General features: G+C 46.9%; 2 protein-coding genes across 6 annotated transcripts; both read left to right on the top strand.

The window, feature by feature from the left end:
- Nucleotides 1-23,086: 23,086 nt before the first annotated feature.
- LOC147115434 (AP-2 complex subunit mu) lies at nt 23,087-83,477 on the top strand. 5 transcript variants are annotated; one of them, XM_085989683.1, is made up of 11 exons: nt 23,087-23,191; nt 39,803-39,921; nt 50,375-50,640; nt 51,626-51,708; nt 56,676-56,811; nt 58,624-58,765; nt 61,705-61,824; nt 63,479-63,614; nt 78,551-78,648; nt 80,401-80,512; nt 82,103-83,477. In XM_085989683.1, the coding sequence occupies exons 2-11, from the start codon at nt 39,848-39,850 to the stop codon at nt 82,235-82,237; spliced, it is 1,302 nt and encodes a 433-aa protein (XP_085845809.1). In that variant the 5' UTR covers nt 23,087-23,191; nt 39,803-39,847; the 3' UTR covers nt 82,238-83,477. The 5 variants fall into 5 exon arrangements, with proteins under 5 accessions (XP_085845809.1, XP_085845812.1, XP_085845811.1 ...); XM_085989686.1 differs by having other exon boundaries at nt 23,100-23,185; XM_085989685.1 differs by having other exon boundaries at nt 23,153-23,232.
- Nucleotides 83,478-102,642: 19,165 nt separating this feature from the next.
- Nucleotides 102,643-132,939, top strand: mmp23bb (matrix metallopeptidase 23bb). Its single transcript, XM_085989682.1, has 8 exons — nt 102,643-103,684; nt 113,876-114,018; nt 120,046-120,182; nt 124,326-124,493; nt 126,618-126,782; nt 128,554-128,664; nt 130,366-130,495; nt 132,253-132,939. Exons 1-8 carry the CDS (start codon nt 103,535-103,537, stop codon nt 132,464-132,466), a joined length of 1,218 nt encoding a protein of 405 aa, XP_085845808.1. The 5' UTR covers nt 102,643-103,534; the 3' UTR covers nt 132,467-132,939.
- The last annotated feature ends 11,240 nt before the right edge of the window (nt 132,940-144,179 follow it).

Here is a 144,179-nt window from a genome sequence, read left to right as displayed (position 1 = left end):
GGACGTCTATAGTGAAAAGGAAACGGTTGGGGCCAGGAAACTGGAAACTGTTAAAGTGATGGAGGGCGTCGGAAGAGTCGTGAATGTAGGTGGGAAGAGACTGGACAAGGGGAGAAAAAATAGAGTCGAGCTAGGAAGAGATAAGTTTGGTGGGGCAAGAACAGGCTGAAACGATGGGTCTACCAGGGCAGTCCTGTTTGTGGATCTTGGGAAGGAGGTAGAAGTGGGCTGTGCAGGGTTGGGGGACTATGAGGTTGGCGGCCATGGAGGGAAGATCTCCAGAGGAGATGAGGTCAGTGACACACTTGGAAAAAATAGCTTGATGTTCGGTAGTGGGGTCGTGGTCCAGGTGGAGGTAGGAGGAGGTGTTGGAGAGTTGGCCTTCAGCTTCCGCACGGTAGAGGTCGGTTCGCCAAACAACAACAGCACCACCCTTATCAGCAGGTTTAATGATAAGGTTAGGGTTGGATCGGAGAGAACGGAGTGCCCAAACTTGTTGGTCATTACCTCCGGGCCTCTGGTTCGACCCCATCGGGTGTTTCTGTTCCCCCGAGGAGGGTCGACACTGATTGTCCGAGAAGGCAGCGGAGCAGCTGGGTCTATGTGTAAGGCTTTGACAAACCAAGTACACATCCACAGGTGGAAAGTACAGTCCCGTGATCAAAACGACACCTGTAACTCCAGACTCATTAGCAGAGTCATACCTGTAACTACAGACCCATTAACAGAGCCACATCTGGTAACTATAGACCCATTATCAGAGCCACATTTATAAACTGCGGACCCATTATCAGAGCCACATTTAGAAACTGCGGACCCATTATCACAGCCACATTTAGAAACTGCGGACCCATTATCAGAGCCACATTTAGAAACTGCGGACCCATTATCAGAGCCACATTTAGAAACTGCGGACCCATTATCAGAGCCACATTTAGAAACTGCGGACCCATTATCAGAGCCACATTTAGAAACTGCGGACCCATTATCAGAGCCACATTTAGAAACTGCGGACCCATTATCAGGTCCACATTTAGGAACTGCGGACCCATTATCAGAGGCACATTTAGAAACTGCAGACCCATTATCAGAGGCACACAGCATGTTATGAATCTGGTTCTGCAGCAGGTTTAGTGGTGTTATTCCCATAAGTGTTCTGCTTACCTGATTTTCACGGGAGTTGACTCCCACTGTCCTATATCTGTCAGTACAGGCACAGGACCTACAGGCACAGTGTCCTATATCTGTCAGTACAGGCACAGGACCTACAGGCACAGTGTAACAATGAAACTGCCTTATGTTCTGGCCCAGATATCCATCCCTTTTAAGCATGTGTGCTCCTTTAATCTCTCTGTAGACGGATTCAGTTAACACTCTGCGAGGCATCATTTGCAATAAAAACAAAAAATGCTGGAAACACTCAGCAGGTCAGGCAGCATCTGTGGAGAGAGAAACAGTTAACGTTTCAGGTCGATGGCCTTTCGTCAGAACTGGAAAAAGTTAGAGATGTAACAGATTTTAAGCAAGTACAGGGGCAGGGAAAGGTGGGAGGCATAACTTGCTTTGATTTGTAAACTGCTTTATTCCACAGTAGGTAAAAGATATGGATCACGAGTATACTGACCCACTTGAGAAGATTCTTACATAATGTAGGGAGATAGATTCGCTCTGCTATTCATCTGGCCAACAGTACAATGGTTAGTTCAGTTTCCCATCACAGCCTTTGTGCTTCAGCCTGACTGATTTACTGGTTTCTGTTGATTCTTAAAAGAACTTCCTTCCCTGACTCTCAGAGATAAAAAAAAATTGCAACACCAGGTTTCTAGATGTATTCCTGAATTGGTAACAAATTGGCCATTTTGTGCAAAACAACTGCCGAGCTCATGTTTAAATCATCCCTCGCCTACTGAGGGATGGCTATCCAGCAAGGGGCTGTCTGGGGAAATGCCTCCCTTCCTGCAAACACGGAGAAGGCAGCTAAGATCATCCAAAAAAGAAGTTGTCAGGGTTTGAGCAGGGCCGTTCATCTAGGCAAAATACAAGAAGATAAGAATTAGGAGCAGGAGTCGGCCATACGGCCCCTCGAGCCTGCTCTGCCATTCAATAAGATCATGGTTGATCTTCGACCTCAACTCCACTTTCCCGCCCGACCCTCATATCCCTTGAATTCCCCAAGAGTCCAAAAATCTATCGATCTCAGCCTTGAATATACTCAACGACTCAGCATTCACAGCCCTCTGGGGCAGAGAATTCCAAAGATTCCCAATCCTCTGAAGTGAAGAAATTCCTCCTCATCTCAGTCTTAAATGGCCGACCCCTTATCCTGAGACTGTGACCCCTGGTTCTAGACTCTCCAGCCAGGGGAAACAACCTCTCTGTATCCATCCTGTCAATCCCCCTCAGAATCTTATATGTTTCAATGAGATCACCTCTCATTCTTCTAAGCTCCAGAGAGTATCGGCCCATTCTACACAATCTCTCTTCATAGGACAGCCCTCTCATCCCAGGAATCAATCTAGTGAACCTTCGTTGCACCGCCTCCAAGGCAAGTATATCCTTCCTTAGATAAGGAGACCGAAACTGTGCCCAGTACTCCAGGTGTGGTCTCACCAAGGCCCTGTACAATTGGAGCAAGACTTCCTTACTCCTATACTCCAACCCCCTTGCAATAAAGGCCAACATGCCATTTGCCTTCCTTATTGCTTGCTGTACCTGCATGCTCGCTTTGTGTTCCCTGTACGAGGACACCTAAATCTCTCTGAATGCCAACATTTAATAATTTCTCACTATTTAAAATATATTCTGTTTTTCTATACTTCCTACAAAAGTGAGTAACCTCACAATTCCCCACATTACACTCCAGCTGCCACCTTGTTGTCCACTCACTTAACCGGTCTATATCCCTTTGCAGACGCTTTGGGGGTGATTTTCATTCAGAAGTCGGGAAGGAGGCGGGACTTTCGGGGTTGTAGTCCCGCCTCCATCGAGATGCGGCCAATCCACGCGATTTTAACTTGATTGACCTTGTTGAGCCCGCCCAGCGGGCTCAGCAGGCCAATTAAGGGCCACCCGGCAACAGGTGACGTCACAGACTGAAATTTCATCTGTCAAGACTGTAGTGTATGTGCCTTTAAGGGGGAGAACTCCTTTTTACAGCTCCTGTATCCTGTATAACCGGCAATGACCACACCTGTCTATAAACCCTGAGTAGTGCTCTGTACAATCAGTTGCAGTTTGAACCTCATTCAGTAAACACCTTTTGATCGTTCCCCGCAGTCTTTGTCTGATTATTGAAGGACACAACATTAAGATACCCGGATCTAACATTGGCGACGAGAAAGATTCGAACCTACCTGCAACTCTGCATTACCTCCCAGGGATTCGCTCCTGGAGAACAGTGGAAGGAGGTCGAGTCCAGAAGCACTGGCATCGCAGGGGAGGCTGTCGAGAGCCAGGCTTGGCTTTCCAGCCACGGTGGTCCAGCGAAACGGGCTGGCAACAGGTACTGCGCAGACCCTTCCCAGACAGCGGCGGCTAGAGCCGACCGAGCGGCACAGAAAAAGGCCGAGCAGCGTCAACGGGGGAGAGAGAGAGGGCAGAGCGCACGGGGTGCAGCCGGTGTTCAAGGGCCGAGCAGTGTCAACGAGAGAGAGCAGAGCGCAGCCGGTGTTCAGGACCGAGCGGCGTCAATGGGGGAGAGAGGCGAGAGAGAGCAGAGCGTAGCCGGTGTTCAAGGGCCGAGCAGCGTCAACGGGGGAGAGAGGCGCGCAGGAAAATGTGAGGCGCTGCCATTGCCATGAGAACCGCAGAGAGCGGCATTGGCAGCAGCGCAGGAGCAGCGCACGAAACCCACAGGGCGTCACCATTTGCCAGGAGGACCGCCGAGAGTGGCATTGGCAGCAGCACGGGAGATGCCATTTTAAGCCGCTGCGGGGAAGAAAGGAAAGCGTGGGAGACGCCATTTTAAGCCACAGCGGGGAAGAAAGGAAAGCGCGGGAGACGCCATTTTAAGCCAGTCTAACCACACCCAAAAATGCCGAAGAGTGGCAGTATCACAGCGTTCGACAATGAAGTCGAAGATTGGACGACATATGTCGAACGCATAGAAGTATACTGCAAGGCGAATGAAGTGCCAGATGACAAGAAAGCGCTGGTATTGTTGAATTCAATGGGTGCAAAAACATATGGCTTACTACGAAACCTAGTAACCCCAGAGAAGCCAGTAGAAAAGGATTTTGAAAACAGTGTCAATCCTACAGGACCACTTAAACCCCACACTGCTGCTGATAGCAGAAAGATTTAAGTTTCACAAAAGGAACCAGCATAAAGATGAAAGTAATGCTGAGTATTTAACGGAACTGCGCAAGCTATCGAAACACTGCCAGTTTGGAACGGGACTAGCAGATACTTTAAGGGACAAGTTTGTGTGTGGGCTTCAAAGTGAAGGAACCCAGAAACGGCTTCTATCAGAAAAGGATCTTACGCTGGACAAGGCTTTCAGCATTGCATTATCACATGAAGCAGCCGCACGGGGCGCTGCTGAGATACAACAGAGACCGCAAGAATATGGCACAAATGAAATGTCATACGGAACAGTGAAGTGCTATCGCTCGGCAGAACAACACATGACCATAATGATTGCTGGTTCAAGGACAAAGTGTGCAGACAGTGTGGAAAAGTAGGACACATAGCAAGAGTCTGCAGGTCGGGAAAGAAAACCAGCAGCAAGAAATCTCCACAGGAGAAGTACAAGAAGGTACATAAGGTGACGGAGAGTAGTTCAGACGAACACAAGAGTGATACAGGCTCCAGAAGCAAGGAGCTGGGTTGTCCGAAACTACATAATGTGATCAAAACGGAGGATCACCAAACTATCTGGGTCACGCTCAAGATAGCAGGAGTCCAAGTGAAAATGGAATTGGACACAGGATCAGCCCTAACAGTCATAAACCGAAGGGACTACAAGCGGCTATTCTCACATATACCCTTGAGAGATACAAAGATTGTCTTGAAGACGTACACGGGGCAAAAAGTCTACCCCAAAGGAAAAATAAGGGTGAAAGTTATATATAAAAGCAAGGAAACACCAAAAATGGACCTATATGTATTGCCAGATGGAGGACCACCACTACTAGGACGTGAATGGATCCGGAAGATACAGCTAGATTGGCATTCCATACAAGCACTGACTGTAGATGCCAAAAAGGATGACGACGTCACACCTGGACGATTGTCAAAAATGCTAACTGACGCACAAGAAGTGTTCCAGCAGGGACTCGGGACACTAAAAGGCATAACAGCGATGATCAAAATAGAGGAAAATGCAAGCCCAAAGTTTTTTAAGGCCAGACCGGTACCTTATGCGATCCGCCCAGCCGTCGAAGCAGAGCTGGAAGGTTTGGAACGTTCAGGAGTACTCTCCAAAGTGTACTGGAGCGAGTGGGCTACACCCATCGTTCCTGTAATGAAGAGGTCGTTGAGTAATACGCCTGGGGAACCAAAGAAGGTTCGCATCTGTGGGGACTTTAAGGTGACAGTGAACCCAGTCCTTCACACTGTACAATATCCGCTTCCGCGGATTGAAGATATTTTCGCCTCGCTATCTGGAGGGAAACGCTTCACTAAGATTGATCTGGCCCAGGCGTACCTGCAAATGGAGGTAGAAGAAGCCTCGAAACAGTACCTAACGATCAGCACTCATAAAGGTCTCCACCAATACAACCGGCTGGTGTTCGGGGTAGCATCAGCTCCGGCTATTTGGCAAAGGGCAATGGAACAAGTCCTGCAAGGGATTCCAGGGACCCAGTGTTATTTGGGCGGCATCCTGGTCAAGGGCGAAAATGACAGTGATCACCTCGCCAACCTGGAGCAGGTGCTCACTAGATTGAAGGAATATGGGCTCCGAGCTAATCGCCACAAATGCGAGTTTTTCCAGGAGCAGATCTCGTATTGTGGCCACGTTATTGATAAAGAGGGGTTACATAAGTCCCCTGAAAAGATTGAGGCAGTAGTCAAGGCTCCAGCACCGGAAAATGTGTCACAACTGAGGTCGTTCCTCGGGCTGGTGAACTACTACCATAAGTTCTTGCCGAATTTGTCTACCGTACTACACCCACTGAACACCCTACTGCAAACGGGGGTACCATGGAAGTGGAGTGACGAATGTAACGAGCTTTCCAGAAGAGCAAAGCATTGATCACATCGAAAGAGGTGTTGGCTCATTTCAACCCAGCACTACCAATTCGGTTGGCGTGTGATGCATCACCCTATGGCATTGGAGCGGTGCTGTCGCACAAATTCCCGGACGGCTCGGAGAGGCCAGTAGCCTTTGCGTCTCGGTCACTAACCTCAGCCGAGCGTAACTACGCCCAGATTGACAGGGAGGCCCTCAGCCTAGTGTGGGGAGTGAAAAAGTTCAACCACTATCTGCACGGGCAGTAGTTCACTTTGCTGACTGACCACCAACCACTTGTCTGCATCTTTAATCCAAAGAAGGGCGTTCCGGTGATGACTGCGCAACGGCTACAAAGATGGTCCCTTTTTCTAGGGGCGCACCAATATGATATCGAGTATAAGGGCACGAAACAGCATGGAAACGCTGAAGGGCTATCACGCCTGCCACTGCCTACTGCGGAGGAAGCACCAGCAGTGGATCCTGTCGAAATATTTCATTCGACTATAATTGAATGCTTGCCAGTAACTAACGCTGGTATAGAGAAGGAGACCCGAAATGACCCGACACTGTCTCGGGTATATGATTTGACGGTGAAGGGATGGCCAGCACATGGCGACTCACTGTTGCCAGCATTCTCATCCAGAAGAGAACAGCTGTCAGTATGCCAGGGGACCTTGATGTGTGGATCCTGAGTGGTAATTCCACCCAAGTTAAGGGAGAGAGTGCTCAATGAGCTTCACGAAGGTCATCTGGGAGGGGTGAAAATGAAAAGCCTTGCTAGGGCTTATGTGTGGTGGCCGGGGATCGATCAGCAAATCGAGGACCTGACAAAGAGCTGCTCAGGATGCCAGAAGGTCCAAAATGCACCACCACATGCCCCTCTACACCCATGGGAGTGGCCCTCAGCTCCATGGCAACGGGTGCATATTGATTTTGCTGGTCCATTCATGGACTCAGTGTTTTTAATAGCCGTGGATGCGCACTCGAAATGGCCTGAGGTGATCAAAATGTCCTCCACCACCACGGAGGAAACTATTGCAGTCCTACGGACCATTTTTGCCAGGAACGGCTTGCCAGAGCAGATTTGCTCTGATAACGGACCACAGTTTGTGTCCGAAGAGTTTTGAAGATTTATGAAAAGGAATTACACATCCGCCCCGTATCATCCAGCCACAAATGGATTGGCTGAGAGGTTCGTACAAACCTTTAAAAAAGCAGTAAAGGCCATGTGCGATGACGACATTCCACTGCAGCATAAGGTGGACAATTTCCTGTTAGCCTACAGAAATGTGACACATGCAGTCACCAACCAGGCCCCGGCCATGATGTTCTTTAACCGAAGGTTAAGATCTCGTCTGGATTTGCTCAGACCAAATGTACGAAGAGATGTTGAGAATAAGCAATTCCAGCACATCAATGAGAAGCCGACAAGGAGCTTCAATGTAGGGCATCCAGTCTTGGCCCGCAACTACCGAACAGAGAAATGGCAACCAGGAACGATATGCACACAGCAGGGGCCACTAATGTACACAGTGGATGTTGGGGAGAACATTGTGAGATGCCATGCTGACCAGATCCTAGAGTCACAGGAACGAGTCAACCCCATGTCTCGGCCATACGTACCTGGTGAGGAACCCGACGTACAGGTCGCATCTACCTCAGAAACAATAGCAATGGAAGCTGATGAATCAACTGACGGCAGGGTGTTAGAATCGCCTCCGCACCAAGAGCGAGACACTCGGGAAAGGCCTTATCCAGAAAGAATCAGGAAGCCTCCCCAAAGACTGAATTTATAAATAGACTATTTCCAGTTAATGTTGCATGTTAAAACTGTTAATTGTAATTAGTTTGATATTTAATTGTTAAATGAGTGTTATGGTACTGTTAATCTAAAAGGGGAGGAATTGTAGTGTATGTGCCTTTAAGGGGGAGAACTACTTTTTACAGCTCCTGTATCCTGTAGTACCGGCAGTGACCACACCTGGATATAAACCCTGAGTAGTGCTCTGTACAGTCAGTTGCAGTTTGAACCCTCATTCAGTAAACACCTGTTGATCGTTCCCTGCAGTCTTTGTCTGATTATTGAAGGACACCACATTAAGATACCTGGATCTAACAAAGACGTTTTGACAGATGAAATATCAGTGCTTCAGAGCTGTTTGAAGCTGTCAAACACTGAGGGCTAAAAATTCAGTTGGGCGCCGTTTGGGGCGCCAAGCTCGCCTGGGCGCCGGAATTACCGCTGTGAGCGGAGCCACTTGCGCCATCCGGATATTCAGTTTCTGCGCCCCAAATGGAAGCGGGCCGCTAATCGAGGCTTCCCGCGCCCCGCTTGGGGCGCTGAAACTGAATATTGGCGCGCTAAGGGCCGCAGCGCCACACGCTGCGGCACGGCACGCTGCGGTACTGCAGGCCTTCCTCCCTCTGTTAAGGGGGAGGTGCCTGCAACAGCGCGAGCCCCGCTCGCGAGTGCCGGCAAATGAGCCCGGCACCAAGGAGAAGTGCCGGGCTCTCGGGAAACAGCCGGCAATGCCGCGGGGGCGGGGTGTAGGAGGCCGGGGACGGAGGTGCTGGCAGGCGGCCGCCGAAAACGCGGCCGCCCGCACCTCCACCTTAACTAGCGCCACTACCGCCACAGGTAGGCCCCTGTGAACCGGTCGCTATTTGCGACCGTCGCTAAAGAGTCGGGCGCGACCAAATATGGTCATCGGGGCGGGAGCGGGGCGCTGCGCACACCGATGACGTCATCGGTGGTGGCGCAGCGCTACAGGCTAACGCCGCCATTAGCGCCCCGCTAAATATCGCGGTAGGTGTGGCCAGTGGCGCTAAAGCCACTGAGTGCCCTCTTTGGGCGCTAACTGGTGGCGCAGGCCACTGAATTTCTAGGCCTGATAGTCTTACTTCTAACATGAGTCCTTCTCCACAGACTCAGTTAGAAATCTCTCCTGCACAGAAAGCTGCAGGCTGTCACTTTTGACAGATCGCAGCCATTCTGCTTTCTGTGTCGGTGAGATGAGGGACTCCCCGAACCTAAAGGAAGGAAGGCTGGAAAGGTAAGGAAATGTATGTAAAACTTATTTAATCACTTTAGACACACCAAACACACTTACCTTTGCACTCATGCACACATCACTCACCTGAACACCAACATCACGACCCCTCCAAGCCCTTCAACCCGACGGCCCGACTCCTCTAACTTGGCGTGGTTTGGAGGCATCGGGATTCCCACAGTTCAACATTAAAAATAGGGATTAGGCTAAAAACTGACTGTTAACTACCTGTTGACAGGCAATTAATTGGCACTAATCCCTTCCCGCCTCGGGTAGGCGGGTCCCAGTGCGGGGCCTCCTTTGAAATTGGCATGGAGGCGGGTTGGGGGTGGGATGGGGCCGGGACCCCCGATTTTGGGAATTTAACCCCCCACACGCCTCCAATCCCGACGCCACGGCTCATTGAAAATCGAGGCCTTTGTGTTCTCCTCACAGCTTACTTTCCCACCTAGCTTTGTATCATCAGCAAACTTGGATACATTACACTCGGTCCCTTCATCTAAGTCATTGATATAGATTGTAATTAGCTGAGACCCCAACACTGATCCTTGCAGCACACCACTAGTTACAACCTGCCAACCTGACATGGCCCGTTTATCCCTACTCTCTGTTTTCTGTCCATTAACCAATCCTCTATCCATGCTCATACCCCAACCTCATGAGCCCTTATGAGCTACTGCATATCAGAGGCAAAATTAGGAGGAGCCATGTGTACTTTGTGGATGACGTAGAACTTAACAAAGGGGCATTTGAAGAACATTTACTGGTGTTAGATAATTCCTTGCTCAGTAGGTGCAGACTGGTTATGTTGCCAAATCACTTGTGTTCAAAACCCCAGGAGTTAAGCTGACAAGAAACTTGCCAGGGATATCAAAATCAACACAAAGAATTTTTACAATTATATTAGGAAAAAGAGGGTGGTCAGGAGCAATGTTGGTCCCTTAAAAACTGCAAGCGGTGATATTGTCAATGATAATGAAGAAATGGCGGACATGTTGAATAAGTACATTGCGTCAGTATTTACAGTAGAGGAAGATGATAGAATGCCAGGAATCACAAGGAAACTAAATCAGGGACAGGGATTCAATAAAATTAATGTAAGTAAATTAATAGTAATGAAGAAAATAATGACACTGAAGAGTGGCAAATCCCCAGGACCAGATGGTTTCCATCCCAGGGTTTTAAAGGAAGTAGGTGAGCACATTGCAGATGCCCTAACTATAATCTTCCAAAGTTCTCTCGATTCAGGAACCATTCCTTTAGATTGGAAAATTGCACATGTCACTCCGCTATTTAAAAATGGCGAGAGAGGGAAACCAGGGAATTATAGACCAGTTAGCTTAACATCTATTGTCAGGAAATTGCTAGAGTGTATAATTAAGGATAGGAATGCCTCAAAAATTTTCAGTTGATCAGAGAGAGCCAGCATGAATTTGTGAAAGGTAGATCATGCCCGACAAACCTGATTGAATTTTTTGAAGAGGTGACTAAAGTAGTGGACAGGGGAATGTCTGTGGATGTTATTTATATGGACTTCCAAAAGGCATTTGATAAAGTCCCACGTAAGAGACTGTTATCTAAGGTAGAAGCCCACGGAATTGATGGCAAATTATTAACCTGGTTAGGAAATTGGCTGAGTGGCAGGAGACAGGCAGTAGGGATAATGGGCAGGTACTCAAATTGGCAGGATGTGACTAGTGGTGTCCCGCAGGGATCTGTGTTGGGGCCTCAACTATTCACAATATTTATTAACGACTTAGAGGATGGCATAGAAAGTCATGTAGCCAAATTTGCCGATGACACAAAGATAGGCAGCATTGTAGGCAGTGTAGATGAAAGCATAAAATTACAAAGGGATATCAATAGATTAAGTGAATGGGCAAAACTGTGGCAAATGGATTTCAATGTAGGAAAATGTGAGGTCATCCACTTTGGACCTAAAAAGGATGGAACAGGGTACTTTCTAAATGGTGAAAGGCTAAAAACAGTGGAGGTCCAAAGAGACTTGTGGGTTCCAGTACGTAGATCATTAAAATGTCATGAACAGGTACAGAAAATAATCAAAAAGTCTAATGGAATGCTGGCCTTTATATCGAGAGGACTAGAGTACAAGGGGGTAGAAGTTATGCTGCAGCTGTCCAAAACCCTGGTTAGACCACACCTGGAGCACTGGGAGCAGTTCTGGGCACCACACCTTAGGAAGGATATATTGGCCTTGGAGGGAGTGCAGCGTAGGTTTACCAGAATGATACCCGGACTCCAAGGGTTAAATTACGAGGAGCGATTACACAAACTAGGATTGTATTCCCTAGAATTTAGAAGGTTAAGGGGTGATCTGATCGAAGTTTTCAAGATATTAAGGGGAACAGATAGGGTAGATAGAGAGAAACTATTTCCGCTGGTTGGGGAGTCTAGGCCTAGGGGGCAGAGTCTAAAAATTAGAGCCAGACCTTTCAGGAGTGAAATTAGGAAACACTTCTACACACAAAGGGTGGCAGAAGTTTGGAACTCTCTTCCGCAAATGGCAATTGATGCTAGATCAGTTGTTAATTTTAATTCGGAGATTGATAGCTTTTTGTTAATTAAAGGTATTAAGGGATATGGGCCAAAGGCGGGTATATGGAGTTAGGTCGCAGATCAGCCATGACCTCATTGAATGGTGGAACAGGCTCGAGGGGCTCAATGGCCTCCTCCTGTTCCTATGTTCCTATGAGTGCTCCATGCAACCTGACATAAGGGGGTCAACTAAAGCCTAGAGGCAGTGCAGGAAAGAAAGAAAGACTTACATTTATATAACGCCTTTCACAACCTCAGGATGTCTCAAAGCACTTTACAGCCAAGGAAGTCCTTTTGAAGTGTAGTCACTGCTGTAATACAGGAAACGCAGCAAGCTCCAACAAACAACAAACTCCCACAAACAACAAACTCCCACAAACAACAAGCTCCCACAAACAACAAACTCCCACAAACAACAAACTCCAACAAACAGCAAGCTCCCACAAACAACAAACTCCCACAAACAACAAACTCCCACAAACAACAAACTCCCACAAACAACACGCTCCCACAAACAACACGCTCCCACAAACAACAAGCTCCCAACAACAAGCTCCCACAAACAACAAGCTCCCACAAACAACAAGCTCCAACTCCCACAAACAACAAACTCCCACAAACAACAAATAGCAAACTCCCACAAACAGCAAACTCCCACAAACAACAAACTCCCACAAACAGCAAACTCCCACAAACAACAAACTCCCACAAACAACAAGCTCCCACAAACAACAATGTAAAGTGAGTAATATGGCTGATCCCCATTGTCAGAGGGATGATGCATTCTAATATAATGATAGGTGCATTTATATAGCACCTTATCTCACTGAAATGGGTCAAAGCACTTCACAAAGTGAATTACTTTGTAGTGCTCTGACCGTTATTATGTGTGAGGGAGGGACCCCTAGCTGATTTATTTCTTCGTTACAATGCATTTGGCTGCATTTCACGCATGAAGAATGGACAGTTGAGTTAGGTAGCAGAGGATGTTTAGCATCGCTGGCACTACACAATGCAGAACGACTTGCTAAGCCTGGGTTCTTCAACCTCAAGGAGACATCTCAGAGGGGACCTCATAAAGATATATAAGGTACTTAATGCGATAGAGAAAATCAACCCATAATAATTTCATGCACTCCAGAGCAACAGGCTAAAAAGGGACAGGGTTGTGAGAGGAAAGTTTATAACAGGTCCCAGGAAATATTTCTTTACATAGGAGATCAACCACTGGAACAATATTGCTAGGAAAGACGGTGAAGGCCAGGACTCATTTAAGAAGCAGCCAGATGTTATAATGGGAAGAGGGAAGAGTTGGTATTCAGTAAGGATGAAATCAAATAGGCCAAAGGGTCTTCATCCAAACCCCATAAGGGAAAGCTGCCAGTCAAACATATTGTAAGTTCCCGCATGGATGGTTCTTACAGTGATAGCATTCTTACTGTTGCTGAGTCCCAAGTTGGCGAGTGCAATTATTGGAGTACAGAGTATAAGTCTAGCACATTGTAGCATGAAGCATGCATCATCATGGGTCTTTGCTGCCTTGTTTTTACTGTAATGTTCTCCCCTCCTCTGCTGAAGACACCGAGATTTACTGGGCTATAAATAAAGAGATTTGATAGAGGGTTTAGACAGAGTAAATAAAGAGAAACTGTTTCCAGTGGCTGAAGGGTCGATAACCGGAGGGCACAGATTTAAAGTGATTGGCAAAAGAACCAGAGGCGACGTGAGGAAAAGCTTTTTTACGCAACGAGTGGTTAGTATTTGGAACGCACTGCCCGATAGGGTGGTGGATGCAGATTCAATAGTAGCCTTCAAAAGGGAATTGTTAAATACTTGAAGGAAAAAAATTGCAGGGGTAAGGGGAAAGAGCGGGGGAGTGGGAGTAACTGGATTGCTGTTCAAAAGAGTTAGCACAGACTCGATGGGCCGAATGGCCTCACTCTCTATGATTCTAGTTCCACTGGCGCTGGTTGCCCTCCAGCATCTTGCTCAGCTGATTGTTCTTCACGAGCGAGCCGAGAAAGTGCTGGCTGACCATTTTACTGCTGAGCCTGATCCTGTTCTCACTCAATGCCCCCACCCACCCACCCACAATACACACATGTTCCAGCGGGGGGGGGGGGGGGGTTCATTGGACAGCCATCAGGAGTGCGAACCTTGGACAATGATCTTTTTTTCTTCCTGACTGGCAGACGGTGAGGTTGACCATGTTACCGGTTTGGCTACACCTGGGGCCTGATGCATAAAGAGCGGTTCTTGGCAGCGGTGCTGGAAGGTGCCTGTGAAGCTGGACCTGTGCAGGACGCAGCTTCTTCGGGGGAGGAGGGGAGTAAAATGTGGATGATGCTTCATTAATAGAGAAGACTGTTCTTTAATGGGATGAGCGTTGATGTATGGATATTACTGTTCTTTGATGGGGTGAGTGTGATTCAACAACAACAACTTGCATTTATATAGCACCTTTAATGTAGCTACATATCCCAAGGTGCTTATCAGGAGCATTAACAAACAAAATTTGAAATGAGCCACATATTAGGACAGGTGACCAAAAGTTAACGCACTACTTGCAACTCATACCATGCCCATACTTCTGCGCGTTTTACCCTAACCCCAAGACCGCTTGACTTATCGATTCAAACCTTTTAGTTCTTTGATTCCAAAGGGGGCGGTGGACACGAGATGGTGTTGCCTTGCCCTAACTGTACGTGGTATTTAAAAGTACTAACGTTTTTGGCTCAGCTTCACTCACCCATGCCTCCCGTCCATGTGAATATCCTGTTCGTGACGCCAATTGTTGTGCAGTATTTTAAACCAACACTCGACACAAGGTTTTAGATCGATAATCAAGTCGTCTTTATTACACCGGTGGAGAGGCAGCCTGCTCTGTCTTAGCCAGACTTCTCCAAATTGTTACAGCAAACACTCCATTTTTATACATTACAATACACATGTCCAGCTCATGCAAAAATTCATTCCTGCCACCTGATTGGACCTTGGCCCGCATGCATCTTCACTGATTGGTTGCCTATGCCCCATTACATTAAAGTACTGCTTTATTATCAGAAAAGTATATGTCAAGCTGTTATTGCACCTATGACCTCTGTTTATTGCAAGATGGGGTCTCGTCAACATTGTGCTTCTGATTCATTGTCCTCCTTTCCTGCCTCTCTAGGCCTCTTTACTTCCAACTCATTGTTTTACTTTCCTGCCAGAACAAAACTTACATCCTCTAGGCCTCTTATAGTTCCACATCCGGCTATTTGCAATTGTCTCTAAGTGACACAGCTCGCAGTAGTTAATCATTCTAACACTGCTGCTTAGGTTATCTCAACTTCCAGTTCAGCAACTTAGAAAAAGCTTACTACTGCAAAGGTCTATTAGATTATTGTCTTTATTACACCATTCAGTGAAACTGCCAGCGATGTCAGTTTAACTCTTTCCCCACTGCAATCCCCCCTTTTGGTACTTGGCCCTTGCCCAAGTTAAACTACATGTATAAGCATCGCTGTGCCTCCTGCCCCATGCGGTGATCAGGTGCTGGTTCGGGAGGCCCTGCATACCCATCATGTTTAGAGCAAACTTGTGTTTTCCAGCTCTTTCCGACTCGCTGTAGCTCTTTGTTTGGTCCATTTCTTTTTACAAGCGGTGCATGCTGCTATTCCCCATCCTATGGACATGACTAACTGTACTATAACTAATATATGAGAAATGATTGGATCCATGGGTGTATGTTGACATTCATTCCCCAATCCCACAGCTTCTCATACCACGGGACTTCCTGTAGCTCTACCTTTATGTCCCTTTCTAATTCCCCAAGATTCCTTTGCAACACTATGTATTGTTTCACCATTTTACTTAAATCCTCTTTCATTTCTTGCAGATCCTCTTGCAGGCAGGGTATTGGGGCCCCTACCGGATCTTCATAATTGACCAACTCGTTCTTTAGACTATCTGGCACATTTAGTTTTATCTCCTCCTTTGAATGTACATACACCAATCTGGTGTGTCCAATTGTCACAGGGATCTTTGGCGTAAAGCAGAAGTTAGGCATTGTGATTGCACATACAAGGTTACTATATTGGTACTCAGTCTCTGTGGTGGCTATACAATACTCCCCTTCGCCTCTATATCCCGAGCAGGTGTGATGGTGATCAACATGTGATAATTCCAACATGCACCCCTCTGTCTTATTATAGCCGCACTCATTCTTAGGCCCTTCTCCAACCGGATGTGGACATATCGTAAGCATGCCTTTCCCGTGGCATCTGTTTAGGGAGACTCCTCTCATAGTACCATTCTTCCTGATGGCATAGGTATCATTTGGATAGTATCGGAGGTATGTCTCACCCCTCACTATGCCTATGTTTGTTACCTGGTACTGTGGGTATGGAGTCATGTCTAGTCCCATGTGGTAAACCACTGTTTGTATTCCTGTTTGTCCTGTTTGTATTCCACTGTGTACATGCCTGAACATGCCTCGGCTGACTCCTCCCACAGGTCCTAGTATAAAGGTGACTGCTCCCCAGCCCTTGGTATCCTGGACCGGTCGACCACTCGAGGCAGACCTCCATTCTGTTGTTAATAAAAGCCTTTAGTTACTCTTCTAACTCTCAGTCTTTTATGAGTAATTGATAGCGCATCAATTTTATTAACAACATTTTTATAATGGAGAAGATCCTCACACCAGCATGCCTGGACTTAGATCATCGGGAGGCGGACTCATCCACCAAGTTTACTCACTGGCTTAAGTGTTTCGAAAAATTCCTGACCGCCTCCGAAGCAATCAAATCGGACGAGGACAAACTGGATGTCCTGACCTCCAAAGTGAACCACCGAGTGTACTCGGTCATCCAAGACGCGACCTCGTACGCGGATGCTATCAAGCTCCTCAAGGACCAGTACACGCGCCCAGTGAACGAAGTGTACGCCAGGCACCTCCTGGGGAGTCGTAAACAACAACCTGGGGAATCGACCGTGGAATACCTTCAGGCACTGTCTGTGCTTGGCCGGGCCTGTGGTTGTAAGGATGTAAAGGCCGCCGTGTACACAGAGGAACTTATCCGGGACGCTTTTGTAGCGGGCCACAGATCCAATTACACACGACAGCGACTGTTGGAGCAGAGTAACCTCGACCTCAACAAGGCCTCTGAACTCGCACTATCGTTGGATGCAGCCTACCAGGGCATGGATGCCTACTCCTCAAGAGAGAGATGTCCTGGCGACCCAAATAACTAGGGCAGTATAGAGGGCTTTAAACTAATGAAGTGGGGTTGGGAGGCTTCAGGAAAGAGTAAATTTAAAAGCAGTGACAGAAATGTCAAGGCTCTAGAGCAGAGTAGAGTTAAGGGTAAAAATAATCAGAGTGGGTCAGGAAGGGACAGAGAGAGTAACAAAGAAAACGCGATCTGCTCGGGCTGCGGGAAGAAGGGACACTACGCTAGCGTCTGCAGGGCCAAAGCCACCCCGAACCCCAGCAGCGCCGCATGTGGGCCATGCGGGCCGCCATTTTGGACCTCCCCGGCCGTATGCGAATCACCGGTACAGCGGCCATTTTGGACGCCTCCAGCCACATGGGGATCATGGACGCCGCCATCTTGGACGACAGCCGGGACGCAGCAGGCCCCCGACACCGCCTCATCTGATACCCGCAGCGACACACCGACCCCTACGCTGGCATCCGTTACACTGGACCAAGCGAGACCGCACCAACTGGCCAGTTCCACAATGGACATTAAGGTAAATGGTCACGATACAATCTGCCTTTTTGACTCTGGGAGCACGGAGAGCTTCATCCACCCCGACACGGTGCGGCGTTGCTCTCTCCCAGTCCTGCCTGCGCAACAGCGGATTTCTATGGCCTCCGAGTCCCAGTCGGCGGACATCGGCGGCTACTGCGTGGTGACACTCGTAGTAGACGGGACCGTGTACGATCATTTTAAACTTCTGGTCCTGCCTGACCTCTGCGCTGCCGTCCTGCTGGGGTTAGATTTTCAGTGCCACCTTAAAAGTGTTACGATGGCGTACGGTGGACCCCTACCCCCACTCACAGTCCGCAGCCAGCAGCTTCCAAATTGCCCGCCGCGCACCAGGTGCAACCTCTCCACACTCAGAGTCACCCCCCCACCACTGTTTGCTAACCTCACCCCCGACTGTAAGCCCATCGCCACAAAGAGCAGGCGATACAGTGCCGGGGACAGGGTTTTCATTAAAACCGAAGTGGAGCGGCTCCTGAAAGAAGGGATTATTGAGGGCAGCACCAGCCCCTAGCGAGCCCAGGTTGTGGTCGTTAAGACCGGCGAGAAGCAGCGCCTGGTCATCGACTACAGCCAGACAATAAATCGCTACACCCTGCTGGACGCCTACCCACTCCCCCGTATAGCTGATATGGTCAACCAGATCGCGCAGTACCGCGTCTTCTCGACCATTGACCTGAAATCAGCGTACCACCAGCTCCCCATCCGCCCTGAGGACCGCCAGTACACTGCCTTTGAGGCAAACGGCCGCCTCTATCACTTCCTTAGGGTTCCCTTTGGCGTCACCAACGGGGTCTCCATCTTCCAAAGGGAGATGGACCGGATGGTAGATCAAAATGCGTTGCAGGCCACTTTCCCATATCTGGACAATGTGACCATCTGCGGCCGTGACTTGCAGGACCATGACGCAAACCTCGAAAAATTCCTCCGCACCGCCCAACTCCTAAACCTGACATATAACAAGGAGAAGTGCATATTCCGCACAAACCGCCTCGCCATCCTTGGCTGTGTTGTGGAACACGGAGTCATCGGCCCCGACCCCGACCGGATGCGTCCCCTTATGGAACTTCCACTGCCCCACTGCCTCAAGGCCCTGAAGAGGTGCCTAGGGTTTTTCTCCTATTACGCCCAGTGGGTCCCCTACTATGCGGACAAGGCCAGTCCGCTGATCAAGTCCACCTCTTTTCCCTTGACGGCAGAGGCCCGCTTAGCCTTCCACCGTATCAAGGAGGACATTGCCAAAGCCACCATGCACGCAGTGGACGAATCCATCCCCTTCCAGGTGGAAAGCGACGCGTCCGACTTTGCCCTGGCCGCTACCCTCAATCAGGCGGGGAGACCCGTGGCCTTCTTTTCACGAACCCTCCAAGGCCCGGAGACCAGACACTCCGCTGTTGAGAAGGAGGCCCAGGCGATTGTGGAGGCTGTGCGTCATTGGAGGCACTACCTGGCCGGAAAACGATTTACCCTGCTCACTGACCAGCGTTCAGTTGCTTTTATGTTTAACAACAAGCAGAGGGGCAAAATCAAAAATGACAAGATCTTGAGGTGGAGAATCGAACTTTCCACCTACAACTACGAGATCTTGTACCGGCCCGGGAAGCTAAATGAACCCCCGGATGCGCTATCGCGTGGCACCTGCGCCAGCGCACAGATCGATAGACTACGGGTCCTCCACAATGACCTCTGCCACCCGGGGGTCACCAGGTTCTTCCACCTCATCAAGGCCCGCAACCTGCCTTACTCTATTGAGGAGGTCAGGACCATGACCAGGAACTGCCAAGTCTGCGCTGAGTGCAAACCACACTTTTATAGACCAGACAGGGCCCACCTGATAAAAGCCACTCGCCCCTTCGAGCGCCTGAGCGTTGATTTTAAAGGGCCTCTCCCCTCCTCCGACCGCAATGTGTACTTCCTCAATATTATTGATGAGTACTCCCGTTTCCCGTTCGCCTTCCCCTGCCCGGACATGACCAGTGCCACGGTCATTAAATGTCTGAACAACCTCTTCACCCTGTTCGGCTTCCCCAGCTATATCCATAGCGACCGGGGCTCATCGTTTATGAGCGACGAACTCCGTCAGTACCTGCTAACTAGGGGTATTGCCACAAGCAGGACCACCAGTTACAACCCCCGGGGGAACGGACAGGTGGAAAGAGAAAATGCGACAGTTTGGAAGGCCGTCCTGCTAGCCTTAAAGTCTAGGGGCCTTCCAACCTCCCGCTGGCAGGATGTGCTCCCCGATGCGCTCCACTCTATTCGGTCACTGCTCTGCACTGCCACTAACGCCACCCCTCATGAGAAAATGTTTGTCTTCCCAAGGAAGTCCACATCAGGGACATCGCTACCGTTATGGCTGACGTCCCCAGGGCCGGTCCTACTGAGAAGACACGTGAGGACCCATAAAACGGACCCCCTGGTCGAGAGGGTCGACCTCCTCCACGCCAACCCCCAGTATGCTTACATCGCATACCCGGACGGGCGGGAGGACACAGTCTCCATAAGAGACCTTGCACCCTCGGGGACCACAGTAACCCACTACCCACTACCACCCCCCCCCCACGATCCGATATCCAGCCCCAGCAGACGGCAGGCCTGGGCCCCGCGACCCGCTCGACATCTACGAGGACGACACGCCTGTGCCACAGCCTACGCTGGACTCGACGCCGGAAGCTTCACTACCCCTGCCGTCGCCACGCCGATCACAGCGGCAGACAAGACCTCCGGAGAGACTCCAATACACTAACTTTTAATACACTTCACCCCGCCGGACTCAATTTTAAACAAGGGGTGAATGTGGTAAACCACTGTTTGTATTCCTGTTTGTCCTGTTTGTATTCCACTGTGTACATGCCTGGACATGCCTCGGCTGACTCCTCCCACAGGTCCTAGTATAAAGGTGACTGCTCCCCAGCCCTTGGTATCCTGGACCGGTCGACCACTCGAGGCAGACCTCCATTCTGTTGTTAATAAAAGCCTTTAGTTACTCTTCTAACTCTCAGTCTTTTATGAGTAATTGATAGCGCATCATCCCACCACTGGCAGGAGTACCATGCCTATCATTGCTGTCACTTCTGCTTTACATTTTTGTATCACTGGATATACTCTGGTCATCCCTTTGAGGGTACAAGCACTCAGAGGGCCTGGATTCTGGTTCAGGCCATAGAGCTGTGTGCTGTTAATCCAGTCTGGTACCTTGCCTCACTGTATCTGTGCCAGATTGTGTTTTAACTGTCCGGTGATCCATTGGCCATAGGCATGACACAAGCCTCTCCCTACCCCGTCTTTTGCCTGTTCCTCATCTCTATGGTTTAGTTTGTTGATAACGCTAGCATGGTCCTCTATAACCTTGATTCCCTCGAGTAATTTCCTTATCGTATGTCCTCCCAACTCTGATCCTTGTCGAACCAAACCAGTTTCCTTCTCTAAAATCTGTTATATTACCCCTTGTAGTCGTTCCACACTACTTTGGACTCCTTGTATATCTAGGGCATTAATGAATGATGTCCCCATGTTTATTCCCGTGCCTAAGCTCCTCTTAATCCTTTGGTGGAATGCAGCATGTCCCCTAAAATTAGTAGCCCCTGTCGCATCAGCAGCTTGGTTAATTACATTCTTTATCATATATGCATACAATTCTCTAGTTTTAGTAAACCTTTCACAATATCCTGGCCATTCTAACATGGTTAAGTTCATTAGTACTGGTACAATTTCATGTTACACATTATCATACAATTGTTCTCCCTCGGTAAATAACACCAGTCCATTTTCAGGCCCAGGCGTCAATTTCGGACACCTCTGTTCTTCAGGTATTGTTGTGATTGGGGGTGTTGTTGGTTCTAGGGTTAATCCTTGTGGTGTGACCCTTGTTGTTGTTGGTTGAGGTGTTGTAACGCCGTGTACAATAGTCCATCTTATAACATTGTCCACACAGCTCAGGGCATATCCTCCCCCTACTTGACACAACACCTGCCAGTGTCTATGACATCTTACCATATTGCTGGCATTTGTCATTCTACAGGGTCCGCATGTTTGTTGATCCAAGTTCACCCAGGTACCGTTACACCTGTAACATCCTTTTCCTTGTTTTTCACACTGGTAACTGTGTGATATGATGAAGCCTCCCATGAAGTCGCCATTAGGGGATCTTAACTTGCAGTCCATTTCTTCCAACCTGTTATTTAGGCTTACAAATGCTGTCATCAGGGTAGTTATGACAATCCATCTTATGGGATCCATGTTTATCTGTAATTTTAACAGAGGTCTGGTCATCACCAGAGGTTAGCTCATCTCTGGTGTTTATTCCGTTGTTTCTGTGGGATTTAAGATCAGATGGGTTATTGTTGTACCGTTTTAGTTGAGTCCAATGTTTCCATCTACCCTTTCCCCTCATGCGCACATATCACTGGTCATAATAACCTCAAATGGGGAGTGTTGTCTATTGGGGAGTGTTGCCTATTGGGAAGTGTTGTCTATTGGGCAGTGTTGTCTATTGGGGAGTGTTGCCTATTGGGGAGTGTTGCCTATTGGGGTGTGTTGTCCATTGGGCAGTGTTGTCCATTGTGGAGTGCTGTCTATTGTGGTGTGTTGTCTATTGGGGAGTGTTGTCCATTCTGGAGTGTTGTCTATTGGGGAGTGTTGTCCATTGGGCAGTGTTGTCCATTGTGGAGTGTTGTCCATTGAGAAGTGTTGTCTATTGGGGAGTGTTGCCTATTGGGAAGTGTTGTCTATTGGGCAGTGTTGTCTATTGGGCAGTGTTGTCCATTGAGAAGTGTTGTCTATTGGGCAGTGTTGTCCATTGGGGAGTGTTGTCCATTGGGGAGTGTTGTCTATTGGGGAGTGTTGTCCATTATGGAGTGTTGTCTATTGGGGAGTGTTGTCCATTGGGGAGTGTTGTCCATTGGGGAGTGTTGTCCATTGAGAAGTGTTGTCCATTGAGAAGTCTTGTCCATTGTGGAGTGTTGTCTATTGGGCAGTTTTGTCCATTGAGAAGTCTTGTCCATTGTGGAGTGTTGTCCATTGAGAAGTGTTGTCCATTGGGGAGTGTTGTCCATTGGGCAGTGTTGTCCATTGGGGAGTGTTGTCTATTGGGCAGTTTTGTCAATTGAGAAGTCTTGTCCATTGTGGAGTGTTGTCTATTGGGCAGTTTTGTCCATTGAGAAGTCTTGATCATTGTGGAGTGTTGTCTAATGAGCAGTCTTGTCCATTGAGAAGTCTTGTCCATTGTGGAGTGTTGTCCATTGGGGAGTGCTGTCTATTGGGCAGTGTTGTCCATTGAGAAGTCTTGTCCATTGGGAAGTGTTGTCCATTGGGGAGTGTTGTTCATTGAGCAGTGTTGTCCATTGAGAAGTCTTGTCCATTGGGAAGTGTTGTCCATTGGGGAGTGCTGTCTATTGGGCAGTGTTGTCCATTGAGAAGTCTTGTCCATTGGGAAGTGTTGTCCATTGGGCAGTGTTGTCCATTGAGGAGTCTTGTCCATTGGGGAGCACTGTTCATGAGCAGGTGCTGAAAGGTGCCACCCAGGGCTCGGTCACGTGATCCCCGCCGTGCTTGCGTGGTGACGTACGGCACGCTCCGTGCGTGGCGCTGTCACGTGGGCCGAGCCCGGGCGGGGAGGCGGCGGCGGACATTTTGTGAGGAGCCTCCGGAAGGTGCGGGTAGGTGAGAGCCGGGGGGCCCTGGACGGTGGTGCGGCAAGGCGAGTTGAGGCCGCTGCAGCTTCTCCTCTCCCCTGCCCGCCCCCCTGGAGAGGAGCGGGGCTGTGTTGTGCTGTGCGTTTACTGGGCCGGCAGTGGCCGCCATTTTATGAAGGGCGGCCCCCGGGGTTTGAGGCGGGGGTGAGAGAGAGTGTGGAGAGGAGAGCCCGCGGGCACACCCGCCCCGGGGCAGCCTGACAGGCCGCTGAGTCCCGGCCCCTGTCGGCAGCGGAGGCCGGGGGTAGGGAGGGTGCCTCCAGTGAAGAGCCCGGGGCTCGGGCCATGCCTGTCAGCCGGTGCCAGCCCTGGCTCAGTGGGCAGCACCCATAGAAACATAGAAGATAGGAGCAGGAGTGGGCCATTCGGCCCCTCGAGCCTGCTCCGCCATTTAATGAGATCATGGCTGATCATCCAAGTTCAGTACCCGGTCCCTGCTTTCTTCCCATATCCCTTGATCCCTTTAGCCTTAAGAAATATATCTAACTCCTTGAATATATTTAATGAATTGGCCTCTACTGCCATCTGTGGTAGAGAATTCCACAGGTTCACCACTCTCTGGGTGAAGAAATTCCTCATCTCAGTCCTAAATGGCCTACCCCTTATCCTTAGACTGTGACCCTTGGTTCTGGACTCCACGGCCATTGGGAACATCCTTCCTGCATCTAGTCTGTCTAGTCCTGTTAGAATTTTATAAGTTTCAATGAGAATCCCCTCTCATTCTTCTAAACTCCAGCGAGTACAAGTCCAATCGACCCAATCTCTCCACTCGCCTCTTGAGGCGGAAGGTTGTGGGTTCAAGTCCCGCTCCAGAGAGCGGGAATAACGCTCAGGAGACCAGCGCTGCCTCGTTCTTCGTGGAATAGTGCCCAGGGACCTTTGACATCCACTGGAGCGGGCATGGGAGGCACATCTCAGCCCAAAAGAGGGCACCTCTGCCAGTGCTGCACTCCCCTCAGTGCTGCAGTGGAGTATGTGCTGATTGAAGCTGCCAACTGGGCTAAGCTGCAGTGCAGTGGGGGTGGGGGCAGTGCCCATGTGGTTCATCAATGCCAACACGAGAAACGAAAGACTTGCATTTCTACAGCGCCTTTCGCGACCATTGGATGCCCCAAAGCGCTTTGCAACCAATTAAATTCTTTTGAAGTGTAGTCACTGTTGTAATGTAGGAAACACGGCAGCCAATTTGCCCACAAGCTGCAATGTGATAATGACGAGATAATCTGTTCTTGGTGATGTTGATTGAGGGGTAAATATTGGCCCGGGGAGAACACCCCTACTCTTCGAAATAGTAGCCGTGGGATCTTTTACGTCTACCTGAGAGGGCAGATGGGGCCTCTGTTTAAGTCTCATCCGAAAGACGGCACCTCTGACAGTGCAGCACTCCCTTAGTACTGCACTGGGAGTGTTGGCCTAGAGTTTTGTGCTCCAGTCTCTGGCGTGGGACCTGAACTCTCAAACTTCTGACTCGGAGGCGAGAGTGCCAACGACTGAGCCACGGCTGACATTTAAGGTTCCTTGGCACTATTCAACGAAGAACAGGGCAGTGCTGGTCTCCTGCACGTTATTCCCCTGTCAATCAATGCCACTAAAAAAAAGCAGGTTATCCGGTCATGTCACTGAGAAATCCAATAGGGAATGAATTCCCTGAGAGTGGTGAGAATGTGGAACTCGCTACCACAGAGAATGGTTGAAGCGAATAGTATAGATGTGTTTAACGGGAGACTGGATAAGCATATGAAGGAGAGGAATAGAAGGTTATGCTGATAAGAGACTCGAGTGGAGCATAAACACCGGCATGGACTGGTTGGGCCGAATGGCCTGTTTCTGTGCTGACTATCCTATGTATATCATTGCTGTTCGTGGGGTCTGGCTGTGCATGTAAATTGGCTGCCACTGGGAGCATCAGCCTGGACTTTGTGCTCAAGTCTCTGCAAAGGAACTTGATCCCACAACCTTCTGACTCAGGCGAGAGAGTGACCCACCCACTGAGTAACAACGACTAACACCGATAATGATTTGGAAGCAGGCATGCTAGCCAATTCTCTTTCTCTCCCCTGTCCTTGTTGCAAGTGTCTTGAGGCCAATTGTGACTCAGCACAGGTGGGAACCTTCTGGTCTCTCTGGCTTAATACCGCACCATATGTACTTTTACCTACGTATCTGACGTGATCGTATTACCTGTGTCTTAAGATGAATGATTTGAACTTGAGAGCTCTCTTTGTATTTAACAGTTGGCTTAAAAATGCTAAAGTTAGACTCACGGAATAATTCTGTTGACAACTGCAGCATGTTAACTCCTTTTTTGTGTTAAAGAAAATATTTCATTGCCGAGGTTTGGTAGAATAGTACCATATCTCTCCATCATATTGATATACTGTATGTGGCTAATTTCTGTAATTATGTAGACAGTGAAATGTCTGATGCCCTTGAGATCTAAGCAAATTACAATATTGGGTTAACTTTGACTAAGCAGGTTGAAGCCTACTTGGAGGTGTAGTTAATACCGTGAGTAATAAACTTGCCCTGATCCTTGTGTAATTTATTTACCTGACCGGTTGCAGCACAGTTTCCAATTGTAAGACCGAGTGCCTATTAAAAGCTGAGAAGTGGCATTCTGTGAACCCACAAAATATAGGCGGAGCTTACCGGTCAGTGATGTCAGGTGGATTGAGAGAGGTTTTTAATTCATTAGGTCACTTTTTTGTGACATTAAACAGTAATGTCATTTTGGAAGTCAAATTAATTTCAATATCTAGGCTGACTATTGCAACAACTTCACATCTCTATAGCTATTGTTGCATATTTACTGTGCCAAATGTAATGCACACTGGGTCAGTACAATGTAATGGCGGTTGTGTGAACTTTTGATACTATGTCCCTTTGAATAGTGGAAGACACCTAGCAATACAATTATATAACAAAATTGAAATGTGCATCAGAACAGAGTTTTGATGATTGGTCTACCATGTTTAGTATCTAACCTGTGTTCATCACACTCAAGATGTCGCACTTTGTTACATGTGCAAAAGAATATATTTTTTAAAAGGCCAGTCATTGACCTGGAGCCTGAAATTTACAAGCTGTTACGATTGAGTGACCTCCGCAGCTGCATTGACCCAGGATTTGCATACTTAGAGCATCGCCTTTCAAAATGTTGGCTGAAATGGCGACAAGGGCAAAATTGTAAGCAATTGGTACATATTTCAGGTTGAATGGTTCTCGGCTCAGCATGTACTTTGGTCCATATTTGCAGATTAGAAGGTAGATTATGAAGGTCATAATAACGGGAATGGGCGAGTATACCAGGAACGTCTTAACTAAGATGTGAGCATTGCCACGAGAGGTCCATTAGTTTACATCTCTGTACGAATGCTGATGGATCTGCTGTCTGTTTTTTCAGCTTTTGCAGTCTGCCTTTTTATTAGCATAATTATGGGTTTTATAATACCAGGGTGGAATACTGGTGCTGGCAATAATGTTAGCTAAATTAAGAACATCTCATCAGATGCGACATTGACACATGCTTAAAGTGTATTAGCTTAAATACAATATTTCTGATACTGTATTGGTCCCAATGTGACATAAATCTGCTTACAACAGAGACTGGTCTAGCTTGGGGTTACTTTGTCACAAGTCAAGTTCCCATTGTCACAGAAAGGCTTAATTGTGCTCCTGTTATTGGGCCGGTATCTCTGTCTTGTGCTGGGATAGGAAATTATGGCATGACTTAATTCATTGAAGTGGTAAAGCTGACTGTAGTTACTAACCCAGCCGCTTTAGACTTGATTGCAACCCATAATTGGTCTTGGTACCAGTCTGAACACTATACTACTGCTTTGTGTGTTGGGGGAAATGGAGTGGCGTGTGTTTCTGCATCTGCTCAAGGCAGTTGTAAGATTTCCAACGGTCTGAACTTGTTTTAAGATGAGTAGCAGGCTTAAAGTTTTATTTTGGTATGTCTTCCTAGTTGCTCAATACATTTTATCCTTGGTTTAGCCTTGAGAGAGATTTGACCTCTGTTTTCTAACTTGTTAGCTTGCTATAGGTGACCAGAGTACAACATTAACCAGTCTAAACAAAGCCGAGGAGAATTTTCTCTTCCTGTGCCACAGGTTGGTGGATATGTCCTAAAACCTCCCTGTAAAAGTTGCATTGATTAGTGCCTTAAAGTAAGGCTGCGTAAATATCTGGTTAGGAAGAGGATTGAACATTGTTGGCACAGATATAATCTTATGGTGTACAGGAAATGATGATTCCTGTGAAGCTTGGGCACTGGAAGTGTTGCCTTTGGAAAGCAACGGGCCAGGTTCAAGTAGCATAGATGGGAGGATAGGCATATTTCCTGCGTTCTGCTTGATAAACTTTGGGGAGCCCGAAGGCATTTTGTCTAATTTTCTTGCCCGGGTGAAGTGGGGTAGATTGGACTTGGCCTGTCACGGGAAGCACGTGTCTGCCTCTTGTTCTTCAATTTAGGACTCTGTTATTCAGCACAGTAATTTCGGTGCTCTGAAAATTTTAAGTCTTTGACCATTTGAACTATGAAACACCTGGGAGTACAGTTATAGATTTTTTCCCCCTTAGAGTTTGGACTTTTGAAATTCATTCTCAGGGAAATGGGGATCGTTGGCAAAGCCGGAAAATCTTGCCCATCCCCAGTTGCCTGTGTCCGGAGGGAGTATTTTGAGCTGTATAATACTTGGATGAGGCACTGTTGGGTACAAGACCTGTCCCTGGTGGGGAGGACAGTTTGAGGCGGTGGTTTAAGAGCAGTCGACAACATTAAATGAGATCAGCTGAAGTGCTCCATAGCACATTGGTACCTGCGGACGAATGACATGCGCATATATCTTATTGGGATCAGATAACTGTAGGTGATGGCCTTGTTTCCTCAGACCAAACAGTGAATGGAAAAAAACAGAACCATAAAAGAAATAGCTGAACTGGAGAATGAATATGAAAAACAAGTATTTAAAAAAAAAACTGACCACGATTTGCCGATGTTTATATTATAAACAATATAACTGCAAAGCTTGCTATTTGGATTCTGCAGCATTTTTTTGGATATCATGTTTCAGGTACAGGCAGACCTGCAGCTCTAGATAGACTATTTCTATTTTTGCCAAGTTACTTTCAAATCAACTCCATCCTCTTTGTTTTGTTGCCTGTTAAATTTTGTTTTGCTGTTCCACTTCGTCAGGCTTTCTTTCTCTTTCTCCACTCTCCCTCAGTTCTGCATCAAGAACTAGAAGTTTGCCTCTGTTGGTAGCACGCGCGCTGAGTCACAAGGTCGTATGTTAAAGCTCCACTTTAGGACTCTACGCGTAATGTAGGTTGCTCCTTGAGTGCAGCACTGAGGGGAGTGCTGCATTGTCAGAGATGCTGTCTTTTGGATGCGACTTGGCCTTATTAAGTAAGTGTACACTAAAGATTGCATGGCACTATTTGAAGAAGAGTAGAGAGTTCTCCCTGTGTCCCGACTAATGTTCCTCCCTCAACTCAAAAACGGATGGCCTGCTCATTCATCTCATTGCCGTTCTTGGGATCTTGCTGTGTGTAATGGAAGTTACAGCAGGGTCAACTTATTCAATGTATTTGAAACACAGATGTTTGAGGAGGGGATAATGCAAGTGTTTTTTTTAACTAATCTTTCCACTGCTTTCTTACCCATTTCTTTGTGCTGTAATACAAGTCTGGTGTCATCCATTGAGAATCGCTCCCGGTTTACCTGAAAACATGTCACTGCATTTTGAAGTTGGCTGCAAAATGAGATGAGAGTTGTTTGTAGCAGCGCAAACACTCCTTGTACCAAGTGTCCAGTTTGACAGTGGCTCACTTTTATAGCTGCTCTCGCTTATCTTTCGGGCCAGTTGGCTATGTTCCATTGTAAGAGGTTTGTTACTGGAGATTTGTCTGGAGGCCCTGCTTAGCAGGTAGCACTTAAAACTCTTCCCACCCACGACTCTGCCAGTGTTGTTTAACGGTGTTGTTGCTCTTTATATTGGTGGTAACACATAGGAAAAGATCACTTTAAACCAGTGCACTTTACTGTACGATGCGGTGCTTGTTTGAGGTTCTCAGTTAATTATTTCAAATTGCTCCCAACACTGCTACCTTCAGTACCCCTCCGTTTACAGTTTATCCGGCAGCATTCTCCATGAGGTACCGGGCAGGAGCAGAGTTAGGTGTATGTGACCCGAAAAATTGGGTCTCTGTTGTCCGCAGGTGGCCAAGTAAGTTGAGTTGTTTCTATTTCTTCCCCTCTTTCCACCTCACTCCACAAAAATCCACAAGAGACGTTGGTAACAGTTTTTTTGATTATAGATTCAGTAAGTTGGGTTCCCACATTATTCCCGTTTTTAGTGGAAGGTTTGACTCATTGCCTTGCGCATAGTCTTCCTGCAGCTGCTTTATAACATGCTGTGCCAGGCACCTCTGAGGCCCCCCCCCCCATATAAAATACTTGTGGTCTTGACCATTTCATACTTGTGACGTAGCATGTTCCCATGAGGGAAAGCTGGAGCTTGTGAGGCATTGATTATGAAAGAGGGTAGATCAATCAATCATGTGCATCACTGTCCCATTCATTGGATTGTGTGTCAGAGAGATTCAATTAGAACTTGAAGTATGTGTAATATCTGACTCGAGCACACACTGGAGACTGGCTATTGAAGAATAACCCATCTAGCTCCACCTGTTTTACTCTGAGTGCAATTTTGCACACTGTATGAGGGAGAGACTTTTTATTCAAGGTCTTATGGTGGCAGATGCTTGGGAGTGTTACAAGACTAGCATGTAATTGTCAGAGGATTACCCCAAAATAGTCAGTGTCGATACAAATCTGGATCTAAGGGGGATTGTGTGGTGCAGGAGGTTTTCACCTCTGGGATCCTGAATTAGAATGCAACCCAGACTGATGGGATCGAAGTTTCCACCTTTCTGCTGGTTGTAAGGCTTGAATAGCCCACCCTTACTGGGTCTGGTCTATGTGTGACTCCAACACTGTTAACTGCCATGTGAAGTCGCCTAGCAAGCCACTGTTGTATCCAAACTGCTGCAAACACACAGACTGCAGCGGTTCAAGAAGGCGGCCCACCACCACCTTCTATGGGCAACTAGGGATGGGCAATAAATGCCGGCGATGCCCACATCCCGAGAATGAATAGATTTAGGCGGTTACACTTTGGTTCCCAGTAAGCATAGGCTGAAAACTCTGAAGTACTACAGATTTGGTACTAAATTCACAATCCATGGGACATACGCTGCAACACTGATCGTAAGGAATACTCTTCTGATGGGGCCAGGCCAGATGTTAAAGCAAAGGGAGTTTTGTTATCTGACATTTGATAGCAGCAGTTGTCTATACCTGGAAGCAGTTGAGGGTTTCTTATGACCTTTGTGAATAGTGACATTTAAGCAGCTTAGCATCGCTGCAGGATGGTTTAGCTTTTCACCAAAGTGAAGTTGTAGTGGAAGTATGGAGTCGGCCTTGAGCCAAGCAGGAGAGTCTCGCGTTCCACTTTGATCTGAGGTCAGGTTGGGACCTAACTCCCGATTTATTTATTTTTATTATTTATTCTCGAGGTGTGGGCATCGCTGGTAAGACTGGCATTTATGGAGAGTCTAGAATTAAGGGGCATAGTCTCAGGATAAGGGATCGGCCACTTAGGACTGAGATGAGAAATTTCTTCACTGAGGGTTGTGAATCTTTGGAATTCTCTACTCGAGAGTTATGGATGCTCAGTCATTGAGTATATTCAAGATGGAGATCGATAGATTTTTGAGCACTAAAGGAATCAAGGGATATAGAGATCGGGCGGAAAAGTAGAGTTGAGGTAGCTCATCGCCCATGATCTTATTGAATGGCGAAGCAGGCTCGAAGGGCCGTACCCCCTACTCCGATTTCTTACTTCCCATCGCTGGTTGGCCTGCGAAGGTGACGGTGGGCCGCTGCCTTGAACCGCTGCAGTCCGTGCTTGTAACGGTCTGAGTGGCTTGCTAGGTCGCTTCACAGGGCAGTTAAGAGTCAAAACACGTTGGTGTGGGACTGGAGTCGCACATAGGCCCAGACCAGGTAAGTATGGGCAGATTTCCTTCCCTAAAGGGCATGAGTGAACCTGTTGGGTTTTTGTTGTTTCCTCCTGAATAGGCAAGGCTGGTTTGTGCTGTGACATAAGCTCAGTGATGGTTTAAAGAAAGTCTCAAGCTATAATACACCCAATATCTGGTGTTGCCCTGTCTGGATTGTCCCTGCTGAAATATACGGAGGTCGTGTGTGTGTGTGTGTGTGGGGGGGAGGCCGTTTGTTTCACGCGGATATATTTTGGATGTGATTGACTTAAATTTCCCCCTGCCGAGGAATTGGGAGAGCGGCCGCCACCCCCGGTGTGTGGAACAGGAGTTGGCGCGCTTGGACAGCTTGCTGAATGGGCAGGGCTGCTTTGTCGCATTGCAGACTTCAGTTTTCCGGAGCTGCCATTGCAGATTGTGTGTGTGTGTGTATCTTTTCCCCGGGAGCAGACCACGCCCGGACTTGCACATAATAAAAATACGCCACATCGCAAACGGATAAAGAAGCGAGGGGGAAAACGAAGCCATTGCAAAGCAAAAGGGCCGCTGCAGCCGCGTTATCAGCACCAGAGAGACAGGACGTGGCTGTGATATCTGACCGCTATCTCATTGCATTCAAATGATGAAGCCACCGCCCCTCCAAGAATGCAACCTCTCTCTTTAACCTCTCGGCTCTATTAAGATAGGCGATGACTTTGCTTAGCAGGGTGTTTGCGAGCGGTACGTGTGGCGAATGCAGCAGGATTTCCTTTGAAAAGGGTGCATCAGTATATTTCTGGAAAGTGCTCGTTCTGGGAAACGGTACATTGTAACGCGGATAATGAATGTACAGTACTGCATTAAGTGTGCTTATTCGGTGTGTGTTGTCTTCAGCTGGTGTAGCAGAGCCAGAGTTAAATGGTCCATTTTGGAGGCTAAACCTGGCTTTGAACTGGCCTGTGTATTGATACGGCATTTGTGAATTGTTTGTAGTTTCAGGAAGGGTAGAGTATATCGGTGACATTAAAAACCCACTGCTGGGTTAACTTTTACAGGTTTAGCTTGTCTGTGGTCTTTTTGCATGTACTGTATATGCTAATGTGATCAACTTTTTTTTGGCAAGGATATTTTAGCCCTGCTATCTGGTGTAATGTTCCTGTTCTGTGCAAATATGATTTCAGTGCCTTAGACGAAGGATATAGTCTTACTGATCTCATGCTGGGCAGTATGTGCTAAACCATCAAGTCTCGAGCATTGCAAATCTCTCGGAAAAGGATTGTAAATGATGGCAGAAATTGATCCTGTGGCTTCAACTGGGATGCTTTGTTTTGAATTTTTTGGTGAGGATTTCAGGTGCAGAGCCAAACCCCCCAGCGCAGGACCGCTCCATGTTTGAGAATAGTAGGAGGACGAGGTGAATGGTGGTTAGGTGGCAGCTGACTTGGATATTAAAAGGGTATTGATTGTAAGATGAAAGGAAAAGTGGGGGGGGTGGTGAAGGGATGCATAGATCCGATGTTCCGGGAGAGAATGAATGAACATCTGAGACTGTATGAAGCTTGATTTAGCACAGTGCGGGTGGTTTAGATGGAAAAGAAAGACTTGCATTTATACAGCGCATTTCACAACCTCCAGACGTCCCAAAACACTTTACAGCCAATGAAGTACTTTTGAAGTGTTGTCACTGTTGTAATGTAGGTGTCTAGCAACTTGCTAGGTGGATTTAGAAAGTCCACATAGCCTGGAGACTGTGTACAAATGGCGAGTTTTTCATACCAGAAGAATGCTTCCCTTAAGTCTTCTGTACCGTCTTGTGGCTACGGGAGCTTTTTTACCTAGTGTCCCATGTCACAGAGTTAATGCCGTATTAAATATGCCACAGCACCTGATAGTTCCTGTGACGATAGGGAGAGAAGGCTGGTTTTGGCCTGGAGGTATGTAGGTCAGAATTGAATAGTTCAGGTTCAAGAATGGAGGAATAGTCTCGAGTTATGGCAACCTTGAGTAACTGGAGAGTATTTATGTAGAAATTTCCCTCGGGAGGTGGAGTAGAGGCTGTTGTATGTTGGGTTGTGCACAGTCTGTGGAAGAAGCAGAATTGATGGACTGAATGACCGTTTCTTATTCCAGGTTAGTTAGCTGAGCTTCAAATCCCACATACTATAATAATAATTCAACTTTATTGTCATTGCACAAGTACATGAACAACGAAATGTGATCTTGCAAGCTCCCATGACTGGGAGAAGCAAAGCTGCTGCGTCGGTGCGCGCCGCCATTCCATTTCCACCATTCCTCCTGTCCGACAATCTTCAGCCCACCGCCCGGGCCTGCTCACCAGCCGCTCCTTCCGTGACCTTCTCACCAACCGCCCCTCCTCGGGGCTCCTTCCGTGACCACCTGCACCTGGTCTTCCCTGATGGTCACCCCTCCAGGTACTAACCAGGCCTGGCTCTGCTTAGCTTCCAAGCCTTGCCAGTGACCCTGTCCCTAGTCCCAGGAACAGGGCTTATGATATCATTATGATAGGTTATTCACACCGCTAATATCGCCTCATCCAAGCTTCCCATGATCTCTGGGCTGCAGACGTCAACCTGCATAAACTTAATCTATCCAAAACGTACATTCCGTCACGTATGCCCATCACCCCTGTCCTCGTTGACCTCCACTGGCTCTCCATTCCCCAAATCAATGGGTTCAAAATGTTTGTTTACAAATCCCTTGTGCTTTGCCCAACTCTTACACCTGCAACCTTTTCCTGTTTGAAGTGGCAGTGTGCAAAATCTCGCTTTTTTTGTCTCTACCATGCTGCTAGATTTGCCCTTCCCTCTGTTCCTTCATTTTTATCAGAGCTCCGCACTCGAGTGCTCTTCCTAAACTCCCTTTTTTTTCTTGCTACACCTCTTTTCCCCCCCCTCCAAAAACTTCCTCAGAACACATCTTTTTAACCACATCTTTGGCCTCCTCCCCTAACTTTTAACTGTTTGGTGTCTTGTGTTGGATTTCCTCTATCCCATTCCCCATGAAGAGCCCAGGGACATTTTGCTACATCAGATGTGCTGTGTAAGTGTAAACTGTCACACACTGCCTAGTACTGGGTGGCTGTCCCGCACTGCCTAGTACTGGGTAGCTGTCCCGCACTGCCTAGTACTGGGTGGCTGTCACACACTGCCTAGTACTGGGTGGCTGTCAGGCACTGCCTAGTACTGGGTAGCTGTCACACACTGCCTAGTACTGGGTGGCTGTCCCGCACTGCCTAGTACTGGGTGGCTGTCACACACTGCCTAGTACTGGGTGGCTGTCCCGCACTGCCTAGTACTGGGTGGCTGTCCCGCACTACCTAGTACTGGGTAGCTGTCACACACTGCCTAGTACTGGGTAGCTGTCAGGCACTGCCTAGTACTGGGTGGCTGTCAGGCACTGCCTAGTACTGGGTGGCTGTCACGCACTGCCTAGTACTGTACTGGGTAGCTGTCGCGCACTGCCTAGTACTGTACTGGGTAGCTGTCACGCACTGCCTAGTACTGTACTGGGTAGCTGTCACGCACTGCCTAGTACTGTACTGGGTAGCTGTCGCGCACTGCCTAGTACTGTACTGGGTAGCTGTCACACACTGCCTAGTACTGGGTAGCTGTCACACACTGCCTAGTACTGTACTGGGTAGCTGTCACGCACTGCCTAGTACTGTACTGGGTAGTTGTCACGCACTGCCTAGTACTGTACTGGGTAGCTGTCGCGCACTGCCTAGTACTGTACTGGGTAGCTGTCGCGCACTGCCTAGTACTGTACTGGGTAGCTGTCACGCACTGCCTAGTACTGTACTGGGTAGCTGTCACGCACTGCCTAGTACTGTACTGGGTAGCTGTCGCGCACTGCCTAGTACTGTACTGGGTAGCTGTCACACACTGCCTAGTACTGTACTGGGTAGCTGTCGCGCACTGCCTAGTACTGTACTGGGTAGCTGTCGCGCACTGCCTAGTACTGTACTGGGTAGCTGTCACACACTGCCTAGTACTGTACTGGGTAGCTGTCACACACTGCCTAGTACTGTACTGGGTAGCTGTCACGCACTGCCTAGTACTGTACTGGGTAGCTGTCGCGCACTGCCTAGTACTGTACTGGGTGGCTGTCACGCACTGCCTAGTACTGTACTGGGTAGCTGTCACACACTGCCTAGTACTGTACTGGGTAGCTGTCACACACTGCCTAGTACTGTACTGGGTAGCTGTCGCGCACTGCCTAGTACTGTACTGGGTAGCTGTCGCGCACTGCCTAGTACTGTACTGGGTAGCTGTCACGCACTGCCTAGTACTGTACTGGGTGGCTGTCGCGCACTGCCTAGCACTGTACTGGGTAGCTGTCGCGCACTGCCTAGCACTGTACTGGGTAGCTGTCGCGCACTGCCTAGCACTGTACTGGGTAGCTGTCACGCACTGCATAGCACTGTACTGGGTAGCTGTCACGCACTGCCTAGTACTGTACTGGGTAGCTGTCACACACTGCCTAGTACTGTACTGGGTAGCTGTCACACACTGCCTAGTACTGTACTGGGTAGCTGTCACGCACTGCCTAGTACTGTACTAAGTGGCTGTCACACACTGCCTAGTACTGTACTGGGTGGCTGTCACACACTGCCTAGTACTGTACTGGGTAGCTGTCACGCACTGCCTAGTACTGTACTGGGTAGCTGTCACGCACTGCCTAGTACTGTACTGGGTAGCTGTCGCGCACTGCCTAGTACTGTACTGGGTAGCTGTCACGCACTGCCTAGTACTGTACTGGGTAGCTGTCACACACTGCCTAGTACTGTACTGGGTGGCTGTCGCGCACTGCCTAGCACTGTACTGGGTAGCTGTCACGCACTGCCTAGTACTGTACTGGGTGGCTGTCGCGCACTGCCTAGTACTGTACTGGGTAGCTGTCACACACTGCCTAGTACTGTACTGGGTAGCTGTCACGCACTGCCTAGTACTGTACTGGGTGGCTGTCACACACTGCCTAGTACTGTACTGGGTGGCTGTCGCGCACTGCCTAGTACTGTACTGGGTAGCTGTCACGCACTGCCTAGTACTGTACTGGGTAGCTGTCACGCACTGCCTAGTACTGTACTGGGTAGCTGTCACACACTGCCTAGTACTGTACTGGGTAGCTGTCACACACTGCCTAGTACTGTACTGGGTGGCTGTCGCGCACTGCCTAGTACTGTACTGGGTAGCTGTCACGCACTGCCTAGTACTGTACTGGGTGGCTGTCGCGCACTGCCTAGTACTGTACTGGGTAGCTGTCGCGCACTGCCTAGTACTGTACTGGGTAGCTGTCACACACTGCCTAGTACTGTACTGGGTGGCTGTCGCGCACTGCCTAGTACTGTACTGGGTAGCTGTCACGCACTGCCTAGTACTGTACTGGGTGGCTGTCGCGCACTGCCTAGTACTGTACTGGGTAGCTGTCGCGCACTGCCTAGTACTGTACTGGGTAGCTGTCACACACTGCCTAGTACTGTACTGGGTAGCTGTCACACACTGCCTAGTACTGTACTGGGTGGCTGTCACGCACTGCCTAGTACTGTACTGGGTAGCTGTCACACACTGCCTAGTACTGTACTGGGTAGCTGTCGCGCACTGCCTAGTACTGTACTGGGTAGCTGTCACACACTGCCTAGTACTGTACTGGGTAGCTGTCGCGCACTGCCTAGTACTGTACTGGGTGGCTGTCACACACTGCCTAGCACTGTACTGGGTGGCTGTCACACACTGCCTAGTACTGTACTGGGTAGCTGTCACACACTGCCTAGTACTGTACTGGGTAGCTGTCACACACTGCCTAGTACTGTACTGGGTGGCTGTCACACACTGCCTAGCACTGTACTGGGTGGCTGTCACACACTGCCTAGTACTGTACTGGGTAGCTGTCACACACTGCCTAGTACTGTACTGGGTAGCTGTCACACACTGCCTAGTACTGTACTGGGTAGCTGTCGCGCACTGCCTAGTACTGTACTGGGTAGCTGACACACACTGCCTAGTACTGTACTGGGTAGTTGTCACACACTGCCTAGTACTGTACTGGGTAGCTGTCACACACTGCCTAGTACTGTACTGGGTAGCTGTCACACACTGCCTAGTACTGTACTGGGTGGCTGTCACACACTGCCTAGCACTGTACTGGGTGGCTGTCACACACTGCCTAGTACTGTACTGGGTAGCTGTCACACACTGCCTAGTACTGTACTGGGTAGCTGTCACACACTGCCTAGCACTGTACTGGGTAGCTGTCACACACTGCCTAGTACTGTACTGGGTAGCTGTCACACACTGCCTAGCACTGTACTGGGTGGCTGTCACACACTGCCTAGTACTGTACTGGGTAGCTGTCACACACTGCCTAGTACTGTACTGGGTAGCTGTCACACACTGCCTAGTACTGTACTGGGTAGCTGTCACACACTGCCTAGTACTGTACTGGGTAGCTGTCACACACTGCCTAGTACTGTACTGGGTAGCTGTCACACACTGCCTAGTACTGTACTGGGTAGCTGTCGCACACTGCCTAGTACTGTACTGGGTAGCTGTCACACACTGCCTAGTACTGTACTGGGTGGCTGTCACACACTGCCTAGTACTGTACTGGGTGGCTGTCACACACTGCCTAGCACTGTACTGGGTAGCTGTCACACACTGCCTAGTACTGTACTGGGTAGCTGTCACACACTGCCTAGTACTGTACTGGGTGGCTGTCACACACTGCCTAGTACTGTACTGGGTGGCTGTCACACACTGCCTAGTACTGTACTGGGTAGCTGTCACACACTGCCTAGTACTGTACTGGGTGGCTGTCACACACTGCCTAGTGCTGTACTGGGTAGCTGTCACACACTGCCTAGTACTGTACTGGGTAGCTGTCACACACTACCTAGTACTGTACTGGGTGGCTGTCACACACTGCCTAGCACTGTACTGGGTAGCTGTCACACACTGCCTAGTACTGTACTGGGTAGCTGTCACACACTACCTAGTACTGTACTGGGTAGCTGTCACACACTGCCTAGTACTGTACTGGGTAGCTGTCACGCACTGCCTAGTACTGTACTGGGTGGCTGTCGCGCACTGCCTAGTACTGTACTGGGTAGCTGTCACACACTGCCTAGTACTGTACTGGGTAGCTGTCACGCACTGCCTAGTACTGTACTGGGTGGCTGTCGCGCACTGCCTAGCACTGTACTGGGTAGCTGTCACACACTGCCTAGTACTGTACTGGGTAGCTGTCGCGCACTGCCTAGCACTGTACTGGGTAGCTGTCACACACTGCCTAGTACTGTACTGGGTAGCTGTCACGCACTGCCTAGTACTGTACTGGGTAGCTGTCACACACTGCCTAGTACTGTACTGGGTAGCTGTCACACACTGCCTAGTACTGTACTGGGTAGTTGTCACGCACTGCCTAGCACTGTACTGGGTAGCTGTCACGCACTGCCTAGTACTGTACTGGGTAGCTGTCACACACTGCCTAGTACTGTACTGGGTAGCTGTCACACACTGCCTAGTACTGTACTGGGTAGCTGTCACACACTGCCTAGTACTGTACTGGGTAGCACTGTACTGGGTAGCTGTCACACACTGCCTAGTACTGTACTGGGTAGCTGTCACACACTGCCTAGCACTGTACTGGGTAGCTGTCACACACTGCCTAGTACTGTACTGGGTAGCTGTCGCGCACTGCCTAGTACTGTACTGGGTAGCTGTCACACACTGCCTAGTACTGTACTGGGTAGCTGTCACACACTGCCTAGTACTGTACTGGGTAGCTGTCGCGCACTGCCTAGTACTGTACTGGGTAGCTGTCGCGCACTGCCTTTTGGGGTTGAGAGATTGCAGACCTCTGCATGAAGTGAGATGTTTGCATTTTATTTGCTAGAAATACAAATGGAAAAGGGAACTGGAGATCAACACGCTGAGCAAGCTGTGTTGGCACAGTGGGTCACTATTACAATCTTGCACTCTGCTGTGCTCAGAGCATTGTTTTAAGTTGGTGGCCCCTGTTCACCGAGGAGCAAGTTAAATCTAACACCTTTTACTGACCTGACTCTGATTCTGAGGGGGATTGGCAGGGTAGATGCTGAAAGGTTGTTTCCCCTGGCTGGAGAGTCTAGAACTAGGTGGCAGAGTCTCAGGATAAGGGGTCGGCCATTTAGGACTGATGAGAAATTTCTTCACTCAGGGTTGTGAATCTTTGGAATTCTCTGCCCCAAAGAGCTGTGGATGCTGAGTCGTTGAGTATATTCAAGACTGAGATAAATAGATTTTTAGACTCTAGGAGAATCAAGGGATATGGGGATCGAGCGGGAAAGTGGAGTTGAGATCGAAGATCAGCCATGATCTTATTGAATGGCGGAACAGGCTCGAGGGGCCGTGTGGCCGACTCCTGCTCCTAATTCTTATGTTATGAATACTATGTCTTGATGATTGAAAGGGGCAAAACTTGGTTTTGATAATTTGTACGTGCAATGACATTTTCTTTACTTTGCTTCAGGCCTTTTAATCAACATGGGAAGGGAGGACTAACCAAGGCTCTATCATGATTGGAGGCTTATTCATTTACAACCACAAGGGGGAAGTTCTCATCTCCCGAGTTTACAGGGATGACATTGGGTAAGTACCATTGCCAGTTGATGCTGGGACGAGCTTTTTGTTCTAGGAACCAGTTTACTGTTCAGATCCCTTTGCGTTGTATTGTGAAGGAGGTGACGGTGCCTCAAGAGGAGTGGGGAGCCACCTCAAGAACTGATGTTTTGCAGGCTCTTGTGGAGGCAGCAGCTCTGCGGACACCATTTACAAGTACCACAGGGTGGCTGGCCATTTTGGGCTTGTTGCTAAAGGCCAACAAAATGGTTTTCTGCTCGCTGGCAGAGACTGACCGTCCCCAACCTTCGTCAAGGTCAGCATCCAGAGATGTGTGGTGACTTGCAATTTGAAAGCAATCCTGTGAGTTCGCGCTGTGTAAATTGGGCAAAACTGCCTCCAATAAACGTTGGACTTGCCGAATGCATTACTCATATGGGCGCTGTATAATAAACTTCAAACAAAAATTCTAACCATATGCAATTCAATCTTGTTAAACTGAGGCACTAGGAAGTAAAATAAAATGGTGCAACTGCCTCAACCCTAGTGACCGTTGTGACATTCACGCTAACCCATCTTTCCCTGCTGCTCTCAAAATGCTGACTGGCGCCACTAAAATTTGTGTGGTGCTTGAACTTTATTTAGCGGCTGTCCTCTGGCTTTCATGTTTTCTCAAACAGCGGTGAGATCAAAATCGCAGTCAGTTAATTTGTAAACCGGTCAAACTTGACAAAAGAGGGAATCCTGTTGACTGGAAGCAACCCTTCCTGCCTTCTAACTCCAGTGTGGAAATCAGCAAACTCTTTCAGGCTCTGAATCATAGAAGCTTACGGCACAGAAGGAGTCTATATTTGGCTCATCGTGTCCGTGCCGGCCGAAAAAGAGCTCTCCAGCCTAATCCCACTGTCCAGCACTTGGTCCGTCGCCCTGTAGGTTACGGCACTTCAGGTGCATATCCAAGTACTGTTTAAATGCGATGAGGGTTTCTGCCTCTACCACCCTTTCAGGCAGAGAGTTCCAGACCCCCACCACCCTCTGGGTGAAAAGAATTCTCAACTCCACTCAAATCCTTCGACCAATTACTTTAAATCTATGCCCCCTGGATATTGACCCTTCTGCTAAGGGAAATCGGCCCTTCTTATCCACTCTAGGCCCCTCATAATTTTATACACCTCAATTAGGTCTCCTCTCAACCTCCTCTGTTCCAAAGAAAACAACCCCAGCCTATCCAATCTTTCCTCATAGCTAAAATTCTCCAGTCCTGGCAACATCCTCATAAATCGCCTCTGTACCCTCCCTAGTGCAATCACATCCTTCCTGTAATGTGGTGACCAGAACTGCACGCAGTACTCTAGCTGTGACCTAATGAGTGTTTTATACAATAGAGTTATAAATGTTAACTCTGTTTTTCACTCTCCACGGATGCTGCCTCACCTGCTGTTTCCAGCATTTTCTGGTGTTTTATCCAGTTCAAGCATAACCTCCCTGCTCTTATATTCTGTGCCTCCGCTAATAACCCATTTACTGCCTTCACTGCAGCCTTGCTTTAAGCGCACTCATATGTAGGAGTTTTAGCCTGTGAGCAAAAATGGAACTGTTTCAAATCTAGTCTTGTTTCAACATCACCTTTTCTGCCCACCCAGAGTGAGAGTGTTTTGGTTTCCACATGCTGTGGTTTTTACCATTTTCAAATGGGTTTTCAGGTTTTCCGCATGCTAAAGTTAAGTAGGTTACACAAACATGTTTGGCTGAACGACCTTGCAGCAGTCTGGCTAAAGCAAGCTAAACATTGAGACTGATTGTGTAATAGGAAATTAAACTCGAAGGTAAAATAAATACTTAAACCATGAAGAGGGTGCAGAGGAGATTTACTAGAATGGTACTGGGGACTTCAGTTATGTGGAGAGACCAGGGCAGCTGGGATTGTTCTCAGAACAGAGAAGATTTGATGGAGGTGTTCAAAATTTGAGAGTAAATCGGGAGAAACTGTTTCCAGTGGCAGGAGGCTCGGTCACCAGAGGACACAGATTGAAGGTCATTGGCAAAGGAATCAGAGGGGAGATGTGAATTTTTTTAACAGCGAGTTATGATCTGGGATGCACTGCCGGAAAGCAGATTCAATAATAACTTTCAAAAGAAAATTGGATAAATATTAGGGGAAAACATTTCGGGGCTCTGGGGAAAGCGTTTGGGGGGGCGGTAGGGGGAGGAGTAATTGGATACTTTCAAAAGAGCCTGCATAAGCACGATGGGCCGAACGGCCTCCTTCTCAATGTTCCCCGTAATTTTTGGGGCGTGCTGCCCATTCACAGCTTCGCACATGCGTGAAATTTAGCATTGAAAAAGCTGGTCTCGGGTTGCGCGGGACTGGCGGAGAGCTGTGCGGCTGCGCAGCTTAGAGAGAGGGAACATTGCACCTTCTGTGCTTTATTATGAGAGCTCTCCAACAGTTCAGTGGGTTAAATGCACTGTATAATGTGGTGCTAGCCTGTTCAGACTGGAAGGATCTCCAATTTCACCCTGATGCGCTATCAATTACTCATAAAAGACTGAGAGTTAAGAGAGTAACTAAAGGCTTTTATTAACAAAAGAATGAAGGTCTGCCTCGAGTGGTCGACCGGTCCAGAAATACAAAGGGCTGGGGAGCAGTCACCTTTATACTAGGACTTGTGGGAGGAGGCATGTCCAGGCATGTACACAGTGGAATACAAACAGTGGTTTACCACACACCCCTAATGCCATACCGAGTTAGCTGATAGCCAGTTGACCTGGTTGTGTGGCAGAGGTTTCAGTGTCCAATGGTTAGGGAGGGGTGAAAAAATAATCGGCCAGGGTTCCTGCTGGAAGCAGGCTAATCAGGTAACGGCAAGGTCATGCTCGACTAAAACAGGCTCTACCATCACCAATGGTTGAGTGGTCCACTGGTACTCTGCATCCAAGCTGGCACATGAAAGGCTGCCTCTTGAACGAGGCCTTGTAGGGCAGCTGCCACTTTGTAGAGCCACACCGTGCGGTGGTTCAGCACTTTCTTATTGAAACATATAAGATACTGAGGGGGCTCGACAAGGTAGATGCAGAGAGGATGTTTCCCCTCGTGGGGAAATCTAGAACTCGGGGGCACAGTTTCAGAATAATAGGTCGCACTTTTAGAACTGAGATGAGCAGGAATTTCTTCTGAGGGTCGTAAATCTGTGGAATTCTCTGCCCCAGAGAGCCGTAGAGGCTGGGCCATTAAATACATTTAAGGTGGAGATAGACAGATTTTTGCAAGATAAGGGAGTGAAGGGTTATGGGGAGCGGGCAGGGAAGTGGCTTTGAGCCCAAGATCAGCCATGATCTTATTGAATGGCGGAGCAGGCTCGAGGGGCCAAGTGGCCTATTCCTGCTCCTGTTTATGTGCAGAGGAGGAGGGACAGGCGGAGAAGAGAAATGCCGAATATCTGCTTTTGTGCTTGAATGCTTTTGGAGGATGGGTGAAGGGAGACAGCCGAAGAGAATCATCAGAGGAATTAATATTGTTTTAAATAAAATACTACAGATGGTGGAAATCCTGGAGTACAAATAGAAAATGCTGAAAACATTCAGCAGGTCAGGCAGCATCTGTGGAGAGAAAGGTCTTGTGACCCTTCATCAGAAAGGTTCTGACAAAGGATCCTGCGACCTGTAATTTTAACCATACCTTTCTCTCCACAGATGCTGCCTGACCACCTGAATTTTTTCAGCATTTTCTATTTTTATTAAGTCAATTGCCCATTTTTGCCTCTTCTATACAATCATTGTGCAGCACCAGAGGAGGCTATTTGGCCCTTTGTGCTAGCTCTACAATTGCTCCTATCTAATCTATTCCCATTTGTTGCTCTTTCCCCATTTCCTTTTTAAAAAAAAAAATTCTTGTCTAATACTTATCCATTTTAAAATGAGATGCTGCCTTAATCGACACTTGTAGTAAAGCATTGTTTTCCAACAGCACTTTGTAAAAACAGTTCTCTTTCCTCCCGTGATCCTCTGATAAACTTGTCTATGCCCCCCTTGCTACTGATTCACCCACCAGTGAAGACAATCTTCCACTATTTACCCTCACATCTTTCATCATTTTGAAAACTCCTGTTAGATCCTCCCTAAAGTCCTGTCTGCGAGCCACAATTTTTCAAAGCCTCCACAATTGTAATCTCTCATTATTGGTATCATTTCAAGTAAATCTTTGCTTGTTGAAGCTCTTTATCAATCTGTTGCTCTTGTGGTTTTGTATATGATGTGAGAGAAATGCATACTTTACTGAAAAAATGGAGCTCTTAAGAGTCCGTTGTGTGTGAAATTAGAGAGTGAGTGGCAGCAAGCTGTCTGACAACATGGGGACGTAAGAGAGAATCGGAGCTCAGACTGATCCTGTTGTCATCCAATCACCACACATGTCCGCAGGAATCACTTCATAGTGATCAGGAGCAGGGGAATGGAACACTTCCCATACCAGGCACCTTGTATCAAGCACCCGAGAGGGGAATGGCTGTTGACTAACAGTCACCGAGTTGAACCACATTGTTTATTCAGCCTAATGTCTGAAGATTCTGTAGATTCAGCGAATCTATCTGAATTTGTCATTTCTATCATTTTGAAATGAGCTTTAATGCAGTTTAGTCTGCCGTTTCCCAAATGGCCGTTCTTCTGGTGAGTCCTGACCGCATTTGATTGGGAGTTGAGCCAAATCCTTGCCTCGCCTGTATCTGTGCACGTGCGCGATTCCGCACTCGTAGCTGAATAGCCGACCAGGTGTCGCAGCTCTGGTTTTTTTCACCCTGTAATCCATGGGACAAAGTTGAATTGTGGTGATCTGGCTGAGATGAGAGAATTCTACAGCAGAGGATGCCATTCGACCCGTTGCACCTGTGCACACTCTCTGGAAGATCTCTCCACTAGTCTCATTTCCTCGCCTTTTCATAGAAACATAGAAGATAGGAGCAGGAGTAGGCCATTCGGCCCTTCGAGCCTGCTCTGCCATTCAACGAGATCATGGCTGATCACCCAAACCCTAGCACCCGGTCCCTACACCGACAGCCATCCCACCCAAGCCCCATCCCCGTAACCCCACGTATTTAATCCCCCCTAACACTAAGGGCCAATTTTTATCATGGCCAATCAACCTAACCCGCACATCTTTGGCCATACCCGTTACAATTTTTCTTCAAATATTTATCCAGTTCCCTTTTAAAACGAATGGATTCTGCTTTCACCACTGTTTCTAGTAGGGAATTCCATATTCTGACAACCTTCTGTATTACATTTTTAAAAAATAATTCTATCACAAGTAGTGGGAAGCGAGACTTCAAATTGTGTTTGAGGGTTGCTGTGGAGCAGCGAACTTCGGCAAACCATGCTACAGGCTCGGCATACAATTGCACACGATGACTCGGTTTTCACAGGCCCGTCACTGAGCTGATCAACTCCAGGCCTGCGAGGGGCTGACTAAATGGGAGAATGGCGCAAAGAGGTTTCTTTACCTGATCTCACTGGGTCCTAAAGTTAAAAGCGTCTTTATTCCATTATGTCGTTCATTGTGAACTTTGCAGTGTCAGCATGTAGCACTGCCCATCCTAAATCTTACCAGTATGTTACAGGTACTGATGCAGAGAAAACCTTTTGGTTTCTTCACCCCGCAGTCTCCGTAAGTGAGGGGGGAGGGTTTCGTGTGGTGACCTGCTTTCCGAATACATGGTGTCCTTGCCAAAGGCTTTCTCTGTGCCACTTGGATTTGAAGGCACTTTTACAGTTGGCGCTTGTTCAGTTTGGATTGTGGGAGGGTGATGCTGGTGTGCTGGCACCCTGAGCTCGCGCTTCAAAAACTGGCAGAATCTTAGACCCACAAAAATACGGGTGAAACAGAAATATAGAAGATAGGAGCAGGAGTAGGCCATTCGGCCCCTCGAGCTTGCTCCGCCATTCAATGCGATCATGGCTGATCATCCAAATTCAGTACCCTGTCCCTGCCTTCTCCCCATATCCCTTGATCCCTTTAGCCTTAAGAAATATATCCAACTCCTTCTTGAATATATTTAATGACTTGGCCTCCACCGCCTTCTGTGGAATAGAATTCCACAGGTTCACCACTCTCTGGGTGAAGAAATTCCTCCTCATCTCAGTCCTAAATGGCTTACCCCTTATCCTTAGACTGTGTCCCCTGGTTCTGGACTCCCCCGCCATCGGGAACATCCTTCCTGCATCTAGTCTGTCCAGTCCTGTTAGAATTTTATAAGTTTCAATGAGATCCCCTCTCATTCTTCTAAACTCCAGCGAGTACAAGCCCAATCGACCCAATCTCTCCTCATACGTCATTCCTGCCATCCCAGGTATCAGCCTGGTGAATCTTCGCTGCACTCCTTCTATGGCAAGAACATCCTTCCTCAGATAAGGCGACCAAAACTGCACACAATATTCAAGATGTGGTCTCACCAAGGCCCTGTACAACTGCAGCAAGACATCCTTGTTCCTGTACTCGAACCCTCTCACTACGAAGGCCAACATACCATTTGCCGCCTTAACTGCCTGCTGCACCTGCATGCTTACCTTCAGCGACTGGTGCACAAGGACACCCAGGTCTCATTGCACTTCCCCTTCTCCCAATCTGTTGCCATTCAGATAATAATCTGCCGCCTTGTTTTTGACACCAAAGTGGATAACCTCACATTTATCCACGTTATATTGCATCTGCCATGCTTCTGCCCAATCACCCAACCTGTCCAAATCATACTGGAGTTCCTCGGCATCCTCCTCACAGCACACACGCCCACCCAGCTTTGTCGTCTGCAAACTTGGAGATATTACATCTAGTTCCCTCGTCCAGATCATTAATATATATTGTGAATAGCTGGGGTCCAAGGACCGATCCCTGCGGTACCCCACTAGTCACTGCCTACCACTCGGAAAAAGAGCCGTTTATTCCAACTCTTTGCTTTCTGTCTGCCAACCAGTTCTCTATCCAAGTCAATACCTTGCCCCCAATCCCATGTGCCTTAACTTTACACGCTAATCTCTTATGCGGGACCTTATCGAAAGCCTTCTGAAAATCCAAATACACCACATCCACTGGTTCTCCCTTATCTATTTTACCAGTTGCATCCTCAAAAAATTCCAGTAGATTAGTCAAGCACGATTTACCGTTTGTAAATCCATGTGCGAGTATGGTGCTGGAACGCGGAGTTGATTTTAGCACACGGGCACGTTGTTCCCCTGCCATCAGCACTGACCAAGCGCCAGAGGTAAAACCGCTTTAAGAGCTGAACACTTGTTAGCAAAGCCAATTCCAGTATGCACAGGTTCACAAAGCCAGTGTGAATGAGGCATAAGTGATCTGTTATAACAGAAAACGTTGGAAAAGCTCAGCAGGCCAGGCAGCATCTGTGGAGAGAGAAACAGAGTTAACGCTTCAGGTCGAAGACCTTTCGTCAGACGAAGGGTTTCGACCTGAAACATTGACTCTGTTTCTCTCTCCACGGATGTTGCCTGGCCTGCTGAGTTTTTCCAGCATTTTCTGTTGTTGTTTCGGATTTCCAGCATCCGCAGTATTTTGCTATCGTATAAGTGATCTGTTAAAAGTTGACTGTTTTGTAATGCTTTAATATATGTTGGTGATTTGCACCTCACAGCTGCCCATTGTTCTCCTTAGATGTCTGTGAATAGTCCTTTGTGTTTCTCATCTGTGTGTTTCTTTCTGTGCTTTGTGTATTCTAACCCTCTCTCTCTCGTTGGTCTGTCACTTCCCCTTCCCTGCTGACGTCTCATTTTTCCTCATCTCATCATGTGCTCATTGGCTGCGCTAGGAATAGGTAAGAGTCATTTGTCACCTTGCACTAATTAACCAGTGATTTGACCTGTTCTGACCTTTGTCTTGGTCACGTTGGAAGTTGTAAAATTGAAATATAGTTGAAGCCATTTACTGGGTGGGGGGGGAGAGAGGGTCTTTGAACAGCAATTAACTGGCAGTGAATCCAGACCAGTATGATGAATATAGCTTCAAGATTTTATTGATTGATGCATTTAAGGGGAAGCTAGATAAGCACATACAGGAGAAAGGAACAGAAGGATATGTTGAGAGGGTGAGATGAAAGGGGTCGGAGGAGGAGACTCGTGGAGCATAAACGCCAGCGTGGATCTGTTGGGCTAAGTGGCCTGTTTCCGTGCTGTAGACTCGATGCAATTCGCACTAACGCCCAGACGAGGAAATCAAACTTAATTGATTACAAAGCAGCAAAAGAGTTCTGCCTCTGACTGTTCCGGCTTCCTGGAGCCCGACCATTACTAAAAAAAAAAAAGCTGCATTTATGTTGCAGCCTGTCTCTCTGGAGAATGAGCTAAATGTGCCGCTCTCCTGCACTTGTGTTTTGAGTAAAGCATTCAGCCTCCAGCTCCCAAAGCGAATTCCAATATGTAGCGCACGTGCAAACAGGCTGTGACTGCTTGCCCGCTGTGCATGCATGAAGTACCCATGTCGTGACATCGCCACAGTGAATCGGCACTTGCTGGCAGGGACTGCACTGCTGACAGGACAGGCTGCTAATTGGGCCCAGGAAAAGCAGCAGTGTTTGGGGGGGACCCACAAAGAAAATGGTGAAGGCGGTGGTGGGGGGGGGTATGTCTAATAGCTGGTACTGAAACAAATTCCGCTGAGTTTAGCTTGTGGTTGTTGTCGGCTGCTTAAGAACAATATAAAACCAGCTAAAAGTTTACAAGGATACTTCTGTTGGTTGCCGTGCCTTGTACACCCTAACTTAACTAGTCTGAGCTGGAGCGGCAATTGGTTGCCATGATTGATCTTACCCCTGGGTTAGGGGAAAGCGAATAAGCTGGGGTTCCTGCTCCTGAATGCTATCCTATCCAGTGACTCAGTCCCCTCCCTCCTCTACTAGAAGTGTGTGTCGTAAGGATCAACTGCAGGGCAGGGCACTGATTTTTTTAGGTCAGTGTTGCCGTTTTGAAGGACCCTTGTTACTAGAGTAGGTTCAGTATTGGTGCATTGAGATTCGCACCTGTCTGCTGCTCCGCTCTAGAGAGGAGTGAATCTCGACCTCGGAAGGACACTTCATTCATCCACTGCTGTTTGTGAACTTTGTTATCTTGACAATAGCTGTGTTTCCTTGGTGTCTTTCGTAGGTCTGGCTGTCCAATTTTCAGGTGGCGTTACAGATCTATAGAACTGCATGGTTTGATAACTTGAGTAAAACTGCAAAAACATTTGTTTTAACTTCAGTTCTTGTGTATTGCATGACCGTATTTACAAAAATGTATTCTTCAAACTTGAGTAATGAATTTGTGAATAAACTAGCATTGCAGTAGTATTGTATGTATTGCACGGACTACAGGACCTCTTCGGTGATCAGTCTAAAACTAATCTCACTGCCCTAACTGCTCTAACCATAACCCGGTGTTGTCTTCCGCTTCCTACTTTTCCCTTCAAAGATGCACTGGGCTCTACAACAAATCCCTGTGGCAAAGGATCCCATATGATGGAGTTGGGTTTGCTTTTCTTTGCTGTTTTGTTCCAGAATTGACAGCACTTCCCACCTGGAACTAACTGATGTAGATCTTAAAGACATAAAGCACTCCTAAAGGTGCTTTTGCATTGATGCAGGAGCCACAGTCAAGCAGATACCTATTGGATGCAAAACTTCCCCTTTTTAACTTGCCTGGGTCACTGGTGGTGATTGTGGGGCCCATTGGTGGTCAACTGGGAAGGAAGGGAATCTCTTCTGCTTGTCATCCTGTAAGTCAGGTACTGGCTCCATTTGAAGGTGTGGAGTTCGTCTCCTTTTGATATTGGGTTCTGCTAGGAAAAAGCAGCACATCATCAATGTCAAATTAGATAGATATAGCACTCCAGGGCTACCATTTTGAAGGCGGGTAGGTTGTCGAACACCTACCATCTGCCCCTGTTTCTAGGTGCTGTACAGTACAGAGGTGGGTAGGATAAGGTGGATATCTTCACATGCAAAAAAATCACATGGACTTTGATTGAACTTCAATTTACGGTGTGTCAGGGAGTACATGTGGTGCGGTACCTTACTCTACCACGAGAGTATGGCTTGCTTGTTGGCAGCCTCTAATGGTAGAAACTGAGAATTGCAACACGTTATGGAAAGTAATTACATCCTATGTGTTGAAACATAAATATTGAATGAGTCCAGAATTGTGGCTAGGATTTCACTGAAGTATTATGGTGACTGTGAAATGTTTGTACCATGTCCACGTGCGGGCTGTGCCTGGGGAGAGTACTGAGAGTTATCTAACTAGGGTGAGGTACTGGCTACAGCTCTGCCACTTTAGGTCGGAGCAATATGAGGTGATTGATTAGGAGCATCGCAGAAGAAACTTATCATAAGTGCAATATTTCCTATAGTGTATTGCAGTGCACAAGCTGAGTGACAACACTTAAGGTTTCTCATCTCAGTCGACTTGTCTGCAGTGACCTGATCGGTTGCATTTCTTTTGCTTTTAGACGGAATGCAGTGGATGCCTTCCGCGTCAATGTCATCCATGCAAGGCAGCAAGTGCGGTCCCCGGTGACCAACATCGCACGCACCAGCTTCTTCCACGTTAAGCGTTCCAATATCTGGCTAGCTGCCGTCACCAAGCAGAATGTTAACGCGGCCATGGTCTTTGAGTTCCTGTACAAAATGTGTGATGTCATGACCTCGTACTTTGGAAAGATCAGTGAGGAAAACATCAAGAACAACTTTGTCCTTATCTATGAGCTGCTGGACGGTAAGCTGCAGGGATGGAAAGCATGAGTGCAGGATGTGGTAGCAAGCTGCGGTTGGCATGAGTGCGGGCAGGGGTGGCGGCATAATCAATTGCATGATTTGTTATATTTTCCATCTGTCTTTTGGACATTAATGATTTTATACGGATTGTGAATTCACAATATTCAAAAGTGTCCCAAGCATTCCACTGAGCTACTCACCAGTCTGTGCTGTGGGGTTGCACGATCCTCGGTGGATCTGTTAGTAAAGGCGATGTATAGTGGAGCTGGTCCCAGGGTCAACTCCTGGCCTTTACTGAGTTAACAGTTGGTGTATCAATGCCAGGTTGAGACACCTGCAATACACCTGAGGGTTGCACAGCCCACTGCTTCTCACTGAGCTCACACTTGGAAGAATCACCTTGTGGGCAGGGTATTGGTGGTAGTAATACGGAAGATAACTGTGAGGTGAATCCGGTTTAAGGGGAAGCTCATTTTCCTCTTCTTTTTTTTAAAAAGATTAGGTTTGCTTACTGTTTTGGAATGAGTTTGTTTGACTTGTGTTCTGTTCCGAAGTCTGTAAATTCAGATGGTGGCATAGTGGTTAGCACTGTTGCCTCACAGCGCCAGGGACCCGGGTTCGAATCCGGCCTCGGGCGACTGTCTGTGTGGAGTTTGCACATTCTCCCCGTGTTTGCGTGGGTTTCCTCCGGGTGCTCCGGTTTCCTCCCACAGTCCAAAGATGTGCGGGTTAGGTTGATTGGCTATGATAAATTGACCCTTAGTGTTAGGGGGATTTAAAAAAGTCGGGTTACGGGGATAGGGTGGGATATGTGTTGGTGTAGGGGTTACGGGGATCGGGTGGGATATGTGTCGGTGCAGGCTCGATGGGCCAAAATGGCCTCTATCTGCACTGTGGGGTTTCTGTGGTCTGTGGTCCCTACTCTTCATACCTAAGATCAATCTTTGCGCTGAGCATTGTAGTTGAAAGAGGTTTTTTTTGCACAGAAATCCTGGATTTTGGCTATCCACAGAATTCTGAGACTGGAGCACTGAAAACGTTCATTACCCAACAAGGAATCAAAAGTCAGGTAAGCAGCCAGTCTGAAGAAAACTCCTCCAGTCTTCAAAGCTATTGGCATTTTGGCTAGAATTACAATGCTGCAGCTTGCCTCTGATTAAAGGGTGACTATATTTAAACCCAAGAGTTAATTATAAAGCAGCTTTAACACAACTTTCTGGGTAAACCGTGCATCCCCCACCCAATCCGAAAGGACATGGCTTTAATCCTACCCACCCTCTTGGGTCTCGCTGGGATTGGGGAAAAATTTAAGGGAATGTTTTAAGTTTTCTCCCCTCCTCCTGAAGACGCTACCGTTCTGTGACATAGACCACCCTCAGCCAAGAGGCCGTTCTTCATGTGCAACACCAAGTGTGAGGCCATTTGACTGTGAGGGCATCACACCTGATCCTGGCCCTGTGTCAACCTAGCATCTCACTTTTCAGTGGGAGTCACTGATTGCATAGCAGGATCCCTGGATGATTTAACCCCCAGCCCACCACACCACAGTGCTGGAGTGTTACAGCTTGTTGTATGCCACTCTAGCAGCTTACTTGGATATAACTCCTTATTTTTAAAAAAATGCAGTGTTTTTCCATTACACTTTCAATTAATGGTATTGAGTGAGAAAAGAAAGTGACTGCTGTTGGCAACGGGTGTTGTGCTGAAATTCATTCTTTACATACTGTCCACTTCCTAATTGCCATGGCCGTCAGGGAGCGCCCTGTGTTTGTGTACCCAGCATTGGAGTGCTGTAATAGCAGTCTTCCAGGAAGCCTGAGGCAAGGCTGGGTGCCAGTACTGCTGATAATGGTTCCTGTTTGGAGAGGCTGGCTGGTGCAGATAGGATTATTTGTTGCTGGTGGATCCGGGCCGGCGGTGCGGGATGTGTCCTGCGCTTGCCGTCTTGTGCAATCGCAATGCAGTGCACAGCCTGACTCAGCAGGAAGTCACTCAGTATAATGTGGAGAGCTTTCAGGTCTTTTTTTTTGTTGCCAACATTTTTACATCCACCCCAATTTATTGCTTAATGTGGGTCTGAACTTCCCTCCCTCGCCACTTCACCTTTTGAGGGAGTGGGGTGGGGAAATCATCCAGGCTTCCTCCTATGCAGTCAGTGTGCACATGCTGTTCAGCAGGGCTCAGAGGCCAGATGCAGAGAGTAGGAGGATCAGGTGTGATGCCCTCAAGATGCAATAGCCTCATGCCCTTCCCCCACAAAAAAAGAACACCATACACTAATATATACTTTTTATATGCTTCAATTATTCTTTAATCAGAGAGGAATGTGCTCAAGTGAAAGCAGGATGTGTTGGTTGAGGATTATTTATGTATAAGAACATAAGAATTCGGAGCAGGAGTCGGCCATGCGGCCCCTCGAGCCTGCTCCGCCATTCAATAAGATCATGGCTGAACTTCGACCACTTTCCCGCCCGATCTCCCATATCCCTTGATTCCCACTTGAGTCCAAAAATATCGATTTCGGCCTTGAATATACTGAATGACTCGGCATCCACAGCCCTCTGGGGCAGAGAATTCCAAAGATTCACAGCCCTCTGAGTGAAGAAATTCCTCCTCATCTCAGTCTTAAATGGCCGACCCCTTATCCTGAGACTGTGCCCCTTAGTTCTAGACTCCAGCCAGGGGAAACAGCCTCTTGGCATCTACCCTGTCAATCCCCCTCAGAATCTTGTGTTTCAATGAGATAATATCTAGGTTACAAGCACCCACTGAAATGTAGGTGTAAGATCTCTTGTGAGAGAGGGGGGTGGGTGGGGGTGTTGGAGAGGAAGCAACTTTTTATAAGCCATTCGTGTGCTGATACTGAATCCACCTGTGCGTGCACTACGTGTCTGGGGGCCTATTGACGATTGAACACCTTCAGCAGCCATCTTACAAGTTCATTGGATGAAAATATTCATCTTTAAAGATCGCTTTCTGCTACTTAAGAACAAAATATAAAAAAAAAACTTGTTCCACTTTTAAAGTGAGGATGGGAGAATCGTGGATAAAGGAACAGGGCACGTGCAAGCTGGAAATGCCTTTTTTGGGGGCGGGGGGGGGCGTAAGTTGAAAAATGGGACGGAATGGAAAGATCATCAAATGGAGACAATAGTCGGAGTGAAATTGGCATTTTTAAGTTTAAAAATATATTTTTTTAAGTAGCTTAAGTATAGTTATTAAACTATTCCTTTTTTTCCTTAGCTTTATTTCTGTGATCGTACCTTCAGGGCTTGAGAATAAAACAAACAAAACTGGTCAGCCCATAAGGCAGGAATTTTCCTGGCAGTCTAACAGCTGAATTTTAGGGATAGTGTCTGACTTTGTTGCAATGCCAGAATGGGTGTTTAAGTAGTAGAGACTGTGCTGCGGAAACAACATCTCAGTGAGCGAGTGGTCAGTCTATGGACCAGACTCTCTAGGGTGATGGTGGAAGCAGTTAATATTGATTCATTCAAATACAAATTATATAGATTTCTTTCAGAAAGTAACAGTTTTGGATGCAGCTATTCACTATATATTAATGATCTAGACGAGGGAACTAGATGTAATATCTCCAAGTTTGCAGACGACACAAAGCTGGGTGGGCGTGTGTGCTGTGAGGAGGATGCAGAGAAACTCCAGTATGATTTGGACAGGTTGGGTGATTGGGCAGATGCATGGCAGATGCAGTATAATGTGGATAAATGCGAGGTTATCCACTTTGGTGGCAAAAACAGGAAGGCAGATTATTATCGGAACAGCAATAGATTGGGAGAAGGGGAAGTGCAACGAGACCTGGGTGTCCTTGTATAGCAGTCGCTGAAGGTAAGCATGCAGGTGCAGCAGGTGGTTAAGAAGGCAAATGGTATAATGGCCTTCATAGCGAGAGGGCTCGAGTACAGGAACAAGGATGTCTTGCTGCAGTTGTACAGGGCCTTGTTGAGACCACACCTTGAGTATTGTGTGCAGTTTTGGTTGCCTTATCTGAGGAAGGATGTTCCTACCATGGTGGGAGTGCAGCGAAGATTCGGAATGACGTATGAGGAGAGATTGGGCTTCTATTCGCTAGAGTTTAGATGAATGAGAGGGGATTTCATTGAAACTTATAAAATTCTAACAGGACTAGACAGACTAGATGTAGGAAGGATGTTCCTGATGGTCGAGGAGTCCAGAACCAGGGGTCACAGTCTAAGGATAAGGGGTAAACCATTTAGGACTGAGATGAGGAGGAATTTCTTCACCCAGAGAGTGGTGAACCTGTGGAATTCTCTGCCACAGAGGGCGGTGGAGGCCAGTTCATTAAATATATTCAAGAAGGAGTTGGATATATTTCTTAAGGCTAAAGGGATCAAGGGATATGGGGAGAAGGCAGGGACCGGGTACTGAATTTGGATGATCAGCCATGATCTCATTGAATGGCGGAGCAGGCTCGAGGGGCCGAATGGCCCACTCCTGCTCCTATCTATGTATCTATGTGTAATTTGAGACGTGACGTGTGGTAAGTGTAGCGTGCTCGGGAGGGACAAGGGTATGATTTGTCATCAATTACATTATCAGTGTATCATGCGACTACCAGGATGGCGAACAAAATGGGCCGTTGTCCTTTTCTGTTTGGAATTCGTGTGTTCTTGTGGAAAGTTTGAACAAATGGCCAAGTCCAAAGGGAATTCCTGCCATGGTTCCAGAGACAAACTGTCACTGGTACTGCAGGACAGATTCCATGCTCGCGTACTGTGGAGATCAAGGGGTTTTCCTAACTCCGTCGCTGGGATTTGTAACTTGGAGTGAGCAATCATACTGTGGAGGGAATAGACTTGCATCTGAGGCAGGGATCATCGCCCTTCACCCTGCAATTGGAAAACAGGAGAGAGCTGCACTTTGTGCACTGCAGGCCTGATCCGCTGGCCCTGCCCTCCCAATATGATAGATCTTTCGGTGGGCAATCTTACCTGACTTATCTCGGGGGGGGGGGGCTCTGGATGCAGAAAAACTACCCAGGTAATCTCTCCATTTCACACAAGTATCTCGGGAGAATCAGTGGAGTGAATGGAAAGTTCAGTTGGTGCTTTAAAAAAAAAAAAAAAAAATGACGACCTTGATGGTTGTCATCCAACATAAGCTTTTTCCGGTCTAATAGAGCACCATTTAAACATTTTCCAAATTTTCTAAATGTAATAATGTGTTAGTAAAAGTACATCTTGTTCTGCAGCCATTCAGTAAAATTGTATAGCAGAGCTTAAGTTGCCCTGGCACTATAAATCTTGAACTTTTTTCTGACGGTGCATTTTCTCAGGGGATGTGTACTTAATAACTTTTTATGTCTTATAGTTGCAATGGAAATTATGGGATTATTAGTATTTGAATAAATTTGGGAAGGTTATATAACAGGACATTGCCTGCCAGTGTCGTTACAATCCTTGTTTTAAATGCCACTGTAACTGAGGCTGGTGCATTTACCCATGTAACCGTTCCTGCACGTCCAAGTAATTAATTGTATACAAAGTGCTTCGAGGCCTTCGAGAGGCGTGATGAGAGTTGTATCAGTCCACGTCATTTCTTTTCGGTGTTGCACCTGCTCTCGCAGCTAACTTGTTTTCTCTCTCTTTATCAACTCTTCTGTGCACTGACTGCTTGCCTGTTAACCCTGTGTGTGGTGCTCATGGCTCTAATCCTGCTGTAATGCTTTCTCTTTCTCCACCTGTGACTGGCGACCTGATTTATAGCACCAGGTAGGAGATTCTGCCTTGCTTTATGGGTGGTGGGGGAGGGTACTCCAAACTGGCGCTGGAAATGTCTTTGAGCTATCGGCTTCTGAATCTAGATTTTGTAAAGAAGTAAGGGGAAGTCGCTGCTGAGATCTGGTACAGTATAACGTTGTGCTGTGGATGTAGTGTCGCGTGCTACTCCGGTTTAATCAGTCGACTCTTGTGCTGATGTGTTTTGTAACCTGGTGTCACTTTTTGGGGTCCAGTTCCAGCCCTTGAATTTAGATCAGGTTAATGTTCCTTATTCCAGACCAAGGAAGAGCAGTCACAGATCACGAGCCAGGTAACTGGACAGATCGGATGGCGACGCGAAGGGATCAAGTACCGTCGGAATGAGCTTTTCCTGGATGTCCTGGAGAGCGTCAACCTGCTAATGTCACCTCAGGGTACGTGATTAATAGGTGCTACAGCTGTACAATTGTAGGATCAAATTTAGTTCCTCCCTTTCCCCCTTTTTTTACTGCCAATTTTGACTCCCCTCGCGCACCCCCCCAGTACTGAATCTTTTCAGGTGTAAAGTTCACAGGCACATCCCGTACTTCACTGTTGTAGACAAGCTGTTGGCCATGGGAAGCTGGATTCTGCTCTTGCCCGACACCCCACCCTGCAAACATTCCAGCCATTCGAATGACTGGATAGCAGTCAGGAGAGGAGAGCTGGCTTCTCCCACGAGCACAGGGTGCTGGTGCCAATTCTAACTCTGCCGCCACTGCCCAGACTGAGAGCAGCTAACTCGGCACAGCCTGGGAGCGCAACCCGGACCTTGCTAGTTTGCATGATTCAGCTATTTGTTTCTTTAACCGGCTGAGCTGTTGGAAATATGTTTAAATAAAAGACTTTTCCATTGGGTTGTTTGCCCTCCCCCCCCCCCCCCCCCCCCCCTCCCCAGTTTTGTGTTCAAAGTGCTTCCGAAGTGAATGTCTTTAAATTCATCTTGTTTAAACTTAGTCTTGAGTTAAATCCCAGTTGATTTTGTCCGATTTGATTGCATATCCTAGGCTCCGCAATAGGATGTTAAACTTTGATTTGTTCGGAATTAAATTGTGTTGAAGTTTTCATTGGTATTTGAACTGTTTTCCAGTGAAGCAACTTATTCCGTATGTGTATGGAGTGATGGGGCTAGGTTTGCTCAGAAGAAGAATTCCCCATGACATTACGTTGACTCTAAGTTTGCATAGCACATTTTTAGTTCCAACGGCTGTTATACTATCGCTTGGGATGCATTGAAGTTTGTTTTATATCGGGTGTCAAATGTACGACCCAGCAGAACTGTTTCATCCGACTTGTGGCGTGCGGTGCAGTGTCTCCCTCGGGTGGTGCTTCTAACAGCCCGGCACAACTGTGCTTTTTACATTCTGAGCTCCCCCTCCCATCCTGACGACATAGAGCCGTCACTCTCACCCACCCCCCATCCTGACGACATAGAGCCGGCACTCTCACCCCTTCCCACCGCCCCCCCCCCCCCCCCCCCCCCCCCCAGTCGACATAGAGCCGGCACCCTCACCCACCTCCCACCCTGTCGACATACAGCCGACACTTTCACCCCCACCCTCCACCCTGATGACATAGAGCCGGCACTCTCCACCACACCCCACCCTGCCGACACTTGCTTAGTGGTGACCGAAAACAGACGTGGTGGGGGGCTGGGCTGGGCTGAAGGTTGGTGAGCAGGAGATTGGTGGTTGGGTTGGGGGCGCGTGATTTGAGCAGCCTTCATAACATATTTAAATTGATCCAATGCTGATTTCAGACAGCCTAAAAACAGCGAGGACCAATGTGGATCTCGCACCCAGAAATTGTGCCCAAAAATCAGGCGAAACACATACCAATTTCTGGCCCAGGTTGTCCAGATAACAGTTGCTGAATGGGGCCTGTGCCAGAATGCCAAACCAGGCGCATCACCTTAGTTGAGTATGATAATCAGTTTTAAATAACAACAAAAGGAAATACGCTGGTATATCTTCGTCTGAAAAGTGGATCCAGGTTAATTTCAGATAAAGGGTTGCCATCTGAAATGTTAATGTCTCTCTCCTGCTAGGTGCTGACCGACTGCTGTCTGTTTCCAATACTTTGTTGTTAGTTTAGCTAATTGTTGTGCTATCGATTCTGTACCCCTATGAGATGTAACCTCATTTTTATTACAAAGGGTGTGTTGCTTTCCACTGTGAAACCAGTGTGTGTGTGCCTTTGTGTTTCAGGTCAGGTTCTAAGTGCTCATGTCTCGGGCAGGGTGGTAATGAAGAGTTACTTGAGCGGAATGCCAGAGTGCAAGTTTGGAATGAACGACAAGATTGTTATCGAGAAACAAGGCAAAGGAACTGCTGACGAGAGTGCGAAAAGGTGAGGGAAAAGAAAACGCTTCTGCCAGAATGGCTAATAGCCCAGACTGCACGCAACCATCGAGCCCTGGCACTCTGGTCCAGGCAGCTTGGCCCTTGCTGGCTGCTTTGTCCTGTGTGAATTATGAGAGTACGGAGGCTTTGAAAAGACTGTTTTTAGTGTTGTTCCTTCATTGGTAGATAAATCCTAAATCAGAAAACCAACATCTGTTCGATCAGCAGCTTGAGAGATGTGATGATTGATGAGCGAACTTTACATGTGGCCCTGGAGGCTCCACGTACAAACCTATGCGGCCCGTGAAGATGCAAAACTTGGACATCCCTTGGCTAATGGTTTAACAACAGCTCAAGGAATGGTGCCTGTGGTGGAGAAGCAGAGTTTGCAATGTGTGCTTCTAATGACAATGCATCTTTGCCAAGATGAAAAATCAAAACTTTTTGGCTCGGTTGAAGATGGAGCTCATGGTTCATGCATAGATCTTAGGCAGTCATTATGCCAAGATCTGCAATATTATGTAACTTTGGCACTTTAGTGTACAGAGGGGACGAGAAACCAGTGAGAGCTTCCAGTGCCTGAGATTGAAGCATTCCCCTGATCTGTATTATGGCAGTACAGGGATTTCTGTGAAAGTAGGAAATTCCTTTGCTGCTGCTTATATCTGAGAGGACAGCTGAGAGGACCTTCACTAATGCCACTGTTGAGCCATGCTGGAGCACCTGGCTATAACGCTCTGATGGGGAGGTCTTTAGTTTTGTTCATGTTTACCTGCACTCGCTCAATTGAAATGAGATGACTTTGAGCCTGTATCTGACCAGAGATGTGTCAGTGGTAGATTTAGGGGAGAGGAGACAGAAGGCCGGAGGCTGAAGGTACGGGAGGAGGAGAATATCTGGAGCAGTTTAGGGCGATTAGGTTGGGAGAGGGAACCAAGTCACTTGAAAATGAAAAAGGTTTTAAATTCATTACATTGGGGTGAAAGGAGCCGGTGCTGTTGAGTGAGGACAAGGGTGATGAGCGAGCAGGATTTAATACAGGGAAGAGTTTGGGTAGCTGAACTTTGAGCAAGTTGCAGTTTATGGAGGCTGGAGGCCGGATGGAGAAATGAAGTCTGGGTGGAGGAGAAACAATTGAAGAGCACGGTGTAGTTGCCTGCATCAAACACCACATAGAGGGCCTCGAGCCTGCTCCGCCATTTAATGAGATCATGGCTGATCATTCAGTACCCGGTCCCTGATTTCTCCCCATATCCCTTGATCCTTTTAGCCTTAAGAAATATATCTAACTCCTTCTTGTATATATTTAATGAATTGGCCTCAACTGCCTTCTGTGGTAGAGAATTCCACAGGTTCACCACTCTCTGGGTGAAGAAATTCCTCCTCATCTCAGTCCTAAATGGCTTACCCCTTATCCTTAGACTGTGATCCCTGGTTCCGGACTCCCCGACCATCGGGAACATCCTTCCTGCATCTAGTCTGTCTAGTCCTGTTAGAATTTTATAAGTTTCAATGAGATCCCTTCTCATTCTTCTAAACTTGAGCGAATATAAGCCTAATCGACCCAATCTCTCCTCATATGTCATTCCTGCCATCCCAGGTATCAGTCTGGTGAATCTTCGCTGCACTCCCTCCATGGCAAGAACATCCTTCCTCAGATAAGGCGATCAAAACTGCACACAATGCTCAACGTGTGGTCTCACCGAGGCCCTGTACAACTGCAGCAAGACATCCTTGTTCATGTACTCGAACCCTCTTGCTATGAAGGCCAACATACCATTTGCCTTCTTAACCGCCTGCTGCACCTGCATGCTTACCTTCAGCGACTGGTGCACAAGGACACCCAGGTCTCGTTGCACTTCCCCTTTTCCCAATCTATTGGCGTTCAGATAATCTGTCTTCCTGTTTTTGCCACCAAAGTAGATAACCTTGCATTTATCCACATTGGGCAGATGCAATATAATCACCCAACCTGTCCAAATCATACTGGAGTTTCTCTGCATCCTCCTCACAGCACACACGCCCGCCCAGCTTTGTGTCGTCTGCAAACTTGGAGCTATTACATCTAGTTCCCTTGTCAAATCATTAATTTATATTGTGAATAGCTGGGGTCCAAGGACCAATCCACAGAGTGGTCGAAGAGGACTGGGAGGTATCGTGCACCACAGGCACAGGGGTTGTCATTCACGACCTTGGCTAGGATGGTCTCAGTGCTGTGAGCAGAGCAGAAGCCATGCTAAAGGAATTAGAAGAGGTAGTACTGAGAGGAAGCAAGGAGGCAATAATCTGCTGGCGAGCCGTTAAGAGGTAGGGGAGGTTAGAGATGGGGCGGTATTTGGCTGGTGGGGGGGGGGGAAATGGGTGGGTTGAAACTTGGCTTTGCGGAGGGGATCATGATGGTTTTCAAAGAAAAGGGATAGTGCTTGAGCCAGTGACAATGTCCGCAAGATTGGAGGCCAGACAGGGAAATTGAGTGGGGAGGGGATCGAGAGAGCAGGAGGTTGGACTTGAATCCTGGTACTTTACCTGCAAGTTCTATTCGGTAAAGTGTAACTGAATAAGTCAGATGTTGTTGGCTATTTGTATTACATGGAACCTCTCACTTCTGGCCTTTGTTGTGATGCTTTCTGTACTTAAATAAGTTGAAGTCATGTTGTTGCAATACCTCTGTTCCTGTTGCTGGAAGAAGCTGCTTGTAATATCATTTGCCTTACTATGTAATTGAGTAGCTATGTGTCCATTCTGAGGTGGAGGTTTTGTGCTTTGATACAGCTCGCACTATGGCCAAGACAGCAGTGTCGCTTATGTAGGAAGCGTGTCATCTTTAGATCCACATCATAATGATTTCAGTTGGTGTAAAGGGAGAAACCTGGGTACAATATTTAACGTGGTCTGTTTTTAAAAAATCAGATTGTATTGTAATTCTAGACCTCTCTTGCTCTGCAGTGGTAAACAATCTATAGCAATTGATGACTGCACGTTCCACCAATGTGTGCGGCTCAGCAAGTTTGAATCTGAAAGGAGCATTAGCTTCATCCCACCAGATGGAGAATATGAACTCATGAGGTAAGTGCCCAGCAATGTGCAGAACAAAGGGGGCGGTGAAAGTATGCACAGGCACTGGCTTCAGATTTCCAAGCGATTTTGTTATAATTTGTACAGTCGACTCCTAGAATTGGACTCCTTTTTGTACAGTAAATGAATGTTAAATCCTGCACGCTATGTAAAATACTGGATTTCAAATTACAATAAGGAATTGATGGAGTATCTGATGAATGTTTTCCTTTTCCCCAGCATACTCCAGAAGATTCGACTAGAGGTTTTAAGAAACATAAATGAGTTTTCCCGCTGGACTTCCCCACTTACTCCAGTCTAAATTACATTACTAATTAACCAACCAGCATTAATTGTGATGGAATTGGAATAGGACTCTGAAGTGTTGGTTAACTCCTACTTACCAGAACCATCAATGAGGAAATCAGACACAGATGCATTAACTAACACTATTTAACAACATCTATGATACAGTTAACACCATCACAAGGTGAAGTGATCAGGATTGCAGTAAAGTGACTGGATATTTAATACTAATCCTAAGAACCTAAATCATAGGCATCGCAGTCATTTTCCGTGTTTTTTTAATCTTCGTCCACTGGATGTGGCCGTTGCTGGCAAGGCTGGCATTTATTGCCCATCCCTAATTGCCCTTGAGAAGGTGGTGGTGAGCCGCCTTCTTGAACCGCTGCAGTCCGTGTGGTGAAGGTGCTCCCACAGTGCTGTTAGGGAGGGAGTTCCAGGATTTTGACCCAGCGATGATGAAGGATCGTCCGATATATTTCCAAGTCAGGATGGTGTGTGACTTGGCGGGGAACTTGGAGGTGGTGGTGTTCCCATGCACCTCCTGCCCTTGTCCTTCTAGGTGGTAGAGGTCGCGGGTTTGGGAGGTGCTGCCGAAGAAGCTTTGGCGAGTTGCTGCAGTGCATCTTGTAGATGGTACACACTGCAGCCACGGTGCGCCGGTGGTGGAGGGAGTGAATGTTTAAGGTGGTGGGTGGGGTGTCAATCAAGCAGGCATCAAAATGTCACCGCATCAGCTAGGCTTTTATTAGTAAATAGTTAACCTCAACAATCTAAGATTACAGCATAGCTTCGCAAAGTTTCATTTACAGTCTATTCAGTATATGGCTAGTAAGTTTGAATATTGAGGCTGTCCCTCTGACGTGAACATAAGATGTACAACCTGCCTTTTATAGCGATGGCAATAGTGCATTATTAATCTGTGCAGGGGAGCCCAACCTACCCACAGCCAGAATAACGAGGAGAAGTACGGATGAGTTTGGCCATTTGGCTCACTTTTGCTCCTCTTCCGTGGAGACCCACGATCCCCTCCCCACCCCATCACAGTATCTAACCACCGATCGAGTGGCACTGGCAATGATTGAAAGTGGCCGACCTGTTGGATGTGCGGCCGGCATTATTTACCTTCGCCAGCAACACTTTGCTCGCGATAGTAACCCTGTAAGGCAATGAGGCCATTAAATGGGGATTGGTATCACACGTATGGTTTTGGGAATGGAGCAAGGGAATGTGTGTGCGTGTTTGCTTCAAGCCTCTGAGATTTGGAGAACTAATATCACTAAACCTTTGAGGGCAGGGTCAAGAGGAGAAAACAGTGTTGTATGTGTTTATTTTGATCAGTTTGTTGAATTGTATTCTGCAGGTACCGAACCACTAAAGATATCATCCTGCCATTCCGTGTGATCCCGTTGGTTAGAGAAGTAGGCCGCACCAAACTTGAAGTGAAAGTTGTGATTAAATCAAACTTCAAACCATCCCTGCTGGCTCAGAAGATCGAGGTAAAGGATTTCCGAACCCGTTTACTGTTTTCTCCATGTTTTGTTAGCCTCTTTGTGGACTTCCTTACAAGCTCTGGGCAGCTAGGAGTTGATCTTTTCACTAAAGCGCAATAGCTCGCTCTGTCAATCAGGGCAAGCTTTGTTCATTTTCCTACAATGTTGGCACACTTGCCTTCGTCAGAAGATCGTTCATTCAAGCCTCACTGCAAGACCTGAGCATGCAGTCTAGGCTGACCTGTTATTGTAGCCCTGTGGGAGTACTGCATCCCTGAATGAGACATTAAACTGAGGCTCCATCTCCTCTGCCCGTTCAGTTGGCTGTAAACTATCTCCGTATCCTGGCCAACATTTATCCCTCAATCAATGCCACCAGAATAGATGACAAAAGGAGTTGCATTTATACGACCACAGGATTTTCCAAAGCACTTTACATCCAATTAAATACTTCTGAAGTGTAGTAACGGCTGTAGGAAACGCGACAGGCAAGTTTCACACAACAAGGTCCCACAAACAGCAGTGCAAAAAATCTACCAGATTATCAGTTTTTAGTGATGTTGGTTGAAGGATAAATATTGTCCAGGACACTGGGAAAACTCCGCTGCTCTTGGAATAGTGCCATGGGATCTTTTACGTCTATCTGAGAGGGCTGACGGGGCCTCGGTTTAACGTCTCATCTGCAAGATGGCACCTCCGACAGTGCAGCACTCTCTCAGTACTGCACTGGAGTGTCGGCCTGGATTATGTGCTCAGGTCTCTTGAGTGGGGCTTGAACCCACGACCTTCAGACTCGGGCGAGAATGCTTCCCACTAAGTCAAGCCTGACCGCATTAACTGGCCATAATCTCATTGCTGTTTGTGGGACTTTGTTGTAAATTAGCTGCCACATTTCTCTACAAAACAACATCTGCTACACTTCAAAAGTATTTGTTGCTTGTGACTCGCTTTGGGATGTCATGAAGGGTGCTAAATAAATGCAAGTATTTCTCTCCTTTTGTAATAATCCATATTGGGGAGTTCTCCTGGTGGTTTGTCCAACATTACTTCAATTAATGGGCACCACTAGGGAGGATGTCGAGACCTTGGAGAGGGTGCGGAGGAGATTTGCTAGAATGGGACCAGGAACAAAAGTCTTCAGTTATGTGGAGAGACGAGAGAAGCTGGGATTGTTCTCCTTTAAAGCAGCGAAGGCTAAGGGGAGATTTAATAGAGGTGCTCAAAATTGTGAGGGGTTTTGATGGAGTAAATCGGGAGAAACTGTTTCCACTGGCAGGAGGGTCGGTGACCAGAGGACACAGACTTAAGGTAATTGGCAAAAGAGCCAGAGGGGAAATGATTTTTTCACGCAGCGAGTTATGATGTGGAATCTGCTGTCTGAGCGGGCGGTGCAAGTAGATTCATTAGTGACTTTCAAAAGGGAATTGGGAAAAATTTGTAAGACTGAGGAAAGAGCAGGGGGAAGTGAGACAAATTGGAGAGCTCTTTCAAAGAGCCGGCACAGGCACAATGGGCGGAAAGGCCTCCTTCTGTGCTGTATGATTCTATACTCCCTCACCAATAGTATCAAAGAACAGATTAACTAGAGTCAGCTGGAGTGTCACGACAGAATGAAACGGTATGATCAATTACTGAACAAAGTTTGAGTTTTAACAAGAAGCAAGATCATTCACCAGGTCACTGTTTCTGGACGTTTCTGCTCTAGACTGGCTGCCGTCTTTGCATTTCAATGTGATCAGGCACTGAATAAATGCAAGTATTTCTAACCCTCAGCCGGGTGGGGAGACTTGATTTGGTCATAGGGTAATTTTGCCAGTATGTCACGATTTTGAGGGGTTCACACTGAAGATTAATTGTGGGGTGCTATCCGTGTTAGATTTGCTGCAGAATAAAGCGTTTCAGGAAAGCTACTTCAATTGTTTAAATTGAGCAGGTGATCTCCTATTGGTTATTGTCCTTAACCATTGTTCTGAGAAGCGAGTTGGGACCTTGCTGTGGTAATTCTAGCCACGCTCTTCAATCTTGAATATTTAGCGTTCGGCCAAGTGCACTTGGCAGCTCTCGACGTTTTGACTTCTCTCAGTCTCCATAAAAGTTATTGGACCCATATGCTGACAATCCGTTGGGAATCGGCATCTGCTGGGAAAGAGCTGCAGACAGTTTCTGTTTCTTGGCAGCTGCCCGGGTTTGCAGATTGAACCTGCACTCCTGGGACTGTCCGCGTTGCGTGGACTCGGCAAACTTCTGTACAGCTGTCCTGAATGCTGCTCTTTGTTTTGTTGCTGTGCGGTTAGCTTGTCCCGTTGGATCACGGTGAGAAAATGCCATTCAGCCCATTGAAGCTTATCCTTCCAGTGCATTAACTCTGAACACCTGCCTGTTTACCTCCTCCCTTCCCATTGTCCAGGTGACGCAGCGATTTACTTGTACTTGCAATTTAGTATACTTGTATTCATAGTCATAATGGCACAGAAGGAGGCCATTCGGCCCATCGCTGCTCACAATGCGGTCTCCTCTACATTGGGGAGACCAAACCCAGATTGGGTGACCGCTTTGTGGAACACCTACATTTCCGCAAGTGTGACCCTGAGCTTCCAGTCAGCTGTCACTTTAATTCTCCGCCCCACTCCACTCTGACCTCCGTCCTCGGCCTCTTGCACTGTTCCAAGTAAGCTCGAGGAACAGCACCTCATCTTTCGATTAGGCACTTTACAGCCTTCCGGACTCTACATCAATTCAACAATTTCAGATCCTAACCTCTCCCCATTTTTTTGGACAGCAGGTGCTGATTCTGCTGTTCCCATTTACACCTCCTCTGGACCCATCTTTCGTTTCTTGTCCCATTACCACCCACTTTTGCCTTTCACCATCATCCCTCTTGTCATTTAATCTCTCCTGCCTTCCACCCTATCACAGACCTGCCCTTTTGTCCTTTCGTTCCCCCCTTTCCTTGCCCCTCTACTTGCTTAAAACCTGTTACATCTCTAACATTCTCCAGTTCTGACAAAAGGCCATCGACCTGAAACGTTAGCTCTGTTTCTCTCTCTATAGATGCTGCCTGACCTGCTGAGTGTTTCCAGCCTTTTCTGTTTATATCTCAGATTTCCAGCATCCGCAGTATTTTGCTTTTGCATTGACTCTCCCATCTGATTGTGTTTTTAAATAACTCCTGTGTTTTGCATCTGTTTACCTTGCTTCCTGGATTACTGAGGTTATATGATGCTTGGATCTTAAATATACACACGGTGTATATGTATGATTGGACCCAAGGGAAGTGTGTGTGTGTGTATGTTTCAGACAGACTGGCATGGCTGTGATGCTTGCTGTCGTTGAATAGTCTGACTCGTCTGTAGGGCCACTGCAGTTGGTCTGAGCCTCCCTGGATGAGGGAGCAAAGAATCGGCCATCATTTCTCTTGCTGACCCTTGTCCAGCGACCTCTGCTGTAAAGTATGTAATTTAAGTCAGTAAGGATCAAAATTGGTATTAACCCTATTATCTGTTGCAGCCAAGTAATCTTTGCAAAGCTTACTATCTAGGCTCATCCATAAAGTAGCAAGGAACCAAAACCTTTTGGTGCTTTCAGGACCGGGCGAGAGGACCGAGAGGTTTACAGCTATCTGAATGTGACATCCCTTCTCCATCTCCACTGATTATTGAGGGGACTTGCTACTAAAATAGTTCCAACTTAGTTCTTTTAAGACTGTAACCTTTTGCTTCATGGAGGATGGGAGGACTTGTAAAAATCAACATTTCATTGTGCAGTACACACGTCTGCTGCATATATGACAAATAAAATTGAATTGAATTGATGTAGGTACATTCTGTGCAGTTTTAGGGGCCACGTGCAAAGTTCAAATCCACGTTCCTATTTTTCATATAATCTTAATGTTCGGATTTAGGATGGAGCCACCAGTGAGGCAAAAACAGGCCTTTCTAAGCTTCCAGACCCTTGAAATTCAAATGGAACAAACCAGCGTATAAGAAGTACAAATAGGACGATTTACTGGAAGCTGAGGGACTTTGGTTATGCGGAGGTGCTGGGATTGTTCTCTGAGCAGAGAAGGTTATGGGGAGATTATGAGGGATTTTGGTAGAGTAAATAGGGAGAAACTGTTTCTACTGGCAGCAGGGTCATTAGCCAGACGACACAGATTCATGATAATTGGCAGAAGAACCACGGGGAGATGAGAATTTATTTTACGCAGTAAGTTATGATCTGGAATGCACTGCCTGAAAGGGAAGGTGGAAGCAGATTCGACAGTAACTTTCAAAAGGAAATCGGATAAATACTTGAAAGAGGAATGTTTACAGAGCTGTTGGGGGGTGGGACTAATTGGACAGCTCTTTCAAAGAGCTGGCACAGGCACAGTGGGCCGAATGGCCTCCACCTGTGCTGTATCATTTTATCACCTGTGACTGAATTCCTGTGGCTTCAAGGTTTGGATTGCCAGGGGTCTGCAATTTGGTCCGACCACCTTGAGGAGTTCTGCTAACAGCTGCAGCAGGTGTGGCAAGCAGTGTGGACCACGACCCAAAATGGGTATTAAATTTTATGGTGTGAAAAGCCAAGGTGCACAATAGGTGGAATTTAAACAGTCGCGCAGCGCACACAAGCCGTGCGGAGCAATTAGATATTGAGCAGTTAGTGTGTTAAGTTGAGGGCAGTGCCGTTAAATAACCTCCCAGGAATATCGGCAAACATAGGGACTAATGAGAGGGAGGAGCTGACAGAAATTAGTATCTCTAGGGATATGGTGTTGGGTAAGTTGAGGGGACTGAAGGCCGACAAATCCCCGGGGCCTGATAAACTACATCCTAGGGTACTTAAGGAGGTGGCCCTGGAGATAGCAGATGCTCTAAGGATCATCTTCCGGAACTCCATTGACTCGGGAACAGTACCCGTGGATTGGAGGGTAGCTAATGTTACCCCAATATTTAAAAAGGGGGGTAGAGAGAAAGCAGGGAATTATAGACCAGTAAGCCTTACATCGGTTGTGGGCAAAATGCTAGAGTCCATTATTAAGGATAAAATAGCGGAGCACTTGACAAATGGGGAAAGGATCGGACAGAGTCAACATGGATTTACAAAGGGTAAATCGTGTTTGACTAATCTGCTGGAATTTTTTGAGGAAGTAACTGGTAAAATAGATGGGGGAGAGCCAGTGGATGTGGTGTACCTTGACTTCCAGAAAGCCTTCGATAAGGTTCCACACAAAAGATTGTCATGCAAAATTAAGGCTCATGGGATTGGGGGCAAAGTATTAACGTGGATAGAGAACTGGCTGGCGGATAGAAAACAGAGAGTTGGAATAAACGGCTCGTTTTCAGAGTGGCAGGCAGTGACCAGCGGGGTGCCGCAAGGATCTGTCCTGGGACCCCAGCTGTTCACAATATATATAAATGATCTGGATCAGGGAATTGGATGCAATATTTCCAAATTCGCTGACGACACTAAACTAGGAGGAGGGGTGGGCTCTGATGAGGATGTCAGGAGGCTACAGTGCGATTTGGACAGGTTGGGGGAATGGGCGGATACGTGGCAGATGCACTATAATGTGGATAAATGCGAGGTTATCCACTTTGGGGGTAAAAACAGGAGGGTAGATTATTATCTAAATGGCAATAGATTGGGAGATGGGGAAGTGCAGAGGGACCTGGGTGTTCTTGTGCACCAGTCACTGAAGGAGAGCATGCAGGTGCAACAGGCGATTAAGAAGGCAAATGGTATGTTGGCCTTCATATCAAGGGGGTTCGAGTATAGGAATAGGGATACCTTACTACAGCTGTACAAGGTGCTGGTGAGACCGCATCTGGAGTATTGTGTACAGTTTTGGTCGCCCCATCTGCGGAAGGATGTTCTTGCCATGGAAAGAGTGCAACGGCGATTCACCAGGCTGATACCTGGAATGGCGGGAATGACCTACGAAGAGAGATTAAATAGTTTGGGCTTGTACTCACTGGAGTTTAGAAGATTGAGAGGGGATCTCATCGAAACATATAAAATTATGGCAGGCCTGGACAGGCTGAATTCAGAGAGAATGTTTCCAATGGCCAGGGAGCACAGAACCAGGGGCCACAGTCTAAAAATAGCGGGCAAATCATTTAAAACAGAGATGAGGAAGAATTTCTTCACTCAAAGAGTGGTGAGCCTGTGGAATTCCCTGCCACAGAGGGCTGTGAAGGCTAATTCAATAAATATTTTCAAGAGAGAATTGGATATATTTCTGAAGGCTAAGGGGATTAAGGGTTACGGAGAAAAGGCGGGGACGGGGTACTGAACTGGTAAGATCAGCTATGATCTCAGACGAGGATCAGCCATGATCTCATTGAATGGCGGAGCAGGCTCGAAGGGCCGAATGGCCTACTCCTGTTCCTATCTCTATGTTATAAATCGTAGATTAGCCCCAGCAGAATCTCTTCACCCATTCTGTTTGTGCCAAAGTAATAATAAAACTAAATGTAAAATTTTAGCTTTTAAAGAATCAAATGGTGCAGCTTGCAGGCGACTTCACTGTTTTCATAGCAACATCTGCTCTTAGTTGTTAAGCTATCTCTATTAAAAAGATTTCCTGGCGATTTTGAGTGATGCAGTAATTACTGGTACACACTGTGCCTTAATTTTGTGCCATTTATAACATGCCCACTGCAGTGCATATATTTTTTAGTTGCTCAATTTGCAGAGGCCATCTTCTCCCAGCTTCCTTTTTGCTACCGGTTTGCATTTCCCCCCCGCCTCTCCTGGATTTCTCGCTGGGGGTACAGTCCCTGTACATCGCCCCAGTGCTGGCAAGCTGTTTGACTGCTGGGGGCGTACCGCAGCTGTTCACTGGCCCATTCAACCAGGGGCATGAATTGTGGCTGTAGTGTCGAGGGGGACCTCCGCCACCCCGCTGAGATCCTCAATGCGCTGGGGATTGAACCTGGGACCTTCCAGTTTAATGAGGCTCCGTTTGCACACTGGCTTAACCAGCTGAGCCACTGAGGGAGTCTCGAGAGCATCTGTATCTGGAAAGGAAAAAGCCTTTTGGGGGTGTGGGGGCGGGCGGGGGACATTGAAATAAGTGTTGGTTAAATCGAGGCGATTGAAGCTCAGTTTTTACAAATCATTTGATGGTCCGTGTTTGGAAGAAACAGCAGGATATTTGGACTGATCTGAAAGAGGTTCTTTCGCTTAAAATTCAGAACCTGCCGTGAGCTGCTCACTGCATTTCATTTTCCTCGAGCTCCCGTTACAGAGAAAGTTTATGCTTCTATTTCATGGGGCCAGATGGTTTGACTATTGCCAGCGTTTACAATGCTGAGCTCTGTTTGGATTCTTTCACTCAGCCGTGCTGCTTTTAAACCATGAAAGTGAAACGTGTCCGGAAGCTCAGTGCTGTGTTTTTATGATTAAATATGCAACTGGCAGCAAATGGGCTTCTTGAGTTCAGTCGGTTTTTCTGGCTTAAAAAGAGAGAATGCTGGAAATACACAGCAGATCTGCCGGCAGATGGGTTAGTGTTTTGAGTGTAAATCCTTTGTCAGCACATTCCTGACGGCGGCTCTCCACCTGAAACTTCAGTCCGCCTTTTCTCTCTCCAGATACTGATTGACCTGTTGCGTTTTAACATTTTGTACATTTCAGATTTCCAACATTATTGCTTCTATTTTCTGTTTCTTCCAATCCATTTTTAGGTTCTCCGAAATCTAAAGATTGTCGGTTTGTCTCGTTCTCTCTCTCTCTTTTCTGCTTGTGGGCTGGGTCACTGCCACCCCCCAATGTCCAGCACCTGGGAGAGGGTATAGGCGCCTGGGATTTGCGAGACTTTGCAATGCCCCTGATCAGCGCCTGAGGCACTAAGTGGTACCATCGAGGAGTTGAACAGTTGCTGCTGTTGTGTTTCAATCTTCACCCTTGTCTGTCTCCACCTCCCACTCTCTTTCCCCCCCCCCCCCCCCCCCCCCAACGCACCCTCCCAAATGAAAACATTCTCTGGTGGGTGGGCTTCAGCTTGTGGTGATCCTAAGAACTGTGGAGCTGGGATGAGTGCCATTGATGGACATTCTTTGTGTCTTTCGAATTTGTTTGAACTGAAAGCTTCAGCACTTGGCCTGCCAAAAGTCGTCTTGTGATGTTTTTCGACGTTAAAGGCGCTATATAAATGCAAGTTGTTACTGCTACACTGCTTGTTAATATGATTAAACCTGTAAATTGGAAAACCTGGAGTATTGCTTCAGTCTGGAGCATGACCTAAGACAAGGGGGGACATGCTCAAAATGGCAAAAAGCAAAGCTAGAGTGGACATCAGGAGAAGCTTCACACTCCCTGATTGATCACTAGTGCAGTGCGAGGGTAAGGGAGACAATGTATGAAATCGTTGGGCATTGTGATGAGGAAAACTGCAGTTTCTTTCTGGGTGAATAAAAGGATTTCCTCGCCCATTTCCACCTTGTGATCTGGTCTAGATAGAGTTCAGTATCCTGAGCAGTCCAGGCGATGGCGCTCCTCAGTTAACCAGCATTTTTCAGCTGGTTGCCAGACAACTAAAAAAAAAATACACACCGATGTCTTGTGCTTGCATTTGAGTAACCTGTAGGGTGGGGTATTAATAACCAGGTTGAATGAGTGACCTGTAATTTGCTACTGCCCTTGGCCTGCTGCTGCCTACCTTTGATATCGTATCTGCCTACCTGTCCATTGGTTTACTGGTCCTGCCCCAGAATAAACAGAATGGGTGAAGAGCTTATGCTGGGTATAATCTACCATTTATTTGACGGCACTGCCCTCAACTTAACGCACTAACCGCCCAATATAAAATCGCTCCCCACTACTGTGTGCTCTGCTCAACCGTTTAAATTCCACCTATTGTGCACCTGTAACCGCCGTGGGTGTTCTCACTGCTGCGCAGGCCCCCTTCCTAAGCTCAATTACAAATGACGGGCTGGCCAAAGATTTGTGAACAGCCCTGGAAAAAAATTATCTTTTTTAGGCTCAAACTTTCATTTTACTTTTTAAATTTTACTTGTACAATCGAGCTGCTTGGGTGGATTTTCTGTTACGATCCAAAAGGAACGATTCCTGTATTTAGCACTCTGGGGGCAGGTGTGAGAAGGGGGGGGGGGGGGCGGGGGGATGAGAAGGGGAGGAGGGAAGAGAAGGGGGGGGGGGCGGGGGGATGAGAAGGGGAGGAGGGAAGAGAAGGGGGGTGGCGCTGCGGCAGGCAGTGAGAACAGTACAGAAATCACGATCCATTTATCCTGAGTAACAGACACAAATCCTGGCCAATCATTGGAAGTAAAGCTCTGAAGCTTCAGTGTAAAGGCTGGGGCCCTTTACTCTAGGAGAAGGTTGAGGGGTGAGCTGATCGAGGTCTTTTTTGATGGGGTAGATGTGGAGAAGATGTTTCCACTTGCGGGGGAGAACAAAACTCGGGGCCATAAATATGAGAGAGTCACTAATAAATCCGATAGGGAATTCAGGGGAAACTTCTTTACCCAGAGTGGTTAGAATCATAGACATTTACGACACAGGAGGCAGCCATTCAGCCCATCGTGTCTGCTGGCCGAAAAAGAGCTATCCCGCCTAATCCTATTTTCCAGCTCTTGGTCCGTTACCCTGTAGGTTACAACACTTCAGGTGCATATCCAAGGACTTTTTAAATGCGATGAGGGTTTCTGCCTCTACAACGCTTTCAGCCAGTGAATCTCAGACCCCCCACCACCACCCAGAATGTGGAACGCACTACCTCGGAGTAGTTGAGACGAATAGAATAGATGCATTTAAGGGGAAGCTAGGTAAGTCCATGAGGGTGAAAGGAATGAAAAGATATGTTGATGGGGATAGATGAAGAGGGGTGGGAGGTGGCTCGTGTGGAGCTTAAACACCGGTATATGGGCCGAATGTTTCTGTGCTGTAAATTCTATGTACAGGAAACTTTGTGCTATCCGGAGGTGAGCTATCCGGCAATCTGGAGCCACCGGCAAAAATCAGCAGCCGTTTTTTATTCTTTTTGTTTTTTTTTTGCTTTGTTTGAACAGTCAAGCTGTGCAAGGTCTGTAGCTATAGCAACAGCTTCAGCTACAGAGCTTTAGGGCCACACCTGTGTTTAGAAGCTGTTGCTAAGCAACAGTGTTTGTTGTCAAATACGGAGATAAGAATCTCCGTATCTCAACATTAACTCCGGAGAGTACGGCAGTTTTGAGGCAACGGCAGCAGCTCGGTCCCGTGGGTGCCGGATAGCACAAAGTTTCCTGTAATTCTATTACTGACACTTTTCTGAGGGTCACGATCCCAATGTCAGCCGTACAGTGATGGGACGCGAGCCTGGGCATGCTGTTCCTCAGTGAGCTGCTGACTTCAGTCCTGCTGCTGTGGGCAGTTGCCAGGTGGAGGCTTGGCATTTCCGCACAGGAAGAGGACGTATAGAGCCAACAGTTCTGGTTTTAGCGAAGATTCACCAGACTGATACTTGGGATGGCAGGAATGACGTATGAGGAGAGATTGGGTCAATTGGGCTTATACTCGCTGGAGTTTAAAAGAATGAGAGGGGATCTCATTGAAACTTATAAAATTCTAACAGGACTGGACAGACTAGATGCAGGAAGGATGTTCCCGATGGTCGGGGAGTCCAGAACCAGGGGTCACAGTCTAAGGATAAGGGGTAGGCCATTTAGGACAGAAATGAGAAATTTCTTCACCCAGAGTGTGGTGAACCTGTGGAATTCTCTACCACAGAAGGCAGTTGAGGTGAATTCATTAATATATTCAAGAAGGAGTTGGATATATTTCGTAAGGCTAAAGGGATCAAGGAATATGGGGAGAAGGCAGGGACAGGGTACTGAATTTGGATGATCAGCCATGATCACATTGAATGGCGGAGCAGGCTCGAGGGGCCGAATGGCCTACTCCTCCTATCTTCTATGTTTCTATGTTGATGGGACACTTTTGTCTGTTGTATGGAAGCGAGGGTAACCCTGCCTCATGACTGCAATTTCCTTGTGGCTGTTTGCCGGAGGGGCGAGAAATGGAGCGGGAGTAACACGAAATCCCAGCTTGGTCAATGTCCCACGGCCAGGCAAATAGTGCGAAGGGGGCCTAGAGATCCTTGGAACAGCGCAGCAAGTCTGCTGAGGGTGGCAGGTGAAGAGACGGGCTGACCCCGGGGCTAAAGCAGGAAACTGAGGCATTAAGTGACAATTTTGTTGAAGTCTCTAATTTGAATCTTGTTAGAGACTTCAACAAAATGGTCACTTGACACCTCGGTGACCTGCTTCACCTGATGAGCCCACCTGGTACCGGCAGTTCTGTTTGTGAACAGCGGCTGAAATTTGTTGCTTATGTTGATTGGACATTAGCGTATTGTTAGATTGGGTAGCTGTGGATTTTGTGCTAGAGGCAGCTGTACTGGAGCACTTTTAGCAAGTGCTATTATTACTGGTACGAATATATAAGGGGGGGAGAAATACCTCCTGTAGAGCGAAGCACTTCCACCGTCAGTATGTGGTTTCCTGTTGGAGTAAGACTCGCAAAAAAAATTCCTGTAAGAAAACGATTAAATTTCAGAAGGGCTCCAGATTGGACAATGTTCAGAAGATGGAGGTGATGAAACATCTCTGGTTATGTAAAGGAAACTTGAATCTTGACTGCTGCACTGAGGAATTTAAAGAAAGGCTGACATGCATTTATAGTGCGTGTTACACAACCTCAGGATGTCCCAAAGCCAATGAATTACTTTTGAAGTGTAGTCGTTGTTGCTTGGTAGGAGCATTCCCCCCCCCCTCCCCCCGACGACTCCTTTTTATGATTCTGCAGGGAAATGGGATGTGAGTAGATCGCTCTGGTACAACACGACAGACCCAGTGGCAGCCTCCTGTGTTAGTGTCTGAGATTCATACAAGAGACTCAACTTGTCTTGTGCATGAGTTGGCTGGCAGCTGGACGAGTTGTTCGATACAGTTTTACTGGTGGAACCGCTTGGAATTTGATACTGGAGAGCTTGGAGATGCCAAATGTGTCTTGTGTTTTGTTGAAGGATTGATGCATTCCTTGTATACTGATGGTATTTCTTCCTGAAGTGTTGATCTAGGGGTATTTGGAGATTAATAACTTGTGTTTTACTGTCTCTAGATTAGGAACTTTTGTAGCAAGAACTGTGGAAGGGTTTTTAATTTATTTTAATTGCTTCCACTTATTTCTGATCTGCGTGTCCGTAGGTAAGTAGGATATTTTTGTGTGTTGTGGGCAGGGGGATTTGGCAATGGACATCAAACTGAGAAAACATTAAATATAAAGTTTTGAAGGTGGTGAGGTATACTCTGTGAAACATTAAAATTCTCTAAGCATCCCAGTCTAGATACTTTAGGATCAAATACCACCAATTACAACAACCTGCATTTCTATAGCATCTTTAACGTAGCAAAATGTTCCAAGGTGCTTCACTGCAGCGTTACCAAACAAAATTTGACATCGAGCCACATAGTGAGGGAGATAGTAATAGACTTCAAACAGGCTGGTGGAATGGGCGGACACAGGGCAGGTGAAATTCAACACCGTAGTATGAGGTGATGCATTTTGGTAGGAAGAATGAGGAGAGACCGTACACACTAAATGGTACCATTTTAAAGTGGGTGCAGGAACAGAGAGACCTGGGGGGGTTTGTGCACAAATCTTTGAAGGTGGCAGGACAGGTTAACAAAGCATCTGGAATCCTGGGCTTTATAAATAGAGGCATAGAGTACAAAAGCCAGGAAGAAGTTATGCTAAACCTTTATAAAACACTGGTTCGGCCTCAACTGGAGTATTGTCCAATTTTGGGCATCACACTTTAGGAAGGACGTGAGGCTTTGGAGAGGGTGCAGAGAGATTTACTGGAATGGTTCCAGGGTTGAGGGATTACAGTTACGAAGATAGACTGGAGAAGCTGGGGTTGTTCTCCTTGGAGCAGAGAAGGCTAAGAGGAGATTTGATAGGTGTTTAAAATCATGAAGGGTTTAGAGTAAATAAAGAGAAACTGTTTTCAGTGGCTGAAGGGTCGATAACCAGAGGACACAGATTTAAGGTGATTGGCAAAAGAACCAGAGGCGACATGAGGAAAAACTTTTTTAGGCAACGAGTGGTTAGGATTTGGAATGCGCTGCCTGATAGGGCGGTGGATACAGATTCAATAGCAGCCTTCAAAAGGGAATTGGATAAATACTTGAAGGGGAAAATATTGCAGGGATATGGGGAAAGAGCGGGGGAGTGGGACTAACTGGATTGCTCTTCGAAAGAGCCGGCGCAGACTCGATGGGCCGAATGGTCTCCTTCTGTGCTGTACTATTCTATGAGGAAATCTTAGGACAGATGACCAAAAGCTTGGTCAAAGAGGTAGGTTTTAAGGAATGTCTTAAAGGAGGAGGAGGAGAGGTTTAGGCAGCTGAAGGCACGGCCACCAATGGTGGAGCGATGAAAATCGGGGATGCGCAAGAGGCCAGAATTGGAGGAGCACAGAGATCTCGGAGGGTTGTAGGGTTGGAGGAGGTTACAGAGATAGGCGAGACGATACCATGGAGCGATTTGAAAATAATTGCATAGGGGGCATAGATCCATCAAACAAACTCCTCATTCATTTTATTAAGCTCTGTTGAAGTCAAGTATCATCATACCAGCTCCTAATCTTAACTTGCTCTTTCCTAGCATGTCAGAACTCTAAAACAACTGGCCCTACCTCCTCCTTCCCCTTGCTCCTACAATTTCCAGGCCTTTTAAAACCCAGTCTTGGCCTTGCACTCATGTCCCTCCTCTCTATCAGCTTTTGTGTCGTGCTCTAAGGGCCTTGGCCCTTTTGCTTTGGTCTTTCAGTAATAGTATTTGCATTTGGCTGCTCGTATTCCAGTAGGTTTAACAGGAGATACAGCACGAAACGTCCTGTACCTGCCATGAGCCTGCAGTCATGATCCACTTCACCTATGTTTTCAGTCAGTCTAATCTTCGAGAATTTTTAAAATCTCTACAATAAAAACAGAAAATGCTGTAAATGCACAGGTCAGTCAGCATCTGTTATGATTCACGTGTGTCGCTCTTCAGCAGAACTGAAGAAACTGCAGCTCCAATGAAGGTTACACACCCGACATGTCAGTGACTGTACAGGTACTGACTGACTTTGTAGTTCTAGCGTTTTCTGTATTCATTTCAGTTTTAAAGAAAGACTTGCATTTCTACAGCGCCTTTCATGACCTCAGGACGCCCCAAAGTGCTTTACAACCAATGAAGTACTTTTTGAAGTGTTGTCGCTGTTGTAATGTAGGAAATGCAGCAGCCAATTTGTGCACAGCAAGCTCCCACAACCAGCAATGTGATGATCAGATAATCTGCTTTTGTTCCATTGATTGAGGGATAAATATTGGCCAGGGCACCGGGGAGAACTCCCCTGCTCTTGTTCGAAATAGTGCCACGGGATCGTTTACGTCCACCTGAGAGAGCAGACGGGGCCTCGGTTTAACATCTCAGCCGAAAAACGCCACCTCTGACAGTGCAGCACTCCCTCAGCATTACACTGGAGTGTCAGCCCAGATCTTTGTGCTCAAGTCCCTGGATTGGGATTCGAACCCACAACCTTCTGACTCCGAGGCGAGAGTGCTGCCCACTGAGCCCCGGTTTTCTACCACTTACCATTCTTTTCCTTTCCTAAGTTGCAGCTTTGCTGTCCCATTTTTACTGCAAAATTGGGTGTCGCGTTGAATTATTACTGGTATCACTGACCCAAGTCTGTACTGACTGTGGAAAGATCGCATTCTCCACCATCTCTCCCCTTGAATTGTAACGGATGGTGAACTTGATAGAGAGTTTTGAGTATCTGATCGATGACTGGTGTAACTTGATTCTAGCCAAGGTAGTCCATAACTGGGAATATGTGATCATTTCTCCTCGCCCCACCAATTTATTGGGTTTATTACTCTGACAGGTTCTGCTCTTTCCTGCAGGTGCGTATTCCAACCCCACTCAACACCAGTGGCGTGCAGGTTATCTGCATGAAAGGCAAAGCCAAGTACAAGGCTAGTGAGAATGCAATTGTTTGGAAGTAAGTGATCTTAAACTGTACATAAATCTTCAAACCCTGTCCTGTTCTACTTGTGGTGCTGTACAGCAGTCGCAAAATACCGTACCAGGAGTTTAAAAGTTTGGATTATAACCTGAGAAAATACCAAATCTGTACACCCGTGTCCCAAGCAGTGTTCCCTGTAAAATGTTTTTTTGGGTGGGCGGCCCATTCCAACTTGCATGCATGCAGCGTTTTTCCATTGAGAAACAGGCAAGCAGCATGCGCGGGAGCTTCAAACAGCAACAGGGACATTGCTGCCATGGTCAGATACAGCTTGGGTTAGATGTAGACCAAAACTTCCTCTACACTGGGCCATCAGAAGATCAACTCCTCCTGCACCAGTGGGGTATTTGTCTACACCTTGTGGCTTTTGATTGGGTTGCCTATTTGTGCTGAATTTGAGGACAGTTTTTGCACAGTAGTCCCATGAACTGTACTGAGAGTTATCTAGTGTTAACTTGACTCCACTAGTTCTGTAACAAAGCAACCATGACGAATATGCATATGCTGTCAATTAAGACTGCCATTAGTGTATCCATGGGTGCAGTTGCATAAAATCCTTTCTAAATCTTTTAGGGTTAGGCTGGGTGATGCAGTGACCTTTGAGCTCAAGGGCCTGAGTTCAGGTTCAGCCCAGACTGATGGACTGAAGGTCTCTTGGTCCGCTCACTGTCCAAGTTCCCATGTGAAATGTGCTTGAGAACATTCTCAGTACAGTTCCTGGTGGACATGGACCTACAGTGCAAAAACAGCCGCCAAGTTCATCACAAGGGCAGCACGGTGGCATAGTGGTTAGCACTGTTGCCTCACAGCGCCAGGGACCCGGGTTCGAATCCGGCCTCGGGCGACTGTCTGTGTGGAGTTTGCACATTCTCCCCGTGTTTGCGTGGGTTTTCTCCGGGTGCTCCGGTTTCCTCCCACAGTCCAAAGATGTGCGGGTTAGGTTGATTGGCTATGATAAATTGACCCTTAGTGTTAGGGGGATTAAATATGTGGGGTTACGGGGATAGGGTGGGATATGTGTAGGGGTTACGGGGATCGGGTGGCATATGTGTCAGTGCAGGCTCGATGGGCCGAAATGGCCTCTATCTGCACTGTGGGGTTTCTGTGATTCTGTGATCTGTGAAGTAGGCAATTGAAAGGGGACATCATGAAGGAAGTAGAAAAGTGCCCCACTGGTGCAGTAGGAGTTGGTCGTCTACTGGGCCAGTTTGGAGGGAGCTTTGCTGTGCATGTAGCCCGTAACCTTGGATTGCTTAATACTGACGTGTGTCCAAAATGCACTAAAATCCCTCATTGAGCACAAAATTCACAGAAAATTATATAATCAAACCACATATCTATGGGCATTTCTGCAGATGAGGAACAGTGCCTGACAGTGTTGGGTCAGATGAATCAACATTCAGTTGGAAGTGCTGAAATTTGGCGCATGTAATGACATCAGTCCCACTGTTTACCGCAGAAGTATTCAAAGGCAGCTAACTTTCGTCCTTTGTAGAATGCCAAGCTATATTGCCAAGCCTAGTATATAAAGCTCTGACTAGATTACCAATTCTATTAAGATAACTTGGAGTCATGGGTACCGGAGTATTATGTAGCGTCAGGTGGCTATCGCTGTACATGGTGGAATGCTTTGTAAATTACCGTATTATAACCTGGGACAGCGCACAAGGTATGCAATTTGGAAAGCAGAAGGTTCATGAATTCCTCCCCCTTACTTGCCCCCTGCAGGATAAAGCGTATGGCAGGAATGAAGGAATCGCAGATCAGTGCTGAGATCGAGCTCCTACCCACTAATGACAAAAAGAAATGGGCTCGTCCACCCATCTCAATGAACTTTGAGGTAAGTATGATTGTAGCCTGCAGAGCTATGAAGTAAATGTGTGTTATTGAGAGCTTGTGAATTCTGTAGTACAAATGAATGTTACATTTATGCTATATCCCTGTTAACATGCATCTCTTCACATTACTCGCATGTTTTATTAATTTAAAATTTTCTCCCTTTTCCTCCTACCCTGAAGATGTGTAAGCCTAGACAGCAAGCAGCAAGCCTATTTTTTTTTTTTATTCATTCATGGAATATGGGCGTTTATTGCACTATTTAAGCATTTTATGCAAATCGCAGAAGGACTCCATTCTGCTCAGTAAAAACCTCATTTTTCCCTCAAATCATAAACCATTCAATAAACAGATTATTCAATCTTTTAAAAAAAAAAATCATTTATGGGATGTGGGCATCGCTGGCAAGCCAGCATTTATTGCCCATCCCTAATTGCCCCTTGAGAAGGTGGTGGTGAGCCGCCGCCTTGAACCGCTGCAGTCCGTGTGGTGAAGGTACTCCCACAGTGCTGTTAGGGAGGGCGTTCCAGGATTTTGACCCAGCAACGATGAAAGAACGGTCGATATATTTCCAAGTCAAGATGGTGTGTGACTTGGAGGGGAATTTGGAGGTGGTGGTGTTCCCATGCGCCTGCTGCCCTTGTCCTTCTAGGTGGAAGAGGTCGTGGGTTTGGGAGGTGCTGCCGAAGATTTCTGGGAAGGCAGCACAGCTGAGCCTGATCCAGTCCTTAGTCCACCTGGTTTCTCCCTTCCTCCCTTCTTAAATAATGGAGTGACATTTGCAATTTTCCTGACTCTAGAGAGCTTTGACTAATTTTCTCTCCTATTTCTTTCAATAGCCTGGGATGGAAACCACCAGGTCCTGGAGATTTGTGTATCTTAAGTCCCATTATTTTCTTCATTATCATATTTTTAAAACTTGCATTAAAACCACTCCTCTCCTTAACAAAACGTAGGTTCCCTTGTACCGCTGGTACTTTGTCCTGTCTCCACTGTGGAAAATCAATAAAAAGTACTCTCAACAGTCTGTCATTTCTTTATTATCCATTATAGTTTCATAGGAACAAGTGGAGGCCATTAATCCCCTTGAGCCTGTTCCGCCATCCACTTCAATCATGGCTGATCTGTATCTTAACTCCATCTACCCGCCTTGGTTCTGCAACCCTTAATACCCTTGCATAACAAAAATCTTATCAGTCTCAGTTTTGAAATTTCAATTGACCGCTTTTTGGGGGAGCAAGTTCCAGATTTCCACTACCCTTTGTGTGAAGAAGTGCTTCCTGACATCACCCCTGAACAGCCTAGCTCTAATTTTAAGGTTATGTCCCCTTGTTCTGGACTCTCGCCTGCATCTGTCTTTAGTGGTTACACATTCCCCTTTACCATTCTCAATATATTCGTAAAAACATTTGCTATTGCCTTTAATATCCCTTGTTTCTTTCACATTCCCTTTTCCCTGCAAGGATATTATAGGTTTCCCTCTGCTGGCACAGCAGCCTGGTGCAAATGTCTTGCTTTGCAGGCCAAAGTGAGCTTTGCTGTTTTTAACTGCGACCTGTTTTATGTAACCAACCTTTCCCGTTGCTGTGCGCAGGTCCCGTTCGCTCCGTCTGGGCTGAAGGTGCGGTATCTGAAAGTGTTTGAGCCAAAGCTGAACTACAGCGACCACGACGTGATCAAATGGGTCCGCTACATCGGGCGGAGCGGGATCTACGAGACCAGATGCTGAGAGCAGGGGTTACCCGACAGCCCCTCGCGGCACCGACTGAAACACATCGGACACACTCTCCTTGTTGGCCACTACACCGTGCACTTGACATTGCCCAGGAGACGGCAGTAGCTGCATTTATAAGGTTGTGGTTGCACCACCAACAACGGGAGACCCAGTCGACACACAATCCTGCTTTTGCCTATTTCGGTTGATTTCTATTGTACTCCCCCCATTGACGATGCCCAGCGTTGAAAGCAGCTCCCGTTTCATGTCCTACTTCACATTCAGCTCATAAAAATGTATTTTCCAACTATGTATACGTATTGTAGTTCCATAGCATATAGAATGTAACTGGACGTACCTGGTAGAGATTGAACTATGTACTGATAGCAATGTTGTAATGAATGTTCTGTGCAATCAAGAGACACTGCTGGTCCTTCCTTTTGAGCTGTGGTTGAGTTGCTGCAGTGTCTTTTTTTAATTATTATTTCTCGTGACCAAAAAGCTCTCGTCAAAAGCGTTGTTACTTGTCTTTCTTTGGTTAATGCGATGGTGAGAGAGAGGCAGTTCACTGGCTGGCTTTTATTTTGCAATATCACAAGCAACTTTTTGCAGTGACGGCCACTGGTCAAGGGGTGTATTCGGCAGATGGTACTGTAAACGAGGACATCATGAACGATTAGCATCCGAAGTATTTGGGGAAGGGCCTGAGGGCGTATCTATATGAAGTTAGCTGATTTCAGAGGGAAAATATGTACTTTATCCATTCGTGAAATAATAAGCTGCATACATACATCTGAACTAATCCCGAGCATAATGGCCAGGACCTTTATTCAGGAAAGACAAAGTGAGCCTGGAACCAGAGTGACGCAGTTTTAAAACAAAGAGTTGGTTTATTGGTGGTCCCTTCCCGTCCGTGACGGTTTCTCTTGTCACTCTGATTTTCACTTGTTAACCCTCTCTCCATGGAACTGGTTGGTGCACATAACTTTACATTACAGCACGTGAGTTGCGTATTCCTGCACAGACTTGCTGTCGGTGGGCCTGAGGTCTGTGTCTGTGTGTGCGCGTGCGTGTGAGATCATGGCGATTTTGGTCAGTCGGTGACCCAAACCTGCACCATTTTTAAGAGAAGGAAAGTCTTAAAAGGACGAATGTGGAAGACTCTCGCCTGTAAATCCTTTTGCTTGATGGTGTGATCGCTCTTTGGCAACTTTTGTGATCGTCCAGTTAACCTTAATAAACCATACAGAATCAGTACAGATTGTGGGACCTTTTTCTTCAAATAAAATGTGAATTGGGGAATTTATTCTGTTTTATAATTTCCTAAGCTCCTCCGCTCATACTCCCTCAGTAAACCTCTTCACCTCACTACCTTTCTTCAAAGTCCTCAGTGTTTTCCTCTTTGGTTTCTTCAGTCATCATAGAATAGAATCATAGAAGTTTACAGCACAGAAGGAGGCCATTCGTCTGTGCTGGCCAAAAAGAGCTATCCAACCTAATCCCACTTTCCAGCTCTTGGTCCGTAGCCCTGTAGGTTACGGCACTTCCAGTGCATATCCAAGTACTTTTTTAATGTGATGAGGGTCTCTGCCTCTACCACCCTTTCAGGCAGTGAGTTCCAGACCCCCACCACCCTCTGGGTGAAAAAAATTCTCAACTCCCCTCTAATCCTTCTACCAATTACTTTAAATCTATGGTCCCTGGTTATTGACCTCTCTGCCAAGGGAAACAAGTCCTATCCACTCTATCTAGGCCCCTCATAATTTTCTACACCTCAGTTAAGTCTCCCCTCAACCTCCTCTGTTCCAAAGAAAACAACCCCAGCCTATCCAATCCTTCCTCCTAGCTAAAGACTTAAACATTGTAATGGAGAGATTTTGTTAGGTAAGAGTATCTAGGGATATGGAGCAAAGGTGGGAAAATGGAGTTGTGATGCAGATCAGCCATTGAAGGGTGAATGTTCCTTTCTCCTGTAACCTCTCCTGCTTCCCAACCATGCTGTAAAGTGTCTTGGGATATGTGGTTAGGGGCAAAGAAGCTGTGTGAATGTGTTCCCCTCCCACCCCTGCTCCCCTGAAGGCTTTGACTCCTGGTTTGTCTCCACTGGCGGTCTCCTCTCGCTCACGTGGTGGCTGTTAATGCGTCAGTTCAGGTCAGTTGGTGTCGGGCTATTTATGGGATGCTTCACAACCAAGCCTTGATCTTGTCTTCACCTGTCATCCAGCTGGTTGGCACACAGGACTGTTGAGCGATAGGTTTAAAAAGGGCACAAAGGTACTGGATAAGTATACTCCATTTAAAAAATAAAGGAATCGAGTAGTTTTAGGATGCCCTAAACCTCTCCATGATGTTCCTTAAACCTACCTCATTGTCTAAGCTTTTGGTCACCTGCCCTAATATCTCCTTATGTGGCTCGGTGTCAAACTTTGTTCGCGAATGCTCCTGTGAAGCACCTTGGGACATTTCACTACGTTTGTTGGCAGACAAAAAGCAAAGAGTTGGAATAAACTGGTCTTTTTCCGAATGGCAGGCAGTGACTAGTGGGGTACTGCAGGGATTGGTCCTTGGACCCCAGCTATTCATAATATATATAAATGATCTGGACAAGGGAACTAGATGCAATCTCTCCAAATTTGCAGACGACACAAAGCTGGGTGGGCGTGTGTGCTGTGAGGAGGATGTCGAGAAACTCCAGGATGATTTGGACATGTTGCGTGATTGGGCAAAAACATTAGCAGATGCAATATAACGTAGATAAATGTGAGGTTATCCACTTTGGTGGCAAAAACAGAAAGGCAGATTATTATCTAAATGGCAATAGATTGGGAGAAGGGGCAGTGCAATGAGACCTGGGTGTCCTTGTGCAGCAGTCGCTGAAGGTAAGCGTGCAGGTGCAGCAGGCGGTTAAGAAGGCAAATGGTATGTTGGCCTTCGTAGCGAGAGGGTTTGAGTACAGGAACAAGGATGTCTTGCTGCAGTTGTACAGGGCCTTGGTGCGACCACATCTTGAGTATTGTGTGCAGTTTTGGTCGCCTTATCCGAGGAAGGATGTTCTTGCCATGGAAGGAGTTCAGCGAAGATTCACCAGGCTGATACCTGGGATGGCAGGAATGACGTATGAGGAGAGATTGGGACAATTGGGCTTGTACTCGCTGGAGTTTAGATGAGAGGTGATCTCATTGAAACTTATAAAATTCTGACAGGACTGGACAGACTAGATGCAGGAAGGACGTTCCCGATGGTCGGGGAGTCCAGAACCAGGGGACACGGTCTAAGGATAAAGGGTAGGCCATTTAGGACAGAAATGAGGAATTTCTTCACCCAGAGAGTGGTGAACCTGTAGAACTCTCTACCACAGAAGGTGGTGGAGGCCAGTTCATTAAATATATTCAAGAAGGAGTTGGATATATTTCTTAAGGCTAAAGGGATCAAGGGGTATGGGGAGAAAGCAGGGACCGGGTACTGAATTTGGATGATCAGCCATGATCGCATTGAATGGCCTACTCCTGCTCCTATTTTCTATGTTAAAGATGCTATATAAATGCAAGTTTTGTTGTTGCCATAGGTAGATAAGAGGTTAGGGACCAATTAAAATTGAAGAGTCTATAAGGACCATAATATAAAAAACTTAAGGGGAATGAGAAAATAAGAGGTCGAGTCAGATATGGAAAGCTAAAATGGAGTATGAGGAAAGCGATATTAAAAAAAAAACAAAAGTATTTTACAAGTATCAGTAAAAAGAGAATTGTTTAAAAAAAAAACAGGTGGAACTCAGAAGAGAGGGTTGTCTATTTCTAGATGATCAAAAATGGCAAAGGTATTTAATTACTTTGCATTGGTCTTTACTAAGAAGGATAAGTTGAGAGCGAGATAAGCAATATTATTACATAGCATTTACAGCACAGAAACAGGCCATGCCAGTGTTTATGCTCCACACGAGCCGACTCCCACCCTTCATCTAACCCCATCAACATAGTCGATTCCTTTCTTCCCTCACGCGTTTATCTAGGTTCCCCTTAAATGCATCTCTGCTAGCCGCTTCAACTATTACTTGTATCGGGTTCCCCATTCTAACCACTCTCTGGGTGAAGAAGTTTCTCCTGAATTCCCTATTGGATTGATTAGTAATTATCTTTTATTGATGACCCCTAGTTCTGGTCTCCCCTGCAAGTGGAACATCTCTACGTCTACCTCTGTCAAAGCTCCCTCATAAATTTAAAGACCTCTATCTTTCTAGAGCAAAGACCCCCCAGCCTGTTCAACCCTGTGGTGTCATTCTAGCAAAAACAATGTTTGCACCTTCTCTGGTGCCTCTTTTATAACATGGAGATCAGAACTGTGCACATTAGTCTAAGTGTGGTCTATAACCACGGTTCTGTACAAGTTTAACACAACTTCTCTGCTTTTCAATTCTATACTCCAGTGCTTTGTTTTTTTATGGCCTTATTAACCTGTATCTGTACCCCCAGCTCCTCCAGAAGAACATTTTAGATAAGTTGGTCCGGCTGAAGGAAAACAGGACCCCAGGATGCATCCCAGGATCCTGAGGGAGATGAGAGCAAATTGCTGAGGCCCAAGAAATATTTCAGGGCAAATTGCGTGTGGGTGTGTGCCAGAGGATTGGAAAATGGCCAAGGCCATACCCATTTTTAAAAAGGGAGCTGGAGCTAATCTGGATAATTACAGTCCAGTTAGTTTAACATCTGTGGTGGAGAAAACTTTACAGCCTCTAAGGATGAAATTGCCATGCATTTAGATAGAGAAAAACTTAGGAGTGTCCAGTATAGGTTTCAAAAGGAATGATCTTGTTTGACAAACTAGAATTCTTTGAGGAGGTAACAGACGTGGTAGATGGGGGGAAATGCGCAGTGTACATGGGTTTTAGGAAAGCCTTTCACAAGGTATCACATGGGAGATTACTAGAGAAGATTATGTGCTATGGAGTTTGGGAAAGGATAGCAAATGGCATTCAGATTTAGTTAAAAGGAAGGAAGTAGAGAATGTGAGTTAAGGGCAGTTTTCAGAGTGAACGGAAGTGGGTAGTGTCTTGTTTTGCACACTTTGTACAAAACTAATAACTTGCAGGACAACGGGGTATTACAGTTTAACTCTTTATTTAAGCAATAGGTCTGTGAACTTACTCATACAGCACAGTGGGGACAAGATGGAGTTAGGACCCCTAGCCTGGGTCTTCAAAACAATAGCAGTCCTTACAGATGCCTGCAGGCCAATGACAACTCAGCATGTGATCACATGTGAATATAATAGGTATTCCTTACAGATGCCTGCGGGCCAATGATAATTCAATATGCAAATGTTACATCCCCTTTCTTTTAAAAGAAACATGTTATGCATTACTTTTAAACCTTTCTTCTACCTAATGTTTTCGGTAGCATAAACATATAAGTAAACTCAGCATTTAACTAGCGCTGAAAATATCTCAATGTTTCAGTAACGATGTACAGTTTTTTTTTTAGGGCAGCGATCCGCCTACACCCTTTGACAGTTCACAAGTCAAGGCTAGACCTCTCGTCCCGAACTTGTGTGGTATGGAACTGAGCATGCTCCTGAATTGGTCAACAATTTAGGTTCAGGTTTAGGTTCAGGTAAGTATGATCTGTTGAACTGATCCTCTCGTCGGAATGATGGTGTTGTTCCTTGGTGTTCAGGAGGTGCCTGCAATTGCAGCGGTACACCTGTCCTTCTGGGGTGTGGACGTGATACGATCGCTCAGTGTCAGCTGGCTGGATGACGACTGCTGGCTTCCAGTAGTCATGCTCCTGGATTCTGACAGATTCTCCATTGTGCAGTGGTGGCAGTAGTTTAGCTGACCTGTCATAGTATCTCTTTTGGTGTTGCTGTCTCTGTAGACGTTTTGCATGCACTTGCTTGCAGCTGACGACCTCTGGCTGCAGCTGCTGGTTGGTGCTTGGAAGGATTGAGCGAAGTCTGCGGCTCATCAACAGCTGTGCTGGTGACTTGAAGTTGTCAACCGGAGTGTTGCGGTACTCAAGGAGACTGATGTAGGGGTTTCTTTTGTCCGCTTTGGCTTTGTCCATGAGTGTTTTTGCAATCTGGACAGTTTTTTCAGCAAGGCCATTACTTTGAGGGTAATGTGGGCTTGATGTGACATGTGTGAAATCCCATGCCTTGGCAAACGACTCAAACTCTTTTGATTTGTATTGGGGGCCATTGTCTGAGACTAAAGTCTCTACAATGCCATGCCTGGCAAAGGCTGCCTTTAGCTTGTGGATCACAGCTGCAGATGTGGTGCTGTGAAGCTTGTCCAGTTCAAAAAATCTGCTGTAGTAATCAACAGTCACTATGTAGTCCTCGTTGTTCCATGTGAACAGATCCGTTGCCGCGACCTGCCAGGGCCTGTCTGGGATATGGTGAGGTATCATGGGCTCTTTGACATTTGATGGGCGGCATTCTAGACAAATGGAACATTTTCCAACAATGTCCTCAATGTGTTTGCACATTCCGGGCCAAAACATAATGTCACGTGCTCTTTGTTTGCATTTTTCCATGCCCATATGTCCAGCATGAATTTTTGTCAACATCTCTTCTCTGAGACTGGTAGGAATGATGATTTTCTCCCCTTTGAAGATGATTCTGTTGATTTGTGACAGTTCGTCTCTGTGGTTCCAGAATTCAGATATGCTCTGAGGGCATTTCCTCCTTTCCTCAGGCCATCCTTCATGTATGACTTTGCTCAGCAGTGTGAGTTGTGCATCTTTCTCTGTTGCTGCTCGGATCTCCTTCAGTTTTGAGTCACTCACAGGTAAGCTGTTGTATACCATGTGCACCTGCACATCCATGCCTTCACTGAGGCTGCTGTCCTGGTAGCTAAGAGACTTTCTGGAGAGAGTGTCTGCGACAGGAATGTCTTTGCCTGGACGGTGAATGACTGTGAAGTCGTACTTCTGTAGCTGAAGGATTATTCTCTGTAGCCTTGGTGGGGCTGCGGCTAGTGGTTTCCTCATGACTGACTCGAGGGGCTTGTGGTCGGATTCCACAATGACTTGTCGGCCATAGATGTACTGGTGGAAACTCTTACATCCAAACAGAATTGCATATAGCTCTTTCTCGATTTGAGCATAGTTGATTTCACTGTCTGAGAGAGATCTGGAAGCATAGCCGATGGGCTTTCCTTCTTGCAGTAATACTGCGCCTAGTCCGTACTTTGATGCATCCACTTGTAGTCTGAGCTTTTTGTTGGGGTCGAAGTAGGCAAGAACTGGTCCTGGTTCTCTGGTGATTAGGTCTTTCATTTTCTGAAATGCTGTGTCATGTTGTTTGTCCCACAGGAATTCATTGGATTGTTTGAGCAACTGACGCATGGGTGCGTTGATTTCGGAGAGGCTCGGGGCAAACTTGGCTAAGTAGTTAACCATGCCTAGTACTGTCTCTAACTCTGCGCGGTTAGATCTGTGTATTAATGGAGACACGGAATGCAGGAGTTGATTTAACAAGTGTTTACTGAACAAAGTCTGGAGGTGAACTAACTACACAAGACGCTACACAGGCTTATATACCCGAGTGGTCACTACTGGTACTACAGTATACAGGGGCTTCAAAAACATGGTTCCTCTTAAAGGTACATACACTACAATTCTTCCCCTTTTAGATAAATAGTACATAACATTTTAAGTAATCATTAAATAACATTTTTACAAGAACAATAATATACACATTTGCTGAAGTTAATCAATTACAAATTCAGTCTCTCTGGAGGCTTCCTGACTCGGTCCAGATAACGCCTCGGTGGTGTAGTAGGTTCTTTTGGCAAGGTCGATTCGGCTTCAATGCCAGTGTCGGGTTCATCTGGTTCCAGTATCACCGGATCGGAGGTAGATACTATGGGTATCTCTGCTTCATCACTAGGCGTATAGAGTTGTGGTGTAGGTTGTCCTTTTTCGGATGACTCTATGATCTGGTCAGCATGGCGCCTTATTATGCTTTCTCCAATGTCCACGGTATACATCAGCGGTCCTAGTCATGTGCAAATAGTTCCAGGCTGCCATTTCTCGGTACGGTAGTCCTGGGCCAAAACTGGTTGACCTATCTGGAAGGTTCTAGTTGGCCTTTCATTCATGCTTTGAAATTGCCAGTTCTCTACGTCCCTTCTGACGTTTGGCTGGACCAAATCCAGCCGGCATCTTAGGCTTCTATTGAAAAACATCATGGCGGGGGTTTGGTTTGTAACCACATGTGTTGCATTCCTGTACGCAAACAAGAAGTTATCTACCTTATGCGGGAAAAAGAGGGATAGGGCTATAGTGATAGGGGATTCAATTGTAAGGGGGATAGATAGGAGTTTCTGTGGCCGAGACCGAGACTCCAAGATGGTATGTTGCCTCCCTGGTGCACGGGTCAAGGATGTCTCGGAGCGGGTGCAGAGCATTCTGAAGGGGGAGGGGGATCAGCCAGTTGTCGTGGTACATGTAGGTACCAACGATGTAGGTAAAAAGAGGGAGGAGGTCCTACAAGCTGAATTTAGGGAGTTAGGAGCTAAATTGAAAAGTAGGACCTCAAAGGTAGTAATCTCTGGATTGCTACCAGTGCCACGAGCTAATAAGTTTAGAGAGAGTAAGATAGATAAGCTAAATACGTGGCTTGAGCAGTGGTGCAAGGGAGAGGGATTTAAATTCTTGAGGCATTGGAACCAGTTCTTGGGGAGGAGTGACCTGTACCAAGGGGACGGTCTACACCTGAACTGTGAGGGAGCCGATGTCCTCGGGGTAATATTTTCTAGGGCGGTTCGGGAGGATTTAAACTAATTTGGCAGGGGGATGGGAACCTAGGTAGTGGAAAAGAGGGAAGTCATATGAAGTCAGAAATAGATGGTAGAAAGGTGAGAAGCAATAAGCAAAGGAGAGAAACACAAAGGGCCAAACTAATTCATAATGAGAGTGTGAAAAAAGCAAGCCTGAAGGCTTTGTATCTTAATGCTAGAAGCATTAGGAACAAGGTGGATGAATTAGTTGTGGAAATAGAGGTAAACAAGTATGATTTGATTGGGATTACAGAAACGTGGCTGCAGGGTGGGCAAGGCTGGGAACTTAACATCCAGGGATATACAATATTTAGGAAGGATCGGCAAAAAGGTAGGGGAGGTGGGGTAGCATTGCTGGTAAAGGAGGGGATTAATGCAATGGAAAGGAAGGATATTAACTCGGATGAAACGGAATCTGTATGGGTAGAAATGAGAAATAGCAAGGGGAGGAAAACGTTAGTGGGTGTGATATATAGGCCTCCAAATAGTAATATGGAGGTGAGGGAAGGCATAAAAAGGGAAATTAGAGAAGCGTGCGATAAGAGCACAGCTGTCATCATGGGTGACTTTAATTTACATATTGATTGGACTACCCAAATTAGTAAAAATTCTGAGGAGGAGGAATTCCTGGAATGTTTTCGGGACGGTTATCTGGACCAATATGTCGAGGAGCCGACTCGAGATCAGGCCATTTTAGACTGGGTATTGTGCAATGAGAAGGGACTTATCAGCAATCTTCTTGTACGAGGCCCCTTGGGTCAGAGCGATCATAATATGATCGAGCTCTCAGTCGAGATGGAGAGTGAGGAAATTGAATCAGAGACTAAGGTCCAGAACTTAAATAAAGGGAATTACGAGGGTATGAGACGGGAATTGGGTAAGATTGATTGGGTGGTGTTTCTGGGGGGATTGACAGTGGAGAGACAATGGCAAGCATTCAAAGATAGAATGGAAGAATTCCAGAACATGTTTATACCGGTTTGGCATAAAAATAAACCTAAAAAGGTGACTCAACCGTGGATAACGAGGGAAATTAGGGACAGCATAAAATCAAAAGAAAGGGCATATCAACTGGCAAAAAAAAGCACCAGACCGGAAGATTGGGGGCAGTACAAGATACAGCAAAAGAGGACAAAGGGATTAATCAGGAAGGGGAAAATAGAATACGAAAGTAAACTTGCAGCAAACATAAAGACAGACTGCAAAAGCTTTTATCGGTATATCAGGAGGAAGAGACTGGTAAAATCCCAAGTCGGTCCCTTGCAGTCCGATTCGGGAGAATATATAATGGAGAATAAGGAAATGGCAGACCAATTAAACTCATACTTTGGTTCTGTATTCACAAAGGAGGACACAAATAACCTCCCAGGAATATCGGCAAACATAGGGACTAATGAGAGGGAGGAGCTGACAGAAATTAGTATCTCTAGGGATATGGTGTTGGGTAAGTTGAGGGGACTGAAGGCCGACAAATCCCCGGGGCCTGATAAACTACATCCTAGGGTACTTAAGGAGGTGGCCCTGGAGATAGCAGATGCTCTAAGGATCATCTTCCGGAACTCCATTGACTCGGGAACAGTACCCGTGGATTGGAGGGTAGCTAATGTTACCCCAATATTTAAAAAGGGGGGTAGAGAGAAAGCAGGGAATTATAGACCAGTAAGCCTTACGTCGGTTGTGGGCAAAATGCTAGAGTCCATTATTAAGGATAAAATAGCGGAGCACTTGACAAATGGGGAAAGGATCGGACAGAGTCAACATGGATTTACAAAGGGTAAATCGTGTTTGACTAATCTGCTGGAATTTTTTGAGGAAGTAACTGGTAAAATAGATGGGGGAGAGCCAGTGGATGTGGTGTACCTTGACTTCCAGAAAGCCTTCGATAAGGTTCCACACAAAAGATTATCATGCAAAATTAAGGCTCATGGGATTGGGGGCAAAGTATTAACGTGGATAGAGAACTGGCTGGCGGATAGAAAACAGAGAGTTGGAATAAACGGCTCGTTTTCGGAGTGGCAGGCAGTGACCAGCGGGGTGCCGCAAGGATCTGTCCTGGGACCCCAGCTGTTCACAATATATATAAATGATCTGGATCAGGGAATTGGATGCAATATTTCCAAATTCGCTGACGACACTAAACTAGGAGGAGGGGTGGGCTCTGATGAGGATGTCAGGAGGCTACAGTGCGATTTGGACAGGTTGGGGGAATGGGCGGATACGTGGCAGATGCACTATAATGTGGATAAATGCGAGGTTATCCACTTTGGGGGTAAAAACAGGAGGGTAGATTATTATCTAAATGGCAATAGATTGGGAGATGGGGAAGTGCAGAGGGACCTGGGTGTTCTTGTGCACCAGTCACTGAAGGAGAGCATGCAGGTGCAACAGGCGATTAAGAAGGCAAATGGTATGTTGGCCTTCATATCAAGGGGGTTCGAGTATAGGAATAGGGATACCTTACTACAGCTGTACAAGGTGCTGGTGAGACCGCATCTGGAGTATTGTGTACAGTTTTGGTCGCCCCATCTGCGGAAGGATGTTCTTGCCATGGAAAGAGTGCAGAGGCGATTCACCAGGCTGATACCTGGAATGGCGGGAATGACCTACGAAGAGAGATTAAATAGTTTGGGCTTGTACTCACTGGAGTTTAGAAGATTGAGAGGGGATCTCATCGAAACATATAAAATTATGGCAGGCCTGGACAGGCTGAATTCAGAGAGAATGTTTCCAATGGCCGGGGAGCACAGAACCAGGGGCCACAGTCTAAAAATAGCGGGCAAATCATTTAAAACAGAGATGAGGAAGAATTTCTTCACTCAAAGAGTGGTGAGCCTGTGGAATTCCCTGCCATAGAGGGCTGTGAAGGCTAATTCAATAAATATTTTCAAGAGAGAATTGGATATATTTCTGAAGGCTAAGGGGATTAAGGGTTACGGAGAAAAGGCGGGGACGGGGTACTGAACTGGTAAGATCAGCTATGATCTCAGACGAAGATCAGCCATGATCTCATTGAATGGCGGAGCAGGCTCGAAGGGCCGAATGGCCTACTCCTGTTCCTATCTCTATGTTTCTATGTTTCTATGTTTGTAGATTTATGTCTTCATTACCCATGGCCTTTATGGCCTTCTTGAAGGTCTGGACAAACCTTTCAGCCAATCCATTGGTGGCGGGATGGTATGGGGCGGATGTGTAGTGCTTAACCCCATTGTTTTTTAAGAACTTCCTGAATTCTTCGGATACAAATTGCGGTCCATTATCAGAACAGATCTGTTCAGGCAGCCCATTCCGGGCGAATATGGTCCTTAATACTGTGATGGTTTTTTCCGTGGTGGTGGAGGACATCTTTATTACCTCCGGCCACTTGGAGTGTGCATCCACCGCAATTAAAAACATTGAGTCCATAAATGGACCAGCAAAGTCGATATGTACCCTTTGCCATGGAAATGAGGGCCACTCCCATGGATGTAGAGGGGCTTGTGGTGGGGCGTTTTGGACCTTCTGGCATCCTAGACAGCTCTTGGTCATTTCTTCGATGTCTCCATCGATACCTGGCCACCACACAAACGCTCTGGCTAAGTTCTTCATTTTCACTCCACCCAGATGCCCCTCATGAAGCTCCTTTAGCACTCTATCCTTGAGTTTGGGTGGAATCACCACTCTGGATCCACACATCAAGGTTCCTCGGCACACTGACAGCTGTTCTCTTCTTTGCAAGAATGCTGGCAACAGTGGTTCGCCATCCCTTCACTGTTAAATCGTAGACTCGTGAGAGAGTCGGGTCATTTCGCGTTTCCTTTTTAATGGTAGAATTTGTCACCGGTAGACATTCCACTATGGTCGAGTGGAACAACTCCACTGGGTCCACTGTAGGCGCCTCTTCTACCGTTGGCAACGGTAGGCGCGATAACCCGTCAGCATTCCCATGCTGTTTTGTTCCTTTGTATTCTATGTCATATTGGTGTGCCCCTAGGAAAAGGGACCACCTCTGTAGCCTTTGCGCTGTCATAATGGGAACGCCCTTTTTAGGGTTGAATATGGAGACGAGGGGTTGATGGTCAGTCAACAAGGTAAATTTTTGTCCGTGTAGGTAATGATTGAATTTCTTCACCCCCCACACCAGGCTGAGTGCCTCCCTGTCGATCTGGGCATAGTTACGCTCAGCTGAGTTCAATGAGCGTGACGCAAAAGCTATCGGCCACTCCGAGCCATCGGGGAATCTATGTGATAATACCGCTCCCACGCCGTAAGGGGATGCATCGCACGCCAGTCTGATTGGCAGTGATGGGTTGTAATGAGCCAACACTTCCCTGGACGTGATCAAGCCTTTGCATTTATGGAAGGCACGTTTACAGTCTTCGCTCCATTTCCAAACTACTCCTGTTTGTAGTAGTGCGTTAAGAGGGTGCAGAACCGTCGACAAGTTTGGTAAAAATTTATGATAGTAATTTACTAATCCCAGGAACGACCTTAATTGTGAGACATTTTCAGGCGCTGGGGCCTTTACGACCGCTTCAATTTTTTCAGGTGACTTATGCAACCCTTCTTCGTTAATGACATGGCCACAATATGATATTTGTTTCTGGAAAAATTCGCACTTGGGGCAATTTGCTCGTAGGCCCCGTTCTCTCAGCCTCGTGAGCACCTGCTCCAAGTTGGCAAGGTGCTCGTTGTCGTTTTCTCCTCTTACAAGGATGTCGTCTAGGTAGCATTGAGTCCCTGGAATCCCTTGTAGGACTTGTTCCATAGCTCTTTGCCAGATAGCCGGAGCTGATGCCACTCCGAAAACCAGTCGATTGTACTGGTACAGGCGTTTGTGTGTGTTTATCGTGCAATACTTTTTAGAGGCCTCCTCAACCTCCATCTGTAGATATGCCTGTGCTAAGTCAATTTTGGTGAAACGTTTCCCTCCGGATAGTGAGGTGAAAATATCTTCTATCCTTGGAAGAAGATACTGTACCGTGTGAAGAACCGGGTTTACAGTCACCTTGAAGTCCCCACAGATGCGAACTTTTCTCTGTTCTTCAGATTTATCATTATTCAACGTTTTCTTCATGACTGGGACGATGGGTGTTGCCCACTCGTTCCAATCTACCTTGGATAACACGCCTGCTTTTTCCAAATTCTCCAGCTCTGCCTCGACTGCTGGACGAATTGCGTATGGCACCAGCCTTGCCTTAAAAAACTTGGGAATTGCCGCATCTTCCACTTTTATTGAGGCGGTGGCACCTTTCAGTGTTCCTAGTTCCTGTTGAAACACTTCTTTGGCGTTAGCCAAGATTTCTTTTAATCGTCCAGGTATGACGTCATCATCGTTTTTTTTCTTACTGGTCACCGTCAGTGCCTGAATGGAGTGCCAGTCTAAACGTATCTTTCTGATCCATTCACGTCCCAACAACGGTGGACCACCATCTTGCAGAACGTATAAATACAACTTCTGTATTTCCTTGCCGTTGTATACAACAGGCACCCTTATTTTCCCTCTGGGGTATACTTTCTGCCCCGTATATGTCTTCAAGATAATGGATGTGTCTTTCAAAGGTATATGCGGAAATAGCCGCTCGTAATCCCGTCGACTCATGATGGTCAGAGCTGATCCTGTATCTAGCTCCATTTTGACTGGGGACCCCGCTATCGTGAGGGTAACCCAAATGGTCTGGTAATCTTCTTTGGCAATTACATTATGTAATTTGAGACAGCTTAGTCTCTTGTTTCCGGAGTCGCTATCGCTCTTCTGGTCTTCGGAGCTACTGTCCGTCATCATTTGTACCTTCCTGTACTTTTCCTTATTGACCTTTTTACTGTCAGCGGATTTCTTTCCAGATCTGCATACACGTGCAATGTGTCCCATCTTTCCGCATTGCCTGCATGCTTTGTCCTTGAATCAGCAGTCCTTCTGGTCATGGGTGGATCTGCCGCAGCGATAACATCTCTCGAAACCCCGTGTCATTTCATGGGTGCCGAAGCCCTGTGGCTTTTGCTGTATCTCTGCAGCTCCTCTTGCTGCTGCTTCATATGATACAGCCACACTGAAAGCCTTGTCCAGTGTCAAATCTTTCTCAGAAAGTAGTCTTTTCTGTGTTCCTTCGCTTAGGAGACCGCAGACGAATTTGTCTCGTAGAGAATCTGCCAGTCCTGCCCCGAATTGGCAGTGCTTTGACAGCTTTCATAATTCGGTGAGGTAATCAGCGTTACTTTCATTCTTGTGCTGATTCCTCCTGAAGAATTTGAATCATTCCGCTATCAGCAGCGGTGTTGGGTTTAAGTGCTCCTGTAAGGTATCAACAATCTCCTTAAAATTCTTGTTTGGCTGGAGTGATCAAGTTTCGTAACAGCCCGTATATCCTTGCGCCCATCAGATTTAGAAGTACCAATGCCTTTTTATCATCCGCTACTTCATTCGCCTTGCAATATACCTCCACTCTTTCCACATATGTGGCCCAATCTTCTATATCACTATCGAAAGCAGTAATATTGCCAGTCTTCGGCATCTTGAAAATCTAAAATGGCGATTCCCGCGCTTTTCCTCCTTCCCCGATGGATCAAAGTGGCGCCTCCCACGCTTTTCTTTCTTCCCCGCCGAGTTAAGATGGTGCCTCCTGCGCTTTCCCGCCGCTGCCGCTGCTGCCAACGCTGTTCTCCGTGGTTCCCGTTGCGACCTGCAGCTTTTCGCGGTATTTCTATTTTAAAAAAATTTTTAATTAATTTTTTAAATATATCGCTTCAATAGTTTCTCCGTTACTTGGAGAACCGTTCCCGTCGTGGAGCGGACCCTCTGGGACTTTCCCCTCCCTCTGCTCGGTCCGAACGCCGACCTGCTTTGCAGCACCGGCCGCGCCCTGAGTGCTCCACCCTCTCTCTTTCTTTGATTCTGCTTCCCGACTCACTGCCCGGCCCCATTGCAGAGTCACCCAATCGAGCTCTAGCCCGCCGCAGCCCAGGAAGGATCAGTGCACTACCTGCCACCAGCCCGTTTAGCTGGTGAAACAACAGTTTTTTTTTTTTTTTTCTTGCTTCTGGCTTCGACCTTCGTCTGAGGAATTGATCTCCTTGAGGTGCTGCCGAATTGCAGGTAAATTCGTTTCTAACTCGTCGCCACTGTTAGATCCGTGTGTTAATGGAGACATGGAATGCAGGAGTTGATTTAACAAGTGTTTACTGAACAAAGTCTGGAGGTGAACTAACTACACAAGACGCTACACAGGCTTATATACCTGAGTGGTCACTACTGGTACTACAGTATACAGGGGCTTCAAAAACATGGTTCCTCTTAAAGGTACATACACTACATGTGCGGTTCTTCGGCGGCTCCATCTTCTTGATGGCGGAGATTTTCTCTGGATCCGGCTTAATGCCATCAGTTGAGAGGCCATGCCCGAAGTAACTGATCTCGGTGGATCCGATTATGCTTTTCTCGGGGTTAAGCCGGATACCTTTCTCCCGTGATCTTTGTAGCATCGCACGGAGGTTCCTGTCATGTTCCTCTCTATTCCTGCCATAGATGAGGATGTCGTCTACGTTTGTGACTACTCCGTCGAGGCCTTCATAGGTTTCGCCGATCTTCCGCTGGAATTCATCCTGAGCTGAGATAAGACCAAATGGTAAACGCAGAAATCGGTAGCGTCCAAATGGTGTGTTGAACGTTGTTAGCTTAGATGACTCTTCCGTGAGCTTGATAGTCCAGTATCCTGATCGTGCGTCCATTACACTGAAGTAATATGCTCCTACTAGCTTGGGTGTGATGTCATCTAGCGTTGGTAAAGGGTAGTGAGGGCGTTTGACAGCCTTGTTCAAATCTCTGGGGTCGAGACAGACTCTGAGCTTGCCTGTACATGGTTTTTCAACCACTACTAACGCGTTGACCCACTCTGTCGGTTCTGTTTCCCGGACGATGATTTCTGTATTCTCCATGCTCTGCAGCTCCTCCTTCAGGTGACTATGTAGAGCAAGGGGTATCCTTCTCGGTGGGCAAACCACAGGGGTTGCTGCTGGGCCAAGGTGAGTAGTGCATTCACCTGGGAATAGTCCGATTCCTTTGAAAATGTCAGCAAACTCCTCCATGACTGTCTGCTTCTCAACTGGTGCTGTCAATGATAGCACTAGCTTGACAAGGTCCATGTCTAAACATGCCTTTAGACCTAGCACTGGAGGTGCTTGAGTGTCAATAATGTAAAAGTCCAACATCATGTTGCTTTCTTTGTACTTGCATTTCATCACGCATGTGCCTTTTACAATGAGCTGCTCACCCCCATAGCCGGTCAGTCTGCATGAGGTGGGCTGTAGCTCACACTCATCCTTCAAGCTGTGATACTCACTCAAAGGAATTACATTAACCTGAGGTCCAGTGTCTAGTTTAAACTTAAGCTCTTTGCCCTGTTTTCCTATCTCAATATCGGCAAAGGCTTGCTCAGTCCCTGAAATCTCTTTTTTCTGTGACACAGAATCAATAAACAGTTCCTCTGCATTTGGCTCTCTATCTGGCATTTGGCTGTCACTCACTGTGTGCACTGTTTTTCCGAAAATAGTCTTGCAAACTTTAGCAAAGTGGTTCCGTTTACCACATGTAGCACATTGCCTTCCTTTGGCAGGGCATTGCACCTTTTCTCCATGCATCTTGTTTCCACAATATCCACAGTTTTTGAAACGTTTTATGTCTGTGTCGCTCATTTTTAGAACTCTCTCTGTTCTTTCTGTTCTGAAACACGCTCTCTGGGCAGTGTTCTTTGGTGTGTGTCTATTAACTGCGTGCACTGTCTGTTCACACGAACTGCTCGTGGCACCGGTTATGGTTTTCAACTGTGCTTGGGCTATCTCGTGCGATCTAGCTATGTCCATAGCTTTGTCCAGCGTTAGCCCGGACCCAACATTCAAAAGTTTCTCTCTCACTTTAGCTGAATGTATTCCAAACACGATGCGGTCTCTGACCATCTCATCTTTGTCTGCATATTCACAGTCTTTTACCAGCAGTTTTAACTCAGTCACGAACTGTTCAAACAACTCACTAGCTCCTTGTACTTTCTCCTGAAACTTGTACCTAGCGAATATCATATTTGTCTTGGGCATCACATATGATTCGAAACGGTCAAAATAACTTTTCAGTACCTTTGCGTCATCCACGGTGAGAGACCATGTGTTAAAAATGTCTCTCCCTTTTTCTCCGATCCACAGGAGTAGGTAGCTGCATTTTTCTTCCTCCCCTATCTCTCCTCGTCTTTCTTGACTTGTCTGCAGCCTTAGACATGGTTGACCACTCCATCCTTCTCCAATGCCTCTCCACCGTTGTCCAGCTGGGTGGGACTGCACTCGCCTGGTTCCATTCTTATCTATCTAATTGCAGCCAAAGAATTACCTGCAACGGCTTCTCTTCCTGCTCCCGCATCGTTACCTCTGGTGTTCCCCAAAGATCTATCCTTGGCCCCTCCTATTTCTCATCTACATGTTGCCCCTTGGCGACATCATCCGAAAACACAGCATCAGTTTCCAGACGTACAATCCCTCTCCCTAACGTCTGTCTGATGCTCAACCACACTGCTCACAACTTTGGTATCATATTTGACCCTGAAATGAGCTTCTGACCACATATCCACAGAATAACTAAGACCGCCTATTTCCACCTCTGTAACATCACCTGTCTCCGCCCTTGCCTCAGTTTATCCGCTGCTGAAACCCTCATCCATGCCTTTGTTACCTCTAGACTTGACTATTCCAACGCACTCCTGGCTGGCCTCCCACATTCTACCCTACGTAAACTTGAGGACATCCAAAACTTGGCTGTTCGTGTCCTAATTCACACCAAGTCCCGTTCACCCATCACCCCCTGTGCTCGCTGACCTACATTGGCTCCCGGTTAAGCAATGCCTCGATTTCAAAATTATCATCCTTGTTTTCAAATCTCTCCATGGCCTCGCTCCTCCCTATCTCTGTAATCTCCTTCAGCCTTTCAACCCCCCGAGATATCTGCGCTCCTCTAATTCTGGCCTCTTAAGTATCCCTGATTATAATCGCTCCACCATTGGTGGCCGTGCCTTCAGCTGCCTGGGCCCTGAGCTCTGGAATTCCCTGCTAAACCTCTCCGCCTCACTACCTCTGTTTCCTCCTTTAAAGACGCACCTTAAAACCTACCTCTTTGACCAAGCTTTTGGTCACCTGCCCTAATTTATCCTTATGTGGGTCGGTGTCAAATTTTTTGTCTTATAATACTCCTGTGCAGCGCCTTGGGACGTTTTACTACGTTAAAGGTGCTATATAAATACAAGTAGTTGTTGTTATTGTTGAGGGGTTACAATGCAGATTCACTGCCCAGTAAGAGGAAATAGAAATATGAAGACAGACTTGATGAATTGGGTCTGTTTTATCCCATTAGAACAACACAACTCACAGGGAGATAGGATAGAAGTGTTTAAAATGATGAAAGGATGGGGCAGGGTAGCTAGAAGCAAACTGTTCCATTACTTATGGGGTCTAGAACAAGAGGCCGTAGATACAAGATTAAATGTAAAAATAGATTTAGACGGGAGAGCAAGAGAGAGTTTGATTTTACTAAGGAGGAGGATGTTGTTGAGAGTGGGATTCTCTTCCAGGGTTTGTCATTGAGGCAGAATCTACATCAACATTCAAGAGCAGCTTGGCCAGGTGGATGAAAGGATTTGGGCAGGTAATTGTGATGGGACTACCCGCCGACAGGGTAGATGGTGACACAGACTGGTTGGGCGGGCTGGCCTATTTCGGTGTTGTAACTCTTGTTTATTTCTATCTGCAAGTTACGTGTTTTGCAAGCAAGTTAAAAAAAGGGGGTTCTGAGACAGTATGTAGCTAATAACAACTTGCATTTCGATAGCGCCTTTAACGTCGTGCTACCAAACGGTTTTACCGCGTTAAAGGCACTATATAAATGCAAGTTGTTGTTGAGGTTTCATCGCGTGACCTCCCGCCATTGGCCACCAAACGCGTCCATGCTCACGGCGCACCGCATTCCCACGGCCAATCGCAAAGCGAGCAGTGTCTTCCTTACCAGATTGAATGACTCTTGGCTCTCAGTCAAACAGCCTTTTTTTTTAACCATCTCCAAAACTGTTATAACTAATTAATGAAAAGGGGGAAAGAAAATGAAAAAAAAAACCCACTTTTTTTTTTAACGGCTGTATGATTTTTCTCCCGGGTGTTGCTGGCCGCGGTGCCCAGGAGATTAATCTTTCATTCCTGGAGACTCCTGGGCAATCCTGGAGTGTTGGCAACCCCGCGCTATAGGAGGCTGCTGGTGATAAGCGAGGATGGTGCAAGTGGCGGGGATTGTAATTCAGTTGATGAGGACGAAGGTCGTATTATTTGATCCATCACTGGTTCTTCTACAATGTACTCCGACACCGCTGGATTATAGAGTAACTCAGCTCTCCCATTTCTGGGCTTTATTCATATTACACATATACAGAACCGATACCCCCACATCCCCCTCTAAAAAAAAAAATCATCTGTTTCAGGTCGTCATAAAGGGAATAATAAGCTATCGGTTTCACTGAAATTTATACATTTCCCTAAATCAATTCAAACAATAGTATTCCCATAAACGTTCATCCTCTCAGTTACAATTAGAAAGAGCTTGTTTTTAAGGCCCCAAAAACCCAGGATGATAAAGGGATTTGAATACAAAGGGGAAGAAGTTATGGTAATGTTGTTATGCACCACTGACAGGATTTTAATTTAACGTCCCGTCCACTAAACAGAGAGCACACTCTTGTAATGAGAGAAATGCAGCAGCCAATTTGCACATAGCAAGGTCCCACAATGAGAGCAATTGCCAGATAATCTATTTTAGTGATGTTGGGTGAGGGATAAATATTGGCCCCAGGGAGAACTCCCCTGCTCCTCAAATCATGCCATGACAGGAGAGACAAGGTTTCAGGTTTTACATCTTATCCAAAAGATGGCACCTACGACAGTGCAGCACTCCCTCAATACTGCACTGGATTATGTACTTGAGTCTCTTGGAGTGGGGCTTAGAACCCACTACCTTCATAGAGTGCGACCCACTGAGCCATGGCTAACAACTACTGAGTTAATCGAGTAACTAATGTAGTTACAGAATTAACACCGGTGAAAATCTCAGAATCCAATGTAATAAAAGTAAACTTCACGGTAAAGCCCTCATAACTCAAATCCCAGACAGCCACTGCTGTACACTTTCACAGGCAGGAATATATCACAAGGAGCAACAATTACCATCTGAAATAAGGAGAGAGAAGTGCTGTGCTGGCAGGAATCTCCCCTTGGCGTCTGCTCCAGTTTCCGACAGCTGGTTTCAATCTGGGGAGGTGAGACTGAGAGTGAGCCTGCCTTTGAGGGCTGCAATCAACTCCTGACACATTTGCGAATGTTGCCCCTTTGCAACAAGGCTCAAAACACAAATGTGCAAGAACTTGTCTCTAACTCCCTGCTAATCGAGACCCAACCGCGCATAGTTTCAGCAACTTAACAAAAACCTTTACTGCTGAATTTATTTAAGAGTCACTTTCCAGCTGTCCAGTGAGTGCGAAAAGGAAATGTGCAGGAAATCTTTGGGAATGAGTTGTTGGTGCAAATGGTCTAATTTTGAATCGTTTTCTTGGAGTTTCCCTTTGTTCCTGTTGCTCTGGATGCTCTCACCATTCCCCAGTCCCGCTGAAACTTTTCCAACGTGGAAGATTGAGCTGGTAAGAAGGAATTTTACAAATGTTTACAAATGAGATTTTTTGTTCACCCAAGAAAATAAACTAGCGATCAATCCTCAGGAAGAGAAATGTTAACAATTTATTGAGAGAGAACTGTGATGTCATCATTAAGGAATTATACAATTTTTTTTTCATAGCTCTTAAAACCAGTTTGATTTATTTCTGCCTTCATATAAAAAATAGTTTTCACGGAATAATAATGATTTCGGCAGTGGCTGGTAATGATGACTCTGTCCTTGTTTCTAACGGCATCCTAAAGTCGAGTTTGTTTGAGATACCCAAACAGGGAAAGTCTTCCCGAGATGTTTTGATTCTGGTTACGACAGCGACCAGAGCAAATCTCCCCCTTTCCGGTGTTTAAGTCATTTCTCTCCGCGGTTTCCACCAAACTTCCGCCGACTGGGGGTTGCCAACTCTCCAGGATTGGCCTGGAGTCTCCAGGAATTAAAGGCCGATCTCCAGGGGAGCAACACCCGGAGAGAAAAATCATCGGGAATTAAAACATTGTGGGGTTTTTAATTTTTTTTTTCTTTGAACGCTTTTGTTTAACAGTTGTAAAAATATTGGAGGCAGGGGGGAAAGTAAGGCTGTTGGACTGACGGTCAAGAATCATCCAATCAGGTAACAAAGAGTCTGTTCGCTTCCCGATTGGCTGAGAAGGCGGGGCGCTGCGAGGATGGGCGTGTTGGGTGACCAATGGCGGGAGTGTGGGGGCGGGGCCATGGGAGGCAGGAGGTCATGTGATGAGACCTCCAGGCAGACATCCAACCAGAGTTGGCAACCCAACCACCGACCATCGTGCTGGGACTTTGGATAAACACCCACAGAGATTCTACCCCAATGAAGCGTTTCTTGTGCACAGGAAGATCCCACACTGTTGGTTTGGATTTAAAATTCTGAATGCCATTTAAAAAAAAAAAGAGACTTTGGGAGCAAGATTAATCTTCAGCGGGAGCGCGAAATGGGCGTTGGTGGGTCGGTCGCTAGCAACGGGGAAAGTAAATCGGGTGAGGTGATCTGCCCACCGCCTGTTTCTGTGGCCCCGCCATTTCACCCTTCTTCAGTGCTGGAAATCTGAAGCTATCAATCAGAAATGCTGGAAATGCGTAGGCGGGGAGGGAAGACCATCATCCGAGAAGCATTTCACATTGAGACTCTTCACTGGAGCCTGGTTACCCACAGCATTGCGTTCGGGTGACATTCCTTTGTCTGCTGCTGTACAGCATTTATTTGAAGAGGGTTAAGTTGTCCACGAAAATAACAGGCTGTCGTGCGAAGGCTTTGAGCCTTTAGTTTCTAAAGTCGCCCGCACTAACTTCTAGGCAAATAGGATCAGCACAGTCCGATGGAGCCATTTTACTCGACTATTCCAACCATCTCCTGGCCGGCCTCCCGTCTTCCACCCTCCATGAACTCATCCAAAACTCTGCTGCCTGTGTCCTAACTCGCACCAAGTCCCGTTCACCCATCACCCCCTGTGCTCACTGCCCCGTGTCCTAACTCGCACCCAGTCCCGTTCACCCATCACCCCCTGTGCTCACTGCCCCGTGTCCTAACTCGCACCAAGTCCCGTTCACCCATCACCCCCTGTGCTCACTGCCCCGTGTCCTAACTCGCACCAAGTCCCGTTCACCCGTCACCCCCTGTGCTCACTGCCCCGTGTCCTAACTTGCACCCAGTCCCGTTCACCCGTCACCTCCTGTGCTCACTGCCCCGTGTCCTAACTCGCACCGAGCCCCGTTCACCCATCACCCACTGTGCTCACTGCCCGTGCCCTAACTCACACCAAGTCCCGTTCACCCATCACCCCCCCGCATAAGAGATTAGCGTGCAAAATTAAGGCACATGGGATTGGAGGCAAGGTATTGACTTGGATAGAGAACTGGTTGGCAGACAGAAAGCAAAGAGTTGGAATAAACGGGTCGTTTTCCAATTGGCAGGCAGTGACTAGTGGGGTACCGCAAGGATCGGTCCTAGGACCCCAGCTGTTCACGATATATATTAATGATCTGGACGAGGGAATTGGATGTAATATCTCCAAATTTGCAGACGACACAAAGCTGGGTGGGAGGGTATGCTGTGAGGAGGATGTCGTGAAACTCCAGTACGATTTGGACAGGTTGGGTGATTGGGCAGAAACATGGCAAATGCACTATAATGTGGATAAATGTGAGGTTATCCACTTTGGTGGCAAAAACAGGAAGGCAGATTATTTTTTGAATGGCAATAGATTGGGAGAAGGGGAAGTGCAAAGAGACCTGGGTGTTCTTGTGTACCAGTCGCTGAAGGTAAGCATGCAGGTGCAGCAGGCGGTTAAGAAGGCAAATGGTATGTTGGCCTTCGTAGCAAGAGGGTTCGAGTACAGGAACAAGGATGTCTTGCTGCAGTTGTACAGGGCCTTGGTGAGACCGCACCTTGAGTATTGTGTGCAGTTTTGGTCGCCTTATCTGAGGAAGGATGTTCTTGCCATGGAGGGAGTGCAGCGAAGATTCACCAGACTGATACCTGGGATGGCAGGAATGACGTATGAGGAGAGATTGTGTCGATTGGGCTTATACTTGCTGGAGTTTAGAAGATTGAGAGGGGATCTCATCGAAACCTATAAAATTCTGTCAGGCCTGGACAGACTAGATGCAGGAAGGATGTTTCTGATGGCCGGGGAGTCCAGAACCAGGGGTCATAGTCTAAGGATAAGGGGTAAGCCATTTAGGACTGAAATGAGGAGGAATTTCTTCACCCAGAGAGTGGTGAACCTGTGGAATTCTCTGCCACAGAGGGCGGTGGAGGCCAGTTCATTAAATATATTCAAGAAGGAGTTGGATATATTTCTTAAGGCTAAAGGGATCAAGGGATATGGGGAGAAGGCAGGGACAGGGTACTGAATTTGGATGATCAGCCATGATCTCATTGAATGGCGGAGCAGGCTCGAGGGGCTGAATGGCCGACTCCTGCTCCTATCTTCTATGTTTCTATGTGCTCGCTGACCTATATTGGCTCCCAGTCCGGCATCACCTCGATTTTAAAATGATCATCCTTGTTTTCAAAATCCTCCATGGCCTCGCCCCCTCCCTATTTCTGTAATCTCCTCCAGCCCCACAACCCTCCAAGATCTCTGCGCTTCTCCAACACTGGCCTCTTGAGGATCCCCGATTTTAATCGCTCCACCATTGACGGCCGTGCCTTCCGCTGCCTGGGCCCTAAGTTCTGGAATTCCCTCCCTAAACCTCTCCGCCTCTCTCCCCTGCTTTAAGGCGCTCCTTGAAACCTACCTCTATGACCAAGCATTTGGTCACCTGTCCTAATATCTCCTTATGTGGCTCGGTGTCAAATTTTATAGAAACATAGAAGATAGGAGCAGGAGTAGGCCATTCGGCCCCTCGAGCCTGCTCCACCATTCAATGAGATCATGGCTGATCATCCAAACTCAGTACCCCGTACCTGCCTTCTCCCCATATCCCTTGATACCTTTAGCTCTAAGAAATATATCTAACTCCTTCTTGAATATATTTAAAGACTTGGCCTCAACCACCTTCTGTGGTAGAGAATTCCACAGGTTCACCACTCTCTGGGTGAAGAAATTCTTCCTCATCTCTGTCCTAAATGGCTTACCCCTTATCCTTAGACTATGAACCCTGGTTCTGGACTCTCTGACCATCGGGAACATTCTACCCGCATCTAGTTTGTCCAGACCTGTCAGAATTTTATAAGTTTCGATGAGATCCCCTCTCATTCTTCTAAACTCCAGCGAGTATAAGCCTAATCGACCCAATCTCTCCTCATACGTCATTCCTGCCATCCCAGGGATCAGCCTTGTGAATCTTCGCTGAACTCTTTCCATGGCAAGAACATCCTTCCTCAGATAAGGTGACCAAAACTGCACACAGTACTCAAGCTGTGGTCTCACCAAGACCCTGTACAACTGCAGCAGGACATCCTTGCTCCTGTACTCAATCCCTTTTGCTATGAAGGCCAACATACCATTTGCCTTCTTCACCGCCTGCTGCACCTGCATGCTTACCTTCAGCGACTGGTGCACAAGGACACCCAGGTCTCGTTGCACTTCCCCTTCTCCCAATCTATTGCCATTCAGATAATTGTCTGCCTTTCTGTTTTTGCCACCAAAGTGGATAACCTCACCTTTATCCACGTTATATTGCATCTGCCACGCTTCTGCCCAATCACCCAACCTGTCCAAATCATACTGGAGTTTCTCGGTATCCTCCTCGCAGCACACACGGCCACCCAGCTTTGTGTCGTCTGCAAACTTGGAGATATTACATCTAGTTCCCTTATCTAGATCATTAATGTATATTGTGAATAGTTGGGGTCCAAGGACCGATCCCTGTGGTACCCCCTAGTCACTGCCTGCCACTCGGAAAAAGACCCGTTAATTCCTACTCTCTGCTTTCTGTCCGCCAACCAGTTCTCTATCCAAGTCAATACCTTGCCCCCAATCCCATGTGCCTTAACTTTACACGTTAACCTCTTATGCGGGACCTTATCGAAAGACTTTTGAAAGTCCAAATACACCACATCTACTGGTTCTCCCTTATCTATTTTCCCAGTTACATCCTCAAAAAATTCCAGTAGATTAGTCAAGCACGATTTACCTTTTGTAAATCCATGTTGACTTTGTCCGATCCTGTCACTGTTTTCCAAGTGCTCAGCTATTACATCCTTTATAATGGACTCTAGCATTTCCCCCACTACCGATGTCAGGCTTACCGGTCTGTAATTCCCCGCTTTCTCTCTACCACCCTTTTTGAATAGTGGGGTAACATTAGCTACCCTCCAATCCATGGGTACAGTTCCAGATTCCATCGAATGTTGGAAGATGATCAGTAATGCATCTACTATTTCTAGGGCCACTTCCTTAAGTACCCTAGGATGTAGATTATCAGGCCCTGGAGATTTATCGGCCTTCAATCCCATCAATTTCCCCAACACCATTTCCCTACAAATACTGATTTCTTTCAATTCCTCCCTCTCATCAGACCCTATGCTCTCCAACATCTCTGGGAGGTTATTTGTGTCCTCCTTTGTGAAGACAGAACCAAAATATGCATTTAATTGGTCTTCCATTTCTTTGTTCCCCATTATAACTTCCCCTGCTTCTGACTGCAAGGGACCTACACTTGATTTCACTAATCTTTTTCTCTTCACATATCTATAAAAGCTCTTACAGTCAGTTTTTATGTTCCCTGCAAGCTTACTTTCATATTCTATTTTCCCCTTCTTAATTAATCCCTTTTTCCTCCTTTGTTGAATCCTAAACTGCTCCCAATCCTCAGGGTTACTGCTTTTTCTGGCCAATTTATATGCCCTCTCCTTGGATCTTATGCTATCCCTAATTTCCCTTGTTAGCTATGGTTGAGTCACCCTTTTTGTTTTATTCTTATCCCAAACTGGGATGAACAACTTCTGTAGTTCATCCATGCAGTCTTTGAATGTTTGCCATTGCCTATCCACCGTCAACCCTTTGAGTGACATTCCCCAATCAATCCTACCCAATTCGCGCCTCATACCATCGTAGTTTCCTTTATTTAAATTCAGGACCCTAGTCTCCGAGTCAACTACTTCATTCTGCATCCTAATGAAGAATTCTATCATATTATGATCGCTCTGACCCAAGGGGCCTCATACAACAAGATTGCTAATTAATCCTCTCTCATTACATAATACCCAGTCTAAGATGGCCTGATCTCTGGTTGGTTCCTCGACATATTGTTCCAGAAAAGCATCCCATAAACATTCTAGGAATTCCTCCTCCACGGTATTTTTACTAATTTGGTTAGCCCAATCTATATGTAAATTAAAGTCACCCATGATGACTGCTGTGCCCTTATTGCACGCGTCTCTAATTTCCCATTTAATGCCATCCCCAACCTCCGTATTACTGTTTGGAGGTCTATATACCACTCCCGCTAACGTTTTCTGCCCCTTGATATTTCTCAGTTCTACCCATACAGATTCCGCATCATCAGAGTTAATATCCTTCCTTTCAATTGTGTTAATCCCCTCTTTAACCAGCAATGCTACGCCACCTCCCTTTCTTTTTTGCCTATCCTTTCTAAATATTGAATACCCCTGGATGTTGAGTTCCCAGCCTTGGCCATCCTGGAGCCATATTTCTGTAATCCCAATCAAATCATATTCGTTTACCTCTATTTGCGCAGCTAATTCATCCACCTTGTTCCGAATGCTCCTTGCATTAAGACACAAAGGCTTGTTTTTTTAACGCTCTCAGACCTACATGAATTATTATTTACTGCGACCATGTTTGATTTAAACCGATGAGTTCTTTGCCTTCTAATTTTGTTTTTCTCCTTCCTGTCTTTTGCTTTTTTCCTTGTTTCCCTTTCCTTTGTCTCCCTGCTCAGGTTCCCAACCCCCTGCCACTTTAGTTTAAACCCTCCCCAACAGCACTAGCAAACACTCCCCCTAGGACATCGGTCCCGGCCCTGCCCAGGTGCAAACCGTCCCATTTGTACTGGTCCCACCTCTCCCAGAACCGGTTCCAATGTCCAAGGAATTTGAATCCCTCCCCCTTGCACCATTCCTCTAGCCACGTATTCATTTGAAATATCCTCCTATTTCTACTCTGACTAGCACGTGGCACTGGTAGCAATCATGAGATTACTACCTTTTAGGTCCTATTTTTTTATTTACCTCCTAACTCCCTATATTCTGCTTTTAACACCTCATCCCGTTTTTTACCTATATTGTTGGTGCCTATGTGCACCACGACAACTGGCTGTTCTTCCTCTCCCTCCAAAATGTTCTGCAGCCGCTCCGAGACATCCTTGACCCTTGCACCAGGGAGGCAACACACCATCCTGGAGTCTCGATTGCGGCCGCAAAAACGCCTATCTATTCCCCTTACAATTGAGTCCCCTATCACTATAGCTCTTCCACTCTTTTTCCTCCCAGCCTGTGCAGCAGAACCACCCATGGTGCCAGGAAGTTGGCTGCTGCTGCCTTCCCCTGATGAGTCATCACCCCCAACAGTATTCAAAGTGGTATATCTGTTGGAGAGGGGGATGGCTGCAGGGGATTCCTGCACTACCTGTCTGCGCCTCTTACTCTGCCTGCTGGTCACCCATTCCCTTCCTGCCTGTACACCCTTTACCTGTGGTGTGACCAACTCGCTATATGTGATATTCACGATGTCCTCAGCATCTCGAATGCTCCAAAATGAATCTATCCGCAGCTCCAGTGCCGCAATGCGGTCTGTCAGTAGCTGCAGCTGGACACACTTCCCGCACACATGGTCGTCAGGGACGCAGGAAACGTCCCTGATTTCCCACATAGAGCAGGAGGAGCACACTACGGTGCTGGGCTATCCTGTCATGACTTACCCTTTAACTAATTAATTAAAATTAAATGAATCCCACCAATTTCACTACAGTTAAATGATATATTTACGGGCCCTGGTTTACAAGCTGTCCCCGCTACACCACAGAGAGCTTAAAAACTATAAACCACAGGCAAAGTTTTAAAAGAGAGAGAAATACTCCAACCAATCACCTACCTGTTTTGTGGTGACGTCACACCTCAAATACTTTTTACCTCTCTCCTTCCCTGAGATTGGAGATTGGTACGCGCCTACCTGAGCCTCTGGGGCCTCTTGTAGTCGCTCTGCCGCTCCGAGATTCCTCCCGCCGCCGCTGATGCCGCACTGAGGCCTACCTGAGCCTCTGGGGCCTCTTGTAGTCGCTCTGCCGCTCCGAGATTCCTCCCGCCGCTGCCGATGCCGCACTGAGGCCTACCTGAGCCTCTGGGGCCTTTTGTAGTCGCTCTGCCGCTCCGAGATTCCTCCCGCCGCTGCCGATGCCGATTGTTTGATAATCGCTCCTGTGAAGCTCCTTGGGAAGTTTTACTACATTCAACGCGCAATATAAATGCAAGTTGTTGTTGTTGTTCGACTGCCCTCTCTGCACGCTCTTCTTCCAGTCATGATGCTTCCTGACCATAAAGTCACTGACTCAAATTGCATGTGTGTTCTCATTTTTGGAGGGGAGGGAGGAATCAGAGGAAGAGCAGTAACCTGAAACAGGGTCAAAATCAGGAGTGGGCGTCACGGCTAATATGTGTTGGAATGTAAGCACAAAGCCCAAGGATTTGTTGAGTTAACCCACAGCATGAGGCCCACAGTGTCTAACGCAACCTCTCCCACCTCACACACTGTCATCTCCTGGAAGAAAGCCCAGTGTTACAGTGACAGACCTGTACCCACCAGTACTGTACCCCAGTGTTATACAGGGACAGACCTGTACCCACCAGTACTGTACCCCAGTGTTATACAGCGACAGACCTGTACCCACCAGTACTGTACCCCAGTGTTACACGGTGACAGACCTGTACCCACCGGTACTGTGCCCCAGTGTTATACAGCGACAGACTTGTACCCACCAGTACTGTACCCCAGTGTTACACGGTGACAGACCTGTACCCACCAGTACTGTGCCCCAGTGTTATACAGCGACAGACCTGTACCCACCAGTGCTGTACCCCAGTGTTATACAGTGACAGACCTGTACCCACCAGTGCTGTACCCCAGTGTTATACAGTGACAGACCTGTACCCACCAGTACTGTACCCCAGTGTTACACGGTGACAGACCTGTACCCACCAGTACTGTGCCCCAGTGTTATACGGTGACAGACCTGTACCCACCAGTACTGTACCACAGTGTTATACAGTGACAGACCTGTACCCACCAGTACTCTACCCCAGTGTTATACAGTGACAGACCTGTACCCACCAGTACTGTACCCCAGTGTTACACAGTGACAGACCTGTACCCACCAGTGCTGTACCCCAGTGTTACACAGTGACAGACCTGTACCCACCAGTACTGTACCCCAGTGTTATACAGTGACAGACCTGTGCCCACCAGTACTGTACCCCAGTGTTATACAGTGACAGACCTGCACCCACCAGTACTGTACCCCAGTGTTATACAGTGACAGACCTGCACCCACCAGTACTGTACCCCAGTGTTATACAGTGACAGACCAGTACCCACCAGTACTGTACCCCAGTGTTAAACAGTGACAGACCTGCACCCACAAGTACTGTACCCCAGTGTTATACAGTGACAGACCTGTACCCACCTGTACTGTGACCCAGTGTTATACAGTGACAGACCTGTACCCACCAGTACTGTACCACAGTGTTATACAGTGACAGACCTGTACCCACCAGTACTGTACCCCAGTGTTATACAGTGACAGACCTGTACCCACCAGTACTGTACCCCAGTGTTATACAGAGTCAGACCTGTACCCACCAGTACTGTACCCTAGTGTTATACAGTGACAGACCTGTTCCCACCAGCACTGTACCCCAGTGTTATACAGAGACAGACCTGTACCCACCAGTACTGTACCCCAGTGTTATACAGTGACAGACCTGTACCCACCAGTACTGTACCCCAGTGTTATACAGCAACAGACCTGTACCCACCAGTTCTGTACCCCAGTGTTAAACAGCGACAGACCTGTACCCACCAGTACTGTACCCCAGTGTTATACAGTGACAGACCTGTACCCACCAGTACTGTACCCCAGTGTTATACAGCAACAGACCTGTACCCACCAGTACTGTACCCCAGTGTTAGACAGTGACAGACCTGTACCCACCAGTACTGTACCCCAGTGTTAGACAGATTCATAAGTAACTTTGAAAAAAGGAATTGGATAAATAATTGCAGGGGAGAAATTTTCAGGGCTATGGGGAAGGAGCTGGGGAGCGGGATTAATTGGAGAGCTCTTTCAAAGAACCGGCACAGGCACGATGGGCCGAACAGTCTCGTTCTGTGCTATAAGATTCTTTACCCAGAGAGTGGTGAGAACGTGGAACTCGCTCCCGCACGGAGTCTTTGAGGCGAATAGCGGAGATGCATTTAAGGGGAAGCTGGTTAAACACATGAGGGAGAAGGGAATAGAAGGATATGTTGATGGGGGGAGATGAAGCAGGGTGGGAGGAGGCTCGTGTGGAGCATAAACACCGGCACAGTGACCAAATGGCCTGTTTCTGTTCTGTAAATTCCATGTAATTCTATGATTCTAAGGATTCCCTCTTGTCTCTTAGGGTCTGACAGGTTGGCGAACTCCTTTCTTCGCATTGTTTCATTGTTATTTGACTGAATCATTTCCATTTTATTTCCAGGAAGGAGGCAGAGCTGCGTTAAGAAAAGCGTACCAGATTCCGACCTCCCCCGAAGAGCTGCCCAATACATTTCTTACGCGCAGCAAGCGTTACGCCATTAACCCCTTGCTGCACAAATGGGACCACTTCAACATCACCTACAAGTGAGTGGGCACAAAGACGCTAGCCAGGTTTTGCCAAGAGACAAGTCGCTTTATTCCTGGGCTCGTTGAGCAAATTGGTATCTGAATGCTTTAGGAAATATTAACCTTTAAGCAGATAAACTTTAACATTGCATCAATACTGTCCTTCAGCTATTCTGTTATTTCATTCCCTCAAATCACTCTCACGCCTAGTGACTGTACCCACCAGTACTGTACCCCAGTGTTATACAGCGACAGACCTGTACCCCCCAGTACTGTACCCCAGTGTTATACAGTGGACAGACCTGTACCCACCAGTACTGTACCCCAGTGTTATACAGTGACAGACCTGTACCCACCAGTACTGTACCCCAGTGTTATACAGTGACAGACCTGTACCCACCAGTACTGTACCCCAGTGTTATACAGTGACAGACCTGTACCCACCAGTACTGTACCCCAGTGTTATACAGTGACAGACCTGTACCCACCAGTACTGTACCCCAGTGTTATACAGTGACAGACCTGTACCCACCAGTACTGTACCCCAGTGTTATACAGTGACAGACCTGTACCCACCAGTACTGTACCCCAGTGTTATACAGTGACAGACCTGTACCCACCAGTACTGTACCCCAGTGTTATAGTGACAGACCTGTACCCACCAGTACTGTACCCCAGTGTTATACAGTGGACAGACCTGTACCCACCAGTACTGTACCCCAGTGTTGTACAGTGACAGACCTGTACCCACCAGTACTGTACCCCAGTGTTATACAGTGGACAGACCTGTACCCACCAGTACTGTACCCCAGTGTTATACAGTGGACAGACCTGTACCCACCAGTACTGTACCCGTGTTATACAGTGGACAGACCTGTACCCACCAGTACTGTACCCCAGTGTTATACAGTGACAGACCTGTACCCACCAGTACTGTACCCCAGTGTTATACACTGACAGACCTGTACCCACCAGTACTGTACCCCAGTGTTATACAGTGACAGACCTGTACCCACCAGTACTGTACCCCAGTGTTATACAGTGACAGACCTGTACCCACCAGTACTGTACCCCAGTGTTATACAGTGACAGACCTGTACCCACCAGTACTGTACCCCAGTGTTATACAGTGACAGACCTGTACCCACCAGTACTGTACCCCAGTGTTATACAGTGACAGACCTGTACCCACCAGTACTGTACCCCAGTGTTATACAGTGACAGACCTGTACCCACCAGTACTGTACCCCAGTATTATACAGTGACAGACCTGTACCCACCAGTACTGTACCCCAGTGTTATACAGTGACAGACCTGTACCCACCAGTACTGTACCCCAGTGTTATAGTGACAGACCTGTACCCACCAGTACTGTACCCCAGTGTTATACAGTGGACAGACCTGTACCCACCAGTACTGTACCCCAGTGTTATACAGTGACAGACCTGTACCCACCAGTACTGTACCCCAGTGTTATACAGTGGACAGACCTGTACCCACCAGTACTGTACCCCAGTGTTATACAGTGGACAGACCTGTACCCACCAGTACTGTACCCCAGTGTTATACAGTGACAGACCTGTACCCACCAGTACTGTACCCCAGTGTTATAGTGACAGACCTGTACCCCCCAGTACTGTACCCCAGTGTTATACAGTGACAGACCTGTACCCACCAGTACTGTACCCCAGTGTTATACAGTGACAGACCTGTACCCACCAGTACTGTACCCCAGTGTTATACACTGACAGACCTGTACCCACCAGTACTGTACCCGTGTTATACAGTGACAGACCTGTACCCCCCAGTACTGTACCCCAGTGTTATACACTGACAGACCTGTACCCACCAGTACTGTACCCCAGTGTTATACAGTGACAGACCTGTACCCACCAGTACTGTACCCCAGTGTTATACAGTGACAGACCTGTACCCACCAGTACTGTACCCCAGTGTTATACAGTGACAGACCTGTACCTACCAGTACTGTACCCCAGTGTTATACAGTGACAGACCTGTACCAACCAGTGCTGTACCCCAGTGTTATACAGTGACCGACCTGTACCCACCAGTACTGTACCCCAGTGTTATACAGTGACAGACCTGTACCCACCAGTACTGTACCCCAGTGTTATACAGTGAGACCTGTACCCACCAGTACTGTACCCCAGTGTTATACAGTGACAGACCTGTACCCACCAGTACTGTACCCCAGTGTTATACAGTGACAGACCTGTACCCACCAGTACTGTACCCCAGTGTTATACAGTGACAGACCTGTACCCACCAGTACTGTACCCCAGTGTTATACAGTGACAGACCTGTACCCACCAGTACTGTACCCCAGTGTTATACACTGACAGACCTGTACCCCCCAGTACTGTACCCCAGTGTTATACACTGACAGACCTGTACCCACCAGTACTGTACCCCAGTGTTATACAGTGACAGACCTGTACCCACCAGTACTGTACCCCAGTGTTATACACTGACAGACCTGTACCCCCCAGTACTGTACCCCAGTGTTATACAGTGACAGACCTGTACCCCCCAGTACTGTACCCCAGTGTTATACAGTGACAGACCTGTACCCCCCAGTACTGTACCCCAGTGTTATACACTGACAGACCTGTACCCCCCAGTACTGTACCCCAGTGTTATACACTGACAGACCTGTACCCCCCAGTACTGTACCCCAGTGTTATACAGTGACAGACCTGTACCCACCAGTACTGTACCCCAGTGTTATACAGTGACAGACCTGTACCAACCAGTACTGTACCCCAGTGTTAAACAGTGACAGACCTGTACCCACCAGTATTGTACCCCAGTGTTATACAGTGACAGACCTGTACCAACCAGTACTGTACCCCAGTGTTATACAGTGACAGACCTGTGCCCAGCAGTACTGTACCCCAGTGTTATGCAGTGACTGACCTGTACCCACCAGTACTGTACCCCAGTGTTAAACAGTGACAGACCTGTACCCACCAGTACTGTACCCCAGTGTTATACAGTGACAGACCTGTACCCACCAGTACTGTACCCCAGTGTTATACAGTGACAGACCTGTACCCACCAGTATTGTACCCCAGTGTTATACAGTGACAGACCTGTACCCCCCAGACTGTACCCCAGTGTTATACAGTGACAGACCTGTACCCCCCAGACTGTACCCCAGTGTTATACAGTAACAGACCTGTATCCCCCAGTACTGTACCCCAGTGTTATACAGTGACAGACCTGTACCCACCAGCAATATACCCCAGTGTTATACACTGACAGACCTGTACCCACCAGTACTGTAGCCCAGTATTATTCAGCGGCAGACCTGTACCCACCAGTACTGTACCCCAGTTTTATACCGTGACACACCTGTACCCACCAGTACTGTACCCCAGTGTTATACAGTGCCAGACCTGTACCCACCAATAAGGTACCCTAGCGTTATACAGTAACATTTCAGTACCCACCAGATTTGTACCCCAGTGTTATACAGTGACAGACCTGTACCCACCAGTACTGTACCCCAGTGTTATACAGTGACAGACCTGTACTCAACAGTACTGTACCCATGTTATACAGTAACAGACCTGTACCCACCAGTACTGTACCCCAATGTTATAAACTGACAGACCTGTACACACCGGTACTGTACCCCAGTGTTATACAGTGACAGACCTGTACCCCCCAGTACAGCACCCCAGTGTTATACAGTGACACACCCGTCACCACTGGTACTGTTCCCCAATGTTATACAGTGACAGACCTGTACCCACCACTATTTTACCCCAGTGTTATACAGTGACAGACCTGTACCCAACAGTACTGTACGCATGTTATACAATAACAGACCTGTACCCACCAGTACTGTACCCCAGTGTTATAAACTGACAAACCTGTACACACCGGTACTGTACCCCAGTGTTATACAGTGACAGACCTGTATGCACCAGTACTGCACCCTGGTGTTATACAGTGACAGACCTGTACCCACCAGTACCGTACCCCAGTGTTATTCATTGACAGACCTGCACCCATCAGTACTGTGCCGCAGTGTTATAGAGACAGACCTGTACCCACCAGTACTGTACCCCAGTGTTATACAGTGACAGACCTGTACCCCCCCAGTACTGTACACCAGTGTTATACAGTGACAGACCTGTACCCACCAGTATTGTACCCCAGTGTTACAGTGACAGATCTGTCCCCACCAGTACTGTACCCCAGTGTTATACAGTGACAGACCTGTACCCACCAGTACCGTACCCCAGCGTTATACAGTGACAGACCTGTACCCACCAGTACCATACCCCAGTGTTATACAGTGACAGACCTGTACCCACCAGTACTGTACCCCAGTGTTATACAGTGACAGACCTGTACCCACCAGTACTGTACCCCAGTGTTATACAGTGACAGAGCTGTACCCACCAGTACTGTACCCCAGTGTTATACAGTGACAGAGCTGTACCCACCAGTACTGTACCCCAGTGTTATACAGTGACAGAGCTGTACCCACCAGTACTGTATCCCAGTGTTATTCCGCTGAAAATGCTCTCTCCAATTTGAGAGGTCTGAATCTATATCTGTTCTGGAGCCTGTTTCTCACAGTTTGCGTGGATATTTTTGAGCTGATTATTCGACTGTTCGCCACTGCCGAACAACCTCACCTGCTGCCTGCACATAGTTGAATAGTGTGGGAATGTTGAATAGGATTTCATGTCCGTTAAAATGTTTGCATGGAAAATTCCGGACAAGGAGTTTCTGATTTCCTGCTGTGAGCACCACTCCTAAAATTTCCTGATAAGCTCGACAAGCGAGCAATCCTCTCCATCGAGGGTTAGGGATTGGCTCCCATGAAACAACCTTTCTTCCCCAATCTCCAATATTTTTAAGCCAATAAACAGAAGTGTTCAAGGAAAATGAAAAGGAAGAGACAATGTTGATTTTTTATTGCCTTGCATTGCTTGCAGCGGTGTCCATGGGATTGAACGTTAACTCCCGGAGACTCCTGGACAATCCTGGAGGCTTGGCAGCCCTATTGGGAGTCAGCATTTTGATAACTGGCTTTAATTTGAACAATTCACACACATTGTACTGAAATACCAATGACAGCACTGAAATGACGGTGGAGTTATTTTTACCAGAAGTAGAAATTTAAAAAAAATGAAAGACTTGCATTTTTGTAGCACCTTTCACAACCACCAGACATCCCAAAGTGCTTTACAGCCAATGAAGTACTTTTGGAGTGTAGTCACTGTTGTAATGTAGGAAGTGCAGAAGCCAATTTGCGCACAGCAAGCTCCCACAAACAGCAATGTGATGATGACCAGATTATCTGTTTTTTTTAGTGATGTTGGTTGAGGGATAAATATTGGCTCCAGGACACCGGGGAGAACTCCCCCTGCCCTGCTTCGAAATTGTGCCGTGGGATCTTTTACGTCCACCTGAGAGAGCAGATGGGACCTCGGGTTTAATGTCTCATCCAAAGGATGGCTCCTCCGACAGTGCGGCACTCCCTCAGTACTGGCACTGGGAGCATCAGCTTGGATTTTGGGCTGAAGTCCCTGGAGTGGGACTTGAACCCACAACCTTCTGACGCAGAAACAAGAGTGCTACCACTGAGCCACAGCTGACACCAGTTGGTGGAAGTGGGATTTGAGCCCACGTCTGGAGACTGCGAGCTGAACACAGAACCTTAGACTGCACGGCCATCCCAGAAACAATGCAAGTACGTCTGGCTTTCTTTAACTGGACAAGGTCAATGGAAATTAAAATGGGGAGAAATGTACAACGGGTGAAATAAAAATGGAAAATGCTGGAAATACTCAGGTAGAGAGAAACAGAGTTAACGTTTCAGGTCGATGACCTTTCGTATAACGGGCGGCTCATCCAATATCGCCTGTTTTACGCTATCACCCAAAGTCAACATTATCCCCAAGGCGAGAGATAAATGGTGTGAGGCCACGCTAGACCAATGGATTAGAAGGAGAATGTCTTATGCAATCTGCCAGTCACTGAAACTCTTGCCTTTCCCCACAGGATTGTGAAGTTTCCAAACACTCTGAATAAAGCTGACAGCAGGAAGGCCATCGCAATTGCCTTTGTAATGTGGAGTGACGTGTCACCTCTGACCTTCACCGAGGTCCCACCACAAAAGGATGCAGATATCAAAATCGGTGGGCACCGAGATCCACAGAAATTCTTTCTGTTTCTTTTTATCCGAGACCGTTTCTCTCAGTGCGTTGACTTTGAAATGTGATATAGTTCTGCAGGATTATAAACTAGTATTTGTAACGTGTTCTCATTTCCAGCATTAGTGGTGCAGTGGTTATATTACCGGCCTGGCAATCCTGGAGCCTAGACTAATAATCCAAGAAGAATGTGAGTTCGTAATCCCATCCTTGGTAGTTTGATTCCAAATAAAAAACTGTCGGATTGTTGTAAAAATCCAACTGGTTCACTAATGTCCTTTAGGGAAGGAAATCTGCCGTCCTTACCCAGTCTGACCTATATGTGACTCCAGTCCCCACACCAATGTGATTGGCCCTTATCTGGTCTAGTTAGGCATCAATTAAAGAAGAAGGCCAACTAGGGACGGCCATAATTGTCAGCCTTGCAGCGATGTCCAGGAACTGAGAATGAATAACAATTTAAAAAAACGTCTAGATGGCAAATTTACCCTCGAGGTTTAATCTACTTCTTAAATTCTAATATTTTAACCTTAAACATTTTACTCCCTCCACCACCGGCACACTGTGGCTGCAGTGTGTACCATCTACAAGGTCATAGAATCATAGAATGGTTACAGCACGGAAGGAGGCCATTCAGCCCGTCGAGCCCGTGTCGGCTCTCTGCAAGAGCACTTCAGCGAGTCCCACTCCCCGCCCTTTCCCCGTGGCCCTGCAATTATTTTTCCTTCAGGTACTTATCGAATTCCCTGCCTCCACCACCCTCTCAGGCAGTGCATTCCAGATCCTAACCACTCGCTGAGTAAAAAAGTTTTTCCTCATGTCGCCTTTGGTTCTTCTGCCAATCACCTTAAATCTGTGTCCTCTGGTTCTCGACCCTTCTGCCAATGGGAACATTTTCTCTCTATCTACTCTCTCTAGACCCCTCAGGATTTTGAACACCTGTCAAATCTCCTCTCAATCTTCTCTGCTCCAAGGAGAACAACCTCAGCTTCTCCAGTCTATCCACGTAACTGAAGTCCCTCATCCCTGGAATCATTCTTGTAAACCTTTACTGCACCCTCTCTAAGACCTTCACATCCTTCCTAAAGTGCGGTGCCCAGAATTGGACACGATACTCCAGTTGAGGCCAAACCAGTGTTTTATAAAGGTTCATCATAATTTCCACACTTTTGTACACTATGCCTCTATTCATGAAGCCCAGGATCCCGTAAGCTCTGTTAACCACTTTCTCAACCTGCCCTTCAACGATTTGTGCACATATACCCCCAGGTCTCTCTGTTCATGCACCCCCTTTAGAATTGTACCCTTTAGTTTATAGTTCCTTTCTTCATTCTTTCTACCAAAATGTATCACTTCGCACTTTTCTGTGTTAAATTTCATCTACCACGTGTCCGCCCATTTCAGCAGCCTGTCTATGCCTTCTTGAAGTCCATCACTACCTTCCTCACTGTTCACTATACTTCCAAGTTTTGTGTCATCTGCAAATTTTGAAATTGTGCCCTGTACACCCACGTCCAAGTCAGTAATATATATCTCAAGGAAAGCAGTGGTCCTAGAACCGACCCCTGGGGAACACCACAGTAGCAACTCGCCAAGGCTTCTTCGGCAGCACCTCCCAAACCCGCAACCTCCACCACCCAGAAGGGCAAGGGCAGCAGGCGCATGGGAACACCACCACCTCCAAGTTCCCCTCCAAGTCACACACCATCCTGACTTGGAAATATATCGGCCGTTCCTTCATCGTCGCTGGATCAAAATCCTGGAACTCCCTCCCTAACAGCACTGTGGGAGCACCTTCACCACACGGACTGCAGCGGTTCAAGAAGGCGGCTCACCACCACCTTCTCAAGGGCAATTAGGGATGGGCAATAAATGCCTGCCTTGCCAGCGACGCCCACATCCCAGGAATGAATTTTTAAAAAATGTACAGGAAACTTTCGATTTACCGGCACCTAAATAACCGGAAATCTCAGTTAACCGGCAAAATTCAGGAGTAGGTTCAGGTAACTTTTATTACTTGCCTTCCTCGATCTGTTGCTGTGCAAGGGTGTGGCTGCAGCTGTTGCTAAGCTACAGAGACGCTTGGAACTTGTGGCCATTGTTCTGAACCTGTTGCTAAGCAACAGGGTTTGTTGCTTTATACGGAGCGCTCAGCTCCGTATCTTTTACTATAGCGCTCGGTGATCCGGAATTTTTGATGAACCGGCACCATGCCGGTCCCGGATAAAAAAAAGTTTCCTGTAGCTGACTGGTGACCTGTACATCGAGTGGAGAGCACAGCAGCAGGGCATTCAGCCCATCTGGTCTATGCTCCACATGAGCCTCCTCCCACCTTACATTTTGGAATATTGGGGTAAATTTGCTGCTTATATTCTTCAGGTGGGGAGAGAGCTTCAGTAAACGACATGTTTGCAGCCCCCAATTTTCCATCCTATAAATTATGCTGAAGCTTTAGTGTCAAGTGTGAAGCAGAAACCGGTTCGCATCGACATTAAAGTTCCGCTGTGAGTGGACCCTAAAATTAACACGTTTCCAGTAAAGGCTAGCGATCAGGAGGAATATATGTTTTCCCCAACAAAGTAGTGGGACTGTAGAACCTACTCCCTCTTCCAGAGGAGGATCTTGCTTAACTCCTTTCATGAGAGGCTGAAGAAATATCTGGTTAGTAACTGGATTGAAGGGTACAGAGATCAGAGATGGTAGAAGGTCCATGAATCGCAATGGTTCCTTGGCTGTCAAACTATGGAAAGGTACTTTTACCAGGGATGGAATATGAAGCACCCAATGACACAGCACAAATCCAGCATTGACGACTTCAGTTAGTGTTACCTCAGATCAGGAACTTGCTTATTTTTTAAATTAAAATTATTTCCTCCCAATTCTTCTCTCCTCTCCTGAAGGTGTTGACTCCTTCTTTGGCCCCAACTTGTACCCGTCGCCCCACTGGTACCACAGCCCTACTGTCTAAGCTTCTTTTCCCACATTGAGAGTGACTGTTGGCTGAATGTTTGGCCATGTGGGGCATCACTTTCATTGGGGTGTTTGACCACACGTGCACACTTCCAGCGTGGGGGGCGGGGGTGGGGGGGGGAGTCAATGAATAACGATAAGGAGCAGGAGATTGCAAGACATGGATACCATTCAGCCCATCTTTGCACATCCACTCATTTAGAACAGAGAGTTCCCACATCCAATCACGGCATCCATTTGTTTCTTAAATGATCTCTCCCCCAAAAAGCTGTAGAGGTCAATTGAAAATTTCAAAACTGAGATTGATAAATTTTTGTTAGGCAAGGGTATTCATAATAGAATCATAGAAACTGACAGCACAGAAGGAGGCCATTCAGCCCGTCGTGCCTGGGCTGGCTCTTTGAAAGAGCAGTGGTGCTCAGTCCCACACCCCTGCTTTCTGTCCTCCAGTACTTGTCCAATTCCCTTTTAAAGTTATTTATGGTATTAAGGGAACCAAGGCGGGTGGATGGAGTTAAGGTGCAGATCAGCCGTGATCTCATTGAATGGCGGAACAGGCTCGAGGGGCTGAATGGCCTCCTCCTGTTCCTGTGATCCCAGAACCTTACCTGGCAGTCCATTCCATGTGCTATTTGTCCTTTTGTGAATACCTTCTAGACATTTATCCCTAAATTGACTATTTTATTGTCTTACTGCCTTTCCTCATCACCAAATCCTTTGACACCAGGGATCAGCCTCATGATCAGCTTCTCTTCAGGGTCTGAATATCTCCATTGTGTCACATCCAAACCCTTTCTCTTTTCCACCCTTGCTGTGGGGAAGCCCTTCACTATGGGCCAATTTCTTGATCCAATACGTAGTATCCTACATTTATATTTAGTGCAAAGAAGGCTTGAGCCATGATTGGCCGACCATCAAGGCGCGGGGCAGGCTTGATGGGCCAGCTGGTTTTTTCCTGCCCATCGATTTCGTACGTTGCTATGTGACGCTGTTTCTCTCCCATCTGCTCGTACTTGGCCACACACCAGACGCCCTCAGCAAATGTCACAACATGACAAGAAACACTCTCCACCAAATCATTCGTGGAAAGCAGGGGCTTCGAGGTGATCGTTTAAAAAAAAATTTTAAAAATTAAAACTGAATTTAAATGCATTTCAGGATTTTACACTTTCAATCACACGGACTGTTGGTTCGCTCCACTTCACCCCTGCTTCGATGGGCTCAACGGTGAGCTGGCTCACGCTTTCCTGCCTCCGCTCGGTGAAATTCACTTCGACAACCACGAGTTCTGGATTCTGGGCAAGTCTCGATTCAGCTGGAAGCAAGGTGATGTAAGAAAACTACTCGGCACTTGGTCTAAGCGTTAAACAAAGCTTTAATCAACTGTTTTACAACACGGAGGTCTAGTTGTGTCCTTCACTAGTTCCTGTTAAGAATGTCCTGCGCAAGCTGGGCCCGTGCCCGAGTATTTATACTCTCCCTGGACAGCGCCACCCGCAGGCCGCTCAGCATTATTTCATAAGTCTTATGAATGACTGATTCATGTCACAAGGTATTGATGTCAAAACAAAAAAAAAGGACTGGTATTTATGGTAGCTCAGTGGGTAGCCCTCTCACCTCTAGGGGGTTGTGGGTTTGAGTCTCGCTCCAGGAACTTGAGCACATAATCCAGGTTGTACGTCCCAATGCCAGTACTGAGGGAGCGCTGCACTGTCGGAGGTGCCGTCTTTTCAGATGAGACGTTAAACTGTGGCCCCCCGTCTGCTCTCTCAGGTGGATGTAAAAGATCCTATGGCCCTTGGCATAAGAAAACTACTAGGCACTTGGCCTAAGCGTTAAACAAAGCTTTAATCAACTGTTTTACAACATGGAGGTCTAGTTGTGTCCTTCACTAGTTCCTATTAAGAATGTCCTGCACAAGCTGGGCCCGTGCCTGAGTATTTATACTCTCCCTGGACAGCGCCACCCACAGGCCGCGCAGTTGATTCATGTCAGCCCTATTTCGAAGAAGAGCGGGGGAGAGTACCTCCCGGTGTCCTGGGCCAATATTTATCCCTCAACCAACATCACTAAAAAACAGAATATCCGGTCATTATCACATTGCTGCTTGTGGGATCTTGCTGTGCGCAAATTAGCTGCCGCGTTTCCCTACATCACAACAGTGACTACACTTCAAAAAGTACTTCATTGGCTGTGAAGTGCTTTGAGATGTCCTGAGGTGGTGAAAAGTGCTATAGAAATGCGAGTTCTTTCTTCTTTCAAGGCATTATGTAACTGGAACTTTCTGTAACACAAGGAACTGATGATAATTTCTAAGAACAGCTGTTATTTTTTTCCCCCGGCACCATCCCCCTCCTGTTTCGTTTGTTCAGGTATCAATTGCTGTTTTTTCTGGCAAGGGTAGTGCAGTCAGGTGACCACGTTGAAAGGAGAGGGTCCCTGAGGTGATGCAGCACCAGATGGAGCAGGAAGCATTGGGAAGAGAAGGAAGCCTAACGCAGCATGAGGCACGAGGAAGCAATCAGTGGGATACTGACAGCGACGGATAAATTTACCAGATAGGATTAGCCATTCTTTTCGAGTATTTGAAATATGTATTTAATAAGGTTGTACAACATTCCGACAACACAACAAGTTCGAACAGTGTGCAATATATTGATGTCATTTCGAGAGCATGGCCTTAAAATTTGGAGCCAGGCCATTCAGGGGTGATGTCAGGAAGCACCTCTTCACACAAAGGGTGGTGGAAGTCTGGAACTCTTTCCCCCAAAAAGGCTGTTGAGGCCGGGGGTCAATTGGAGATCTCAAGACTGAGATTGATAGATTTTTGTCGGGTAAGGGTATTAAGGGATATGGAACCAACGCCCTCCTGTTCTGACAGTGATGGGCCAGAATTTTAAAATGAAAATCATTCTTACTTCCCCACAAGGAAACCCAAGTCTGGTGTTGTGAGGTAATCGGTCCTCTCTGGGATCGATCAGCCTTTCCTCTCAGCGAGTGTGGCTTCCGCTGGGTCTTTGGAGGGCAAGCTGGGCGGAAATCTCAGGGTAGCTCAGCAATGCCCCAAGACACCCCGCCATAATTGCGCCGAATGTGCAAGGGCAGGGAGGGAGGCTGGTTCTCCCCGCCCCCGCCGATTGGAATCTGGGCCTCGGTTTAATGTTTCATCCGAAAGACGGCACCTCCGACAGTACTGTGAGGTTATGTGCTCTTGTCGGGGGAGTGGAACTTGAACCCATGGCCTTTTGACTCAGAGGGGAGAGTGGCGCCTCTGAGTCATGGCTGACACTCGAAGGTGGGTTAGTGGGGTTGATCTATCAAGAAGTGATCAGGCTGTTGGGCCTAAAGGGCTTCTCCTGCTCTCAAGAGCTCTTCAGTGTTGATCAGTTGATCCTGGCCCCCCTCCCCTTCGCGCTCTGGTCTGAATGGTTTGCTCTGCTCTGTCGACAGGCGTTTGGCTAAACGACTTGGTGCAGGTTGCGGCTCACGAGATTGGACATGCACTGGGGCTCATGCACACCCGCAACGAGAGCGCGCTGATGCACCCCAACGCCACTTACACGGGGCAGCGGCAGATCACACAGGATGACATTTGGGGAATCCAGCGACTCTACGGTAGGTGGATTCTGCACCACTGTGTTATGAGTCCGAGTTATTACGACCTGGAACGCGCTGCCTGAACGGAGGGGTGGGAGTAGGTTCGACAGTAACTTTCACAAGGGAATTGGATAAATACTTACAAAGGAGAAATTTGCAGGACTACGGGGAAATTGCAGGGGCAGTGGGAACGAATTGGCCTCCTTCTGATGCTGTAAGATTCGACCTTGACAGGCCAAATAATGATACTCTTCATGAAACAAGAAATGACGAGTAGGTTAATATTCTGACCTCGGAAAGCGTGTGAGAATAATATTGTAATTTTGCAACATCTGGAATCGTGCATTGTTTTACATAGAAACATAGAAACATAGAAGATAGGAGCAGGAGTAGGCCATTCGGCCCCTCGAGCCTGCTCCGCCATTCAATGCGATCATGGCTGATCATCCAAATTCAGTACCCTGTCCCTGCCTTCTCCCCATACCCCTTGATCCCTTTAGCCTTAAGAAATATATCCAACTCCTTCTTGAATATATTTAATGAATTGGCCTCTACTGCCTTCTGTGGTAGAGAATTCCACAGGTTCACCACTCTCCGGGTGAAGAAATTCCTCATCTCAGTCCTAAATGGCTTACCCCTTATCCTTAGACTGTGACCCCTGGTTCTGGACTCCCCGACCATCGGGAACATCCTCCCTGCATCTAGTCTGTCCAGTCCTGTCAGAATTTTATAAGTTTCAATGAGATTCCCCTCTCATTCTTCTAAACTCCAGCAAGTATTAGCCCAATCGACCCAATCTCTCCTCATACATCATTCCTGCCATCCCAGGTATCAGCCTGGTGAACTTATTGCAGCAACTGTCACTCACCTGCTCACCTGTGCAGCGGGCTGTGAATTACAGATGTGCCCCATCCCAAGTGATGGGTTGGACGAATGGCGGCTTTATTTAGAGCTGGTTGTTCTGTACATAATGTTGCTGATGATACAAATTTGCTAGCGTTATTTAAATTTTAGTATTTCATTCCGACATTTTCATAGAATTGAATAGCAGAGAAGGAGGCCATTCGGCCTATCGTGCTTGTGCTGGCTCCCTGAAAGCTATCCACTTAGTCCCTTTCCCCCACGCCATTTCAAATTTTTCTCTTTTAAATATTTATCCATTTTCGGATGAGACGTTAAACCGAGGCCCCGTCTGCTCTCTCAGGTGGATGTAAAAGATCCCATGACACTATTTTGAAGAAGAGCAGGGGAGTTCTCCCCGGTGTTCTGGCCAATAATTATCCTTCAGTCAACATAACAAAAACAGATTATCTGGTCATTATCACATTGCTGTTTGTGGGAGCTTGCTGTGCGTAAATTGGCTGCTGCGTTTCCCACATTACAACAGTGACTACACTTCAAAAAGTATTTCATTGACTGTAAAGCACTTTGTGACGTCCGGTGGTTGTGAAAGGTGCTATATAAATGCAAGTCTTTCTTTCTTTCTTTTCCTTGTGTTTCTGCCACTGTTTTCTCCTGAAGGTGTGACTCCTTTCCTGTGCCTCAGTTTTACAGCCAAGGACTTTGCCCAGGTAACCATTCCCCATTTGTGTACTATTCAACCGCATGGGGATTCACAGCCAAGACAACTCCCTTGCCCCCACCACCAGCATGTGTGCGCACCCACTTTGAGCAGGGACAGCAGTTCAGAGCGATTACTCGGGATGATTTTCCACTTCCTGACCTGGCGTGTTAATTGCGACGCGCCGTCCCCCAATAATGTCCTTTCTCCTTTCCCCCCCCCCTGCAGGTTGCATTGATAAGAAGAGGCTGTGCGATCCCTGGGCTCGTGTTGGATTCTGCGAGAAGCGACGCTCATTCATGAAAAAGCGTTGTCCTAAAGTGTGCGACATGTGCTTTGGTGAGTTTCAATCCAATTATCTGGAAGGATAGTGACACTTCTGTCAGAGCAAGCACAGGCAGTGGAGTCTGTATTTCTTGTTTTGAGTAACCTTGGTGTCCATGGGTGGCACTTAGCTCCCTGCCATAGCTGGAGGAGGGGTGGGAGAAACAGCGGAGGCCGTTTACTCCTGGGAACTGTGTTACACCCAACCCTAGCTGCAGTTTGATTAGCGCCTATGACTTTAGCTTCCTTCTGTCAGGTGCTCCTCACTTAGGAACAGGAGGAGGCCATTCAGCCCCTCGAGCCTGTTCCAACATTCAATTAGATCAAGGCTGATCGGTATCTTAACTCCATCTACCCGCTTTGGTTCCGTAACCCTTAACACCCTCACCTAACAAAAATCTATCAATCTCTACTTTGAAATTTTCGATTATCCTCCAGCCTCAACAGCTTTTTAGAAAAGAGAGTTCCAGATTTCCACCACCCTCTGAGTGAAGAAGTGCTTCCTGACATCGCCCCTGAACGGCCTGGCTCTAATTTTAAGGTTCTGCCCCCTTGCTCTGGACTCCCCCCACCAGAGGAAATAGTTTCTCTCTCTCGACCCCATCAACTCCTTTAATCATCTTAAACACCTCGATTAGATCACCCCTTAATCTTCTATACTCGCAGGAATACAAGCCCAGTCTGTGCAACCTGACCTCGTAATTTAACCCTTTTAAGCCCCGGTATCATTCTGGTGAATCTGCGCTGCTCCCCCTCCAGGGCCAAGATATCCTTCCTGAGGGGCGGGGCCCAGAACTGAACCCAGTTACTCCGGATGGGGTCTGACCAGAGCTTTAAACAACTGTAACATAAGTCACTCCTTTATATTCCAGCTGCTTTGAGTTAAAGGCCACCATTCCATTAGCCATTTAAATTATTTTTTTGTAGCTGTCCACTAGTTTTTGGTGATTTCTGTACTTGGACCCCTCAATCTCTCGGCTCCTCCACAGTTCCGAGCTTCTCACCATTTAGAAAATACTCTGATCGATCTCTCTCGGCTCCAGACTTCTGCCAACCCTGGTTGCACGTAGTCCTGGAGGTCTCGTCATGTGACTTCCTGCCTCCGACTGCCCCGCCCCCCACGCTCCCGCCATCGGTTGCCCTACACGTCCCATCTCGCGGTGCACCCCCGCCAATTGGACTGCCTCTGCGTTACCTGACCGGAAGACTCCTGACTATCAGTCAAACAACCTTTTCTTCCCTGTTGCCAATATTTTTATAACTAATGAACAAAAGCATTCAAAGAAAAGAAAATAAACACCCTATTTTTTAATGCTCCCTACGATTGTTCTCCCGAGTGTTGCTGGTAGCAGAGTCCTGGCGATTAATCTTCAATTCCTGGAGACTCCAGGGCAATCCCTGGCACTGCCGCCAGGGGGGTCCTGCTAAAAGTAGCACCCTGGCGAAGTTAGCGCCCCAAAGGGGGCGCGACCCAATTTTCCCCCTTTTAATTTTAAATTAAAACAAAGAAGTTTAATTAAAATAACCACTGAAGGAGATTCCTGGTCATCTGCCAATTACTAAATGTCATTGTTTGAGTTGGGGATCCTCCATTATGCTCAATAATGGCAGTTCCATTTACAAATAAAGTGTAGAACAGAACCACGAACGGCCAACTTGTTGATGGAGACGGATGCAGTTTTGATTCAGTAACAGACCTTCTTCCTTTCCATTCAGAACCACCAGATTCAGCAATTGCAACCACTGTTCTACCTCAGAATATCAAGATGAAGTATGTGTCCAAAGGTCGTATCGTGACCTTCCGATGCGGACAGACTCGCTCAGGAGCAACTCCTCCTAAAGTCAGGTGAGTCACATTGAACTGATGTCATTTAACCGCCCATTCATTGCTGCAGAACCCTGTAGTACTATTGAAAGAGGAGCAGGGAATTCTCCCAGTGTCCTGATTAACATTCCTCCCTCAAACAATGGCAGTACAACAGCAACAACAACAACGACAACGTGAATTTACATAGCGCCTTTAACATTGCCCAGTGGAACACTGAGGTATCTACTTGGGTGAGATATTACACGCAGTCACCATTGACCAGAAACTTAACTGGACCAGCCACATAAATACAGTGGCAACAAGAGCAGGTCAGAGGCTGGGAATTCTGCGGTGTGCCTCACCTCCTGACTCCCCAAAGCCTTTCCACCATCTACAAGGCACAAGTCAGGAGTGTGATGGAATACTCTCCACTTGCCTGGGTGAATGCAGTTCCAACAACACTCAAGAAGCTCGACAACATCCAGCACAAAGCAATCCATTTGATTGGCACCCTCTTCACCACCTTAAACATTCACTCCTTCCACCACCAGCGTACCATGACTGCAGTGTGTACCATCTACAAGATGCACTGCAGCAACTCGCCAAGGCTCCTTCGGCAGCACCTCCCAAACCCGCGACCTCTTCCACCTAGAAGGATAAGGGCAGCAGGCGCATTGGAACACCACCACCTCCAAGTTCCCCTCCAAGTCACACACCATCCTGACTAGGAAATATATCGGCCGATCCCTCATCGTCGCTGGGTCAAAATCCTGGAACTCCCTCCCTAACAGCACTGTGGGAGTACCTTCACCTCATGGACTGCAGCGGTTCAAGAAGGTGGCTCACCACCACCTTCTCAAGTGGCAATTAGGGATGGGCAATAAATGCTGGCCTTGCCAGCGATGCCCAGATCCCATGAATGAAAAAAAAGTCTCTGGCAGTAAAACTGTGGTTCATGGGTCGCTGAGTCAGAAGGTCGTGGGTTCAAATCCCACTTCAGAGACTTGAGCATGTACTCTAGGCTGACACTCCAGTGCAGTACTGAGGGAGTGCTGCACTGCCAGAGGTGTCATCTTTCAGGTGAGACGTTAAACCGAGGCCCTGTCCGCCCTCTCAGGTGGACATAAAAGATCCTGTGGCCACTATTTTGAAGTAGAGCAGGTGTCCTGGCCAATATTTATCCCACAACCAACATCACTAAAACAGATGATCAAATTGCTGTTTGTGGGATCTTGCTGTGTGACAAATTACAACAGTGACCACACTTCAAAAAGTACTTCATTGGCTGTAAAGCGCTTTGGGAGGTCCTGAGGTTGTGAAAGGCGCTATAGAAATGCAAGTCTTTCTTTCTTTCTAAAACCCAACTTCTTCGGTGCGGATGCAAAGCAGGCAGTAACAGATCGGTCGGTTGTTCCACACCCGGCACCAGTTTTATCTCCATTGATTTCCATGAAAAGGAAAATCGGGTGAGGTGTGCAGTGGGCGGGCATTTTGCTACCGCCCATTTTGCGGCCCTGCCGAAGTAAAATTTCACCCCCTCTGTCCTGTAGTTCATGCGGACATTAAGCATCCCATAATATTGTTCTACTTGTGTCCTGGGCGTGACTGCTTCCCTCAACCAGCACTACCAAAGAGAGATTAACGGTCATTTCTCGCAATACTGTTTGTGGGACCTTGCTGTGCACAAAGCGCTTGGCTTCACTTCCAATTATTTTTTTGTATGATGAGGCGCTATGTAAATGCAAGCTCTTCTCCCTCCTGCTACAATGATTAGCATTTGTTCTTTTTTCTTTCAGTTGGTACAAAGACGGAGAATTGTTGGCCAATTCAGTGCCTGGATACTTCACCGTGAAAGACCAGGACCTCAGTATTGTAGCAAACGAATATAACGAGGGTCTGTACACCTGCCAAATCCAGCGGAAGACTTTGACGCTTGCAGCCAATTCTTGGTGGATCAGGGTCAAGGAGGACAATGATATTGATGAGCCACGAGATGTTGTCTCACACTGAGGACGAGTGGGACATCATGGAAAGGATGTCAAATCAATCCAAACCATTGTAAGACATGTAAATGTGACCACAGAGGTCAATGACCTAGTTTTGACCAATTGCTTGACAATGTCAATGGACAGTCTCTTTGCCAACATCACTGAATCCCCAACCAGATGGTCATGAGTTTGAGTCGTGACGTTACCTGAAGTTGTAAATTAATCAGCTCCAAATGAATTCTCTGAGGTTGTGGACAACCCATGGTTGGAGAGCACCTCGCCCGAGGAAAACATTCCCGTCTGCGAAGGAACAAACAAATTCTGCCCATCTTGCTCTGGGGGCAAGTGCATGACCGATGGGTGTCCACAACGCAGATTCGGTCAACCTATATGACGATTTGTATGTCTTGCCTCCTCCTGGAAACTGAGAGAGGGATAATAAAAGAGTTAGGCAGACTGTTAAATAGGAATTTTAATAAAGGAAAATTATCAGCATTAATGTTGTTACACAGCAGTGAGAATTGGTTTGCTTTTAACAGTTGAGTAAATGACCAATTGCTGAACTCGGCGGCTCCCGAAGAATTCAACAATAAATTGTACGGGAGGATTGCGGGATGGATCCTGCCCAATTTTCTGCCCATTTAAAAGAATGAATGGAAAATTGGGTATGGCTCCATTACAGATGCCCAACTTTCCATCTACGCTTTATCCCCAAGTACAATATACTGGGAAAAATCTGACCCATGTGTTCAGTCACGAGGTTAAAATGGAACGAAGTTCCAAGAACAGTTGGGACACCTCTCTCGCTCATTTCTCTGGCTGATTGGGTCAGTATTAAGCTCATGGGGTCATCGCCAGCAAAAGTGAAAAAAAACAGCGGTGTGATACGGGTGTGATCACCAGCGTAACCACGGTGATTCATTAATGTTCTCTCTGTAAACATTGACTGAAGTTGAAGCAATAACATCATTGGTATAAACACAGAAACTGCTGGAAATCAGCCCATTTAATGAAAGGAAAGAAAGAAAGAAAAATGTATCGATCTCCCAACAAGTTTGACAACCAAGTTCTTTCATTCTATGTAGGGAAATGCAGCAACCAATTTGAGCAAAGGAAGATCCCCCAATCGACAATGCGATAGTGACTATTCTGATTTAGTGATAAATGTTAGTTAAGGTGACTCCACTGATCTTCTTCAAATGGTGTCATGGAATCTTTTACATTCACCTAAGAGCATACAGGGCCTCAGTTTAGTGTCTCATCCGAAAGACAGCACTCCCTCAGTACTGCACTGGAGTGTCCACCTAGATTTATTGTGCTCAAGCCTCTGGAGTGGGACTTGAATCTCACAACCTTCTGACTCGGAGGCGAGAGTGCTGCCCACTGAGCCACGACTGACACCTGTCGTCAATGGGAATTCACCCCAATCAGTTGAGTGAGTGATGGCCCTTCTATTATTTAGCAGGGACTATGGATTTGTGACCTTTTCTCTCCCTCATTGAGTATCTTTGCCAGCAATGGTCTATTCATTGACACTCCCTCCCTGAAGACACTATAGTCTAGCAGTGTTGTCCAATATGATAGCCACCAGCCACATGTGGCTGGGAGTCCAGGTGTGGCTAATTGTATATCTGATTAGTAAATAAAAAATGAGTAACAGACACTCTCGTTCGGCCTGTGATCTCAATACTCAAATTTGCACGGCGTGTGTGTGTGAACTTTAACCTTCTTTGTGTGTTTGTTGGCAAGATGGTAAGACAAAAAGCAGAGTGTGCGAGTGTTTTTTGATCATGGTGACTGCTTTACTTCCTTAGTTACTGATTGGCGTTCGATGTATGTTAAGTGAATGTACACATGGTGAAGTTTAGATACCGGTATTGTGTGATTGTGTTTAAGGCTACTAAAATTAGTGCTTGTGGCTAAAACAGTGTTGCCTTGGCCACACCTGTGGTGAGTCTGCGATTTCTGCTCGACACCAACAATTAAATCCAATTTGAGCGAAATGAATGGCACAGTCTTAGACACAAGCCATGTTGAATTAATTGGCTAGCAGTTGGCTAGCAGGACTGAGATGAGGAGAAATTTCTTCACTCAGAGGGTGGTGAATCTTTGGAATTCTCGGCCCCAGAGGGCTGTGGAGGCTGAGTCATTGAGTATATTCAAGGCAGAGATTGATAGAATTTTGAATATTAAGGGAATCAAGGGATATGAGGATCGGGCAGGAAAGTGGAGAAGTAGAAGATCAGCCATGATCTGAATGAATGGTGGAGCAGGCTCGAAGAGCCAAATGGCCGACTCCTGCTCCTATTTCTTATGTTCTTATGATTACCCACCTGCAATGACAGTCGTGCCTTGGACCTGGGGAGAAACAGGGTAGAAATAAAGTGTTTCCCATGAAGTAATAAGGGAAACAAAGTGGGCGATTGACAGTCTGTAGCAGGAAAGAAAGAAAGACTTGCATTTCTACAGCTTCTTTCACAGCCACTGGACGTCCCAAAGTGTTTTACAGCCAATTAGGTACTGTTGAAGTGTAGTCACTGTTGTAATGTAGGAAATGCAGCTGCCAATTTGCAAACAGCAAGCTCCCACAAACAGCAATGTGACAATGACCAGATTATCTGTATTATTGAGGGATAAATATTGGTCAGGGCACCAGGGATAACTCCCCTGATCTTCTTCGAAATAGTGCCACAGGATCTTCTACGCCCACCTTAGAGAGCAGAGGGGGCCTCAGTTTAACATTTCATCTGAAAGACGGCACCTCTGACAGTGCAGCACTCCCTCGGTACTGCACTGGAGCATCAGCCTCAAATTTTGTGCTCAAGTCTCTGGAGTGGGACTCTGAACCCACGACCTTCTGACCCAGAGGCGAGAGTGCTGCCCACTGAGTCACTGGCTGACACCAAAGGCGAAGATTTGTTTGTGGATCACTTACCCACTCTATAATGGAGTGCTGCGAGGCTTAGGGATCAAGGACATTGTTTGAAGAAAGAAGGAAGGAACTGGTATTCCAAGTAAGCTGCTGAGAAGTAATTAAATGGAATATATATATTTCTTTGTTCTCAGGATATTGCTAAGTGGTTACTTTGTCGACTTATGATATAAGTAAGACACAACATCAGAACATAGGAATTTCTGGAAGACAAAAGACCAAGGTCCATCCAGTTCACCTTCTACCATCCTGGTAATCGCATGATCCAACGATAATGGAGTTATTGACTAAATAATACCAATCAATCTCTGTCAATTAGTCTACAACAGACCCAGGGATGCATCGTATTTCTAAGACGGACTTCCATTTATCTGGCTCCTTTTCACATCTCTCGGAGACGTCCCAAACCACTTCACATGCAATGAAATATTTTGAAGTGCGCTGACTGTTGTTATGTAGGCAAACATGGCAGTCATTTTGTGCATTGCAATATCCTACAGTCAATAGTAAATGAAAGACCAGTTACCATGCTTTATGGTGGAGTTGTTTGATGGAGGCCAGAACATTCCTCTCCTTTGTATAGTGCCCTGCGATCTCTAACATCCACCTGAACCACTGGAACAGACAAACATGGCCTCGGTTTAACATCTTTTTAAGATTTATTTACGGGATGTGGGCTTCGCTGGCAAGACCAGCATTTATTGCTCATCCCCAATTTCCCTGGAGAAGGTGGTGGTGAACTGCCTGCTGAGGCCATTTCAGAGGGCAGTTAAGAGTCAACCACATTGCTGTGGGTCTGGAGTCACATATCGGCCAGACCGGGTAAGGACGGCAGATTTCCTTCCCTAAAGGACATTAGTGAACCAGATGGGTTTTTATGACAATCCGGTAGATTCATGGTCACCATTACTGATTCTAGCTTTTTATTCCAGATTTATTTAATTAGATGAATTTAAATTCAGCTGCCGTGGTGGGATTTAGAATTCATGTCTCTGGATCATGAGTCCAGGCCTCTGGATTACTCGTCCAGTAACATTACCACTATGCTACAGTTCCCTCCTCCAAAGTAGTCAATGGTGGGATATTTTCTTCATACGAGGGTGAAGGAAAGCTCATTATATTGTCAGTTAGTGAGTTCTTTTTGCTACATTGACAGTCTGAAACCACTGGAGACATCATTTCACTATCACGCAAGATGATTAAATGCACTCGCGTTGTCTTGAGGCACTAAACATTTATTAGTTAAGTATTCCAGCGCCAACAATTGTGGTAAATATGCTTATTTATAATTGAATACTCTGCGGAGGGGAAGCATTGAACGAGAGAAAAAATAAAATATTTGGACCTCTGCCACCTCATCAACAAAGAGCGACACTTTTGATCTCTCCCTGAGGAGCTCTCAGCTGCCTAATTAATATATTCATACCCTTCATTGATGTTAATTAAAGATTCTACCTATTGAAGCCGCTTCAACCTTCATTGTCTTTCTTGTAAAGAGCTTCTCTGTCGTTGGGCAGAAATGGCCAACTTGACAAATGACAAGCCCCAAGCTGATTGGCCAATGGGTCGCCATTTTAACTTTGACCTGACGCATGGAAACCAACTTTGATATATTTATTTTTAAATATAAAGTAGATCAATTAAATCTGTGTAAACCTGTAAGCAACTCCAATGGAACTGTTGAAGCCTGTAGATTTCCATTGACGCGATCGGTCGCTAGAGAGGCTGAGCAGCATCAGTTAAGAATACCTAAAGAAGAACACACTATGGCCAGAATTCTTTACCTGGGCAGGTCCAGTGTGGCCAGTGTCCGTGGTGGGTCGCGCCCCTGCTGCTGGCTCCATCCCGCTGTAGAAAATGAACTTACCTTAATAGGGCATATTAAGCGTGTTGCCTGGCCCAATGAGATAGAGCAGCTCTGGTGACATCATTCATGATGCGTTTTCAGCCGGGATCCTTAAAGGGACCCTGGCCACATTACATAATGTTTAATCTAACAAAGTGGGTGCTGAATCTTTACTCTACAATAATAGAATAAAAGTTATATATGAGTGACAAACAAATATTATTTAATGATAATATTATTTAAATATGATGCCATCTACAAATCCGATTAAGAACATAATTAAAAAAGTACATTAATTGGGACGTTATTGGTGCTTTAGTCACAAATCTATAAACTTTTGCATCAGTAACTGGTACAAATAAAAGATGTGTGTGTATAGGTGATATATAAAATTAAGCAGATTTTAAATGTAATTATAAAGGGGTGGATTTACAATCTAATACAAGTTCAGCAGAAGAGCTGTGGAATCCCTGATAAACAGTGTAAGTGGTGCTTACAATGTGTTTCTGGGATTTCTGCAGCTCTTCCATTGAAGTTAACAATGGACAAGTGAGAGAACCTCTGCAGAAATTCACCCCCAAAGTCTCAGACTGAAAAATTAAATTAGTTATATTCAGGGACTGAAAGCAAATTGAACCAGTAGAATGATTGATGAGAATGAAATTGTTACGGCTGATGACTTGATTTAATGTGTAACTGGACAATCACAGTATATTGTGAGAAAAACCTGACCAGAAACAACACAAAAATTTATTGAAATAGTTTATGTCATTTTTTATAGTGCAGATCAATTCACTGCAATTACTGTTGAGTTGAAAGGTAGCAGCCGAGGATGGCCAGTGAAAAATATATTTCCCTCACCATTTACATCCCTTCAGGAATTTCTGAATTAACATTTACCAGTAGCTTTTCAAGTAGAACGGAATCTCCATCAATCTGTTAGCTGATGTAATCAACATGTTTTTATTTTGCTTTGTTTTCCATGCTGTCAAGTAATCAGCTGGAGCAATGGCCACGGAACTCCCGCCCCAGGTTGGGACGTGGTTCCCGAGCTGTGTGAATCCCGTGGCCATGCAGGGAAATCTAAAAGTTAACTGAAAAAAGGCTCTTAAGTGCCTGTAAACTACCCGATAATCATCTCAATTGGGTCGCCCGCCGCTGCCGGTCAGGTCGGCTCCGCGATGACAGACCCACCGGGGGAAAGGCGCGTGGGAGCGAGATGACAGCGGGTTAGAGTCATAGAGTCATAGAGTAATACAACTCTATGACTCTAATACAACTTTCCCACCCGACCCGCCACCAATCACGCCACAACCACCCCGGAATGTGCTTTGAGCTTCAACCCATCATCATCTCAGTCTCTGAATAATACAGGACAGACTGATATCTGATTAAAACTTTAATTTGTATCTCCCACATCTGTATCCATTTATCTTTTAAATGAGCATTATTCTAAACATTAATGGCTAAATTACAGATGTTGATGATCCTGATATCTGCACTTGCAATTCAGAATCTGTACACAAATATTTTTTATAATTGAAAACTGTTGAATTAAGATTAAATAAGATAATAAAACTTTGCACCTAATATTCTGCAAGTTTCAATCCTTTGTCTCACTACCCCTCTATTTTAAATGGGATCTTTTTCATTCACCTGAGAGGGTATATGGGGACTGGTTTAACATCTCATCCAAAAGACAGCACCTCGTACAGCAGAGCTCCCTCAATACTGTGACTCAAACCACTGGAGTTAGACTTGAACCCACAACCTCTGACTCAAAGGCCAGAGTGCTACCCACAAGGGCAGCAGGCGCATGGGAACATCACCACCTCCAAGTTCCCCTCCAAGTCACACACCATCCTGACTTGGAAGTATATCGGCCGTTCTTTCATCGTCGCTGGGTCAAAATCCTGGAACTCCCTCCCTAACAGCACTGTGGGAGCACCTTCACCACACGGACTGCAGCGGTTCAAGAAGGCGGCTCACCACCACCTTCTCAAGGGCAACTAGGGATGGGCAATAAATGCCGGCCTCGCCAGTGACGCCCACATCCCAGAAACAAATTTTTAAAAAACAGACAAAGGGAAGGGGGGAAAAAAATAGAGAAAGACTTGATAGGCAGGATCTCTGACCTGTTTCAGAGACAAATGGGAAAGGGTCAGGTGACTGACGTCAGATGATGGAAAGAAATTAAAGATGCGAGAGAAACAACAACAACTTGAATTTATTAGGGATGGCCAATAAATGCTGGCCTTGCCAACTACGCCCAAATCCCATGAACGAATTTAAAAAAAGCCACAGCTAACATACGGATTACCACAGCATTTTATTGCTCTCTTCTGAGCTTGGGATTGGGGGATTGGGGGAGGGGTGGAATTAGAATATTTTGGCACAAAACAGAGAGAGCTACAATTTACAGCTGAGCTGTACAACAATGAGAGAACAAGAGACTTGCATGTAAATGGCACCTTATCGTGTCTCTGAGGGCACCTTTACACTGGAGGTTTAGAATGAGTGGGGAGTGATTCCATATTAAATGCACCATAGGGTCAAGTGGCTTGAGACTTGCTGGAGGCGGTAGTCGTAACATGGCATGTAAATCCATTGCAATGTCACACCTGGATTTCAAACTTTTAGGTTGAGGGTGCTGCACGTGGACCCAGGAAGCGCGCAGCTCTCTCCCCAGGCCAGAGAGTTAGAGTAAGGCAGGAGCCAAGCAATGGGAACGGGTGATGTGCTTGGCCGGGAAACAGAACTACATCTCATGATGTCAAACTGCAGTATAAATGCATTCTCCAAAACATTTCAATGTGCTTCATGTGTATAGGCAGACGCAACAGTTATTTTTCGGCACAGCAAGGTCCCACAAACAGCAATGAGATGAATGTTAATCTGCTTTTGTTTTAGCATTGCCTGAGGAAAGACCGTTGGCCAGAACACCAGGAGAACTTCCTGCTGGTCTTCCAATAGTGCCCTCAGATCTTTAAAATTCACAAGAACCCAGTGCAATGGCCCAGAAATTCGGGTCCCCACGGGTGAGTACGCGCTGGGTACTCACGCGTAGGCCCAACGAAAGTGTCAGTTTCGTGCATGCACTGCGCATGCGCGGGAAACCGGAACTTCCGTTCCCTTAAAGGAAGGGGTTCACAGGTCGAACGCGTGCGCCGGAGAGGCAGCGCGCACGCCTGGAACTTCCGTTTTTTTTGCAGCTTTCTCCGGGAGGGTAAGTCTCCAGGAGTTACACTTTTAAAAAGCAGTCACAAGGCCTGGTTTTAACAAGTTAAGTGGTGAATTAAGTAAAATTAAAACACTTTTTCCACAGTTTTATTATTTTTAAATACTTTAAAGAAAGGTAAGTTTATTTTTAGCCCAGTTAGAAACTGTAATTACTTTTTCAAAAATTTAAATTATTGTTTAAAATAGTTATTTTATGTAATTTATAGTTATTTTAAAAATGTGATGTTTTTTAAAAAATTATTTGAAGTTTTAGTGATGTTTTGGGGCTGATTTGTATTTATAGCTTTGACAGCTCTTCCTGTCAAATTTATGAATGGGCATTCCCTGCTACCATTGGCTCTCCATGGCCCACGTGATCCCAGGGGACACTTCGAACTAACTGCGCCCCTGGGATACGCAAGCACTGCGCGCCGGCAGTTGGAGGAGGCCCAGGATCGGAATCCCACGCGGGCCCACAGCTCAACGGCTGGCGCGCTAGGTAAGTGCAGGTCGGGGGCTTGCACCCGCGGGAAGCCCCCGACCTGAATTTCTGGGCCATTAATATTTCATCTGAAGGACACAGCAGCACTCCCTCAGTGTCAGCCTATATATTGTGCTTGGGTCCTGGAGTGGGACTTGAGACCAATCGCTATACCTGCCCTGGAAATTCTTTATGCTATATTGTGTGTTTTAATGAATGATTATAATTGCACTCACCACAGATCAGGGTCAAGAGTTACAAGCACATTGGCACCCAGAGACACACGTAAACTGGGCGTAAACCCCCAATCCCGTACCTGCCTCACTGACCAACATTGGCTCTGGGCTCGGCAATGCTTCAAATTAAAATTCTCATCTTCAGGTTCAAGTCCCTCTATGGTCTTTGTATGGCCCCTTTGTATAATCTCTTTCAGCCCTACAACCGTACCCCCGAACTCTCTATTCTTCTGACTCTGACCGCTTGTGCATTCCCCTTCCCTTTGCCCCGCCACTGACAACTATGCTGTAGTCAGCTAGGTCCCAAACTCTGGAATTCTCTCCCTAAACCCCTCCACCTCCCTCTCCTCTTTTAAGAACCTCCTTAAAACTCACGGCTTTGACCAAGCTTTTGATGACTCCTCCAATTCTCCGCCTCCTTGGCTCTGTGTCTGTTTTTACTCATGCCTCTGAAGTGTCTTGGAATCTTTTTTACATTAAAGGTGCTGAATGCTGCTGTTTGTTTGTACAAGTCGTAAAGGGATAAAAGGTCACGACTACAGAATTGCAGCGTGGGCTGAATGGCAGACTCTTGCTAGTTTCTAGATTTCTATGGCAGTTTTAAATGCAGGTTAAAGCTTTCTCGACTTTGTCCCAATAATCTGCCTCCATCCAAACCTCAGAGGATGCCCCAATACACCACCTTGGCTTTTCCATTGATCATACCATACATCCTTATGGCCTTACTAGGTGAGATTATCAATGTACAGTAATGTAAATTAGTGCTGAACCAGTGGGCACCAGTACACACGGAGAATGCGATGAGCCTGTTCAAGCTCACTTGTTGTAGGACCCTTACAGTCAGCAGACAGTGGACACTTTCTTCCAGCAATCTGGGCTGGCATCAAACTTGGGTTCCAGAAGTGATGGGACTGTGGACTACCTACTGCACTGTCCAGTCACCTCAGTGGTGATGTACTTAGATAGATGGACTTGCATTTATATAGCGCCTTTCACAACCACAAGACATCCCAAAGCGCTTTACAGCCAATGAAGTACTTTTGAAGTGCAGTCACTGTTGTAATGTAGGAAACACAGTGCCCAATTTGCGCACAGCAAGCTCCCACAAACAGCAATGTGATTATGACCAATAATCTGTTTTTAGTGGTGTTGGTTGAAGGATAAATATTTGACCAGGACACCGGGGAGAACTCCCCCTGCTCTTCGAATAGTGCCGCGGGATCTTTTACATCCACCCGAGAGAGCAGACGGGGCCTCGGTTTAATGTCTCATCCGAAAGACAGTGCAGCTCTGACAGTGCGACGCTCCCTCAGCACTGCACTGGGAGCGTCAGCCTGGATTGTGTGCTTAGATCAACTTACTTTGGAAGCTGAAGTGAAGAAGTAATTATAGAGCTAGAGAGATTTACTTTTAATCTTAAAATCTTTTCCTCAATTCACTGTTTATTTTTTCTTAATTTCAGTTTGCATGAAAAGTGCAGTAATTACTGAAAGATTGCTTGCTTTGTTTATGTATTCAGTTCTACAACAGCAGTCATAATACAATGGCTTATTTATTCCGTACACTACAGATCCCGCACACCTACACCTCAATTCCAACAATCAGTGTAACCAAAGCAATGAACTGACAAGTCAAATACTGATTCATTAATATCTTAGCAGAATCATTCCAGTGAGTATTTTATGGAATTAATGGTTACAAAAAAGCTTCAGGCAAATGGCAAGAGAGAATCTCGCAGTTTAACATCCATTCTAAAAGGTTAAAGGGACTGTTTATGACTAAATGCTGCACCGAGACAGCATAACCATTAAATGTCGAATAATCCGTAATCATTGAAACTTATAAAATTCTAACAGGACTGGACAGACTAGATGCAGGAAGGATGTTCCCGATGGTCGGGGAGTCCAGAACCAGGGGTCACAGTCTAAGGATAAGGGGTAAGCCATTTAGGACAGAGATGAGGAGGAATTTCTTCACCCAGAGAGTGGTGAACCTGTGGAATTCTCGACCACAGAAGGCAGTTGAGGCCAATTCATTAAATATATTCAAGAAGGAGTTAGATATATTTCTTAAAGCTAAGGGGATCAAGGGATATGGGGAGAAGGCAGGGACAGGGTACTGAGTTTGGATGATCAGCCATGATCTCATTGAATGGTGGAGTAGGCTCGAGGGGCCGAATGGCCTACTCCTGCTCCTATCATCTATGTTTCTATGTTAAAACAGTAGTGAGCCCTGGTCGGGTTTTACCGTGAGCCCTGGTCGGGTTTTACCGTGAGCCCTGGTCAGGTTATACCGTGAGCCCTGGTCAGGTTATACCGTGAGCCCTGGTCAGGTTATACCGTGAGCCGTGGTCAGGTTATACCATGAGCCCTGGTCAGGTTATACCGTGAGCCCTGGTCAGGTTTTACCATGAGCCCTGGTCAGGTTATACCATGAGCCCTGGTCAGGCTGTACCATGAGTCCTGATCAGGTTTTACCATGAGCCCTCGTCAGGTTTTACCGTGAGCCCTGGTCAGGTTTTACCGTGAGCCCTGGTCAGGTTTTACCGTGAGCCCTGGTCAGGTTGTACCATGAGCCCTGGTCAGGCTGTACCGTGAACCCTGGTCAGGCTGTACCGTGAGCTTTGGTCAGGTTGTACCGTGAGCCCTGGTCAGGCTGTACCGTGAGGATGGTCAGGCTGTACCGTGAGCTTTGGTCAGGTTGTACCGTGAGCCCTGGTCAGGCTGTACCGTGAGCCCTGGTCAGGCTGTACCGTGAGCCCTGGTCCGGTTGTACCAGGAGCCCTGGTCAGGCTGTACCATGAGCCCTGGTCAGGCTGTACCGTGAGAACGGTCAGGCTGTACCGTGAGCTCTGGCAAGGTTGTACCGTGAGCTCTGGTCAGGCTGTACCGTGAGACCTGGTCAGGTTGTACCGTGAGCCCTGGTCAGGTTGTACCGTGAGCCCTGGTCAGGTTGTACCGTGAGCCCTGGTCAGGCTGTACCGTGAGGACGGTCAGGCTGTACCGTGAGCCCTGGTCAGGG

The sequence above is a fragment of the Somniosus microcephalus genome, chromosome 6 (genome assembly GCF_052327205.1).
Source record: "Somniosus microcephalus isolate GS21.2 chromosome 6, FLI_Smic_1.0, whole genome shotgun sequence".
Classification (NCBI taxonomy): Eukaryota; Metazoa; Chordata; class Chondrichthyes; order Squaliformes; family Somniosidae; genus Somniosus; species Somniosus microcephalus.
The sequence above is the reverse complement of the archived record's forward strand: the minus strand, read 5'-3'. Positions and strand labels throughout refer to the sequence as shown.

Excerpts from the sequence above, each read along its gene's own strand:
- LOC147115434 (XM_085989683.1), top strand. The coding sequence starts at position 39,848 with ATGATTGGAGGCTTATTCATTTACAACCACAAGGGGGAAGTTCTCATC. Across the intron at positions 39,922-50,374 it reads GTTTACAGGGATGACATTGG|ACGGAATGCAGTGGATGCCT; the intron begins GTAAGTACCATT and ends TTTTGCTTTTAG. Across the intron at positions 63,615-78,550 it reads TGCTGGCTCAGAAGATCGAG|GTGCGTATTCCAACCCCACT; the intron begins GTAAAGGATTTC and ends TCTTTCCTGCAG.
- mmp23bb (XM_085989682.1), top strand. The coding sequence starts at position 103,535 with ATGTGCAGGAAATCTTTGGGAATGAGTTGTTGGTGCAAATGGTCTAAT. Across the intron at positions 120,183-124,325 it reads GGATGCAGATATCAAAATCG|GATTTTACACTTTCAATCAC; the intron begins GTGGGCACCGAG and ends AATGCATTTCAG. Across the intron at positions 130,496-132,252 it reads GCAACTCCTCCTAAAGTCAG|TTGGTACAAAGACGGAGAAT; the intron begins GTGAGTCACATT and ends TTTTTCTTTCAG.